The sequence below is a fragment of the Rana temporaria genome, chromosome 4 (assembly GCF_905171775.1).
Source record: "Rana temporaria chromosome 4, aRanTem1.1, whole genome shotgun sequence".
Classification (NCBI taxonomy): domain Eukaryota; kingdom Metazoa; phylum Chordata; class Amphibia; order Anura; family Ranidae; genus Rana; species Rana temporaria.
In genome coordinates, this window is record NC_053492.1 from 393,704,571 (window position 1) to 393,848,749 (window position 144,179).

The following is a 144,179-nucleotide window of genomic DNA, read 5'->3' on the forward strand; positions in this document are numbered from 1 at the left end:
TACTAGCTACAATACTACCCTGCTTAGAACTATAAATTTACATTCATCCCTCAGGAATGTTTTATTTGGAAAAAAACAAACCACCAAGAATTATGTAATCAATTTTACCTAGTTATAATTCACAAGTATTTTCAATCGTTCTCTGCTTTTATTTATATTTTTATACATTTTGCTTTTTCTATGCATATTATTTTTTGAAATGATCAACAAAAATATAACACAGACTGGGCTAGAACCATTTTTAATTCAAAGTTCCCATGAACCCCTGATGTCTTATTGAAATCCTGATGTAGTTACACTAGTTATTTGACAAAAGAGACGACTTTGCAAAAAAGTACAAAGGTAGAATACTTAGTGAAATGCAATATATATTGCTGTGTATTTAATGTAAACACTGGTCATGGTTAAAAATGAAACTTTCAGATGAATATAAAGAAAACAGACCAACTGCTCAGAGTTCCAGTATTTCATACATGCATTCCTGTAAAGCAGTAGTCCAACTCTCCCTCTTTTGTAATAATTTAGTGATCTGGGAAACCATTTTGCTTAGCTTTTTGTAATTCAAAATTCACATTTTCCACAAATCTAGTGTTATAAAACACTAATAGTGGCACTCCATCAATAGTCTCAGCAATTGACTGGTAGCATGTGTTATTCACACCAGTTAAAATAAATCTTCATGTAATTGTATACAAAAAAGTCTCTGGTGAACAATATCCTTGTGTCCTTATGTTACTTTTGTGTTGTTCCATGCACCAATCACTGGACAGTCACCATGTAAGTCCCACTCTCTTACAGGTTTACACTCACCATTACTTAATTGTCATGCCTTTATTTATAGTGCTCTTTAACACTCTTAGGGGGGGTGGTACTGCTCACGCTGGGATTGCTCCAGGATTCACTGATCCTTCCAGCACATGAACCCACATTGTACAAAGCACCGCCCTGGAAATGACGTCTCTTTTGGGAGGTGCTTTGTACATTGTGGGCTTGTGTGCTGGAAGGATCAATGACTCCTGGAGTGGTCCCAGTGTAAGCAATCCTGAATTCCAGCTCACAGGTGCACACTCCTCTGGGGTCTGGTTCTCCCACAAAGCCGCTATTATTAAAGTGGAATTTAACTGTATCTGAGCATAACAAACTGAAACTGCTATTTAATACATGTTTAATATTCAAAGCAACCTCACCAATCCATCCATGACTCCATGATTCATTTTGTTGAGAAATCACTTTGAACCCCCCCACCCCCCAGCATCTGTAGCCACAGACATCTTTTTTTTTTTTTGTGTATTTTGTGCGTGTACTCGAGAGAGAGGAGCCGGACTGCAGGAGTTGGGAGTAGGCAGGCCTCCCCCAGAGGCAATCTACCACCTTTCTCCATGCCCCGGCTGGCAATGGCGGGTGTGTGAGGGGGTCCTCCCACACAGCCCGCCCTACCTGCTCCGCTTTGAAGCCCAACGGAGCAGAGGGACTCCCTATAAGGGAGTGAGAGGATTTGCCCGCTCAACCAGCCCCATTAGTCCTTCGCCTCTCTTTTTTAGAGACCGCGTGGTCAAAGTGCGTGCATGTTAACCCAATTTCGAGTGCGTGTAAGTGTGGTGGTTTTTGTGGGAGGGGGTGGGCGCACTAAGCGCAGGCTTACCTCGCATAGCACACCCACCGGGAGCCGGGCTGAGACCACCAAACTCAATTCACATGTAGCCGAGACCGGGATCTGAACCCCTAGCTGCAGAGGTGAATGGCTTATCAGCGCAGTGCCAATCGCGTTGAGCCACCGCAGCTCCACTGCCACAGACATCTTGAGCAAGTGCAGATTATTCATGTAGAATTTACTTCCTAGAATCCATCTTCTCTTAGCTCAGGCATGCAGGCGAGGGGGGGAGGGGTGTTTAACTGAGGAAGCCCATCCTCCCCTTTTTCAGATGAAAATACCCATGAAGACTTTTATGCTCTACGAGAACGTTTTGGCCTAATACAGAAACTAGGAAACAGCTGAAAATTTGTAAAAAAAAAGTTTAAAACAAGCCACTCTCTGTTAGCTTGCCTGGATCCCAGCTCTGTATCCACAGCACTTCCTAAAAGCGGTTCTAGTGGGGACTAAACTCTGAACTGATGGTTACTTTGCTAACTATTGGTGGCTTGGAGCCTCTCCCCTTCCCTTTCCTCTTTCCTATCGTGATGAAGTCACGAGGTGCGTGACGTAATGATGTAGGGCACGCGATGCTGACGCAAACCGGAAGTGGCCGGAACTCATGTGAGAAGGCGTCTAGAATACCGGTTTTCATTGTTTGGCTTATCACACATTTTTCTAATTATTATATTATTATTATACAGGATTTATATAGTGCCAACAGTTTACGCAGCACTTTACAATATAAAAGGGAGACAATACAGTTACAATACAATAAAAGTAGATTAAGAGGGCCCTGCTCAGAAGAGCTTACAATCTAATAGGGTGGGGCAGGTGGTACAAAAGGTTGCAACTGTGGGGAATGAGCTGATGGAAGTGGTAATGTAAGAGTCCACCTTTTTAGCAATTAATAAAGCCTTTTTTTTTAACGGTACTGCACCATTGGAGGACTCTTTTTCCTCTCTCTTTCTCTAATTTCCATGTCCCTTGCCTTGTAATACTCACATTAATGGAGACATCCGAATACCTATGGGTGAGGTAGGAGGTAATGGTCAGAGCTATATTCTTATATACCATTGGAGAAGAAAGAGGAGAAAAATGGGAGAGAGCTACATTCGAGGCTGATGTATACGATATCACTATACGTCTATTACTACTAGAATAGAGGTGAGAGTTCTGTGAGACTAGTCGGAGGATTCTGTACTTATACATTATCACTTTTTCACTCTAATATCCATCATCCCCATTGGAATACTCCCAAGGGAACTAACACTGGGACACCCACTCATTGAGATATCTATCCACTTCCCAGGATTGCTATCTATTTACTTTAAGTGGAATTTATTTATTTTTCAGTACTTTTTATGTATTTGCATTGATTTATGTATGCACCAGCACTTTATATATGCTTACTTGTCCATTTATTTGATAGCATTTTTTGTGCACCACACATCAGGGTGTTTTTAGAGTGTTACTTTCTTTAGCGCAAGATAACCTGCATTTTTATTTCATTATTTGTGTACAGTGAACACTTATAGATATTGCAGCTTTGGGATATTATTTTACTCTCATTTTATTGATTTTCCTTTTACTCATAGTAGCGTGAAAGACCACTTCACTAAAATACACCTATCTATTTACTAATGCTAGCAACATAGGAATTAAAAATAGTTCATGTTAACTGAGAGAGTTTATTTCCTGTAGGGGGTGAAACATGTAAGAGGGAGGATCCTAGGTGGAGTGTCATTGATGTCATTGGTGCCATTGGGAACATCATCTTTGGTAGCTAGGATGCAGACATTGCGGCAGGAAGTTGCAATTTAGTGCCAGTAATAATTCTGTCACTAAATAAATGACTTACTGCTGTAGTAGCAGTCAGAGTTTGCATGGGTGAACAGCCTGAAGCTGGTCTTTTAGTGTAGGAGGATCCTAGGTGCAATGTGATTGATATAAAAAGAGATTTATAGAGCTGTGCCACAGGCTCCAAAAACTTCTCTAAGAAGCAGCTGGCATCCAATTTTGATGTAAAGACATCAACATTATATATAATAAATTGGACAGGGCTACCACCAATTCACTTCCAAAAAATTTGTATACCCATATTTCGTCATCCAACATCCAGCGGAAGGAGGCCCCTGGAGGATATCAGAAAACGAAACATGTAAGGTGGGGCTTGGAAGTGATGTCACCACACAATCTGGGTTTGCACTTGTGGCGCAGAATTGCGGCCAGTGGCAACTTGGCTCTTTAAATTTTCTTGCATTCTACTAGTGGAGACATGCGTGAATGTGAGTGTATTGACTCAGTTTATGAAACAAAGAGTTTTAGATGGTTTTAGGCATTGAAAGCCCCCTTTTTTATCCTCCTTCATGTGATACAATGAGATATATGGAATGGCCATTTTTAAGTGGTCCTTCAGAGGAGATTCATGAAGCTACAGATCGTTAATCCCAGAGTCTCATGTGCTATTAGCTGGTTTATAATATTAACAGCACTGGTCTCTGGTGAGTTTATTTTATTATTTCCCTTGCATGAAACATTTGCACAAGTATTGAACCATTATTTAATGGGACTTTTGTAAAATGTATATATGAATTTGTGTTGCACTTTTTGATTGTATCTTTTTTTAAATTATATACCTGAGTTGTATTGCACATTTGGAATTAATTGTTCAGAGGATTGTATAATTAATGTTTTAGGTATATTAACTTTTTTTTCAGTGTACTGGTGGTAGTACTGTCCACTTTATTATGCAGTGTCATTGATATCATTGGTGCAAAATAGCACAGCATCCTTGGTTGCTAGGAGGCAGGCTTTGCAGCAGGAAATTGTAATGTTGTGCCAGTAATAATACTAACACTAAATAAATTATTTCCATATTCAGTAGCAGCCAGAGTTTGCATTAGGGAGATCATATATGATTGTCTAAGGGAGTGTATAAATGGGGGATTTAATGAAAAAAAAAGAGCCAATTCCCCCATCCACATATTCAATGTGAATGAGGAAATCCCCCCTGCTGTGCTATTGCATTCTGTTGGTGGGGAGCCTTAAGTTTGTGCTTCTGCTAAACAATAAAGTACATTTTACCCTGTAGACATGGTGTGTGGTTCCAGAGGTTTCTAAATGGCAGTTATAAATAGTCATGTATTTGTGCTAAATGGCAGTTATAAATAGTCATGTATATAAATATCTCTTAGATAGGTTATGATTAATAGGTACAGTATATGTTATGATTAATAGGTATGTGTGATCTAACTATCTGGTTAGCTATCTGTCCCTTTGATTGCCTCTGAAGATTGGGGAATGTAACTAATTGGATGTATAAATGCCATGATGTAATCTGTTAGTTCCAGAAAAATTTTAATACTTTGCACGAAAAGAAACAAGGTTACATTAGGGGTTATTTGTACCCAATGCTCAATAAATGTGTCTAATTTCATTAGTTAGTGATTTCTGTCCAATAATCAGTACCACTGGCTGGCCACATAAATAGTGCAGATGGATAAATCTACTCATGTTCCTATTGTATTTTGACAACAAGGCCAACATGTTCTTCCTGGCTGTGTGTGGGGGGGCGTGGCCTGGACATGCAGTGATGAGAACGTGTTTGTCTAGAGCTCCGGCGCCGACACTGCAATAACCTCTGTTTTCATCTACTTTTCGCAGCTTCTAACCCGCGAACCATGCGGAAGAGGACGGGCAAGTATCTCTCCAAGCCAGGAACCCCCGTCTGGATCCATAAAGAGGTTCCTTGCCACGGAACCGGAGGATGTGGAAGACATGGATGGCCTAGGCCGCTCTCCACGCGGCATAAACTCTGGAGCGGCCTCCGCCTTCCGCCTTAAGCCAGAGCACAGGCGCCATTCCCCCGCCTCATCTGCTTGTCAGCCGCGGCCCTGGTCGATGGTCTACCGACCAAATCAGACCTTGTGTCTATGTTCTTGAGCCTGGAGCGGTCCATCAAGAAAGAAATATCAGCGGTGAGAGCGGACTTGACGCAAGTATTGGAGCGCGTGGAGGAATCTGAGCTACGCCTGGACGCCACACGGCCGCCATTAGAGCCTGCAGGTATCCACCAGGTCCCTCACTATTGCGCACAGGATGGCCCTATATAAGATCGAGGACCAGGAAAATCACAACAGGAGGAACAACATACGAATCAGAGGTTTACCTGAGGCGACTGGTGACGATGACCTCCTCCACTCCGTGTGTGGCATCTTCAATGATATGCTGGGCCTCGCGGCCGACCAATCGCTCAAACTGGACAGGGTCCATAGGGCCCTGCGCCCGTGCAATCTCTCCACAGACACCCTGAGAGTTGTGATCTGCAGGGTCCACTATTATGAGGAGAAAGAGTGCATAATGCGCAAAGCTAGAGAGTCTGCCTCCCTGGACTTTGATATTCCATTTCTGACCTTCTACCCGGACCTTGCCAAAGAAACATTGGACCGCCATAGGGCCCTGAAACCCCTGACGGAGAAACTCAGAGCTGCCTCTATCAACTACCGTTGGGGCTTCCCATCAGCCCTCATTGCTCATCGTGATGGTAAGACCGCGATTCTCCGCTTTCCCAGAGGACCTGGAAAAATTCTGCCTTGATGTCAACATCTCTCCCCCTGATCTACCTGGCTGGCAGGATACTATCCCCACCCTGCCTACTGCTACTGATCCACAGTGGCAGAAAGTAGGCCTGCAGGCGTTGCCCTGCCAACATGGAGGCCTCTCCCCAGATGGAGTGAGCACTGTGCTATGAGTGTGGGGCCCTCCGGTTCTATGCTTGTCCATGAATCCCGGCTGGGTATTTTTGGTATTTTTGTTTTTGTTTTCGTTCTTTTTGTTCAGCCCTCTTTGGTTTCTATGACTGAGTTCTGGGTCTCTGGACTCACCTGCTCCTGATCAGGGACACATTGATCCGTTTTTCTTTGGTTAAATTTTTGTGTTATTTGGTCTCTCAATTTTAACCTGCAGGTTAAGTAATGTTAATGTTTTATTTACACTGTGTTATATGAGGTGTCGGCGCCGGGGTGACACGATGGCGCCCACGGTGCTTTCAGTGCTCGTTGTCGTTCCCCCATGCTGTTGCGCCCCCCCATTAGGGCGTGCGACGTGGCCTTGTGCTCTTGTGCACCTGTCTCATTTAGGACGGGATGCATGAGGGTGGCGGGCTACCCGTGCGTCCCTTCTTTGCACAGCAATCACTTGCGTGCAAACACTCAGTGACGTTCACAAGGCCAAGGGTGTAGCCATTGGGTTCCGCAGAGGGACCTCTTTCACACTGGATTCTATGCTTAGTGATGATATGGGTTGCTTCCTGTTCTTGAGAGGCAGCCTGGGTAATATGCCTTGCACTATCGCCACTCGGTATGCCCCCATCCGAGATCAGGTCACCTTTTTAGCCTCTACCCTTAAAAAGCTTTGTGAATTTGCCCAAGGTTGCGTTCTCCTCGCTGGGGATTTTAACGTGTCGCTGGAACCGTCCCTTGACACGTCCTTGGGACACTCCTGTATTTCGCAGAGGCATTTGACGTTTTTGCGTAAATGTTTGCATGAAGCCCAATTAATGGATGTGTGGAGGATTATGCACCCTCGGGTAAAGGATTACACTTATTATTCCCATTTGCACCACACCTACTCTAGGATAGATTACTTCTTCATCAACCACCACCACCTTACCCCCCCGACAGCTTCCAATATCGCCACTACCCCTATTTCAGATCATGCTACGATCACTCTTACGTTAAGTATCCCTTCTATGCCCTGTAAACCCTCGAATTGGAAACTCAATGATCATCTCCTTTCTGATGACATTGATAAGAAAATGCTTCATGATGACTTGGCTTGGTATTTCACGGACAACACGCTCCCGGACGTTGCGCCGGGCACGTTGTGGGAGGACCACAAGGCCTTCATTCGGGGGAAACTTATTGAGTTAGGCTCAAGAAAAAAGAAGGAACAAACTTCCAAACAATTAGAACTGATCCGTGACATTGAGGCTTTAGAACGACAGCATAAGGCAGGTCATTCGCAAACAATTTTTTGGGCTCTGACTCAGAGGAGGGAGGAGCTGAAGGCCCTCTTTCACCTGGAACAGAAACAAGTCTTCCGTATAGTAGCTCAGCGCTTGCACGGATGGGGCAACAGGCCAGGTCGCCATTTGGCCCGTTCCTTGCAACAAAAAAATTGTGCAGCCTCTATCGCTAGGATTAAAACTTCACGTGACTCTGTGGTTCATGAGACGTCCGCCATAGCCAAGGAATCCGTTCATTCTACCAGGCTTTGTACCACGTACACAGTACTGTTGGGAATAGAGATGTTAGGTCCCAGCTCATTTGTGAATATCTGGCTCAGGCTAACTTGCCTAAACTCCCAATAGAAACCTTGTCCTCCTCGGAGGGAGAGCTTACCACCTCTGAAATGCATATTGCTTTAAGAGCCATGGCCAATGGTAAAGCGGGGGGCCCTGATGGCTTCACGGTATTGTACTATCGGTCCTTTGTGGATCTTTTGATTCCACATCTTACCAACTATGCAAATGCTGTCCTGGAAGGTGGTGCTCTCCGTCCCGAAACTCTCCACGCCCATATCACAGTCATCCCCAAACCCGGTAAAGACCCCTGTAGTTGCAGTAGTTATAGACCAATCTCCCTGCTAAATATTGACGCTAAGATATACGCTAAGGTCATTGCGAACAGGCTTCTCCCGTTTCTCCCCCAATGGGTCTCCAAAGACCAAACAGGTTTTATTCCCGGTAGGGAGGCTCGGGACAATTCTTTTTGTACTCTCTTCCTGATGTCTTTTGTTCGTCGGTCATCCCAGCCCACTCTTCTCTTGTCCACGGACGCGGAAAAAACATTTGATAGGGTGGACTGGCAGTACCTGATGGCAACCCTTTCCCATTTCAGTATTGGCCCCTCCCTCTTGTCCCGAATCTCTGGCCCTCTATGCCTCTCCCACCACCCAACTTTGTATAAATGCCACTTTAAATTGACCCTTTCACGCTATATAATGGCACACGCCAGGGTTGCCCCCTTTCGCCCATTTTATTTGCCTTATCCCTTGGACCCTTCCTTTGCACGATTAGACATAACTCGAACATTCATGGGATCATGGTGGGCTCCTCAGAACACAAATATGCTGCTTATGCAGACAACATTTTGTTCTACATACAGCAACCCACTATATTATTACCCAATTTGATGGCGGCTTTCTCAACGTTTGGCGCCATTTCCAACTTCAAAATTAATATGACGAAATGTGAAATACTTAACCTCATAGTCCCGGCCAAGACCGCATCCCACCTGAAGAAGTCGTTCCCTTTTAGCTGGCAAACCAGTTCTCTTAAATATTTAGGCATATACCTTACCCCCAACCTCTTTTCTATGTTTCGCATTAACTACATACCCTTATTGAACACGATAAGATCTGATTTGCAGAAATGGTCCCAACTTGCACACTCTTGGTTGGGTAGTCAGTGTCATGAAGATGGACATATTGCCCAGGCTGCTGTTTTTGTTTCCGATGATCACGTTTAAGATCCCCGTGGGTTTCTTTACGTTTATAAGATCCCTCCTTTGCAGATATATTTGGAAAAGGAAGGTTCTCAGGTTAGCTAGAACCATCCTCACTAGATCTAAGAGGGAAGGGGGCCTGGCCCTGCAAGATGTTAAGGGTTATTTCTTGGCCGTAGTTCTTAACAGGATCTCGGATTGGAAATTTCATAAGAATACCAAATTATGGGTGACCTTGGAGGAGGCCTTATGTGGTACGGACCTTTTTACACAATTATGGATACTGAAGAAGTGCAGGACTTTAGCTGCGTCTACATCGCCTCTTACGCATTCTACCCTAATGCTCTGGGACTCGCTGTGTAAGTCCCACGTCTGGCCGTACAATTCCCCTTTGATGCCTTTGGTAGGTCATAATTACTTCCCCCTGGGAACACGTATCACTCAGGTGGATCTTGGTCTCTGGGGAATGTAACCCTGCTACACCACGCAACTACTCCATCCGGAATTGCTCCATTCTCCGACCTTGTGGGTCCCTCCCCTGGTACACCCTTGGACCACTCGAAATATCGCCAACTCACAGCTTTTGTGCAAGCTCTCCCACGACCTCTTCGAGACCTCTCGGACCTGAGATAGAGGTTGCCTTTGTAAACAAAACATAGCTAAAGGCGAGGTACTGCGTTTAGCTGCATTTAGAAGCATTTGGTGCTTTAAATGCCTCTAAACTCGGCTTCAGAACCCATTTTTTTTGCTTTCCAAAAAAAAGCCTCTAAACTGAACTGCCTATAAAACGACAGTGTCCTCCTCTCTACTGGCTCCGGCCTGTGTGTGTGCCCTGCAGGAGCCGTGCAGCCGGACGAGGAAGGAGAATCCTCTGATCGATTCGTATCAACGTATCAAGAACCGGCCCCAGCTATAAGTCTTTTTGGGAGACTCTAAATACCCTGTTCCATGGTTTGACCGCCGTGATTGTGGTCATATTATCTGGTAAGGAGACTACATCTCTTTCACTCGGATGTCCAATTGGTGGAGGAAGTGTTTTTTCTTTGGATGTCACATCACTTATGATAAGAAGATTTTGGATCCACTTAATTTCACTCCATTTCACTTGGGACTTTTTGTTTGAATTTTTCCATCCACTCTACCTATTTAGCAATAGGGCATGTTAATATGTGTTAATATTTTGGATTGACCATATATCCATCTTTTTTGTCTATGATAACATTTTCAGTATTCACTTACTTTGTTCTTAGCATATGCACATTATTTATTTATGTATTCATGTATATATTTATTTATTAAATTTTTCTTGATCATTGAGTGACTGACCTTTGAGAAACAACAAATGATGAATTAACCTAAAATATATATATTTTTTTTTTTGGAACAATTCCCAAAGGGGAAATCCTGAAATTACTAAAAGGTGGAGAACTAAAAGGACCCACTATCCTACCTTCCTTAATTTCTTTGGAAATGTTTTTTATAAACTATACCTGAAAATTGATCAACAGAAGTTAAGTTTTGTTTACCAAAATACATCCTTTATTAGAAAAACAAGGTAATAAGAACCATTCCCGAAAGCCCTCAATTAGCAGCCGGGCCCTTGACCTGTCTGGAAATATTTTGAGCTAAGGGAGCATATCTTGCCAATTTCACTGGTGTGGATGCCTTTTGAAACATTCCCTGACTGTTGGTTAAAGCATTTTGACACTGGATATGTCCCTCATGGCGATATTTTCATGAGTTAGGCCATTTGCACTGACCATCATTAAAGTTAAAACAGATTCCTTTCTTATATGTGGAATTTGTTGCTGGCTGATAATTTTGGCTTTGCTTAGCAAAACTTCTGGGAGGTTCTTTGAGGGAGAAAAAGATTGAGCCAAAGGCCCACATCTTTTACTCCCCATTTCAATGAGGAATGTATAGACAATTTTTGGCGAAAAGCCCCATCATAATTAAACCATGCGGTGCCACCAAAATTCTTAAAAGCCTCTAGAACAATATCCAAATGTTGAAAGAGGCCCATGCTTTTTTTCACATAAAAAATCCAGAAAAAATGCAAAAAGCCTGTAACCAGTTGTTAAATGATTGAGTTACCGGTCTCCGTCTATCTTCTTCATCTTTTTTATCTTTACCAATACATTTTTTAGCAGACAGAAGTAAAGATAAAGGGGCAGATCCACAGAGATCTGCACCCGCGCAGCGTATCAGAGATACGCTACGCCGCCGTACCTTACCTGGCTTTAGTTTGAATCCTTAAAGATTTTGCGCCGTAAATTACGGCGGCATAGTCTATCTCTGGCGGCATAACGGCGCGTAATTCAAATCGGCGATTAGGGGGCGTCCCCGCGCCGAATTAACTGCGCATGCGCCGTCCCTAAATTTCCTGCCGTGCATTGCGCTAAATGACGTCGCAAGGACGTCATTTTTTTTAACATAGACGTGAATTACGTCCATCCCGATTCACGGACGACTTACGGAAAAAAAAATTCAAATGAAACGCGGGAACGACGGCCATACTTAACATGGCAAGTCTAATTATATGGCGCAAAACAGCAGCTTTAACTATACGCCGGAAAAAGCCAACTAGAGACGACGTAAGAGAATGCGACGGCTGCGCGTACGTTCATGGGTCGTCGGAAATAGCTAATTTGCATACTCGACGAGGAAAATGACGAGAACTCCACCCAGCGGACGCCAAAGTATTGCATCTAAGATCCGAAGGCGTATGAAGCCATACGCCTGTCGGATCTACCACAGATTCCGTCGTATCTTCGTTTGAGGATTCAAACCAAAGATACGACGTGGGAAATATGAAAGTACGCCGGCGTATCAGTAGATACGCCGGCGTACCCTCTTTGTGGATCTGCCCCAAAATATCTAAAAATTCTCCTCTCCAGATCTCAACGGAGAGATTTCACATGCAATAGATTCTCTCAAACAAGTTTCAGGTAAATTCTGAAATCTAGCTGCTTAATATGCAGAAGAAAAATTGGAGTCAAAATTATGCTGTAAAGACTGCCCGTCAGCTTACAGACCACTAGATGGTGTCCAGATCCCCATAACTGAATCCTGAGCTGACAAGACATGAGCTAATTGAATGTCCTTAGATAATCTAGCCAATGACTCAGCTATGCTAGCTAGATTAGGAATAGTAACTGACTCACCATTCCCAAGGAAATGTGTATGCTGCCCAGCCTGTGATACTCCAACCTCCTTGATTCCTCTGCTTGCCTGAACCATAGGAGCTGATCTATTTCTCAATTCAAATGCAGACCTCGTACTGACCTCAGGCTGTGTTGTGTGTTGCCATGGTGATGGTTCCTCTTGCTGTGAAATGAATGGACTTCACGCTGAGGCACCACCTCTAGCTCTGCCTCTGGACACGCCTCCTGACACGCGTCCAGCCGAACCTTCTGCCGAGATTCCTCTTACCCTTGTTTCGGCTGAAGCTCTAGCCACTCCTCCTGACGTGCTGATGTGTCTTTGAGAGGACCGCCCCAATCTCCTGGCTGCTGTTGATCTCGGTGGAGAAGGGGAGTGTCTTTGGCGTGGGGTGACGCTGTTACTCCATCTGTGACACGGAACCTCTTTTGGTGGCACAGCATCTTCTTCTTCCGGGCATGACACATGCTCACAGATGGGTGTTTCTCCCGCCGACATTCCGCCTTTGACCGCCGGAATCCAGGATTCCACTGCGGCTGTTGTAGCCCCCACCGGAGCCTCTTGACATGGAGTCCGAGGTAGGTCTAGGCATTGTCAGATCCACTCTTCTCCACGGTCTTCGCCAACCCGTTCTATCAGCCGTCGCATCAGGCTCATCTTCTGGTCTTAGAAGACCCTGTTTGTTCAATGGAGATACCTCCTAGAACACCACAGATCCTGTCTTCTGAGGCAACTGAGCCTGACTGACGGAACCCCACTTATATAGCCCTAAACTGGGCTGGATATGACCAGATTAAACTGGACTAATGCACTATACCCCTAAAAGCCTGTGAAAGTCACATGTATTTCTTTCCCCAAGCCATGTGAGCCCCAAGTGTCCACCTGAGAGCAATTGCAGGCTCCCCAAGGGGAACTTAAAAATTGCCCATCCTGCCGCTTTCCCATGAGGAAAAGGGGGAATTGAAACTGTCTCCCCCTTTTCCTATCATTCTTTTGAAAGCAGTCTTGTGTTTAATAGTACATAAAATATTTCCTTTACCATTCAACTATGGGTACCTGCTCCACAAACTATAGAGCCAGAGAGAAAATATTTCTGTTTGGATGTGGCTTGGGCTTCATTTTTTTTGGGCTTCATTTTATCTCACCTGATTGCAGCATTAGGCCAAGCCTTTCAACTTGCAAAATGCATGTCTGTATCTCTATCATTTTATACTATACAGTGATTTAATACAAGTTCTTTTACCTATAATTAATTTTACATTTCAACAAAGGATTGAAAAAAAAAAAGCAATTATATCTAAGATTTGAGACTCCAATTAAAATATCTATGTTATAATTGTTATAAATATGTATTTTAATCATTTAAAATAGATAATGGAATACATTGTATGCATGTACATAACATGTTTGAGATAATTATGACATTGTGGACATCTGCTTTATAAATGCACTAAGAATAATGTCATATGGCCATGGGGAGACTTTTCAGCATTAAAATTACAGAGGGTGTATAACTAGTTAGTTTTCAATATATTCAGCTCATGAATAATTATCACCCAGGCATATCCTAAAGCAAGTACAAGCTGTCACTTTCCCAAAATATTTAATAATTTAAAAAATGCAAAAATTAAAATAATCGCATTTAATCATAGCCGGCCTTAGGTTACAGGGCAGCCCGTGCAAAATCTTTATACAGTGCCCCTGCACTGACTTTTATTCACTCCCTGGCATAAAAAACACCCAAACACACACACACACAAAAAAACATAGAATGGTATGCAGACAGATGTATTTGTATTGAAAGACACTATAATTTGGCAAAAAATAAAAAATCAACAGCAACACAACAACTAATTTAACCAAAAAAAGTGATCATAGGCAAATGAAATTGTTATGAAATAAAATACTGCATTGCAGGACATAACATGCAGAGTTAGACCTGAAAACCTTGTACATAAGCCACTGCCTCTTTTCAATTTGCTTGTGCAGTGTTTTAAGAGATCTTTTTTTTTTTCGTAAAAACATTTTGTCATGCAAATGATAAACCGAAAGGGCACTGGTCAATGCCTCCATGAATATAGAATCGGTTAACTGTGTACAGGGCCGCCATCAGGAGTTTTGGGGCCCCTTACACAGCTTCAGGCATGGGCCCCCTGGAGCACAGAGAACCGGGGGGGCTGCCACCGCAAATTGAGAAGCGAAGGGGAAAGTGTCGCAAGTTGAGAGGGGGGGGGCACGACTTGAGAATGGGGGGCCTTTGCGAATTGAGAAGCTGGGGGGGCAGAATCCACAGAATTAAGGGAGGATGCCATCCGGGCCCTGGGGAACACTGGGCCCCTTAGAGGTCGGGGGCCTTTGAGTGCTGACGAAAAAAAGGGGGATGCCATCCGGGCCCCTGGGGACCCTGGGGACCACTGGGCCCCTTACAGGTGTACTGTCTGTACCCCCTGATGGCGGCCCTGACTGTGTACAGAAACAATGTTATTTTACAGGAATTATTGCTTGAATTTAAAAAATTTCAAAGGATAATAATATACTGTACTTTCCAAGATTTATTTTGTGTTGCACCAACGGCGGATCCAGGGGGGGGGCAACAGGGCAATTGCCCCCCCCCGAGACAATAATGTCACATTGACTGAGTCTCTCAGTCTCTCTCTGTCATCACCAGGGCCGATCTGGCGCAGCCCCGGTAGGCTGCCTGTTCTGAGGCTGCTTTGAGCTGTAGCTGACTGCAGCACTCCCCCTCTCTCCTGTGTGTATGACACCGGGCATCTCTCGCTGTGTGTGAGAGCTGGGTCTGTGTTCGGCTGTGCTGCCTGTGCTAGACCTGCTCATGTGATAGTAGATGGAGATTGAACACTGATTGAATCAGTGTTTTGTCTATCACACAAGCCCGTCTAGGGGGGGACCTTGCTAGAGCACACTGCCCTGCCAAACACAGACCTACAGGTCCTGTTTGTTCCATGACACACATCAGGAGAGGAAATACCTGCTGTGTGTGATCGAGGCAATGCCATGGTGAGTGCCATGCACAGTGAGGCCTCATTCATATACAAAAGTGGGGCTGCATTAACCACTTCCATACCGGGCACTTACGCCCCTTCCTGCCCAAGCCAATTTTCAGCTTTCAGCACTGTCGCACTTTGAATGACAATTGCGCGGTCGTGCTACACTGTACCCAAACAATTTTTTTATCATTTTGTTCCCACAAATAGAGCTTTCTTTTGGTGGTATTTGATCACCTCTGCGGTTTTTATTTTTTGCGCTATAAACAAAAGAAGAGTGACAATTTAAAAAAAAAACACTATTTTTTACTTTTTTATTTAATAAATATCACAATTTTTTAAAAAAAAAACGTTTTTTTTCCTCAGTTTAGGCCGATATGTATTCTTCTACATATTTTTGGTAAAAAAAATCGCAATGATCATATATTGATTGGTTTGCGCAAAAGTTATAGCGTTTACAAAATAGCTGATAGATTTATGGCATTTTTATTTTATTAATTTTTTTACTAGTATTGGCGGCGATTTGCGATTTTTTTACTGTCACCGTGACATTGCGGCGAACACATCGGACACTTTTGACACGTTTTTGGCGCCATTCACATTTATACAGCGATTAATGCGATAAATATGCACTAATTACTGTATAAATGTGACTGGCATTCAAGGGGTTAACACTAGGGGGTGAGGGAGGGGTTAATATGTATACCTGAATTGTGTTCTAACTGTGGGGGAAGGGGGGTGACTGGGGGAGGTGACCGATCTATGTCCCTATGTACAAGGGACACAGATCGGTCTCCTCTCTCCCCTGACAGGACGTGGAGCTCTGTGTTTACACACAGAGCTCCACGTCTTGTCCCTGTAGCCGCCGATTCCGAGTGCCTGGCGGACATCGCGACCGCCAGGCACGCGCATCGGCATCTCGGGGACGCGTCGGGCGCGCGCGCGCCGCCGTCGGCGCGCTCGCGCGCCCCCCAGTGGCCGCAAGAATACAGGATGTCAAATGACGTCCTGTTGAATATTCAGAGTCACCGTGGAGCCGTCATTTGACGATGGCCCGGTACTCTAGTGGTTAATATACAAAGTGGGGCTGCATTCATATACAAAGTGGGGCTGCATTCATAGACAAAAGTGGGACTGCATTCATAGACAAAAGTGGGACTGCATTCATAGACAAAAGTGGGACTGCATTCATAGACAAAGTGGGGCTGCATTAATATACAAAAGTGGGGCTTTATTAATATACAAAAGTGGGGCTGCATTCATATACAAAGTGGGGCTGCATTAATATACATAGTGGGCCTGCATTCATATACAAAGTGGGGCTGCATTCATATACAAAGTGGGGCTGCATTAATATACAAAAGTGGGACTGCATTCATAGACAAAAGTGGGACTACATTCATAGACAAAAGTGGGACTGCATTCATATACAAAAGTGGGGCTGCATTTATATACAAAAGTGGTGCTGCATTTATATACAAAAGTGGGACTGCATTAATATACAAAAGTGGGGCTGCATTTATATACAAAAGTGGGACTGCATTCATATACAAAAGTTGGACTGCATTCATATACAAAAGTGGGGCTGCATTTATATATACAGCGGGGCTGCATTCATATACAAAAGTGGGACTGCATTAATATACAAAAGTGGGACTGAATTTATATACAAAAGTGGGACTGAATTTATATACAAAAGTGGGGCTGCATTCATATACAAAAGTGGGGCTGTATTTATATATACAGTGGGGCTGCATTTATATACAAAAGTGGGACTGCATTAATATACAAAAGTGGGACTGAATTTATATACAAAAGTGTGACTGCATTTATATACAAAAGTGGGGCTGCATTAATATACAAAAGTGGGGCTGCATTAATATACAAAAGTGGGGCTGCATTCATATACAAAAGTGGGACTGCATTCATATACAAATGTGGGGCTGCATTCATATACAAAAATGGGGCTGCATTTATATATACAGTGTGACTGAATTTATATACAAAAGTGGGGCTGCATTTATATAAAAAAGTGGGCCTGAATTTATATACAAAAGTGGGACTGCATTTATATACAAAAGTGGGTCTGCATTCATATACAAAAGTGGGGCTGCATTCATATACAGAAGTGGGACTGCATTTATATACAAAAGTGGGGCTGCATTTATATACAAAAGTGGGACTGCATTAATATACAAAAGTGGGGCTGCGTTCATATGTACAGTGAGGCTGCAATGATGGGCACTGATGAGGCTGCATTGATCTCTTTTACCATGTCGTCAGTCTCTGACCATCTCTTGTACCATGTCTCCAGTCTCTGACCATCCCTTGTACCATGACCATCCCTTGTACCACGTCTGCAGTCTCTGACCATCCCTTGTACCATGTCTGCAGTCTCTGACCATCTCTTGTACCATGTCTGCAGTCTCTGACCATCTCTTGTACCATGTCTGCAGTCTCTGACCATCCCTTGTACCATGTCTGCAGTCTCTGACCATCTCTTGTACCATGTCTGCAGTCTCTGACCATCTCTTGTACCATGTCTGCAGTCTCTGAACATCTCTTGTACCATGTCTGCAGTCTCTGACCATCCCTTGTACCATGTCTGCAGTCTCTGACCATCTCTTGTACCATGTCTGCAGTCTCTGACCATCTCTTGTACCATGTCTGCAGTCTCTGACCATCTCTTGTACCATGTCTGCAGTCTCTGAACATCTCTTGTACCATGTCTGCAGTCTCTGACCATCTCTTGTACCATGTCTACAGTCTCTGACCATCCCTTGTACCATGTCTGCAGTCTCTGACCATCTCTTGTACCATGTCTGCAGTCTCTGACTATCTCTTGTACCATGTCTGCAGTCTCTGACCATCTCTTGTACCATGTCTGCAGTCTCTGACCATCTCTTGTACCATGTCTGCAGTCTCTGACCATCCCTTGTACCACGTCTGCAGTCTCTGACCATCTCCTGTATCATGTCTGCATTCTCTGACCATCTCTTGTACCACGTCTGCAGTCTCTGACCATCTCTTGTACCATGTCTGCAGTCTCTGACCATCTCTTGTACCATGTCTGCAGTCCCTGACAATCGTCTACAAACTATGTGATACATTTATGGCATTTATATTTAAATATTTTTTACTAGTAATGGCGGTGATCATTGATTTTTTTAGCGGTACTGCAACATTGCAGCGGACACACCGGACACCTAATTGAGTTCTGTAAACAACACATTGGGCCAAATTCTCAAAAAGTCTGCGTAACTTAAATTTCAGCAGTTAAGTTACACTGACTTAAAATTTCTACCTAAGTGCCTGATCGTCAAAGCACTTAGGTAGAAATTACACGCTGTGTAACTTAAGTGCCGCCGTCGTAAGGCGGTCCTCCTCTCCTGGGGGCGTTTAAAATTTAAATGAGGCGCGCTCCCGCGCCGGCCGTACTGCGCATGCGTGTGACGTCATTTTCCCGACGTGCAGCGCGCAAACGTAATTAACGCCGGTCGGCTTTGAGAATTTCGACGGGACACTAAAGTTGCGACGGGTGAAAAAAAAAGACGCGCCGGGAAAACAAATAATTTAAAAAAAAAATGTCAGCGTCGCTCAGCATGCATTCCTGAGAGGGAGAACTCCATGCCAATTTTCAAAGAAAAAATCGGCATGGGTTCCCCCCCCAGGAGCATACCAGGCCCTTAGGTCTGGTATGGGTTGTAAGGAGACCCCCCCACGCCGAAAAATTGACGTAGGAGGTCCCCCTACAATCCATACCAGACCCGTATCCAAAGCACGCTACCCGGCCGGTCAGGAATGGGAGTGGGGACGAGCGAGCGTCCCCCCCCCCTCCTGAGCCGTGCCAGGCCGCATGCCCTCAACATGGGGGGGTTGGGTGCTCTGGGGCAGGGGGGCGCACTGCGGGCCCCCCCACCCCAGAGCACCCTGTCCCCATGTTGATGAGGACAGGACCTCTTCCCGACAACCCTTGCCATTGGTTGTCGGGGTATGCGGGCGGAGGCTTATCGGAATCTGGGAGTCCCCTTTAATAAGGGGGCCCCCAGATACCGGCCCCCCACCCTAAGTGAATGGATATGGGGTACATCGTACCCCTATCCATTCACCTGGAGGCAAAAAGTAAAATGTAGTAAACACACAACACAAGGCTTTTTAAAATAATTTATTATTCTGCTCCTGATGCCCCCCCTGTCTTCGTTATTAGCTCAATTACCAGGGGGGGCTTCTTCTTCCGCTCTCCGGGGGTCTTCCGCTCTCCGGGGGTCTTCCGCTCTCCGGGGGTCTTCTCCGCTCTCCGGGGGGGGCTTCTCCGGACTCCGGGGGGCTTCTTCCATCTTCTCCCCTCTTCCGCTGTTGACTCGGCGAACCCCGGTTCTTCTGCAGCTCTCCGGTGCCTTCTTCTTCAGCGCTGGCTGCCTGCTATGTTTGTGTGTTAGCTCGATTTCAAACAGGCAGCCGGCGCGGTCTTCTGTGGCGTCAGGGTCTTCTGGTCTTCTCCCCTCTTCCGATGTTGCCTCGTCGCCTGTTGTCGCTGTAATGATGGAAGCGCGCCTTGCATCACATTTATATAGGCATCACCGTCCCATCATGCTCCGGTAGGTACCCACGTGGTGGGTGCACGTGGGTAGGCACCCACCACGTGGGTACCTGCCGGAGCATGATGGGAAGGTGATGCCTATATAAATGGGATGCAAGGCGCGCTTCCATCATTACAGCGACAACAGGCGACGAGGCAACATCGGAAGAGGGGAGAAGACCAGAAGACCCTGACGCCACAGAAGACCGCGCCGGCTGCCTGTTTGAAATCGAGCTAACACACAAACATAGCAGGCAGCCAGCGCTGAAGAAGAAGGCACCGGAGAGCTGCAGAAGAACCGGGGTTCGCCGAGTCAACAGCGGAAGAGGGGAGAAGATGGAAGAAGCCCCCCGGAGTCCGGAGAAGCCCCCCCCGGAGAGCGGAGAAGACCCCCGGAGAGCGGAAGACCCCCGGAGAGCGGAAGACCCCCGGAGAGTGGAAGAAGAAGCCCCCCCTGGTAATTGAGCTAATAACGAAGACAGGGGGGGCATCCGGAGCAGAATAATAAATTATTTTAAAAAGCCTTGTGTTGTGTGTTTACTACATTTTACTTTTTGCCTCCAGGTGAATGGATAGGGGTATGATGTACCCCATATCCATTCACTTAGGGTGGGGGGCCGGTATCTGGGGGCCCCCTTATTAAAGGGGACTCCCAGATTCCGATAAGCCTCCGCCCGCATACCCCGACAACCAATGGCAAGGGTTGTCGGGAAGAGGTCCTGTCCTCATCAACATGGGGACAGGGTGCTCTGGGGTGGGGGGGCCCGCAGTGCGCCCCCCTGCCCCAGAGCACCCAACCCCCCCATGTTGAGGGCATGCGGCCTGGCACGGCTCAGGAGGGGGGGGGGCGCTCGCTCGTCCCCACTCCCATTCCTGACCGGCCGGGTAGCGTGCTTTGGATACGGGTCTGGTATGGATTGTAGGGGGACCCCCTACGTCAATTTTTCGGCGTGGGGGGGTCTCCTTACAACCCATACCAGACCTAAGGGCCTGGTATGCTCCTGGGGGGGAACCCATGCCGGTTTTGAATTTAAAAATTGCCGTGGAGTTCTCCCTCAGGAATGCATACCAAATGCCGTCGCTGGAATGGGCCTTTACAAGGTTTGGCTAACTTTCCACATTATAAAACCAGCCCTAGTTTTGCGCCGGCAAATTCGGAACTTAGGCAGAAATCAAAGTGCTGAAATGCTTTGAAAATCTGCTTAAGTCCTCATTTGCATACGCAAAGCTGCATTTCAATGAGAAATGCCCCCAGTGGCGGATGCGGTACTGCATCCTAAAATCTGACCGTGTAAGTGTCTTACACATGTCAGATTTTCTGCCTAACTTTGGAAAAAGCCTTTTGAGAATCGTTTCCAAAGTTAGGCACAGAGATAAGCAGGCTGAACAGCAGTTAAGTCTGCGTATCTCTTTTGAGAATCAGGCCCATTATTTTCTGGCAGTGCCCCTCCGAGACTAGACTCTGCATCCGCCCAACAGTTGCACAGACAACTTACCAAATGAATACACCTCTGAAGAAAGTGCAAAAGCTGAGGCTAATGATAAGGAGGATGCATTGCAGTGCAATAATCCAAATTACATCACTGAGGATTCCTGGTGACATCCTCCAGGTGGAGCCTGCACTCGCTAGCATGCTTAACAACTTTTGACAGAAGAAAGATATCATACATAAAAATGACAGTAATATCACTATAATACATGATGGTTGACCCTCGTTGAAAAGGGTGAATTTTTGGGCATACATCTGAATGCCTGAGCAGCCGCAATTCAGCCTAAACTTGTGTTCGGAACAAATTTTAAGCTCATCATGAGTGCGGAAGTGCTGAAATGAATCTCTTCTTATTTAACCACTTGACCTCTGGAAGATTTACCCCCTTCATGAACAGAACATTTTTTGCGATACGGCTCTACGTTATTTTAACTGACAATTGCGCTGTCATGCGACACTGTACCCAAATAAAATGTATGTCTTTTTTTCCCCACAAATAGAATTTTCTTTTGGTGGTATTTGATTAGCTCTACGGTTTTTATTTTTTGCGTTAAAAACAAAAAAGACTGACAATTTTGAAAATATATATATATATTTTTTACTTTCTGCTATAAAATATATCCAATAAAAAATTTAAAATAAAAATTGAATTTCTATATCATTTCAGGCCAATATGTAATCTGCACCTAAGATCCGACGGCGTACTAAGACGTACGCCTGTCGGTTGATCCCAGATGCCGTTGTATCTTGTTTTGTAGATATAAAAAAAAGATATGACGCGGGAACTTTAAGTAATTCTTTAAAGCGGGGGTTCACCCTAAGAGGGCACTTTTCCCCCTTAGATTCATGCTCGTTTTTACTAGGGGAATCGGCTATTTATTTTAAAATATGTGCAGTACTTACCCGTTTACGAGATGCATCCTCTCCGTCGCTTCCGGGTATGGGCTTCGGGAATGGGCGTTCCTTCTTGATTGACAGTCTTCCGAGAGGCTTCCGACGGTCGCATCCATCGCGTCACGATTTTCCGAAAGAAGCCGAACGTCGGTGCGCAGGCGCAGTATAGAGCCGCACCGACGTTCGGCTTCTTTCGGCTACGAGTGACGCGATGGATGCGACCGTCGGAAGCCTCTCGGAAGAATGTCAATCAAGAAGGAACGCCCGCTCCCGAAGACCCATACCCGGAAGCGACGGAAGAAGATGCAGCTCGAAAACGGGTAAGTACAGCTCATATTTTACTACAAATAGCAGATTCCCCTAGACCGAACGAGCAGGAACCTTATGGGAGAAAAAAAAAAATTTCATAAATGGGTGAACTCCCGCTTTAAGTAATTCTTTTGTGGATCTGCCCCAAAGTATATTGTTTTGGTCACAAAATTCTGAATTAGGAAAAAAATAACAAGTTTTCTATTTAAAGGATCTGTGTGAGGCCTCTTTAATACAACAACTTGCTGACTGCCAGCAGTATGTTTACTGCTGGCATGCAGCTGCCCCAGGTACCACGACGTACCCTTATGTCATCGTGCACATGAGCACTGGCTCTCCCCTTGGGGAAGCAGTGGCGCAATCTGCAAGCCACATATTTAAAAATAGGTTTTAAATATGATTGGTGCCAGCATAGGATGTTACCTTTCAAATTCTTTTCAACTGTGAAACAGCTGCAGAAAAATTGGGTTGGTGGAATTAGAGGTGCTGAAATACCACAACCCTATATAAATAATCACAAAGAGCACAGAATGTTTACCTGGCCAAAAAAAAATAAAAAAATCTTTGAAAAGGTGAAACAGCTTACAGAAAACTTGGGTGTGCCAAAAATAATAGTGCCATTGCAATGAACTTCCAGGCCAAGTATGAGATGATAATGATGGCAGGCCTACAGCAGTGGCAGTAGATGTTAACAGTATTAAGCTAGTGGTAGAAGGAGATGCTAACGGTCGCCATTTGTGCTCATGGGGGAAGGAAATGGCAAAGGTGGCAGACCTGCAGTGATAAAAGGGAAAGCTTAGGCTGTACAGAAAATAAATATTTTGGGTGGTTGAATTATGCTGATGATCCAGGACTGGTGTTTTTCAATAAAACTCAGTTGGTCAGCCATGTCCAGGGACAGATACATTCTTTTGTTACAAAGTTCCCCAGAGCACCAAATGTATTTTCAGAGAGCATGCGGTACCCAAATTAGCAATGTTATTGTCCAGCTTGATACACTGTAGGTGGAGACTGCAAATTACTACAGTAGGGTATAAAGCACATGTGTTGATAAAGGTCCACACAGTTGAGCTTTGCGGAATGGACCAGGGAATACCAGTTCTCAACAACCACAGAGCTCTGCCAACTAGTATAATAGGCCAATGTTTCTCCACTCTTCTGTGATGGATGGCATCCTACCTCATTAAAGTGGTTGTAAACCCTTACAGACCACTTTAACCTACAGGTAAACCTAGATTAAGGCTTACCTGTAGGTCCAAGAAATATCTCCTTAACCTACACGGTTAAGGAGATATTTTCCAAAAAATGGGCAACGATGTCTACGGCGCATGCGCACCATAGACAATGGCGCATGCGCGGGAGTGACGTCATCGCTGCTCCGGCCAGTCACAGCGCCGGAGCAGCGATACCCGGAACTCACTCCGGGAGAGATGACGGCGGTGGAGGAGGTGATCGAGGACTGCTTTGGGGGGCTTCGATGTCAGGTAAGTAATTGATAATGAGCTAGTATGCATAGCCGTTCTCTTGCAGGGTTTTTTCCCGGATTTTTTAAGAGGCTTTACCTCCTCTTTAATGTTGTGCCTCTCTGTTATCTCTGCTATATCTGGCACCCAAGTATGATGGGAGAGCTCGGCATCATGCCCCATCACTGAGCCAATTTGGCAGTATGGCAGTATGCTGCAGCTGTAGGAACATATGTGCCAATCAGTTCTGTTATCCTGTTGACACTTCCCTCATTGCTCTCTTCCTTAACCCCAGATGCAATTACAACCCCAATTCCAAAAAAAGTTGGGACCTGTGTATAACCCACATTAAAACAGAATGCCATTTTTTGAAAATATAAAATAAAACATATTGTCTTAACAATAGAAATAAGAAGATATGTCAATTGTTTAAACTTAGAAAATTTATAATTTCAAGTAAAAAAAGAAGGTAATTTTGAAATTGATGGCAGCAACACATCTCAAAAAAGTTAGGACCTGTTAACGAAAAGCTGTCAAAGTGGGGACCATGCATGGCTCTCAATCATGGCAGACAAATAGTGTGCTCACTTCACTCCCCATGTGCTTTCCTTCTCCCCACCACCGCTTCTGGCAGCATTTACCCATATGGGTGCACAGTGTTAGGCCGCGTACACACGACCGGTCAAAACCGATGAGAATGGACCGAGGTTCAGTTTCATCGGTCCAAACCAACCGTGTGTACGGCCCATCAGTCTTTTGTCCTTCAGACCAAAATTTTAAAACTTGCGAACCGATGGACCGCTGTCTGATCGGGCCAAACCGATGGTTAGTACACAAAAGCATCGGTTCAAAACCCACGCATGCTCAGAATCAAGTCGACGCATGCTTGGAAGCATTGAACTTCGTTTTTTTCAGCACGTCGTGTGTTTTACGTCACCGCGTTTTGACCCGATCAGTTTTTGAACTGATGGTGTGTACACACATCAGACCATCAGGCCACTTCAGTGGTGGACCGATGAAAACAGTCCGTCGGAACATTCTCATCGGATGACTTTTCCAAATATCTCAAGCACCCCATGGGCAAGATTGGAAGGCAGAAAATCTCCTTCCCTCCACCTGCAGAGTCAAGGCCTCCTCCTACCTAGGGCCACTACCTGACCAGGCCTGTATCCCCGACCTCAAGTATGAAGAGCACCCCAGCCGATCCCGTCGATCCAACTCATCTTTTTGACTCTGCCATCTCTCTCACACACTCTTAAAGGTAAATCTTTTAACTATTCAGGTGATGGATGAAACGCACCATGCCCTTTTAACCACTTTTAAGCCCAGGAAGTATTAACCCCTTTCCTGACCAGAGCATTTTTTTCAATTTAGCTAACAATTGCACAGTCGTGTGACGTTGTACCCAAACAAAGGTGACGTCCTTTTTTGCCCACAAATAAAGCTTTCTTTTGGCGGTAATTGATCAGCTCTGCGGTTTTTATCTTTTGCGCTATAAACAAAAGTTTAGGCCGATATGTATTCTACATATTTTTGGTAAAAAAATCGCAATAAGTGTATATTTATTGGTTTGTGCAAAAGTTATAGCGTCTACAAAATAGGGGATAGATTTGAGCCGTTTTTATAATATTTATTTTTTTACTAGTAATGGCTGCGATCTGTTCCTACAGCTGCAGCATACTGCCATACTGCCAAACATTAGAAATGTGTTAGCTGAGTTTCAGCTGGGGCAACATTGTGTGTGTTCTGTACCTGGTAAAGGCCAAGCTGATGAGATAGCTTCCCTTACACCTCCTGTCCAATACCTATTGGATAATATATGGGTACACAGATATCTGTTGTAAATGCTAGAGTGGAACTTGTGTTGTATGCTGTAACACAGTTGGAGCACAAGAATCCGCAGATGCCGGAATCAAAGTTGTGGTCATGACAAGCCAGAGTCAGAAACAACCAGACAGAAGAGTCACCTATTCGGAAGGCAGAAACAATGTCAGAAGCCAGGCCAGGGTAAAAAACAGATGAGCATAAAGGCCCGTACACACGGTCTAACTTTTTGCCAACAAACTTCAAAATCAGCAAGTTTTCAAAATAGTCCGACCGTGTGTATGCTCCATCAGACAAACTTTTTCGGGTTTCATCGGACAAAAAGTTTGGTCTGCAAACGGACAAAGTCTACGTCAAAAAGAGTCCGGTGGTGCCTAGTGCGACCGTGTGTACAGCAAGCAATTGGACTTTTGGACAAAGTACAAACGCGCATGCTCAGAAGCAAAGACAAGCCAGAAGCGTTCTGTCTGGTAGAAGTAGCGTTTGTATTTGAAAGAGCACATTCGTGACGCGGCAAGTTTTGAAATCAAGAAAAGCAGTGCACATTCTCTTCTTATTTATAGTGTGATAATTCTAAAAGCTGCTTTGCTGGTGATACTGACGGAGTAAAAACAAATGTCTTTACTTTGGATTAGTGTATTTTGGTTATATGAATCAAACATATTTCTATATTTTTTTGTGGGTCAAGTTAGCACAACCCCATTGCGCAACATGTCTGCTTGACAAACGGACGTTCAGAAACGAACAAAATTGCAGGAAACGCGAATGCACAGAGACGAAACCTCTACTAACTCTCGATTAGCAGAAGGAGCCCAAAGGGTGACGCCGGAGAATTGAACTTCCTCTTTTAAAATCTTATCAGTAGGTTAAAACATCACTGCGTTCGTGTTTGTTGCCGAAAAAGTCAGAGCGTGTGTATGCTATGGGTGTGACCGGACAACGCCCTTCGGACAAAAATACAAGGGAAAGTTTGTTTGATGTCCGACCGTGTGTAAGAGACTTAAGAAGCACAAAAAAGTAGACAAGACGGAGTCATTTACTTAAACTGGAGAGCGCAAAATCTGGTGCAGCTGTGCATGGTAGCCAATCGGTCTATAACTTCAGCTTGCTCAATTAAGCTTTGACAAACAAAACCTGGAAGCCAATTGGTGTCTATGCAGACCTACACCAGATTTTGCACTCTCTAGTTTTAGTAAATCAACTCCATTGTGTAGCATCTCTAAAGTGCATGAGAACCGGAATATTTATTGGCGCCATTGGCTCCCGTTTCTGTGTCTTAGTCAATCAGGAGGGAGAGTCCTGGACGGCCAAGACACTTGTGCACATCCCTGGACAGAGATGGTTCTCGGGTAAGTATTAGGGGGGCCAAAGATAAAAAACCTTCTACCTTTACAGCCACTTTAAATAACTGGACAATCACCATTGATTTGCCATATAATAGGATGTTGGTGAGACTCAAAGCAACTGCAGAGCTATGACAATTCCAATGGTAAAAGCAAAAACTGGAATGGCAGAACAGATACGTCACTCGCCAGTCTGTGGGAGACCAGACTATAGTACCGGGCAGTCTTTCTAGTCTCCTTATATTCCTAAAGACAAAACATTATCTATGTAGGGAAGGGTTACAGGTTCTCTTGAATAAAAAGAGTCAATTGTAGATGTGGTAATCTCATCCCATACCAGGTCAGGCGAGGAAGTCATTACCATTAGCTAAGCTCTGACAGAGAGCTTACATGGAACTTGGACTGCTGTGTAAGTGGTGAGTGATGTTATAGCACAGGGAAGGTTAGTATTATCAGGGGTTGTTTTGGGATGAACACTCTCAGGAAATTTTTCAAAACTGTCATAGCTTTTCCATTATAGTTATGTTGTATTTGCATTAAACTGTATTCACGAGGGTTTGAGGGGGCAACCTTGGACCACAAAATATTTCAATAGTGGTCAGATTTGGCTTATTAACTACTAAAATATCCTGACTGGATATGACATAAACTCTGGACAACAACCTTAAGGCCCCGTACACACGATAGAATCCATCCGCAGATAAATCCCAGCAAATGGATTTCTGCGGATAGATCCTATGGTGTGTACACGCCAGCGGATCTGTTTCCGCGGAGAAATCTCCTCTGGGATGGATTCCAGCAGATCGGATATTTGCTGAGCTGCACAACAAATCCATCTGCTGGAATCCATTCCAACGGATGGATCCGCTCGTCTGTACAGACTTACCGGATCCATTCGTCCAAAGGGATTCCCCGCACGCGTCGTAATGATTTGACGCATGCGTGGAATTCCTTATATGACAGCGTCGCGCCCGTCGCCGCGTCATAATAGCGGCGACGGCGCGACACGTCATCGCCAGAGGATTTCAGCGCGGATTTCAATGCGATGGTGTGTACACGCCATCGCATAGAAATCTTCTGAAATCCTCGAGAGGATTTATCCGCGGATACGGTCCGCTGGACCGTATCTGCGGATAAATCCTCTCGTGTGTATGGGGCCTAAAAGTCATTCTATTTCAGAAAAATATATGTTTTATTAGCAAAGGTAAAATTCCAGAGGAGCCAAGACTTTTTTTAAACCTTAAAACTTCAATGCAACTGACTTTCAAGTTGAAACTCTCTTTGCAATTGCATAATATATACAATTTTTTTTTTTTTACCATGCACAAATATTATTCATTTCATGGAGCAGCCCTATGGGGTTACACAAATACAAATACAAATAATAATAATAATAATAATAATAATAAAAAAACATAAAAAATAAACATCTGCAATACAAAAAAGTCATTACATGATTTTAATGTATTTAAATCTATGTACAGAAAGTGATATATAATAAATACATTTGTATCTGCCAATTAATTTATTAATTTCTCACTTATTTTTTTCTTGCAGGTGTATTTGTGAGAATGCATTGTTGCAATGTCGGTATAACAAATAGTTTTCTCTGTGTGTCAGAATTTGAATGTACCACAAGGTGGCACTTCTTTTATTTATATATTCTCTGTATTAGCATACAGTGACTGTAAAGCAGATTGACACTAATGCTTGCTGAAAACTTTCCTATACCTTTCATGGCAAACTTCTATTTATTTTGCACTATTAACATATATTTTACATTTAAACCTAGCAAAAGATGGCTAAGATATGTGTTTTCATGTTTTCAATATGAAAGCTTTTAACACTCGATCTGCATGACAGGCAAATTCTGCATTTCTCCTATGTTCATGTTCATCTAAAAGCATACTTGATTTTATTAACATAAATATAAAATATATTTATTAAAGATGAACAATAGGCAAAAATAAAAATTAATGCAGTTCTTTAATCATTATTTTTTCAAATATATAATTTCAAATTTCGACGCGGGAACAACGTCCATACTTAACATTGGCTGCGCCTCCTAATAGCAGGAGCAACGTTACGACGAAAACGACTTATGCAAACGACGTAAAAAACTACCGCCGGGCGCACGTACGTTTGTGAATCGGCGTAAGTAGGTAATTTGCATACTCTACGCTGAAAACTACGGGAGTGCCACCTAGCGGCCAGCCTGAGAATGCACCCTAAGATACGACGGCATAAGAGACATATGCCAGTCGTATCTTAGGCTAATGTCGGCGTATCTAACTTTCAGAATACAGAAAGTAGATACGCCGGCGCAGATTTGAATTTACTCTATCTGAATCTACCCCCTTGTTTAGTATTGCTTGGGAGTGTGAGGATGTAGCAGCATTTCTGGGTGTGTGGTATACTTGCTCCCCTACTTTGCACTGTGGTTCCTTCTATTGGCCCCTATGCATCACTTCTGGGTCTTGTAGTGACGTTGGGGCTGGTGAAAGAAACCACAGTGCACATAGGGGAATTAAAGATTTCATCATTCCTGGAAATGTCTGATGTGAAGAATTTTCTGGAAGGTAAAGCTCTTCACCATTGTGAGTTTGGACTTAAGTAACAGGGTAACTGTAACTGTCTGGTAAATGTTCATATTAGTGAGCTGTATACGCTTGCATATTTTTTTTTTCACTTGTAGACAACATCCTGCTGTGTTCACTGTTGAGCCTAGATTTACATTGAAGCTTTTTGGCATGTGAGTTGACATGTCAAATTGCATGCCAAATTGGCGGCAATTGCCGGAAATGGCACCGTCTGACTTGGTGCAATGACGCCGATTACCGAAAGAAGTTTTTGTACTGCTTTTAGCGACTTCGGGGCACGACTTCAAAAGACATCTGTGCAGCAACCCGCACAGATGTCTCTGAAATCGCCCCCGAAGTCCGGACTGACATGCGGGAATAAAATTGTTTTCATTCCCTCTGTCAGTGTGAACCATTAGACATGTGCACACTGAAATATTTTGTTTCAGAATTTATTTAGTTACTCCCGAAATTCGTTTTTAATTACTTTGTTTAATTAAAAAATGCATTCGTCCAAAAATCAGAATTTATTAAGGTCGAATCTGTCATTGAAGGCTAATGGTGTCTGTCGAATGTTCTAAAAAGGTTCAACAGAGTAGCTAAACTGTACGACGCCGCAATCGTACATTTCCAGGCAAATGTTCCGCCTACAAGCTATAGAAGAATTCTAATGTTGTATGATACTAGTAAAAATTATATTTATAAATCATTATTACTAGTCAACCAACATTCAAATTCTTCTATAGCCTATGGGCAGAGCATTTGACCGGAAATGTACAATTGCAGCGTCGTACAGTTTAGCTGCTTGTCGAATCTTCTTAGCGCTTTTGACAAACACCATAAACCTTCAATGACAGATTCAACGTTTGTATGTTTTCCGTTGCTTCGTCGAATCTTCGTCGTTCATGTCGAATGGTCTACCCCAACACTGTCTCTATAATGTTGAATCTTTTCTCTCTATGTCGAATCTTTCCTCTCTATGTAGAATAATCTTGGACTAATAGAGTTAAGGTTAGGCACATTCGATCACAGATTCAGACACAGACTGATATCGTCAGCATCATGTCGAATCTTCTATCTATATTGAACTGTTGTAGCAACGAAAACTAAAATAAAGCATTTTTTTATGTCGGATCTTTCGGATTTTGGATTTTGCGTGTTTGTTTTTGTTTGTTAAAATTATAAAGAAAATACCCGAAATTCGGACAAAAATGCATTCGTACATGCACATGTCTATGAACCATCTGATTTCAGCATCTGCTCTAACTGCAAGTTCAATTCATAATCTTTTTCAGTGTTTTTTTAGGGAATTGATTAAAATTTTGAGGATTTCTTTCCATGAATAATGCTTAACCACTTCAATGCCGGGCACTTTCACCCCCTTCCTGCCCAGGCCAATTTTCAGCTTTCAGTGCTATCACACTATGAATGACAACGCAACACTGTACCCATATAAAATTTTTATAAAAATAAAAATTCACGCAAATAGAGCTTTCTTTTGGTGGTATTTAACCACTTCAGCCCCGGAAGATTTTACCCCCTTCCTGACCAGATTTTTTTTTGCGCTTCGTCACTGCGTCGCTTTAGCTGACAATTGTTGCGGTCGTGCGACATTGTACCCAAACAAAATCTTCGGGCGGACATGTCCGCTGAAAACGGTCTGCCGGACTGTGCGAGGCCTTAGGCAAAACAAATCATTATTTGGCTTCCCAATTTAGTTCATTTTCAGGATTTGGACAGTCTTGTTGCCCCTCAACCCCATTACAGGGGACATGCCAGCCTGTGCCTCACAGATTCGGGAAGTGGGTTCACTTAAAAATGTAGGAATCAATCTTTCTACCTCTCCAGTGACTATCCTAAACTTAACCTTACTCCAGTGTGTGATACATTTATGCTTGTTATTTATTTTTACAGGTAGTTTTATAGTGCCAACAATTTATGCAGTGTTTTACACATACAGTATATCGTACATTCCCCAGTATGGTTCTTCCAGAAACTGATAAGCCCTGTACACACGATCGGTTCGTCTGATGAAAACGGACTGATGGACTGTTTTCATCAGACGAACCGATCGTGTGTGTGGGCCCCATCGGTGAAAAAAATAGAACCTGTTTAAAATTTTTCCAATGGATAAAATACCGACAGAAAAAAAACGATCGTCTGTGGGGAAGTCTATCGGTCAAAAATCCACGCATGCTCAGAATCAAGTCGACACATGCTCGGAAGCATTGAACTTCATTTTTTTTATCAGCACGTAGTAGTGTTTCACGTCACCGCGTTTGGACACGATCGGATTTTTAACCGATGGTGTGTAGGCAAGAACGATGAAAGTCAGCTTCATCGGATATCCGATGAAAAAATCCATCGAATTAGATTTCATCAGATATCCGATCGTGTGTACAGGGCTTTAGACTCACTCTTTAAAGGGGTTGTAAAGGAATTATTTTTTTTTCCCTAAATAGCCTTCTTTACCTTAGTGCACTCCTCCTTCACTTACCTCATCTTTCCATTTTGCTTTTAAATGTCCTTATTTCTTCTGAGAAATGCTCACTTCCTGTTCTTCTGTCTGTAACTCACCACTGTAATGCAAGGCTTTCTCCCTGGTGTGGAGAAAGCCTATTGAGGGGGGAGGGTGTGAGCAGGAGTGTCAGGATGCCCATTAACACACAGCTCCTTTCTCTATCTGAAAAGTAGAGAGTGTCCTGACTTGCCTGCTCACCCCTCCCCCCTCAAGAGGCTTTCTCCACACCAGGGAGAAAGTCTCGCATTACGGTGGTGAGTTACAGACATAAGAACAGAAAGTGAGCATTTCTCAGAAGAAATAAGGACATTTAAAAACAAAATTGAAGGATGAGGTAAGTGAAGGAGGACTGCACTGAGGTAAAGGAAGCTATTTAGGGAAAAAAAATCCTTTACAACCCCTTTAAGGACTCGATTTACAAGAAGTGTATCCTCCACATTAGGTTCTTTACTCTTCAATTGCCAAAGTACTTGGATGGCATAGCTGTCCCTATATACATAACCCCACTGCTGCTGACATAAGCCTTATGTTAGTGGGAGCTGAAAGGTTAAAATCATAGCTTACTATTTCATATTACATCCATACTTAGTGTGAAGCATGGTCACATACACAAGCTCTATAAACCCAAAATGGGCACTCACCCAGCTACGTCATTCATTCACGGAGAACAGTGAATGAAAATACTACAATTGTCATCTGAAAACATGGCAGAGGAATTTGGCAGTATGCGCCAGTAAAAGGACAGTGATGTCACCACAATTGTAGTCCACTGATCACTTGCTCCAGCCCTCTAACAGAAGGTCCATACTGCTGTACGGACCTGCAGTTGGGGTAAACAAATGCATGAGGCTGTATATCATACCCATGATGCACTGACTGTGGTTGCAATGCTATGCAAGTCTGAATTCAAAAATGCATTTTTTTTGTTTTTTAATTGTTGATGATTTACATTTTTCACTTTAAGCAAAATAACATGTCCTCTAGCTAGGATTAATATTGTGGCCTTTACTAGCAATTAACATTTTCACATACATATTTTCAGTTCTCAGCTGTGTGTAAATTCCTGATTTACCAGTTTAGTATTAGTCGCACATTCACCTCCACCTTATCAGTGGACACTGAATGCATGTGATCAAGTCTGAACATCTGGCTCTTCACAGTTCCTGACATTAGCACAGACAACAGAATCAGTGGACTATTGAATGCAATTACAGTAAGCAAGACAGACAATAAAGATTGATCATTCCTTCTCCTTTTATCACACACAGAAACTAGTGGGGGTTAAAGCTTGCCTTGAGCTGTCTTTGTTTAAAAATGATTGAAAATATGCATTTGTGTTGGTAAAACACTTGAGCTTGTACCACTTCATTTACTGGACACATTATCAAATTAAATGAAAAGTGAACTGCCAAAAGCAACAGTTATTACACATTAATGATGAATATTTATTTAGATTTGTTCGCATATCAAAGTGAGAACAGATTTCTTCTAGTAATCTACCTTTCTAATGCTACACATGAGCAATTTACAGATTTCACCATTTATATATTTTAAGAAATCCCTCTGCACAAAATATAACATTGTTGTTCTAAATTCATTTACTCAGAAACCATTGATTTATTAATTTGTGTATAATACATATTTTTATAATGTGAATATGTTTTACATCATGTTACAGGAAATTGTTTCCCCATTTCCCTTTACCCCTGTCCATAAATTATATCTTTCCATTATCCAAGCATGTACAGTAAGCATTGTGATACCTTCATAATCTGTTCTATGAGCTTTTTTTTCAAAGACACTCGTTTTATTCCCAAAACATGCAGCCCAAGCAGATGCTACTGTTGTTCATATGGAAATGTTGACTGTGTCAAAAGTCAGTAGCTAAGCCCTTGTCTCCTGTTCTAAGCACTCCCCCTGGCCGGTGACATATGCCTACTGCTAAGCGAAAATCAGTGACCAGTGACTGTCACAGGAAGAGCAGAGGTGTCATTGATGTGCAGGTTACAAATGACAGCGTAGCTTTATTTTCTCTATGTTGTGGGCAATGAAAAATAGCAATTAGAATGGGGGAATAGTAAGATAATTTTACAAGCCTCAATCAAAGCTATTCCTATTCTCCAGCGAGGGTATTAAAGTTGATCTAGGGAAAATCCGATTGCCTCTCGGGAGATCAGGGAGGAATTTTTCCCCCTGCTGTAGAAAATTGGAGAATGATTTGCCGGGCGTTTTTGTCTTCCTCTGGATCAACTGTGGGTGAAGGATTGTGTATATAGGATTGTATTATTATTATTGTTATAAATATTTTTTTTTGGATGAACTAGATGGACTTGTGTCTTTTTTTAACCTGACTAACTATGTAACTATATATTAAACAGAATCTTTCCCTCTGTTAATGGAACTTGGTATCACACAGTACCTTGGTTGCTTTAATAAAAACCTGCTTATTTCCCATACATAATTTATAACAGTGATCCATTGGCTTCTCCATGGTAATATCCTACTATCTCTGCTTCTCTGACCCTCTTCAAGTCATGAGTAGTTCCATCCATGTGATCTACTGTAAATAAACTTGCTGTATGGTCTGGGAATTGTGTCATTTTGTTTCCAGTGCTAGATCTGCCTGTCCTCCATTGTTTCCACCGGTTGCTCTCACTTGCGTTCCTTCTGTCCTCTCTTGATCCTGCTGTTCACCCGTTTCTGATCTTTGCTTGCTTCCTCTTTTGCTTTCCTGTCTGGCTTTCCCTGCATTCCATAAGAGGATATAATGCTAATGGAAAGTATTTTTGATAAGTCATTTGTTTTCTTGTTTCATATTTTTTATTAACATTTTTTAGTACAAATGGAAGAGAAGGGGAAATCCCAACAAGGCACATCTATACATAATAAATACATCATCAGTCAATGCCATTTTCATGTTTGTTACAATTTCAATTGTTGTACATACTCCAATGAGCTGTAAAACCATACATAAAGATTTTTGCAATATGCAATAATAAGAAAAAGGAGGCGGTTCAAAAAATGATCTAGTACAGGTTGATAGGAATGATACAAGCTGAAATGTTCTTGGTAATCATTTGTGTATACATTTACAACAGGAAAAAGAAGAGAAATACAAAGGTGAGAATAAATGAGAAAAATAAAGAGTATAAAAGAAGGGGTAAAAGGTGAGGGAGGGGAACAGTAGGGGTTGGGAAACAGGGAAGGGGTAGAGAAGAAGTAGATACGATTCTTATCCTCATGGTCAAACCAGCACAAACACAACACAAAGATGCAACTCTGTTGGTGTGTTTTTTTTATATCATAGCAGGTAGAGGTTCTGTTTGTTAGCACTCTTGGAGATAAAGATTAGTGGCTTTGTTTGAGTGCTCTAAGATAATATGAGTTGACTTATTTATACAGTGGCTGTGCGGGCGACAACAACAATATGAAGTTAAACTATTGTACATTCTGCATTGAGCCAACAAGAGAATGCCTGGGTCTCTAGGGGCAAACTTGAGAAGTAACACTTATATCCCAGCCCTATATACCAAAACACACAGTCAGAGGCTCCAGGAGGATCCTACGAAAACAGTCTGTGAAATAGACTGTGTGGAGTAAATGCACTAAGCAGAGTCCAGGATCAACAGGAGACATGAAAATTCTGTTAAAATCATGCTTTGATGAAAAAGGCAATTTAAAGTTTTACATGGTGCTGTGTACACAGCTGCTAGTTGAAAGTCCCAAACCAGTGATGAAAGGGCTGTGCCCGAAGGGCTGTGAGGGCTGTAGGAGTCTGTAGCAGAAGGCTGCAATGATGCTATAGGTCTGTGACTGCAGCTCAGGGATCGGAGGATCTCGTGTCCCTGGGAGTTACACTACCAGAACTCAGAAGACAGCTTCACGCCATAGACTAGCAGGGCATGTGGGAGCCAGGATAATATGTTTCTGGACATGCCCTTTTGTCTCTGGCTGCTGATATGGATCCACATTGTGATACTACAGTATAGCCCCTTACATTCTTTTAAAATATATCCAGGTCCTGCCTACCTCCAGCCTCATTGTTTTTCCGCATGCATCTCAAACTCTCATGTCCCAGATCCAGTGTAAGGCCGGCTATAGACAGAGCAAATTCGCTATATTCCCCCCTTAATACAGACAGTCCCTCCTTCCTGCTGAGCCACAGTGATGCACAGAGCATTGATCTAACCAACATATAGGCAGATTCAGAGCGAGTTACGCCGGCACATCAGTAGATATGCCGTCATAACTCTGAATCTGCGCCTTCGTAAATTTAAGCGTATTCTGGAAACCAGATACGCTTAAATTAGGCTAAGATACGAGCGGCGTAAGTCTCCTACGCCGTCGTATCTTAGGGTGCAATTTTTCCGCTGGGCGCTAGGTGGCGCTTCCGTTGAGTTTGGCGTAGAATATGTAAAGGACTAGATACGCCGATTCACGAACGTACGTGCGCCCGTTGCAGTAAAGATACGCCGTTTCCGTAAGAGATACGCCGCGTAAAAATAAAGCTGCCCCCTAGGAGGCGTAGTCAATGTTAAGTATGGCCGTCGCTCCCGCGTCGAAATTTGAAAATTTTACATTGTTTGCGTTAGTCGTCCATGAATAGGGCTGGACGTAATTTACGTTCACGTCGAAACCAATACGTTCTTGCGGCGTACTTTGGAGCAATGCACACTGGAATATGTACACGGACGGCGCATGCGCTGTTCGTAAAAAACGTCAATCACGTCAGGTCAGCCCCCATTAACATAAAACATGCCCCCTCAGCCTAATTTGAATTAGGCGCGCTTACACCGGCCCCATTTACACTATGCTTTGTGAATATAGTACGCCTCTCTGACTTAAGGCGGCGTAGCGTAAATATGATACGCTACGCCGCCTTAAAGTTGCGGTGGCGTCTCTGAATCTAGCTAATAGTACCTAAGAGACATGATAAAACATTGTGTGATTTATCCTACCAAAAACCAACATTAGCCGGTTTTTGGGTGAGTTGACCTTTTAAAAAAATTCAGTATATAGAAATATTTCAGACAGTATGAAATATTATTTGCCTTTAATAAGCTATAATTCTGCATGGTGCTAATCAGGGGTCTTAGTTGGTTTTATTGCATCTTGTATAGTTAAATCCTGTAATATAAATTGCTAAGCCAATACAAATAAATCTACCTAAACACAGATTACAAAGCCTCAAATGACATGCCTAGGTAATCTCATGGCTGAATGATGGTTCTGTAGGGATTTAGCCAACGTGACATTTTTGGGTTCCTCTAAATTACACTGGATTATTTTTCTAATTGACTACTGCTCATAAAATACATATAGATAGAAAAACTTCTCAAGGAAATGATCAAATATATAATGTTTACATCTCATGTTATGTAAATAACTTCAATAAATAACCATGTATTTCCAATTATTATATGTGTCTTATATCTACCTTAAAATCAAACCAAACAAATAAAGATCATTCTTACTATTTTACTTTGTCTGCACCCTTTAACCACTTAAGCCCCGGACCAATATGCTGCCTAAAGACCCAAGGTGTTTTTACAGTTCGGGACTGCGTCGCTTTAACAGACAATTGCGCGGTCGTGCGACGTGGCTCCCAAACAAAATTGGCGTCCTTTTTTCCCCACAAATAGAGCTTTCTTTTGGTGGTATTTGATCACCTCTGCGGTTTTTATTTTTTGCGCTATAAACAAAAATAAAGCGAAAATTTTGAAAAAAAATCAATATTTTTTACTTTTTGCTATAATAAATATCCCCCAAAAACATATATAAAATGTTTTTTTTCCTCAGTTTAGGCTGATACGTATTCTTCTACCTATTTTTGGTAAAAAAAATCACAATAAGCGTTTATCGATTGGTTTGCGCAAAATTTATAGCATTTACAAAATAGGGGATAGTTTTATTGCATTTTTATTATTTATTTATTTTTTACTACTAATGGCGGCGATTAGCGATTTTTTTCATGACTGCGACATTTTGGCGGACACTTCGGACAATTTTGACACATTTTTGGGACCATTGTCATTTTCACAGCAAAAAATGCATTTAAATTGCATTCTTTATTGTGAAAATGACAGTTGCAGTTTGGGAGTTAACCACAGGTGGCGCTGTAGGATTTAGTGTACACTTAGTGTGTGTTTACAACTGTAGGGGGGTGTGGCTGTAGGAATGACGTCATCGATCGAGTCTCCCCTATAAAGGGGATCACTCGATCGATGCAGCGCCATAGTGAAGCACGGGGAAGCCGTGTTTACATACGGCTCTCCCCGTTCTTCAGCTCCGGGGAGCGATCGCGACGGGGCGGCTATAAACGAATAGCCGTGCCGTCGTCCCGGATCGCTCCCCGAGGGAACCTGACCGCCGCGTGTAGCGGGGGGGGTCCCGATCGGACCCCCGACCCACGTTTAGGCAGGCACGTACAGGTACGTTGATGTGCCTGTCCGTGCCATTCTGCCGACGTATATCTACATGAGGCGGTCGGGAAGTGGTTAAAGAGACTTTAGCACTAGGGGTGAGCTAATCTGCCCAAATTCAGTTTGCAAACAGTTGTGTGAGTCTTGTTTGAAGTTCGCAAAAATATCGCTTCAAACCCCATCTGTGTTTATAGGGGGTGAATCTTGTTATTCAATTTGGGCCATTTTTAGGGCTAAAAAACAATCTATTGTCAAACAAAAGAAACAGGAAGCTGGACATTACGATAGTGGGCATGTACCAAAACCAGAATGTATATAAAAAAAGTATCTCTCCCTACTCAGAATTGTCAGCTCTCCTTAAAGCAGAACATTACCCATAACAACTGTCAGCAGATCAACCTCAAGTGGTTCTTATTTTCAGCACAATGCCAAAATGGAGAGCAACTAAGCATGTGCAGAGGAGGGTGAGATAGTGTATTACTGGATTTTGAACAGCAAAGGCACTTATTTTTAATGTTTTACATAACTATTCCTGAAAAGGAGCCAGTTTCACAGTCTGCAAAAATGGTGTGTCTGTTTTAACACCTGTATACTCGCTTTGGATGTGAAAAGTGTTTACATTACCACTAGTGGATTATTCATTCAGCAAAAACCTTGTTTTTATTAATAATACTGAAATAATACATATATGGAAGGTGCATGGGCGGAGCCTGAATGAGCAGACATGCCAGCTTACAGCTCCGCTCCTCAGCTTCACCCAGTAAATATTGTTACTCAATCTGCTAATAACCCCCACAACATAATGTAATAGTTCTTGGGAGTTCTTGCCTAAAAATTAAGCCAAAATAAACCAAAGAACCACTGCCTCGGGCTTCAGTCAGAATGACACTAGCTTTATCCACTCGCCCTGATCACGCTCAGTGAAAGCCACTCAGATTCATCTACACAAACTTCACAAATTACATTATTTACAGACCCTGTTCATTCTTCTGTTGTAAGGCACTTTGAAAAAATGCTTTGCAAAGCCAGTAAACAGACATTACATCTTATTACAAACAGTCTGACTAGGGTAATCAGAGAACTTGGCCAATGCACTGCAAATCTTGAACTGTGGGTTGATGGTTTTGAAAATAACACCTAGGCTTATGCAGTTGAATTTGAAAACCTCAAAGAGGAAAACTTAGTCCTTCAATCTCATTTAGAAGATTATGAAAATAGGGCCCAGCATTCCTATACCAGAATACGTGGAATACCTGAATATGTCACTGATTTTCAAGCCACTAAGCTATCCTTATTTCAAGAACTACAGCCTTTCACACCAGTCGAACAAATGGAGATGGACAGGGTTACATAGAACCCTCACACCTCACAAAGCTGATGGACCACTGCAAAATATTATTGCCAAATTTCACTATTTCCATACCAAGGAACAACTGCTAGAGCAAAAGATTCACAGATCAAGGGAGATACCTATCAACGTTTTGCTGATCTATCTCAGCTCACCATCTCTAAGCATCAGGCTTTGAAGCCACTTCTTAAAATTTTAAAGCAACATCTAATCACCTAACATTGGGGCTTTCCATTTTCAATTTGCGTCACTTACCAAGGATCTAAATATGTCTGATGTTCTGCTGAATAACTACAATCTTCTTTACAAATCATCAAGCTTCTAGAATGCCCTCTCAACCAAAGCCGAATGGTTCCATTGTCCATGCATAATTTTTTTTTTTTTACGCCAACTCCTGAGGACTCTATGGACTGACTTTTTTATTTTTGTTTGACTCGATGTCAGGTATTATTATATCTTTAACTTCCAACTAACTAGATGTTTGGTAAACTTCTTTATTTTTTTGTCTTACCAGTTTAGAGCTCACTCGATTACATTTTTTTGGGTTTGTTGTCCTTACTTTTCTGCTAAGCTATTTTTTACTGACACCAGCGAGTTGTTCACTATATTTCCTTACATAGCCTCAAGCTATTATTTGTTTTTTTAATGTTTTCTGTGATGTTTTTTCTTACTTGTATACAGCTTACCCCATCCCTTCCATCCCCCTTCATATGCTTTCTCATGACACATTGATGGGTATTGAACTTTTTGGGACAATGATATCATTTCTATTTATGTATTACTTTTTTATTGTTGGCTTTGGTGGTGGTTTTGCACCTCGGGTTTGCTACTTTTGGATATCTATTATTGTGTGGGCTTCTGACGGTAGCTCTTTGGCCTCTAGAAGACCGATTGTCGCTCCCCTAGTATTCCATTCTGTTGAGCTATTAGCTCTCTTTATTATATCTGCTCGACGAGAGACAATTCCTTTTCTTTTTCTTCCAGCCTTTCCTTTTTTCCTACCCTCTATACTGAATTGTATGTGATCTTACTTATATTACCAATATGGCCCCCTTAAAGATTTTGACCCTTAATGTCCAAAGTCCTAATGTACCACAAAAACACACTAAAGCATTCACCAGCATTTACCACAGCTAAAATTCACATTCTTTGCCTACAGAAGACCCATTTTACTAAACAATCTACAACAATCTTCATCTCGTCTTATCCACAGGTATATACAGCCTCATCAGGATCCTGAAGGCCGCTAACTCATACTCACTTATGCTCCTAATAAACATTCCTTATAATTTCTTTCCCATCTTTTTCATGTAATTGAGTCACACAAGTTAGGTACAGTGATATTATGTGGAGACTCAAACCAAGTTCTTATTACCTTCTTGGATAAATCTACCCCCCTCCCCCTTCGTGTTCGCCTAAGCTTTCATTTCAGCAACTTATCTCTGAGCATAACATGTTTAACTCTTGGCGTGAATGCAATCCAGCTGGTTAACGCTTTACATATTACTCCCATCCACAAAAGTCTCATTAATAACACTTCTGCAGATATTTTCCCTCTCACTCTTTGGGAAGCCCAAAAACCTCTAATTCGAGGTACGCTTATCCGGCAAGCATCATTTTTCAAATGCGAGCATCGACTCCTTCAAAAAAATTTGAAAATTACTTGAAAATTACTTCAATCTGTGTCACAATGCATGACAAAAACCCTTCCCTTCTACTAAAGCTTGATAGAGCCCAATGACTCTGCAGATAAACGCATACATAAAGGTGGTCCCCTAGTTAAAAACATGCAACTTACAAACGACTACTACTTACAAACGGAGGGAGACAACAGGAAGTGAGAGGAAATCTATCCCTAGGAAGGGAAATTCACGCCTATCAGGTCGCGTACACACGGCCGAGAAACTCGACGGGCAAAACACATCGTTTTGCTCGTCGAGTTCCTTGTGAAGCCGCCGAGGATCTCGGCGAGCCAAATTTTCCCATTGCCATCAAGTAAATAGAGAACATGTTCTCTTTTTGGCCCAACGAGATCCTGGTCGGTTTCCTCGTCGAAAAGTGTACACACGACCGGTTTCCTCTGCAAAAACAACCCAGCAAGCTTCTTGCTGGTTTTTGCTGAGAAACTCGGTCGTGTGTACGAGGCCTAAGAGTTATCATGGGTAAAAGGTACCTCCGCTCAAGCTTTATCACCGAGGCGTGTTTCCACAACAACCCAAAATTTTGGGACAGAAAGTGAGGTGAAATCTTCTGAACAGGGGCATAGACAGCAAAAGATTACAGGGGTGTTAACCCTTCCCTATGCTATCCAAAAAGCTTAAACGTCATTTTTTTTGGCTAGAGCTACACCTCAAAACTGTACCTATTCCCACTTACATACAGATTCAACTTAAGAACAAACCTACAGACCCTAGCTTGTTTGTAACCCGGGGACCACCTTTATTACCTTAAAGCAAACAAACCAGATACCCTATTATCTTGAACGCATATGTATTTCTGAACCTCATGCTAGAGGATTTGTTTTGTTTCTCTATAAGCCAATTTTAGCTAGTACTAACACAGACCCCCCCCCCCTCTTATGTCTCCAAATGGGAACTAGACTTTAATCGCTCATTTAATGCTACTGAATTGTCTAGCTTATGGTCAGCCAATAAGTCTACTTCTTCTAATGCTATTGCTGTGGAAACTAACTGTTTTGCTGTTCAGAGTCTGGCACTCAACTTCATATTTGTTGGGATTGTCCAATTGCCCAAAAATTCTGGAAGGCAGTTTATGACTTAGCCTCCAAAATCTTTGATACACCCATACAGCCCAATCCTGCTACAGACCTATTAAACCTAAAACCTGTTGGGATCATGCAGAATACATTTTGCCTTCTTTTACAGCTCATAACAGCTGCAAAACAAACCATTGCTAAAGCATGGAAAGCTCAATATTTAATTCTTGCTGAAACCATACACAGAACTAATAAAGCTCTTATTCATGCTAAAATGGAAGTGATCGAAAGAGATCAAATTGGTCAATTTGAGAATCTCTGTCTGTCTTGGGTTAAGCATGGTTTACCTCCAGACTTTGATGACACACTATTATTGCCTTGGTGTTCCGCCTATCACGGACGTTCTTTCATTCTCAGACTCAGTTCCCTAGCAGACACTGTGTTCAGTGTTCCGCCAAATATGGACGTTCTTTCATCCTCTACACAGTGTCTGCTCGGAAGTCCGAGAATGAAATAAAGTCTGTGATAGGCGGAACACTATACACCAAGTCAAACAAATGGGTCGGGACCAGGAGGAAGCCGCAAGTTTTAAAAAATGGACGCCCAAGGTACAATGACTCGAGTATATACGGTACTCCTATATTTTGTTTTCTACCTGTCTTTTAATATTGTGTGGTACTTATATACACATTATCTCTATTGTTTTTAATATATACCTATTAGATTAATCTCCTTATTACTGCTCTTGCAGAATAAACCAATAGTCACTAGCTTACTTTATTTCTTCTGTTGGAATTTTCTAATGCTTTCGATGCAATACTCTATTGGCTTATTCGTTGCGCTACTCGTTACGTGTTTACATTGTTATGTGCTCATCCTGTTCATAAATCGATATATTTAGCTTTATTGCTATTTGAATATTGTACCACTATACATGTATGTACTAAATTTGACAATCTTTGTTATATTTAAAAACATTATAAACAAATTTGATAAGGAAAAATATCATATTTATTTGTTTTTAAACAAACCATAGATTATATGCAATCTACAGGCAAAAAAAAAGAAGTCACAAAATGATGAACATATATGCTTTTTAAGTTAGTCAGTCATTTTTAAACCATCTAACATTACTGTAGCTAAAAAGTGCAAATAGTATTAATTTTTTTTACAATTTGGCCATTTAGAAGAAAAAAATGATGGTTATGGTTAACAAAGATTTAGTGAGGGGTTACATAAGAAAAAAAAATATTAAACATATATTGCTTCCATTTCTCTCTGAGAACTTCAGAACAACCTCACTAAGTTAAGAAATATTATCTTTTGCATTTCTCTATTACTCTATTGTGCAAACATCAATAAAGTTTGGGTGACTCATCTACTGAAATCAATTGGAGCCAAATGTGTCCTGAGTGCCTTCCTATTTCAAACAGACCACACTAGGCATGAGAGCAAATGGTGGCTGTGCATAGTGTCACCAGCCCAGGGGGATATTTCCACCCTGCCCCCCCTGCCAGCCCTCCCCTGGTGAGATCAGACACTGATGTGGCAAATAAGGCCTGGCTCGCAGTCTCTAAGTCATCCCGAAGGTGTTCTATCAGGTTAGGGTTAGATCTCTGTGAAGGCCAGTCAAGTTCCTCCACCCCAAACTCACTCACCCATGTCTTTATGGACCTTGCTTTGTGCACTGGTGCACACTCATGTTGGAACAGGAAGAGGTCATCCCCAAACTGGTCCCACAAATTTGGGAGCATTAATTTTCCAAAATGTCTTGGTATTGACATCTTAAAAGTTCCCTTCACTGAAACTAAAGGGGCTAAGTCCAACCCCTGAAAAACAACCCCACACCATAATTCCCCCTCCACCAAATTATTTGGACCAGTGCACAAAGCAAGGTCCATCCGCCCACTGACCCCCAGAGCCCCAGATACCACTGACATGGCTGGCAATGTGAGATGCCTTGGACTCCAGCCTTCCACCTAGACCGATTGAGCACAGTGTGGCTATGATGATATTCCTGTTTTACCTTTATATCCTGTGAGTTAATTTCTTTATTAAACATGGAACTGTTTACTTCATACTGCACTTGTGGTGCTGCTCTTTCTGCCTTTCTATATGATTTCTGCCAACTTCTAATGCACACTGTGAGAAGCTTATATTGTGCAGTTAAACCAGAGTAAGTTATTTCAGTACATGATAGGAACTGTACAGGGCTGGGTTCAGCTTTTACTCCCTCCATAGCAATCTCTGATTCAAATCTAATTCAGTCAACACTTTACTACTTTACTTTATTACCACATCAAATCTAGATAGACATCACTATACAAGAACCACAATAAGATTCTCAGAAAAAGACAAATCATCATCAACACATACACAACACTTGACCTCTTCAAGAAGACATGGCAGCAATGAAAGTCATATTGTGATTACTGAAGCTTGTGATTCAATAACTAAAGCCACACGCTCAGATGTAAAACTGAGCAAAAAAAATGTTCTGTCATCCCAATCATGTGTGAGCAAAATACCCATTTTTCTTTTCATTTCCCTTGCTTGTAATTGGGTTTTTCTTGCAATGTGACTTTTCACCATATTCACTTGGGTAAGTGAAAATTCCTTTGCAAAGTAAGCATGTTCTATTCCTTTAGTAAATCTGCTACATTGAAGTTTTATAGATGGATATAGAGAATCATACCATCCTATGGACACTTTTAGTAGGTTGTTCCTTTATATATGTTCCTTTCCCATTTTCAGCAAGTAAATATTAACATAGAAATATAAATCAATAAATAAATAAAACAAAAAAACAAAAATCGAGCAGGATGTTAATTTAAACCCACTACTTAATGTCTCACTGGGGTTGAGTTACTCAAACTGGAGGGTGCAAAATATGTTGCAGTTCTGTATAGAAGCCAATCAGCTTCTAAATTCAGCTTGTTTAATTAAGCTTTGCCATTTACCTGGAAGCTGTTTTGTTTCTAGACAGAGCAGCACCAGATTTTGCACTCTCCACTTTTAATAAATCAACCCCTCTGTTTCACATCCTGCTGCAGTCAGAGGTTCAGAAAAACACTGCATTTAGTTTGCCTGTTCACTGAGCGCGAACTGGCAAAGTTTGGAATGCATACTTTGATCCAAAGCCAAAGCTCATCCTTCCCTATTAACAAACTATTATCTGTCCTCCAAAAGCAACGAGCTCTGATCAGTCTCCCTTTTCCACTCATACACCCTCTCACCTGTTAAATCTTACACAGGGCTGACTTAGACACATGTGAGTCCTATGTATCTCCATACCTGAGTGTAAGTTCCATTGCTCCTGTTGGCTGAATGGTGCAACGGAGGAGCAAAGGCAATGTGAACATGTGCTGTTGGGGGGCCAGATATTAAATAAATTGTGTTTCATTGTCCTGCGAGGACAAAGCACAGGTTTGCTTTAATGATTGTCTACACTTACACTAAAGCTGTGTACACACGATCAGTTTGTCTGATGAAAACAGACGAATGGACTGTTTTCATCAGAAAAAACAATCGGGTGTGGGCCCCATTGGTCTTTTTTCCATCAGTGTTAAAAAATAGAACATGTTTTAAATTTTTCCTATGGATAAAAAAAACGATAGAAAAATCAGATCGTCCGTGTGGAACTCCATCGGAGAAAAATCCACGCATGCTCAGAATCAAGTCGACTCATGCTCTGAAGCATTGAACTTCATTTTTTTTGGCTTGTCGTAGTGTTTTACATCACCGTGTATTTGCACGGTCGGTCTGATAGTGTGTATGGAAGACTGATGAAAGTCAGCTTCATCGGATATTCGATGAAAAAATCCATCGGATTAGATTCCATCAGATATCCGATCGTGTGTACAGGGCTTTACAGATGATCTGAACCATGGAAGCTGTGCTGAAAAAAAAGGCAAGCAGTGAGCAAAGAACTAGTCAAAATAATTAGGCCCCATTTTTTTTTAAAGCAAGCCAGCAACTAAAGTAAATTGACATTTTTGTTTTCTTTCATAAAATCTCAGTTCTGATTCCAGTACCTCCTACACATCCTGCAGGTGCACCATTTTAGGTTTTAGGTATAATGTTACAGTTAAAGCATAATTATAAAAGCTGTTCTCCACTGAATGAAATGTAAAAATTTGCATTAGTACATGCCTCTATGGGCAGTGCCTATCCCCCATGCCTTTTGTTGCCAATCCCTTGCCTTTACATTTTAAATACTTAGCTCCCATTGACTTCAATATAGTTTAGATTAACATTTGAGGGGTAGTTTGGCAAATGTCTTGCAAACCAACCCCAGTTTAATTGGGATAGTCACTAGTAGCAACCAGATAAACATTAAAAAGCATAAATAACGCATTAACTATTGGAAACAATGTTTGTTAAAGTGTCTGGAATTGGATTATTTACATTAGCTGTTCTCTTCACAAGAAGATAAATTAAATGTTTAAATGGTAACTGATGACTATTGGCAAAAATACATTTAGCTGACCTTCATTTTAAAACAATAACCTGATTTTGTATTGGCTTATGTTTTCAGTAAAATGTTCATAAGTGAAATACGTGAAATAGGTGAAATATGGCCATCATTATAAAATAATTTTAATCACGATATGTGTAATGTGTTCTTCATAATTCTCTACCGGGTTCCGTTTCATTGTGAATCTTCCATATCTCGGGGCATTTGTGGCTGTAAGTCAGTCATAATTTTCTTTGCTCCTCCACCTTTCCTTACTATTTCATTTCCGTTTACAACATATCATGTCCCTACTAAAGAGACTCAGTTATTTCTTTTAACAGTTGAAATTGCTGGAAGTGATTTAACTGTCATTTAATTTGATTCCTCTCTTCTGTCTGAGGAGAAATATGTTTAATGTACTGGAAATTATGTTAATAAGAAAAAGCATTATCTCATTTAATGAAATAAATACACAAATATTTCAAAGTAAAATAAAGAAGCAATCTTCACCACGGAAATGTCTCTTATGGTTTGCATAAAATAAACAAATGGGAAAATTCATGAATACATTGAAAGCCTAACAAAAAGGAGGTTTGCGCTTTGGAAGCACAAAGAAAGAACAGTATCTGCAATGCATATCATCCAACCATTGGAAATTTAGTGTAGCAGTGACATTTGTCAGGAGAAATTCTAAGCATTCGTGGTGAAAGTATCAAGAAGAAAAAGAACATTATATTACATATATAACAGAAAACATTACTGTGCATTGTATTGTTGCTACTTACACATTAAGTACTTGGAAGGCATTGGTCTTTTTCAAGAACAATATATTCAAGCATTCAATTGAAATTGTAAACAGTAAGTAAATCTACAGTTGAGCTATGTAAAGAATAGATAAGAAATGTAAATTTGGGCATGGATTTGTAGAAAGCCAACACAGGCCAAAACCTAGAGCAACCAGCTTTTAGAGGAAAGACAAGCTAACATATGTTTAAGAATTTTTTAAGCCTTCTTTTTTTATATATAAGTAATTATGTTTGAAGTTTGCTACAAGTTGATTGGTATCTATCATCTCTGTCTCTGTTTTTTCCTTAAAGCTGAACTTTAGGACATAAATTAATGTAGTTCTGTAATGAGTAACAAATCATCTAATGTATTTATTTGCCCACTTGCCCCCCGAGACTCAGTCATATGACATCCTGGACTTGGAGTGGAGCTATCTGAACAATGCCTGCAACTGCAGGCGCCATTCAGATATATTTTTTTCAGCAGGCAATTTCCTGCAAAGTAAAAACCACCATAGTGGCTGTTTAGCTGCATGATTGCTTTTACAGGCGGCGAGAGCGGACATCCCGCTCCAGTCACCCTCTGGTGCTTCTCACAGCTTGCCTGTGCATGTGAGCTGGAGAATTAACCCAAATGGTCACTGGCGATCTCTATGACTTTCTGAGGCTGTAAGCATGTCATGATGTCAATTCTGGAGCCAGCAAATATAAAAACACTGCGGGTTTTTTTGCTGGAAAGCCTGAGATCTATTTTTTTTTGTTTTGGATCTCAGCCTTTTCAGCACAGAGGAGAGATCTGGGGACTTATAGACCACAGATCTCTCTGTAAAAAGGACCTGTCATGCCCTGTTCCTATCACAAAGGGCTTCACTTCCTGGTTCCCTACTGCGCATGCGCGACTCACGCTGCGCTATCCCACTGGTCCCTGCTGTCTTCTGGGACCTGTGTGTCTCCCATAAGACAGTGGGGGGGTGGAGAAGGCACCTGAAGTGGCGTTGATACCCTCGGGTGGCTCGGGTATCTATGCCTGGAAGTGGGAGCAAAATACCTGTATTACACAGTTATCTTCTCCCCCTCCCCCTGAAAGGTGCCAAATGTGACACCGAAGGGGGGAGGGTTCCGAAAAGCAGAAGCAGAAGTTCCATTTTTGGGTGAAACTCCGCTTTAGGAAATATTGATGATTACCATGCCACTTTGGTTTCTGATATCTGATATTAAAAAAATTAACCAATACTCTATACAAATTTACAAGTAAATATATCCTCAATTCGTTCTTGAAACCAAAGAATTTAAGAGCCCAAGAAATTTAGTATCCATCAAGACCCAAAGAATACATAGACATTACATTAAATACCCACTAGGTGTAAACTCATGATACAGATATTGCTATTACTGTTGGTTGTTGCATAGGGTATTCTTTTACAGCTATTTATACATCTGAATGTTTACAGATGGAGCCCTGCATTTCCAAAGTTAGTTCCGATAGCAAATCATCTATAACAGAGTATTAGTAACTTTAACTTCCAATTGCATGTAACGTCACTTTATATTGGAACAAAGGTTTGAAATGATCTTGTAATCTATTATCAAAACCTTGATAAATGGGCTGTGGTCCCAACTAGACTCTTAAGCTACTTAACATAGGGTAAAAAGATTGATATCTTGTTTAATAATATTATTACTATAACATTTTTGCCCTCTTTGTTATCATTTTTATTTGGAGTGATTTGCTAAATGAGACTCTTCACATAAGGGATTGTGTTAATATTAACTTCAGATATCCAAATATGTACAGAAGAAATAAGTTACCATTAATTTGTTTTTATATAACTGGATAACTGAAGTGAATAGTCAAATAATGTGAAGATTTTCAGCGCCTATAGTAAATCAGTCTTATTGTGTACTTTTTCAGAGGAATTCATTGTATTGTATAACATAATTAATTTCCTATTAAAATAGTTTAAATTGTTAATTCGTTGCTGTGATTACTGCATTTTTACTTAAGTCTGCTATGCACTTTTAAAACAAAAAAAAACAAAAGAAAACAAATATTTTCCATAAAAGTGATTATTTATGAATAATAAACATTTGTGTGTATATGGACTATTAAGACAAAATGTATAAAAAATCATAAGAGGTAAGGAGAAGTAAAAGGTCATGTCTATCATACAACTTTTTTTTTTAGTTTATTTTTATTTTAAAACAATAACAGTCTTTGCATTTACAAGAACAACAGTGCAATATTTTTAAGGAATTGCATGTTGTTCCAGGCTTGCCTCAAATCTTTCTTAAACATATGGCAAGCAATCAGGTCTGCAATCACTGGTTTCATATTATGTAGAGCATGATTTCAGTATTATGCTGTTATCCATCTGTTTCTGTAGGAAAAGACATGAACCTTTGTATAAGAGGTCAGTTGCTTCATTGAAAACTGCATTTGAGAACTTCATCTTTGTTCACTTGAGATCGTTTTTGTGATTCACTTCAAACAATCAGCACATCTTGTATAGTCAACTGACAGGTGAAACTGCAACAGAATTAGGCCAATTTAATCTTAGTCTAAATTTATATGAGGAAGCAAGATGTTTTTTTGACTGCTACTCTCAGTCTTCCTATGGAAAGAATACTATTAATCTTAGTCATTTACAATATTCAAATTTTGACAAAAAACTCTTTATTGGAATGCAGAAATGTATCTGTGTATATAAATAAAAAAAAATGTGCCAGGATAATTTATGCATCTTCAGCATGCTTCAATACTTGTGCTGTGCTTTGTTCATATCAAGGGTAATCAAATACGGATGAAGAAATTCCATATGTTGTCATATGGGTTATTGTTTAAATTAACCTATAAGAAGGAAGAGGATGAATTACACACGGGGGACCCCTTTGGTATTACTGTCTGTGGCCTTGGTACCATCAGCTATATAATGAGACACATGAAATGTTCTAAAGCTATGGATTGAAAAACTCCAACAAAAGGTATACTAGATATTTATTTATTTTTACAAATTAGCAGCTGTCCAAGCTTTAAACTGATATTAAAGTATTTTTTTCCCTAGATCAGATAATAATAATATTTTGAGTTAAATAAAATAAAAAAATGAACTGTTTCCCAGCCCCAATCTTACATTGCCATTCTAAGTGTGCCCCCTGTGCTTCAACCCCTCATCCCAGGTCCGAATGGCCTCCTTTTTTTATCACAGACCTTCCCAGCGACTAACGGCAACAGACAAGGCTGCCCCCTTTCCCCGTTACTTTTTATCCTTGGTCTAGAACCCCTAGCAGGGGCTATCTGGTCCCACCCTGACATCCAAGGTATACCCATGCACCAAAGGGAATATAAATTGTCTTTATTTGCAGATGACATTCTATTGACCCTCACTAACCCCCACATTTCCCTCCCATCTTTACACACCCTACTATCAAGATTCAGTGTTCTATCTGAGTATAAAATCAATACCTCTAAAATGGAGGCACTGCCTCTTCACATCCCATCTGCGGAATGGGACTTGTTACAACACTCATTCCCATACTACTGGTGCTCCTCGTATTATCGGATTATTTCATTAACAAAATTGAAAAAATCGGTGAAATTATTCAGCAAAAGAGAACCTCTACCGACTCCTCTTTAAATCAAAAAGGCAATATTCACACTAATATACCGCAATCAACTAAATTCACACTAAAGTTCATCTCCATCGACACCACCAAAAATATCATTGGTGCCCTGCGAGGCAGCACAGGGTCTAATGATATCATCCCCACCAAACTGTTGAAAGAATGTTTGGCACCATCTATCACGCACCTCAAAAACCAATCATTTAAGGAAGGCATGGTGCCGACCCCGCTGAAACAAGGCATAATTAAACCGATTCTAAAAAAAACACCCTCGACCCCAAAGACCCTAACCATCATCGACCCATAACAGGCCTAAACACTCTCTCCAAGGTAATGGAGAAAGCGGTAGTGCACCAGCTACAACAGCATCTAGACACCCACAATCTACTGGATCCATTTCAATAGGGTTTCCGTTCGGGTCACGGGATAGAAACAGCACTTCTCAAAATATGGGATGACTTTCTCGAAAGCAGCAGACGAAGGAGAATCTTACCTTCTGGTACTGTTGGACCTAAGTGCAGCTTTTGATACAGTAGACCACAAATTGTTGCTGACTCGCCTAGCCGACGTAGCTAGAGTGGCAGTCTCTGATCTACTATGGTTCTCCTCCTTTCTGGAAAACCAATTACAAATAGTGTAACTAGGACCTTTCACTTCTGAAAAACTCAAGATGTCATGTGGACTCCCTCTGGGGTCTCCCTTGTCGCCCGTACTATTCAACATTTATCTCCGTCCTCTCCTCGAAATCATCAGCAACCAGAATTTACTCTACCATTTCTATGCGGATGACATCCAACTCTACTTTCGCATCAGCAACAAAAAGGATCATTATCTCGGACTAGAGAAATGCCTTACTTTGATAGAAAATTGGATGTAGGAGAGTAACCTTAAACTCAATGGCTCAAAAACAGAACTTCTTCTGCTCCACGCCAACCGAAAGAGACTTGCCACAGCCTCAAAAAGTTTTTGGTAAAAGCAAGCAGCTGCAAATACTGTGGCTGCTGACTTATAATAAGGACACTTACCTGACCAGGGAGCCCACGATTTCGGTCCCCGTCGTGTGGCACTTTCTGAATGGCCCCATCGTCTTTTGGGACACACAAAGGTCCCAGAAGATAGCGGGGGGACGGAGGAGGGCTTGAGGCAGAAGAGGATATTACATACCTCGGGGCCGTGAGACTGGAACGGAAGTACACCTTTGTGTAAAAGGTAAAAAGAGGTAAGAAACAAATAAATATATATATATATATATATATATATATATATATATATATATATATATATATACATACAAAATTGAGGGGTGGAAAGGTGGTCTTTAGTTTAAGACCTAGTAGTAAAGTTGGGTGGAACTCCACTTTAAATATATTTTTGTTGCTGTTTGCTTTTCCTTTCTGTGAAAAAATAAATCTTTAATCCTTTTTAATCACTTTATTTTCACCTTCCCTATTTACTCCAAAGTAAAATCAAATTTTTACTAATTAGCCCAATTCTTCTCAAACTCAAAAGAATGGTATGACCTAGGTTTAAGTAGCTAAGTCAAAGCAACTAAAAACATCTATGTAATCCAGAATGTTAATGATTTGTGCTTCTCTGCTGTGAAAATATAAGCCTTATGATTGAAATACAGAGGATTTTATGTGGACAGGTTGGTGACTCACCATGCTGTCATTTAGCACAGTATACAATAAATGGTGGGTTTATAAAACAGACATGTGCAATTAGTTTTGTTCTGAATTAGTTTTTTAACGAATTTCAACAAATTTGTTAATTCAGAAAAACCTGAATTAACGAAAACCGTTTAACAAATTTTTCCAAATATTAGTAAATTTGAATATTCAAATATTCTTAAATTAGAAAATTCAGAAATTTAGAAATTTTTAATTTGAACATTTGAAAATCAGAAATTTAAAAAATTCGGAAATTCAAAAATCATAAAATTAGAATGAAAATTCTAAAGAACAGAAATCCGGAAATTCAAAAACCCGAAAATGTGAAAATCTGAAATTAACTAACTAATAATAACGTAACTATTACAACTATTAAATTATAGGTATTGGAATTTCCTTTCAAATTTGGCTGTTAGAGAATATAACAAATATGAATTCATCCGAAGTAACAAATTAATAATAATAAAAACTTTTTATTATTATTATTATTATTATTATTAATTCATTCTGTTCCATTTGTTTAGATTTGGCATTTATTTTTTCAGATAATTCGTAACTTTGGATAAATTTGTATTAGTTACATTGACTAACAGCCAGATTTGAAAGGAAATTCCAATACCCATAAATTAATAGTTAGTTATTATTAGTTAGTTAGTTAGTTAGTTAGTTAGTTAGGGCCAGATTCACAAAAGGGATACGACGGCGTATCTCCTGATACGCCGTCGTATCTCTGTTTCTATCTATGCCAGGGGTCTCAAGCTCAAATTACCTGAGGGCCACAAGACAAGTTTTCATATGCCATGGGGGGCCGCATGCAAACTTTCAAACTTCAAAAACAACAGTACTGGTGTCAGCGAACACATTATTAACCCCCAGCACTGGTGTCAGCGAGCGCATTATTACCACCAGCACTGGTGTCAGCGAGCGCATTATTACCACCAGCACTGGTGTAAGTCAGGGTTTGACAAATTTTCTTGGAATCTAGGAGCCAGCTAAAAAAGTTAGGAGCCAGAAAACGCACCCCGTCCCGACGAGCTTGCGCGCAGAAGCGAACACATACTTGAGCAGCGCCCGCATATGTAAACGGTGTTCAAACCACACATGTGAGGTATCGCCGCGATTGGTAGAGTGAGAGCAATAATTCTAGCTCCTCTGTAACTTAAAACATGCAACCTGTAGATTTTTTTAAACGTCGCCTATGAAGATTTTAAAGGGTAAAAAAGTTTGTCGGCATTCCACAAGCGGACACAATTTTGAAGCGTGACATGTTGGGTATGAATTTACTCGGCGTAACATTATGTTTCATAATATTAAAAAAAATGGGGATAACTTTACTGTTGTCTCATTTTTTAATTAAAAAAAGTGTAATTTTTTCCCAAAAAAGTGCGCTTGTAAGACCGCTGCGCAAATACGGCGTAACAGAAAGTATTGCAACGATCGCTATTTTATTCTCTAGGGTGTTAGGATAAAAAATATATATAATGTTTGGGGGTTCTAATTAGAGGGAAGAAGATGGCAGTGAAAATAGTGTAAAATTACATTAGAATTGCTGTTTAACTTGTAATGCTTAACTTGTAATACCAACGGCCACCACCAGATGGCGCCAGCTTACACATCTGGTGGTAATAACTTGTTATACCAACGGCTCACCACCAGATGGCGCCAGCTCAAAAAAAAAAAAATATATATTTTTTTTTTTGCTCCCCTCACTTCCACCCTGCCTGCGGGCCATTTATAACTGGTCCGCGGGCCGCAAATGGCCCGCGGGCCGGTACTTTGAGACCACTGATCTATGCGACTGATTCATAGAATCAGTTACGCATAGATATCCATAAGATCCGACAGGTGTAATTGTTTTACACTGTCGGATCTTAGGATGCAGTACCGCGGCCGCTGCTGGGGGGAGTTCGCATCGTAAACCAGCGTCGGGTATGCAAATTAGGAGTTATGCGATCCACGACGGATTTTCACGTTCGCTACGTCGCCGCTAGTCTAGTTTACCGTCGCAAAGTTAGATCGTCATTTTGGGTGCCCTAACTTTAGTCAGCAATCGTATTGCTGTGTAAAGTATGGCCGTCGTTCCCGCGTCGAAATTAAAAATTTAACGTTGTTTGCGTAACACGTCCGGGATAACGAAAGTACGCTACGCGCGTCTCCGTTCGAAAAAATGACATCACGGCGCGCAAAGCACAATGGGAAACGGAGCATGCGCAATTGGCCCGCCTTGCGCCGGAGGCTGCCAGCGTAGTTTTCATCGCAAGTGCTTTGTGAATCTGGCCCTGAGTCAGTTAGGTGGTTAGTTATTATTTTAAAAAAATCGATTTTCGTTCTTTTGAATTTTCAGATTTTCTTTCTTATTTTTGGATTTTAAATTTCAAATTTTTTTTAATTAACAAATTCCGATCATAACGAATGACCCGAAAAATGTAAAAAATATATATTTTCTCCACTGCCAGAACACAAGAAGGGGGAGTGATTACTCCATCCACATTGAATCGGGTCAGTGTTTTTGCATTAAACTCGCTGGTTGATTGTAAAAAGTAATCTATTGGTAGCTTTAAATTGCAGTTCTTTTTTTCTAATTTAATCATTCTGTGCTATGAGCGAAATAAGATGGCAATTTTGGCAATATTTGGGCAAACACAGAAAATTTTGCAGCAAAAGCAAGTTTGACAAATAACCATGTTTATTCCTACTTCTCACCCAGAACAAGTCCCCAGAAACAGAATATCTTTTAGTGGAATACAGACAGATATAAAACCGTAACAAGATGTTTAACCCTTTCACACTCAAAAGCAAAAACAATTGTTTTTAGAAGGCTATCTTTGTAACCATGTACCTGCATACTACTTTTAAACTCAGATGGCTAGACCATTTGACAATTTTGTTGTTTTTTATATTTCCCCTACAGCTTTCTGATCTACTCTGTATGTAAAAAGAGAGAGCGGATCCAAGTAGTTTCATGAATGAAAACAAAAAACGCACCTTATCCCGAGAAAATTATGTATAGAAGGAGGAGGTAATGGGATTATAATGGTGCTAAAAGGATGAAAACATAACCATGATTTTAATTATTTATTAAAAATATCATGAATTATAAAAATCTTATAATATAGCAAAGTACTAAAAACATATGTTGAATTACAAACAAAACATATTGTATTCTGGGTTGCTGGAAGTCCCAATGTAGAGTAAATAGATGGTTAAGTGAGATGTTATTCCCAATATATTTCACCATACACGACTTCGTCAGGGGTTACACAATAACCAGATAGTGGGCAACCAGCTCTATTAAAGTAAAAAATGACAAATTGTAATTCAAACAATACATGTATGCATATTTAATAAACAAAATGACATCATATAAATAAGGACAATGTAGCTGACCTGTCACCCCCGGTAGGAGCAGACTCAATCCTGCCAGAAAACAAAAGACCGCAACAGGACTCCAGCACCAAGGGCATAGAGCCCTGATCCAATCTTAGGCTGTGGAAAGAAGGGGGCGCCAAAGCTCAATCGCAGGGGAAAGAAAACCCAGCAATAGGGAACAAAAGGAGCCTAATTACTACCATGTTCCAACATGATCTAGATTGAACAAAAATACCCAGTGTAAAATAAACACAGCTTACTTTGTAATTTAATTGTAAAGGCTTGCGGAGACAGCAAAAAAAGAGAGAGGTCTGTGGTTTAGTGATTAAATTAACAGACCAATGGCAGGTGTATCGATGACGGAGACCTTGAAAAAAATAATAGAAAAATAGGAAAAAATTGTATAATATTGGATAAACTGGGTAGATGGATCGGCAGCTAGCAAATCACTAAAAAATATGTAAATACTTATATATGCATGTATAATGCATATAATAGCACCGAGACAGTCCATAAATATAGTGTATTTTCCCATAGATAGGCTAGCAAAGCATACCATCAGCAAAAATAGGCCAGTCAAAGGAAGGAATTTAAAGCATCCAAAAAGAAAAAATTATGAACCAGATCAAACTAATTAAATAGATAGAGTAAAAATGTATTCAACCAGAGAAAAAGAGGGGGGGAAGGTCAGTATAACAAGGCAGGTAGTTAAATAATTCCTTACTGCTGCAACATTTTCTAAATAGCTGTCCCCGTGTCAACACCTGACATGGGTAACATGTTTAAATTCTCCCAGCAACGCAACGTCAGCGTCCCCCAGCAACGCAACGTCTGACCAAACAAGAAACTAGTAGGCATCCCGGGTATGACATTTTTTTAAAAACAAAATGATAAATTATAATATAATATAATAAATAATTATAAATAATTATAACAAGTAATAATATAATTATAATAAAAATTATTCAATAATGTAATCAACTCAAAATCACTGAAATCTGCTCAGTTGCAGAATTGTCGCTGTCATTACTTTTATTTTTTTATGACGAATTTCCCCACAAATCGCTATCGCACAATTCTGCAAGTGATTATAATTTATTATTGCTGTTTTCTAGCTGCTCTAAAACCATTTTTGACATAAAGGGACACTTTTGGTTGCTTTGGACAATCTATAGTTTGCAGGGAGTAAGAACCGTTTTTATTATATAAAAGTACATGTAGGGCACTGGGCAGACCACTAGGGACAAGGGGGGTGTGTATTTTTTACATACAGTACTGTAATTTATAAGATTATAGTATACTGTATGTAATGTGTTTGTTTACGTTTTTGAATTTGGCGCCGTTCTCCGCTCCCGTGCGTCGTAACGTCGCAGGGAACGGAGATCGGCGACACAGGAGGACACTGTGTGAATCGAGCGAGGTCCCGCTCGCTCACACAGCGCGGTGGCATCGCTGGATCCAGGGACAAGGTAAGTAACTTTGTCTGCTGCTGCAGCTAGGCAAGCCCGAGTCTGACTCGGGGTTACCGCTTTTGGTATGAAAATCTCACCCCGGGTCAGACTCGGGAATACCGCTAGGAGGGTTAAGTAAATATTACAAAAAAACTAAATAATAATGACCATGAAATATGAGACAAACTCAACAACACCGGAGGGAAAGGGGAGACAGACAGAAAAGGAATACAAAACTAGGGAAAGGAATAACTAAGCTACCGAAGTTCAGTACCTGAACAGCCATATGCCCAAAAATCCCAGATGGAATAGGATAGTGGGGAAGCAGACAGAAAGCTCATTACCATAGTAATCATCAGCATTTACAGAAAGGATTTATAACTAATATACTCATTTAGTCCAGGATAACGAGTGGCATTTAAACTTTGAATCCATTTAGTTTCTAGCTGTAAGAGCGTGCGATCAATGCCGCCACCTCTTACATGTATAGGTACATGTTCGAGGGCGGTAAACTTGATCATGTCCGCATCGAAATTATGCTCACGACCCACATGACGGCTGATGGCAGTGGTCATAAGACCTTTATAAATCGGGCCAACATGATCTTTAAAACGTTTGAGGAAGGGTCGTTTTGTTTTCCCCACGTAGAAACAGCCACATAGGCATTTCGCGAAATAAACAACTCCTACGGTCTTACAAGACACCCTATGATGTATAGAGTGTGTGAGACCATTGGGGAGGATAACAGAGGGACCTTGAAGAATAAACTGACAAATATTGCATTTTTTACAGGAAAAAGTACCCATTTGTAATTCAGGTTTGTTACCAATGGGAATCATGGTGACTCTGCACCAACTTGTCTCTTAATGAAGGGGCACGTCTATACGTAAATTCAGGATGGTTTTTAATGTAGCAGCTGAACCATCTGCAAGCAACAGTGGCCAAAATCTGTCAAGGATGCTTCTAAACTGATCATGCTGTTTTGAGTATTGCGTGATAACCTGAAGAGGTTGTAGAGTACTCTTAGTTTTGGTAGAAAACACCGGTCCCCTACGGTCCTGTGAAGAAGCTCTAGTGTAGGCTCTTTTTGGAATTCTATGACTATAACCACTGTCTTTAAGACGAAGGTACAGATTTTTAGCTGCTTCTTCGTAGTCCTCATCACAAACACAATTTCTCTTTAGTCTTACATAGATACTTTAGATGAGGGAATACGGATGACCACTAGATGCGTGAAGGATGGTGTTGCCAGAGGATGGCTTGCGATATAAAGATGAATATAGCAACCACTCCCTGTCAACAGAGATCTTCAAGTCCAAGAAATTAATGGATTGTTGGTTACATTCCATGGTAAAATTGAGGTTGTAGGAATTAGCAGAAAGGACAGTCATGAACTGGGTCAGTTCCGCCCTGCTGCCAGACCATAACAATAGTACATCATCGATGTACCTGTACCAAGATATTACATGGGACAGGTACATCGATATGTCATCTCAAGAAAATAGCTCCTTCTCCCACCCCCCCAGGAACAGGTTGGCATACGATGGGGCACATTTCATCCCCATCGCAACCCCCTGCACCTGGAGGTAGTGGGAGGAACCGAACATAAAGATGTTACGTGTCAAAATGAACTGAAGAAGCTACAAGATGAACATATTATAGGGGTGTGCAGAACTGCCCCTATTTTTTAGGATATTACCTACAACCTCAATTCCCCTATCATGAGGAATTGTATTATAAAGACTTTCAATGTCAATGGTGACTAGCCAGGTGTTAGGAGGGACACAGGTGCCTTCTATCGTCTGTAATAGATCAATTGTATCCTTGATATAGGACGATAAAGACGTCACATGGGGATGGAGATATGTATCCACCTGGGCACTGGCGTTTTCCTTAAGACTTTGACAACCTGATACAATTGGTCTACCCGGAGGGTTAGTCATAGATTTGTGTACTTTTGGAAGAGCGTACATAGTAGGTATCTTTGGTTCTTGAGTATTTAGGTAATTCCAAGCGTCTTTATTGATGAGTCCCCTATGAAAGGCTTTTGTAATCAAAGTGGTGTAGTCCAAATTGAATTTGGTAATATTAGATTGAGATATTGGGCGATACCAATCTTTGTTTTGCAAGATTTTCAGACACATCGATTCATAGTTGCAGGTATTCATAACTACGACATTGCCGCCTTTGTCTGCCGGTTTGATAGTGATCTGATTATTGGTCTGAAGAGACTTTTTTTTTTTTTTATCAATACATTTTTATTGGGTTTATCAATTTACAACACTTGAGATAGTTGCATTCAATATACAACTTGAGTAGTATAAATCACCATGTACAGGCAAACATTTAACAGAAAAAGAATACGGTACTCAGCGACCTAGGCCAGTCTACCCCAATTGGGTACAAACTGTAGGACTGGGAGGTCACCAAGATGATCAGAGGTACACCTATACAGCTAAAGTAAAGACAAATAAAGGAGGGGGGGAAGGGATGGAGAAAACTGAAATAAAGGCTGCCGTTAGTCATTATCTATACCAAAGATTCAGTATTTTATACTGTTATTCTTCAGACTATAGGAAGATTATTAAAGTAAGGAATCTTTTAAATATTTGGAAGCTTTCGGGTGGGTTAACCACATTTTCCATTTTCTACGATAGGGGATTATAGAATCATTCTTATAGGCTAATAATAGTTCTAATTGAGCTTGGGTGTTTAATCTGGTGATGACCATTGGTAGGTTTGGGGCGTCTGCGGATTTCCATAGAGAGGCCACTGTAATTCTTGAGGCTATGGTCTGAAGAGACTTTATGGCAGATTTCTGATTGTAAGAAAGATTGTCCACCGACCTGTCATGCGAAAGGTCAAGTTTTTCTATTTCTTTGGTCGTTTGCTCCACAAACGACCAAATGCTAGCATTTTTTGTCAAAAGTGGAAAATTGGAAGATTTGGGTTTATATGATGGCGGTGGGGGAAAGGCCACCTCAGAGACACAGATGCCCACTGGCGAAATGGCCAATGGGACATCTTCGTCTGTGTGACCCTCCTCCCAGAGTTCCATCAATTGTTCAATGGCCTGAATTTCATCAGCTTCATATTTACGTTGTTCAAAAGATAAAGATTGGGGATCACTAGGAGAATTATCATAAAGAACTTTAAACATAAGTTTGTGAGCAAATAAATGTATATCTTTAATCATTTAAAATTTAGCACCACTCGTGGAGGGACAAAACGTTAGGCCTAATTTTAGAACATCGATCTCATGTTTCGTTAATGTGATTGAGGACACATTGATAATTTCCAGATCAGAGGAAGGATTCGACATTAAGGTTCTATCATTAGAGGTGCAGGAGTGGGGGGATTTCATCTAAGGCTTTCATCTAAGGAAAGTATTTAATACTGAGCTAGTATGTGATGCATACTAGCTCATTATGCATTTGGCTTGCGGGTTGTTGTTTTTTTTTTTTTCTATAAGTTTACAACCACTTTAAGCCTAGTACACATGATGAGATTATCAGACGTAATTTATTTTTAATTTTTTCCTAGATTCCATATAAAGTGGAAGAATAGGATGAATACCAAAAACAGTATACCCATCTAAAGATTATGACTACATTACAGATAATAGCAGAAAAAAGGGTTCAGAGCTGAAGTTGCACTCTGTAGGGGGTGGGGTCACCTGGTTACGCCAGTACGAAAATTCTCATCAGTACAAAAATTCTCATACAACGGAATAAAAATGTTGAAGTCATGTAATGTATTTGTATTGTATTTTCGGATAAAAACTGTACTGATTAAACAAAAATTGCATCTGGTATCGTATGAGAAAACAAATTGTGTTTGTCCCTACGGAAACATTTGAACGACAGCTGTGTACTAGGGATCAGAATATCGTACGATTGCTTTGAAAGGGGTATTTTTTTAACAATATTCTGAACGTGTGTACAGGGCTTAAGAGGCCTCCTTACTCACTATCCTGACAATTTAATCATCCTCCCCTTGCAGCTACTGACAGGTGGTGGCGGAGGGACTTGACACAGGTAGGGAAAGCTGCAGGGAGATCAAGGGAACAGGGAGGGATCAGAGGACACAGGGGGGATAGGAGGACAAAGAAAAAATATAAAAAACAAAGAGGTGGCAGGGGACACAGGCAGCAGTTGCACAGTGGGGAGCAACAGTGAGGAAAACAATGGAGGAGAAGCCATGGTAGCTATGGAGGACAGTTTGGATGGAGGAAAACCATTGGGCTTTCAGAAAAAAACTTAAGACCCATCTATTCTGAAGCATGGCTGTACAACGACATTGGATACAGCGCCTTGAGGTGATTTAGTTCGCATTTGTAGCGCTATACAAGTTACTCACTCACTCAGTTAGGGATTGGTCACTTTTTCAATAAATAGCTGCAATCAGCTGCTGATCAAAGCTATTATTTTACACAAAAAAGTCTGGGGAACACTTCTAGTACAAGTTTGTGGTTGCTGAAACAACCATGATCTTATAACAGAAGAGGAAATACCATTAACACAATCTGATTGCCTTGAGAAACCTTGCAGACAGTTTTACAGATACAAATAAAACTTCTCCAGAAACCTTTTCTTTTTTTTTAACACTGGAAATTAAATTTTAGTTTGCTTTTAGTAAATGATTTTTCCAAAAATAGAAAGCCAACATTTTAAATAAAACCAATATTTTCATTGTAACCATATTAATTCTTACTGTCAATGATAGCTCATGTTCTTCATATTGTTTGGTTGTCTTTTAATTGTTTCTAACAGTAGGAGGGAGCTTTAATTGATTAAACCCGAAGAGACAATCTGTATGCTTAATACCCACATTTGATGCACTCAACACAGGGAAAGTATTTTACTTTTTTCTTTTTTCTTGGAGCACTCCAGAAATATGAGCATTTGTACAATACACCTGAGATACAGCAGCTAAACAGCATGCATGAGAAGATTAAGAGGTGCTTAAAAGACATAAGAATGAACTTTATTACCCTGTAGCAACTTACTATGCATATGTGTGTATAAAACAAATTATAGTACAAAGGGTTTTAACAAAATAGATAATTGGCCAAATTATCAGACAGAGAATAACTGTAACTTGCAGGTGCAAACAGAACGAATTAGAAACAATCATGGCAAGTAGGTTTAGGATTACATGTATACACTGCAGAATAATACAACACAATTTATGAAAGCTGCGCAATAATGGACTCTTCACAGCAATGTTTCTGTAGCTCTGGGTAACATGTGGTTGTATAGTATAGTCTATAGATGACTCTGTACCAACAGAGAGGGGTTGGATTACTAATATCACATAGGCTGGTAACTTTGGTGTCCTTTTATGAAAGTGAGATCAGAGGCGATCCCGACTCTCACCGCTGATCTCAGGTCATAAACAGTTTATGAAACTGTGGTAATCAGTGGAGAACATGTTCTCCACTGATTATCGCAGCACAGTGAGAATCTGTAACTGACTGTCACAGAAACAGACAGTTTATGAAGGTGCGATCTCAGCACCTCACTGGCGATCTGTGACAGAATTCTCACTTTCTGATTCACCAACTCAGAGGTGGAGAATCAGAGAGAGAAGCCGAAGCTGGCTGAGTATTTTGGAGGAAGAAGGAAGTCTTTTGACTTCCATCCTTCACACACGAGCCCCTACAGTCAAGGCCCCGTACACACGTCCGAGGAACTCGACGGGCAAAACTCATCGTTTTGCTCGTCGAGTTCTGTGTGAAGCCGCCGAGGATCTCGGCGAGCCAACTTTCCTCATTGAACAATGAGGAAATAGAGAACATGTTCTCTATTTGGCTCGACAAGGAACTCGTCAGCTTCCTCGGCCGAAAGTGTACACACGGCCGGGTTTCTCGGCAGAATTCAGCTCCGACCAAGTTTCTGGCTGAATTCTGCCGAGAAGCTCGGTCGTGTGTACGGGGCCTCAGAGCACATCTTCCCCACTATTACACACCCCAAAATGAGCAGGTTAGGAATTTATAGTGTGTGTATATATATATATATATATATATACACATCATCATATAGCATATATATGTGTGTGTGTGTTTATTTCTATGTGTATATATATTTATAGATATAGATATATATATAGATATATCTCTATATATTTCTCTAAATGTATCTATATATATATATATATATATATATATATATATATATATATATATATATATATATATATATTATTCTACCTGCATTAAAATGCTATTATTAACCACTTCCCGACCGTATATGTACGTCCACAGAATGGCACATACAGGCAGATGGGCGTACAGGTACGTCCCCGCCTTTCTGCGGGTCGGGGGTCCGATCGGGACCCCCCCCGCTACATGCGGCGGTCGGGTACCCGCGGGGGGCGGCTGTGCTTCACTGTGGCGGCTGCATCGATCGAGTCATCCCTTTTATAGGGAGACTCGATCGATGATGTCAGTCCTACAGCCACACCCCCCTACAGTTGTAAACACACACTAGGTGAACACTAACTCCTACAGCGCCACCTGTGGTTAACTCCTAAACTGCAACTGTCATTTTCACAATAAACAATGCAATTTAAATGCATTTTTTGCTGTGAAAATTACAATGGTCCCAAAAATGTGTCAAAATTGTTCGAAGTGTCAGCCATAATGTCGCAGTCATGAAAAAAATCGCTGATCGCCGCCATTAGTAGTAAAAAAATAAAAATTAATAAAAATGCAATAAAACTATCCCCTATTTTGTAAACGCTATACATTTTGCGCAAACCAATCGATAAACGCTTATTGCGATTTTTTTACCAAAAATAGGTAAAAGAATACGTATCGCCCTAAACTGAGGGAAAACATTTTTTATATATGTTTTTGGGGGATAGTTATTATAGCAAAAAGTAAAAAATATTGAATTTTTTTCAAAATTGTCGCCCTATTTTTGTTTATAGCGCAAAAAATAAAAACCGCAGAGGTGATCAAATACCACCAAAAGAAAGCTCTATTTGTGGGGAAAAAAGGACGCCAATTTTGTTTGGGAGCCACGTCGCACGACCGTGCAATTGTCTGTTAAAGCAACGCAGTGCTTTAAAAACCCTAAAATATGTATTACCCATGGACTGTTCTATTACAGTTATACAGGGTTTATATTTGTATACTTTATTAGAACAAACAAATTAATGATTATAAATGTATTTTCCATTTATATGAATGGTGTATAGCTGCATTACATATGTGGGATTCCATTCATTTACAATACACCATTCACATTTAAATAGGCACATGTATGAGCTTTACATATTTATAAAAACAATGGCCCGGATTCACATACATTGGCGCATATTTATGCCGGCGTAGCGTATCTAATATATGCTACGCCGACGTAGCGCAGAGAGGCAAGCACCGAATTCACAAAGCACTTGCCTCCCAAACTGCGCTGGGTTCCCTCGGCGTAAGCCGTCGTAGGTGGAAGTGGGCATAAGCCATGCTAATGAGGCATGACCCCATGCAAATGATGGGCTGAGTGCCATACAAGTACTTAAAACGAACGGCGCATGCACCGTCCCGTGGACGTATCCCAGTGCACATGCTCAGAATCACGTCGGAACAACTCCCTAAGATACGACGGATCACTGCCTACGACGTGAACGTAACCTGCGCCCAGCCCTATTCACGGCGGTGGAAGAGAACCAGACGGCGGCCCCCACCCACCCGAAGACGTCAAAGAAGAAGCTCCCCCTGGTAAAAGAGCTAATAAAGAAGACAGGGGGCGGCCTCCGGAGCAGACTAATAAATTATTTTAAAAACCCTTGTGTGGTGTGTTTATTAACTTTGACATTTTTCCTACAGGTGAATGGTTAGGGGTACGATGTACCCCATATCCATTCACTTAGGGTGGGGGGCCGGTATCTGGGGGCCCACTTATTAAAGGGGGCTCCCAGATTCCGATAAGCCTCCCGCCCGCATACCCCGACAACCAACGGCCAGGGTTGTCGGGAAGGGGCCCTGTCCTCATCAACATGGGGACAGGGTGCTCTGAGGTGGGGGGGCCGCAGTGCGCCCCTCTGCCCCAGAGCACCCAACCCCCCCATGTTGAGGGCATGCAGCCTGGTACGGCTCAGGAGGGGGGGCGCTCGCTCGTCCCCACTCCCTTCCTGGCCGGCCGGGTAGCGTGCTTTGGATACGGGTCTGGTATGGATTGTAGGGGGACCCCCTACGCCATTTTTTCGGCATAGGGGGGGCTCTCCTTACAACCCATAACAGACCTAAGGGCCCGGTATGCTCCTGAGGGGGAACCCATGCCGGATTTTTATTTAAAATCCGGCGGGGACTTCCCCCTCAGGATTCATAACAAACGCCGCACACGTGTAGAATTGGCGGGAATCCAAGTCGGATCTCCCGTCGCTTCTATGACGGCTTTGTCTCTATCGCGGCAAGCCAGCTCGTAGGTGCTCAATCTCGCCGAGAAAGGGAGCGAGATTGACACAATATCGCATGCACCTACTGTACCCACTAGGCCAATCAAGCTTGTAAATACGATACACTGTAGAGGATATATCACAGATGTCTCAAAACCAGGAATCATTGACAAGACCTCAGGCAGGGAAATCCAGGGGTTCACACCAGGTGATGGTTTACAGCAAATCCCAAAGACGACACATCAGATATCCCAATGTAAAAGAAGAAATTGGAGAGCACATAGCATAATTCTGTATAAAAAACAATGAATTTATTAAAAGAGAGATACTCACATATTGCAGTGGTAAAACAAGCTCATAAAATCAGGGTAGCAATAATGACAGCAGTCCCAAGTATGTTCGTGAATCGACGTATCTCCCTCATTTCCATATTTGAATAGGAAATCAATGGGAGCGCCACTTGCGGCCAGCGTAAATATGCGCCCACGATACGCCGGCGTAGGAAAGTCGGTCGGATGAAGCCTATTTTCAGGCGTATCTCAGTTATGGGCACGGCGCATAGATACGACGGCGCATACTTACACTTACGCGTCGTATCTCGAGATACGTCGGCGTAAGTGCTTTGTGAATCCGGGCCAATGTTTTTAATAATTAGGTTAATGTATATTGTTTGGTGGGAATGTAACTTTATTATTTTATTAATATGTGGTGTATAATGTGTGCTGATTCGTGTTCAACTTTTGTATTTTTCACTTCCTCATACTGTAATCCCGCTACATCACGCGAGATTACAGTGAGAGGAGCCGTCCTTTAGGAGTTTCCAGCCGTTTGTAGATCGCTCCTCATCTCAACATGAGAACCCATCTACAAAGCTTCATAAACAGGCACTCAGAGGAGAGCGATCTCCCCTGAGAATGCCTGAGAACTAAATAGCGGTATTTTACCGCACTTTCATAAAAGGACACCTTTGTAAAGGAAGTTGCACTTTTCAATATTTTTCATCAAAGCTTAGTGACTGAAGTGAAGCTCCGCTAACTTCCATCAACCAATCATGTGCATGCAAGGAGTTTTCCCCAGAGCTTATTGTGGTGAATTTTGACTTTACAAAGAACATCATTTTTGCACGCACATGAAATGATGGAAGTCAGCAGTGCTTCACCTCAGTCACTAAGCTCTGTTGAAAAATACTTTGAAAAGTAGACCTTCCCTCGCAAAGACCACTCTAGCTAAGTAATGGGTCAGATTCCTCTTTTCCCCCAAAAGATAAGCCTTTCAGCAGGTGTATCAGGGTGTAAATGAAACTTTCACATTCCCTATTGCCATGTGGGTGGTACTGATTGCCACCCATCCTGGAAGAATTTGCTTTTGAAACTTAGGGGTTTATTTGCTGAAGGCAAATCCTCTTTGCACTACAAATGCACTGCAATTGCACTTGCTGTAGACATGCAAGGAAAATAAAAAAAATGAATTGTTTGCTTGCACATTATTGGATGATAAAATTGGCAGAGCTTCCCCTCATTTCAGCACTTCCCCTCAGATTTACAGCGACTGCACTTCCAAGTGCACTTGTAGTGCAGGGTGGATTTGCCTTTAGTAAATCAACCCCAAGGTCCCTGATCTGAATGTATTTTCTGCAGACAGCCATAAGGAAGGCAGAAGTGCTTCTACACAACCTGAGTCTAGTCATTTGTTGGCACTGAGATTGCCAGCTTGGTAAAATGATCAGCCATGTGATGGCATTCATATTCTGACATGTTGAGTGTAAGAAAGTTGATGGTCAGTACTTCCAGTGTATTAGATTTTTGCCAAGTCAATGGTCAGCATCCTTCAACACTGACGGATCAACCAACTGGAACAGACCTAAACACACAGTTTGACTCTTGAACTAGGTGAACATTTTGTGGACACCCCTCTGTCCACAGAAGATTCTCTCTACCACAGAGAGTGATCAATCTCTTGACAGTACCACCTGCATGGTCCCTGACAATTCATGAGAAACATTATTTTGTGGCACAGTAACCATCCCTCAGGATGAGTTGGGACCACTTACTTTTTGGTAGCAGTTTCAATTTTTCATTGGAACTGGGCCAACTGCTGTAGCTGTATCACCTCTAATATTGGGCAACCATTAGATCCTCGCTTTGTGTCTATGCCAGTACATGGATAATGTTCCACTGAAGCCTACCCTAAGACCGTCCTCAAATCAGGAATTTCTTTCTCTTCAGCTTCTTCGTCCATACATTAGTGAGGCCTGGCTAATGGGCACCATGATAGGGCATCTGCCACAAGATGACAATGCATGGAGAATTCAAATTTTATCAGAAAGGCTGCCTAACATTTCTTTAGATCAACAAGTTTAGCAATTTGGAGATGAATTTGTATCTGTCTAGAACTCAAACTTGGCTCTTGTCAAGTATTTAGCAAAGTAGTTGATGATTTTCCACACAAAGACCAACAGACCCAGCTCAATAAACTGTATTTTACAGGGTTCCTTTTGGTCAAGTGTAAGCTTTGACTGGCTTACTGTAGGTGATGACCCTTCTACTTTCTGCCCCCAGGCTATGAGCTTTGGCATCAGTTTTTATCCAGAATGGAAGGGAAAACTCACCAAAGGTTAGCATGGAGGCTGGCATCATTTGCTGCTTCACAATGTCTAATGCCTTCTGTTGTTGAGTCACAAATTGAAGTCCCTCTGATGCTAAAAAGATGGCTGTTGGCAATTAGTTAAATCTTTCCATAGCAACATTGTTTAACTGCTTGAAACAGAACAAACATGTTCATTTGTAAAGCATAACCCTGGTGTATGCTTTATAAATGGTCAGTTTTCCATTTTTTTAAAGCAGAGACAGGGTCATGATATGGCCCTATCACTGCTTTATACATGGATCTTTTTGTCTTTCTTAGATTTTTAGGCTGACTGTCTTTATTTGCCTGACTGCACCTGATGAGACTTTGCTGTCATGTTACCTAGAAAAATACCATTCATTTTTTTTTTATAATCTCTTCTTTTTCTTTTACTTAACCACTTCAGCCCTGGACCATATTGCTGCTCAATGACCGGGCAACTTTGTGCGATTCTGCACTGCGTCGATTTAACTGACAATTGCGCGGTCGTGCAATGTTGCTCCCAAACAAAATTGGCGTCCTTTTTTTCCTACAAATAGAGCTTTCTTTTGGTGGTATTTGATCACCTCTGCGGTTTTTATTTTTTGCGCTATAAACAAAAATAGATCGACAATTTTGAAAAAAAAATAATATTTTTTTACTTTTTGCTGTAATAAATATCCCCAAAAATACATAAAACAACTATTTTTTTCCTCAGTTTAGGCCGATGCGTATTCTTCGACATATTTTTCGTAAAAAAAATCACAATAAGCGTTTATTGATTGGTTTGCGCAAAAGTTATAGCATCTACAAAATAGGGCATAGTTATATGGCATTTTTATTAATATTTTTTTTACTAGTAATGGCGGCGATCAGCGATTTTTATCAGTATTGCGACATTATGGCAGGCACATCGGACACTTTTGACACATTTTTGGGACCATTGGCATTTTTATAGCGATCAGTGCTATAAAAATGCATTGATTACTATAAAAATGACACTGGCAGGGAAGGGGTTAACACTAGGGGGCGAGGAAGGGGTTAAGTATGTTCCATGGGTGTGTTTTAACTGAAGGGGGGGTGGACTGAAAAGGGTGGTCCTCACTCTGTTACGAGCAATCGCGGGTTCCCGGCGGCGATCGAGCCCACAGGGAACGCGCGCGGGAGTCAGGGGCGAGGGGGGCGCGCGCGCCCCTATTGGCTGCTTGGCGAGATGATGTAGATCTACGTGATCTCGCCCAGCAGAGCCGACCTGCTGCTGTAAAACTGCGGTGGCTGGTTGGCAAGCGGTTAAACAAGCTCTCCAAATCTTTTGTTTCAGAAGTAATTGTTATTGATAAGCAAATCAGTTAGCAGATTATGTCAACTGTTACTGTTTTCATGCCTTATTTTATTCTTCTGTGCTCTGGTGTGGAGATTTCAAATGATTGACAATTTGTTAAAATTTTTGTCTATTTCAAGTTAATACACACAGCTTTGCCTAAATGTGAACAGTAAACAAGATGCTGGATGTTACACGTGCTTTCAGTCCAGATCACACTGCACAACATAGGTCACTAGTCTGAGCTACTCTTCAAAACTGCTCCTGTGGATAATGCAACACACTTTATCATCTACAGCCAGTCCTTGGGTTATGAACAAGATAGTGTCACCACATCCTGCTAATCTAAAGAATAAAGGTATTATATAAAACCATAAAACTTCAAACAGTCCTTGATGGGTTTAAAACCAATAAAACCTCAGAATCAATCTCAAAAAGTCCTTGATAAAATTAAAAACAAAAATCAAATCAAAGCTCCTCAGACAATGATATATGTCTGGTGCAATAGATGCACAGTCTCACAGTGATCTTCTAAATGTCCTATAGCCAAAAGGAGAACTTTAAGATACACTTCTGTAATGACTGTAATGATGCAGGCATTTGACACGTGGGGATCCCCCAAAAAAACCTCACTCACCAGACTGATGTCATCAAAGGGCATGTAGCGCTGTCTCTCTGTCTGTAATGGATCACAATACAGCTAGATCTCTCCTGGTCCTTCTATTGTCATCTGGTGGGCTTAGTTAGTACTCAAATGGATGCATTCATATGAAAAAGACAAAAGGGAGACTCCACATAGTGTAACACAGTTTAATGTTAAAAACGTAAAGCTCTCTTCAATGTTATGCTTACAGCTAGTCAATTCAAATATGGCGCTGTCTCAATCTTTGGCTTGCTGACTCTCACTTGGTGTAGCTGCCTGGGGATTCCTCCTCCCGACACCGTGAGTCCCGGGATTCCGCTTGCCTGATTGGACAGTTGGATCACGTGGCCACGCCCTGACGCGTTTCGTGATTGGATGTCACGTCTTCAGAGGGCGTGGCCACGTATCGTGAGCCAACTCTATATATAGCGCCGTGTCATTCAAGCCGTCCGCCCTCTCAGTGACGTCGGCGGAATATCTAATGAGTGCCGGGGACGCCCTATGCTAATTGCTACTAGCTATCTGACATAGCTGACGTCAATTTCTATGCCTGCAATTACGATACTCGAGTGCCCATTGTTTAACCCAATGTTAAACACCCTGCGCCCCCGGTGGTCAATGTTTATATTACACTTACTCAGTAATAAGCCTAACGTGCATTTCTACCAATATGAAGGTGTTATCAGCACAGGCTGACATGGACTAGGTACTTTTCAAACCTGGAGATACCCCCCATTAAAAGAGCACACCACGCTATACCTGAATAGCAAAAACAACATTACCTATCCCATACAATGGATAAAAATATATACAATTGCATATATATGCATATTTTAACATCATTACAAAATCATGCATACTCAATCTTATACTATTCAACTCTCCGTTGAAACACATATAAAAGTACAATTTTCTCTTAACATATAATCTATTTAAAAAATAACCCATTAAAATATGTCTAAAACAGGACTTAAAATAGATTTTAAAAAATGGGCACTGTAAAGTCAATCTCCTACCAAATCAGGACGGCTGCCATCAAATATATTCATCTCTTTCTCAGCTATTGTGGTAATTTGGTATAAAATCTTGACCTGACCATTACTTGTCACAGGTCTTGACTACACTTAGTGTCCGAAAATGCAGTATCATGTCCTTGATCTATATTGTCATACAGCAGGGCAAGGTGAAAAATAATATATTAATTTAGATTAAAAACATAAATCTAAATAAATTAATATCCATGGTTTTATATATCTAATGGTTACTAATAAAACAATTGAGGTCTAGTTCTATATTTAACCCCTTTGGGCTTAAAGTATTGGTCAGGAATATCCATTTCGTTTCTGACTTGGAAATTTCCCGTACCATATTGGCCCCTCTCCACTTTGGATGTATTTTATCCACTCCCCAAAATTTTAAACCTATGGGGTCCCGGTCATGTTTTTTAAGGAAATGCAACGACACACTATGGTCCTCATAGCCTGTCTTGATGTTATATATATGTTCAGACACTCTTTTCCCTAGAGTGCGTTTGGTGCGCCCAATATACATGAGGCCACATGGGCACTCCAAAGCGTAAACTACATGTGTAGACGCACAGGTAATGCATTCCTTGATCTGGAACTGCCTCCCATTGGCTGTGGAGGTGAAGCTCGTTAGGCCTCGTAAGTGGGTAGATACCTGTTGGCATGCTTTGCAACGACGACACGCATGGAAACCTTTTTGGTCCCAGAACATCTGTAATGTTTTAGGTTGATCCAGTACCTTTTTGACCACCTGATCCCCAAATGATGGGGTCTTCCTATAAATAAAGGTTGGTGTTTCAGGTAACGTTGGTTTCAGAGTTTTGTCCATCGTTAAGATGTTCCAGTGTTTCCTGAAGATATTCTCCACTGCCCTATATTGCTCATGATATTGGGATATAAATCCCCATTCATGCTTCTGATTCGGGTCTTTAATTTTTGGTTGTAATAGTGACTCCTGAGAGTTTTTCCCAACATCATCTCTGATCATCTCTAATGAGTCACCTTTATACCCCTTTTCCATGAAGCGTTCAGCAATAAGGGATGATTGTGTCATGTAGTCTTTGTCATGTGTACAGTTACGGCGTATGCGTAAAAATTGGCCTTTTGGAATGTTCCTCAGCCGATGAGGATGATGTCCACTCTGCACAGGTATATAGCTGTTCCTGTCTGTACTTTTGAAATATGCTTTAGTGGTTAGTTTATCAACCTCCTTCATAACTGTTACATCAAGATAATGTATTTGCTCAATATCCCAGTTGAATTCTAATTTGATATTATTTGTATTGGTGTTCAGCCAAAGTGAGAAATCCTTCAAAGACTCTTCAGAACCCTGCCATACTATAAATAAGTCATCTATATATCTGGTGTAGAAAATTAATTCCTTGCGTTTATTTTTGTATATCCATTTATCCTCCCATTCACTCATAAAGAGGTTCGCAAGGCTAGGAGCGAACTTGGCTCCCATGGCTACTCCCGTCTTTTGACTATAAAATTCTCCTGCGTACCAGAAATAATTTTTTGATAAGCAAAATTCCAATATCATTTTCAAGAATTTCTTCTGAATGTATGGCACATCTTCCCGTTGACATAAGGCCCAATTAAGTGCCAATAGCGCATCGTCGTGCTGTATATTAGTGTATAACGCTGATACGTCAGCCGTTACAAGGAAAGTGTCAACCTCTTTGGATAAACTGACTTCTCCCAGTTTGCGTATAAAGCTAGTGGTGTCTTTTAAATAAGCTTTAGTGCTTTGTACACTGGTCTGCAGGAAATGATCCAGATATTGTCCTACTCGTGAAGTAACAGATTCGATGCCATTGACTATAGGCCTTGCTGGGGGAGTCACTGCATGCAGGAGAATTTTATAGTCAAAAGACGGGAGTAGCCATGGGAGCCAAGTTCGCTCCTAGCCTTGCGAACCTCTTTATGAGTGAATGGGAGGATAAATGGATATACAAAAATAAACGCAAGGAATTAATTTTCTACACCAGATATATAGATGACTTATTTATAGTATGGCAGGGTTCTGAAGAGTCTTTGAAGGATTTCTCACTTTGGCTGAACACCAATACAAATAATATCAAATTAGAATTCAACTGGGATATTGAGCAAATACATTATCTTGATGTAACAGTTATGAAGGAGGTTGATAAACTAACCACTAAAGCATATTTCAAAAGTACAGACAGGAACAGCTATATACCTGTGCAGAGTGGACATCATCCTCATTGGCTGAGGAACATTCCAAAAGGCCAATTTTTACGCATACGCCATAACTGTACACATGACAAAGACTATATGACACAATCATCCCTTATTGCTGAACGCTTCATGGAAAAGGGGTATAAAGGTGACTCATTAGAGATGATCAGAGATGATGTTGGGAAAAACTCTCAGGAGTCACTATTACAACCAAAAATTAAAGACCCGAATCAGAAGCATGAATGGGGATTTATATCCCAATATCATGAGCAATATAGGGCAGTGGAGAATATCTTCAGGAAACACTGGAACATCTTAACGATGGACAAAACTCTGAAACCAACGTTACCTGAAACACCAACCTTTATTTATAGGAAGACCCCATCATTTGGGGATCAGGTGGTCAAAAAGGTACTGGATCAACCTAAAACATTACAGATGTTCTGGGACCAAAAAGGTTTCCATGCGTGTCGTCGTTGCAAAGCATGCCAACAGGTATCTACCCACTTACGAGGCCTAACGAGCTTCACCTCCACAGCCAATGGGAGGCAGTTCCAGATCAAGGAATGCATTACCTGTGCGTCTACACATGTAGTTTACGCTTTGGAGTGCCCATGTGGCCTCATGTATATTGGGCGCACCAAACGCACTCTAGGGAAAAGAGTGTCTGAACATATATATAACATCAAGACAGGCTATGAGGACCATAGTGTGTCGTTGCATTTCCTTAAAAAACATGACCGGGACCCCATAGGTTTAAAATTTTGGGGAGTGGATAAAATACATCCAAAGTGGAGAGGGGCCAATATGGTACGGGAAATTTCCAAGTCAGAAACGAAATGGATATTCCTGACCAATACTTTAAGCCCAAAGGGGTTAAATATAGAACTAGACCTCAATTGTTTTATTAGTAACCATTAGATATATAAAACCATGGATATTAATTTATTTAGATTTATGTTTTTAATCTAAATTAATATATTATTTTTCACCTTGCCCTGCTGTATGACAATATAGATCAAGGACATGATACTGCATTTTCGGACACTAAGTGTAGTCAAGACCTGTGACAAGTAATGGTCAGGTCAAGATTTTATACCAAATTAGCACAATAGCTGAGAAAGAGATGAATATATTTGATGGCAGCCGTCCTGATTTGGTAGGAGATTGACTTTACAGTGCCCATTTTTTAAAATCTATTTTAAGTCCTGTTTTAGACATATTTTAATGGGTTATTTTTTAAATAGATTATATGTTAAGAGAAAATTGTACTTTTATATGTGTTTCAACGGAGAGTTGAATAGTATAAGATTGAGTATGCATGATTTTGTAATGATGTTAAAATATGCATATATATGCAATTGTATATATTTTTATCCATTGTATGGGATAGGTAATGTTGTTTTTGCTATTCAGGTATAGCGTGGCGTGCTCTTTTAATGGGGGGTATCTCCAGGTTTGAAAAGTACCTAGTCCATGTCAGCCTGTGCTGATAACACCTTCATATTGGTAGAAATGCACGTTAGGCTTATTACTGAGTAAGTGTAATATAAACATTGACCACCGGGGGCGCAGGGTGTTTAACATTGGGTTAAACAATGGGCACTCGAGTATCGTAATTGCAGGCATAGAAATTGACGTCAGCTATGTCAGATAGCTAGTAGCAATTAGCATAGGGCGTCCCCGGCACTCATTAGATATTCCGCCGACGTCACTGAGAGGGCGGACGGCTTGAATGACACGGCGCTATATATAGAGTTGGCTCACGATACGTGGCCACGCCCTCTGAAGACGTGACATCCAATCACGAAACGCGTCAGGGCGTGGCCACGTGATCCAACTGTCCAATCAGGCAAGCGGAATCCCGGGACTCACGGTGTCGGGAGGAGGAATCCCCAGGCAGCTACACCAAGTGAGAGTCAGCAAGCCAAAGATTGAGACAGCGCCATATTTGAATTGACTAGCTGTAAGCATAACATTGAAGAGAGCTTTACGTTTTTAACATTAAACTGTGTTACACTATGTGGAGTCTCCCTTTTGTCTTTTTCATATGAATGCATCCATTTGAGTACTAACTAAGCCCACCAGATGACAATAGAAGGACCAGGAGAGATCTAGCTGTATTGTGATCCATTACAGACAGAGAGACAGCGCTACATGCCCTTTGATGACATCAGTCTGGTGAGTGAGGTTTTTTTGGGGGATCCCCACGTGTCAAATGCCTGCATCATTACAGTCATTACAGAAGTGTATCTTAAAGTTCTCCTTTTGGCTATAGGACATTTAGAAGATCACTGTGAGACTGTGCATCTATTGCACCAGACATATATCACTGTCTGAGGAGCTTTGATTTGATTTTTGTTTTTAATTTTATCAAGGACTTTTTGAGATTGATTCTGAGGTTTTATTGGTTTTAAACCCATCAAGGACTGTTTGAAGTTTTATGGTTTTATATAATACCTTTATTCTTTAGATTAGCAGGATGTGGTGACACATTTTTTTATAGTTTAAGCATGTTAGGCTTATAACTAAGCGCTGTTAATGTTTATTTTTGATCAGTGCATGAGACCATTGATATTATAGGCATACTTGAATTAATGAACCGTTTATATATAATAGCTGCTAAACTGCTACCCATATTTGGTGACATACGTTTTTTGGCTAGTGCAAAAAAACGTATTTGTCCACTCCCATTGTTGCGCTGGGCCAGTACTAATAGCTTGATTTTATCGGGCATTGATACTGATTTTTACTTGACTCTACTTTTTATTAACCCTTAGCGAACATGGATTCCATTAATTTCCTCAGTAATCGCCTCCTTAATATGGATTCCATCTTTACCAATGATGGAGGAGGGGAAGATGATTTGGATTTTAATATCTTATTGAGCACATTAAGTAATACTCTTGAAAAACAGGTACGCACCTGGTGGGATATTGCCACATTCGAACATTACTTAAAAGAAAATATTATCATGCGCAGTTTGAGATGGGAAGTCAGCCCCCAGGATGGTTTAGATGATGCACAATCAACTTCGGAATGGCTGGACTTCTTCAATGGGGTGGGTTTCAAACTGCAGCAATTAGTATTGAGACGCAAAAAAAGAAAAATGACTTTGCTTGAAAAAAAGATCTCTGAGATAAAGGAGAAATTAGACCCTATTAAAGGTACTACTTTAGCCATAAATTTTGACAATGAAATTAAGAACAAGTTAGAAAAGGTGGATAAAGAAACGCAGAAGAAAAAAATCAAAAATTACAGACGAGATTTTAATGATTTCAATAAAGGGGAGATTTACTTATGGCAGAGTGTCACTAATAGCGCACCCCCCATAAATCTACCCTCTACAGATCTACCACAGAGGGGCAATAACCCTCAAAATTTAGGTAGACCCATTTTTGGGCAACCTGCAGACCCAATATCACAGGGGTCACAGAAACAACCACCCAAACCCCAACGGGGTAGAGGAAATAACAGAACAGCCCAGAGAGGTAGAGATCAGGGACATTTGAATTATGTCCAACATGATATTCAATACGATACCCAAACAAATGGGGCATATGTAGTGAATACACATAATAGGTTTGATCCTTTGTCAATGCAGGACAATAGGGAAAACATGAATAATAGACCTCCCCCTCGCCCGATTTCTTTTTTAGGGAGGGGCAAGAGGGGAGCCGGCCGAGGCAGGGGACGAGGCAGCAGACCTTGGAGGGGGCACCCGCAGCAACCATACAACCAGAATACCTTGCAGGAATGGTGGAACCCTCCCCAATGGCAGGAATACCACAGCCCTGTCAGACAGTCAAACGTGCAGCACGTAGAGGCTGCAGATCAGGGAGAAGGATCCACCAGAAAAAGGCCAAGACAAACCGAGTGAGTGGTATATATAATCTCTCCACTATCACTTTATCGCAAAAAGAAACAAATATTCTCAATGCAGGCCTTAAGTGTGCCTCAACAAAATCTATGAACAAATTTGACGTGTATATAGATATACACAAATTTGTGAGAAAGATGAACATGAAGAGATACTTTTTATCTAATACAGGTACTGCCTACAAAACTAAACCTAAAGAAACTATTGGAATAGATAGTGGACTTAGGAATAGGTCTCTTTTCAACCCACAGCAACAGGCTAATCATCAGATAGAAGTTTTTAAACAAATGGTTTTAAAGGATTTAGAAGATCTTCCGATCAAAAACAATCTTAACCCTAAACATATAAGAGAAGGCATTAAGTCATTGGAAGCAAGGAAAGAAGTGATTATACGCCCGGCAGACAAAGGCGGTGGGGTGGTAATAATGGATAAAACTTTTTACCACACTCAACTTCAAAAAATGCTTAATGATGAGGCAACCTACAGACACCTTCCGAAGGATCCGACTAAACAATATAGGATTGAACTTCGAAATTTAGTGGATTATGGCTACTATATGCGTGTCATAACCAAAAAAGAAAAAGCGTTTCTATGTCCTAGCTTTAACCGTATCCCAACCATTTATACGGTCCCTAAAATTCACAAGCATGCAGTGACTCCCCCAGCAAGGCCTATAGTCAATGGCATCGAATCTGTTACTTCACGAGTAGGACAATATCTGGATCATTTCCTGCAGACCAGTGTACAAAGCACTAAAGCTTATTTAAAAGACACCACTAGCTTTATACGCAAACTGGGAGAAGTCAGTTTATCCAAAGAGATTGACACTTTCCTTGTAACGGCTGACGTATCAGCGTTATACACTAATATACAGCACGACGATGCGCTATTGGCACTTAATTGGGCCTTATGTCAACGGGAAGATGTGCCATACATTCAGAAGAAATTCTTGAAAATGATATTGGAATTTTGCTTATCAAAAAATTATTTCTGGTACGCAGGAGAATTTTATAGTCAAAAGACGGGAGTAGCCATGGGAGCCAAGTTCGCTCCTAGCCTTGCGAACCTCTTTATGAGTGAATGGGAGGATAAATGGATATACAAAAATAAACGCAAGGAATTAATTTTCTACACCAGATATATAGATGACTTATTTATAGTATGGCAGGGTTCTGAAGAGTCTTTGAAGGATTTCTCACTTTGGCTGAACACCAATACAAATAATATCAAATTAGAATTCAACTGGGATATTGAGCAAATACATTATCTTGATGTAACAGTTATGAAGGAGGTTGATAAACTAACCACTAAAGCATATTTCAAAAGTACAGACAGGAACAGCTATATACCTGTGCAGAGTGGACATCATCCTCATTGGCTGAGGAACATTCCAAAAGGCCAATTTTTACGCATACGCCGTAACTGTACACATGACAAAGACTATATGACACAATCATCCCTTATTGCTGAACGCTTCATGGAAAAGGGGTATAAAGGTGACTCATTAGAGATGATCAGAGATGATGTTGGGAAAAACTCTCAGGAGTCACTATTACAACCAAAAATTAAAGACCCGAATCAGAAGCATGAATGGGGATTTATATCCCAATATCATGAGCAATATAGGGCAGTGGAGAATATCTTCAGGAAACACTGGAACATCTTAACGATGGACAAAACTCTGAAACCAACGTTACCTGAAACACCAACCTTTATTTATAGGAAGACCCCATCATTTGGGGATCAGGTGGTCAAAAAGGTACTGGATCAACCTAAAACATTACAGATGTTCTGGGACCAAAAAGGTTTCCATGCGTGTCGTCGTTGCAAAGCATGCCAACAGGTATCTACCCACTTACGAGGCCTAACGAGCTTCACCTCCACAGCCAATGGGAGGCAGTTCCAGATCAAGGAATGCATTACCTGTGCGTCTACACATGTAGTTTACGCTTTGGAGTGCCCATGTGGCCTCATGTATATTGGGCGCACCAAACGCACTCTAGGGAAAAGAGTGTCTGAACATATATATAACATCAAGACAGGCTATGAGGACCATAGTGTGTCGTTGCATTTCCTTAAAAAACATGACCGGGACCCCATAGGTTTAAAATTTTGGGGAGTGGATAAAATACATCCAAAGTGGAGAGGGGCCAATATGGTACGGGAAATTTCCAAGTCAGAAACGAAATGGATATTCCTGACCAATACTTTAAGCCCAAAGGGGTTAAATATAGAACTAGACCTCAATTGTTTTATTAGTAACCATTAGATATATAAAACCATGGATATTAATTTATTTAGATTTATGTTTTTAATCTAAATTAATATATTATTTTTCACCTTGCCCTGCTGTATGACAATATAGATCAAGGACATGATACTGCATTTTCGGACACTAAGTGTAGTCAAGACCTGTGACAAGTAATGGTCAGGTCAAGATTTTATACCAAATTAGCACAATAGCTGAGAAAGAGATGAATATATTTGATGGCAGCCGTCCTGATTTGGTAGGAGATTGACTTTACAGTGCCCATTTTTTAAAATCTATTTTAAGTCCTGTTTTAGACATATTTTAATGGGTTATTTTTTAAATAGATTATATGTTAAGAGAAAATTGTACTTTTATATGTGTTTCAACGGAGAGTTGAATAGTATAAGATTGAGTATGCATGATTTTGTAATGATGTTAAAATATGCATATATATGCAATTGTATATATTTTTATCCATTGTATGGGATAGGTAATGTTGTTTTTGCTATTCAGGTATAGCGTGGCGTGCTCTTTTAATGGGGGGTATCTCCAGGTTTGAAAAGTACCTAGTCCATGTCAGCCTGTGCTGATAACACCTTCATATTGGTAGAAATGCACGTTAGGCTTATTACTGAGTAAGTGTAATATAAACATTGACCACCGGGGGCGCAGGGTGTTTAACATTGGGTTAAACAATGGGCACTCGAGTATCGTAATTGCAGGCATAGAAATTGACGTCAGCTATGTCAGATAGCTAGTAGCAATTAGCATAGGGCGTCCCCGGCACTCATTAGATATTCCGCCGACGTCACTGAGAGGGCGGACGGCTTGAATGACACGGCGCTATATATAGAGTTGGCTCACGATACGTGGCCACGCCCTCTGAAGACGTGACATCCAATCACGAAACGCGTCAGGGCGTGGCCACGTGATCCAACTGTCCAATCAGGCAAGCGGAATCCCGGGACTCACGGTGTCGGGAGGAGGAATCCCCAGGCAGCTACACCAAGTGAGAGTCAGCAAGCCAAAGATTGAGACAGCGCCATATTTGAATTGACTAGCTGTAAGCATAACATTGAAGAGAGCTTTACGTTTTTAACATTAAACTGTGTTACACTATGTGGAGTCTCCCTTTTGTCTTTTTCATATGAATGCATCCATTTGAGTACTAACTAAGCCCACCAGATGACAATAGAAGGACCAGGAGAGATCTAGCTGTATTGTGATCCATTACAGACAGAGAGACAGCGCTACATGCCCTTTGATGACATCAGTCTGGTGAGTGAGGTTTTTTTGGGGGATCCCCACGTGTCAAATGCCTGCATCATTACAGTCATTACAGAAGTGTATCTTAAAGTTCTCCTTTTGGCTATAGGACATTTAGAAGATCACTGTGAGACTGTGCATCTATTGCACCAGACATATATCACTGTCTGAGGAGCTTTGATTTGATTTTTGTTTTTAATTTTATCAAGGACTTTTTGAGATTGATTCTGAGGTTTTATTGGTTTTAAACCCATCAAGGACTGTTTGAAGTTTTATGGTTTTATATAATACCTTTATTCTTTAGATTAGCAGGATGTGGTGACACATTTTTTTATAGTTTAAGCATGTTAGGCTTATAACTAAGCGCTGTTAATGTTTATTTTTGATCAGTGCATGAGACCATTGATATTATAGGCATACTTGAATTAATGAACCGTTTATATATAATAGCTGCTAAACTGCTACCCATATTTGGTGACATACGTTTTTTGGCTAGTGCAAAAAAACGTATTTGTCCACTCCCATTGTTGCGCTGGGCCAGTACTAATAGCTTGATTTTATCGGGCATTGATACTGATTTTTACTTGACTATATGAACAAGATAGGGTTTTAGGTTTGTAGGTTTGTTCTTAAGTTGAATTTGTATTTAAGTTGGGACAGGTACATTTTTTAAGTGTATAGTAACTCCAGCCAAAAAATATTTTAGGTTTTTGGATAGCATAGGGAAAGGCTAAGACCCCTGTGACATTTGTTTTGTTGTCTGTGCTCCTGTCCATAAGACTTTACCTCACTTTCTATTCCTGTGAGAATTGGATTAAGAACATTTTGAGTTGTTGTGAGAACAAGGATTGGTGATAAAGCTTCACCCTTTTCCCTAAATGACTCTTACAGGAGTGAATTTCGCCTTCCTAGTGGCAGATTTACTCTCACTTCCTGTTATCTCCCTCCAATTGTAAGTATGAGTCGTATGTTAGTAGGGTGTTTGTAACTAGGGGACTGCCTGTAATACAATAAGGTATTCAGTAAATTGGATGTAATCACCAAGAAGCACAACTGCATTCACATAACAAGCGCAACATAGCAACTTACAGAGCTCCTTCAGTGTGCACTGGAAGAAGGAGGGAGGGACTCTTTGCAGGTAACAATTTTCATCCATATGAAGAGACATGTTGGTATCTACATTTGCAGTCCAAATTACACTGCATAGATACTACTGCAAACAAAGACGGCAGGTTTTCTCATCCACATGAAACTGGTTCTGTGGAAGTTGTATTCACTGACATGGGAAACAGTAGCAGTGATTGAACACCAAAATAGCATATGGGGTATATTTGTGATGCTCAGTGGGTTTTGTGGGAAGATTCTGCAATGCCCTTCAGTAAAAGTGTAATGCCATGCTTGGGGTGGGTAAAATGTAGCATAGTTTTCCACAACTAAAAGCACATAGACTGTTCATTTGAGTAATTTCCCCAGAGCTTAGTGAATGAGGTGATGCTTTGCGGACTTCCATTATCACATAACATTATAACACTGTGCAAGCAAAATGCTGTTTTTAATTTATAAATTTTTATTTTTGCACATTATTGGACATTCTTTGCAAAGTAAAATGATAGCACTTTCCCTAAGTTCTGGGGAAAATTCCCTTGTAAAGTACAAATTCTTTTGCAAAGTGAACAGCCTATTTGTCTTTAGTAAATTAAGCTCACTGGCTCAAACAAACAGTATATACACCAGGCTTTATATATATATATATATATATATATATATATATATATATATATATATATATATATATATATATATATATATATATATATATATATAATATAAAATAATATAAATAAATATATATATATATATATATATATATATATACATACATGGGCTAATTGTAACAGCTGTTACTTTGGACGCATGTAAGAAGTCTAGCAGATTTTTTTATTGTGCACACAAAGTGTCATCAACAGCCTCTGGGTCATATTAAACAGATACAAACTGAATATCCTAGATATGTATTATTAAATTTCACATGATGTAGTAAAGTGGCATTCCACCTGTTTCATAAAATTGCAATAGGAAACGTTGCACATGTATCTATTTTTTAAATACACCATTAAAAAGTGAGCTTAGAATAATTTTTTATTAATTTCTAACTAATGAATATGTCACACCTTTTCCTGACACTGCTCACTGTGTATAACTATTCATACCTCTCATTATAATAAATATCAAGTCAATGTAGTGTCAAATCATCTACATTTATTTTCTGCAGAGCTTATCTAGTTGTTAATTGATTCCTCAGCAGTAACCAGGACTTCCTTTCCATAATAATTGCTTAAAGCGTAAATTGTTTTAATATAGTAGGCATCATCTTCAAGTTATTTTGACAAAGACTGATATATAATGATCTGGGAGGTCAGAATACCCTTTTTTCTCTATGATTAGTACAGAAACATTAAAATAACTCTGCAGACAAAATGTTACATTGTATTTTTGCTCTCTGAAAGTGACTGTCATCTAATAGAATAAATATTTAATTAGAGGCCTCTTAAGACCTTAAGGCAACTGATTCATTTGATTCTGTGACTCAGATTATTGGGCAGAGAAAAATATGTTTTGTTGGTACACAAATATGTCTATTTAATTTGTTTTATCAGAAAAATAAAAATTAAATATGCTTTCGATTACTTCTTAATAAATAAGCTACAGTCAAATTACACCTAAAGTTGATGTGAAATAGGAATACAATAAAATTGCTGGTGGTTTTAGTAATCCAACAAATTATTTTAACTCTTGGGTATTCTGGTTGACAGAGACTTCTTCACTGGAATTCCACTAACCTACATATTAAACATTCCCCATCTATCCAGGCAGAAATAGACAGGCCAAGTAAGTAAAGGCTCAGTAAAATAATTTAGAATGCCCACACTAAATTCTCAATAATTCAAAAAGTGAAGTTCTCTCTTAAAGTGGTTCTAAAGGCAGAAGGTGTTGTATATTAATGCATTCTATGCATTAAGGTAAAATACCTTCTGGGTCCAGCTCCTTCCCCCCCATGTCCCCCCTTATACTTACCTGAACCCCATCTTGATCCAACGATGTGCATGAGAGCAGCAGCTTTCCAGCTCTCTCTTCTCATTGGCTCACACAGCAGCAGCAGCCAATGGCTCCCAAACACAGCCAGTGAACCGATGAGAAAAAAATGGGGGAGGGGCCAAGTCACTCTCGATGTGTGTGAATGGACAATGTCCATTCATGTGAGCGCAGCTCAGAAGTGAGTCTGCTTGAGTGCCCCCATATCAGGAGGCTTGCTATTGGTGGCACTTGGCAGGGGGGATAAGCCAGGACCACTGGCGGGTGACCCAAAAAGAAGAGAATCTGCAAAACCATTGCACAGAGCAGGTAAGTATGACATGCTTGTTATTTAAAAAAAAATATATATATATATATATATATATATATATATATATATATATATATATATATATATATATATATATATATATATATATACCTTTAGTATCACTTAGTTAACTCTTTTAACAGTAACTGATTTAAAAAATTCAGATCAGACAGGGCATGTGAACCACTGAATTCTACAACAAGGAGGACATGTGAGAATACAGATCTGGTAACTGCCAATGCCAAATTCTTTACAACCCCTTATGGATTCACACAATTTCTATAAAGACCTGTTTCTTCGAATTTAGGACTAGTGTCAATGGATAAATGTAGATAGCTATTGACTTGATTTTGAGACAATTCTAAGATGATTCAGAATTATTTGACAGGTGCAGTTGACCCCATTATGACTTGTATTTGACGTGCTTCAAGTTTTTTTGTCATTCCTGTAGACTTGTCTGCAATTCTAATGTGAACAAATGTCTGTCTACATAGGACTTAACTATATTCTCCTAGAAAGATGCCTATGCCAACAACATAGTAGCATTTTTTTTCTACATCGCAGCTGTGTGATTCAGTAGAAGAATGCCACTGCTGAATCAGACTATTATCACCCAAAAGGACTGCAAAAAAAGACTAGGTATCATCATGATAGTTAACCTTCCTGGCGGTGTTCCCGAGACTGACTCGGGGTTAGATTTTCCTGCTACGATCTGTAACCCCGAGTCAGTCTCGGGCTTGCCTCGCTAGATCCACAGGCACTTTTTACTTACCTTGTCCCTGGATCCAGCGATGCCACCGCGCTGTGTGAGCGAGCGGGACCTCGCTCGATTCACATAGTGCCTCCGTGCGACGCCGATCTCCGTTCCCTGCGACGTTACGACGCACGGGGACGGAGAACGGCGCCAAATTCAAAAACGTAAACAAACACCTTACATACAGTATACTGTAATCTTATAGATTACAGTACTGTATGTAAAAAAAACACACCCCCCCTGTCCCTAGTGGTCTGTCCTGTGTCATGCATGTAATTTTATATAATAAAAACGTTTCTTTCTCCCTGCAAACTGTAGATTGTCCATAGCAACCAAAAGTGTCCCTTTATGTCAAAAATAGTTTTAGATCAGCTAAAAAACAGCGATAATAAATTATAATCACTTGCAGAATTGTGCGATAGCGATTTGTGGGGAAATTCGTCATAAAAAAAAAAAATAATGACAGCAACAATTCTGCAACTGAGCAAATTTCAGTGATTTTAATTTGATTACATTATTGAATAATTTTTATTATAATTATATTATTATTTGTTATAATTATTTATAATTATTTATTATATTATAATTTATAATTTTGTTTTTTAAAAAATGTCATACCCGGGATGCCTATTAGAATCTTGTTTGGTCAGATTTAAGTGAGTTATTTCTAAAAATTACAGACCTACAGTATAAAACGCCAAATTTCCTTGCAAATAATGGTACCGCTTTCAGCATGTTTTTTCTGAAAGAATCATACCGCCAGGGAGGTTAATCGTGGTTAGCACTTTAATACAGAGACTACAGTGACAACCCTTTCCTGTTTGCATGTCTATACACTCCATGCAGCCTCATGTCTTAAAGAGAAGATTGGAAGTTTATCTGTATATTTTTATATCACATGATCTCTGTGATTAGTCAATCATGTGATGACCGGGAAACGTTTTGCAAATTTTTAACAAAAACAAAGATTCAAGTCTTTTTTTTGCAAGGAAATAATAAGATCAGATTACAGTTTAGAAAATGTAAAACAGACTGTTTGTTAAAAAATTACAATGGTAAAAATGTATTTATTATTTATTAGAATCCCTATGATAATGGTCATAGACTGGGACAAATGTATCACCTAAAGAACTAGAGGTGAGCCATTAATTTCTACTCAAGAAACTCAGGGAACACCAGGATAAAACTTGATCCTCTTACCAATCCGGTTGGCAGATATCTGTAGGACTTGCATGCTCATGTAGGGACAGCTTTATTACCTTTTCTCCACTGAAAAGGATAACAATAATTGCCAATCTCCGAGAGATTGGTTAGCAAGTTTGAAAATCTTTTTGTACAAAAAATATTTTCCAAATTATTGAAAATACTTCAAACCCCCACTATATGGCCAGATTGCCAAAAATGATACTTAAATTACTGAGATCACATATATATTTTTTTTCCAATAAAGATGTATTGAAATAAAGAGGTTTATCAAGTATTGCAGAAGTACATTTTCATATACAAGTCAAGAGATCACATATTTTTACATGTCTGGCTATCCTTAGGCTGGAAATAGGCAGGGGGGCATCCTAAAACCTGTCACTTCTCTGCAAAAAAACTCCACTGCAATCGCTTTTGAAACATGAGAATTATGTGTTAGCAATTATTATTTGGGGTTCTTCTTCTTTTTTCTTTATCAAAAACTGAAAAAAAAACTCAAGTATATATAATGATGGATAAAAGCCCCTTACTTTAAAATGTACATGACATCCAAGAACTGTTTGATTTATTCAGAAGTAAGCAGTTGATCATGACCAACATGTATTGTCCCAGCATTATAAAGATTACATTTTATTTTCTTATCCACACTTATACAATATGTATGTTGACATGCCATGCTTACCTTTTGAACTGATCACTGTTTCCTGAATATGATACTAAATGTTGTGCATTGTTCCTACTAGATGTATATTTTTGTTACTATCTTCTGTCTAGGCATAAACATCTTATATATGTACATTGTTTAAAAACATTTTTTTTTGCCATGTGATGTTAATCTTTTTACAAGCTGTATACTCACTGTCCTTAAAAATATAGCATGGCCAGTACCCACTGAAAATGTAATATTTTAATTTGCATTCAGATCTCACCAATTCCGTCACATTACTAATTAACAATGAGTGCCAATCTTATTAAGTAGTTTCAAAAGCTGTGCTGCTTCATTGTCCCATTTCTGCCTTGAAACTGTAATGGGGACGATCTAAGAAAAACAAACCACCTTTCATGCAGTTCAACTCTTTTGCTGCTTGTTGCCTTGTGACTGGTTTAATTGTGGGCTGTAATAAAGGTCATAATTAATATCCCAACACAGACACTAATAAACAATTTGAAATTGCCAGCATAATCAAATGATGCAAACATCCGTGAGCTACAAAAGTTCATTGCCGCAACTGACAATTTCTTAATTGTATTCAGTCACTCATGGAAATTTTATTAACATCGAACTGATGTATCCTGCCCTTACTCTGTCACAACACCAGGGATCTAATTTCATTATTTTCCACAAGATTTGCTTGACTACTGCCATGATTCTATGATTGCGTTAGTCCAGATGTTTATGCTATTTAAATTAGAAAGAAAAGACTTTTGGGTAAACACAATTATATAAGTTTTTTTTTTCTTTTAAAGATTTGGTTTAACAAACTTCTAATTAATTTAGAATTATATTTTTCTCTTACTAATTTGAAACTCACAGAATTCACCATTTAAATTGTTCATTGCTAAATTATTTAGCAATACAATTCTTTCATTTAAAATGTGTTTTTTTAAACATTACTAGACAATATTTAAAGTTACTCCTTAAATATTCCTTAGTTACATTAACATTTTATTGCAATAGTAGTATATCAACATTCTGTTTTTTTATAGTTGGGGATTTGAAGTGTAAAGGTTTAACTGATTTATAATTATTCCTTATTTTAATAACATGCTTTTGTGCTTGTCAATGCTTGTCACTATAGAGCTACTTGAACAATGTGTGACTAGTGTGTTAGACATGGTGCATAGGGTAAAAATAATTGCTTTGAAAAGGTACAACACACATAATCATAGAGACATACAGAAATGTGTGGAAATGTGTTTTTATTACATTATATGTTTACATGTACAATTCAATTTAATTATACATAAAATGACTGTAGAAAAAAAAAACAATTCAGTTACATCAAAGCAGATCAACATATAATATTATATATTCATTTACACACCATATTACATATATTTCTAGCCTACTCTTATTATTCTGAATGACCTTGGAGTCTGTAGGCTTACACTATATAGATCCCTACACATTTACTTCCTTGAATGATTTTTGAGTAGGCATTGCTGTGTCACGGAATTCAAAGAGCCTGCCTACCAGTGGCGGCTAGTGTTGTTTTTTTGGGGAGGGGGCAAACAACCACCCCCCGGGCGGCCCGGCAGCACTAGCAAATCCCCCTGCTGTCTGCCAGTTGGTCTATACTCCATCTAGCTGGCGGGGTGCAGGCAGCTGCTCCAGTGTCCCCTCCAGCAAGGTGGATGGGTCCCCATCTAGGTGGCGAGGTGCGGGCAGCGGCTCCAGTGTCCCCTTCAGAATGGCGAGTGGCCCCATCTAGGTGGCGAGGTGCGGGTAGCGGCTCCAGTGTCACCTCCAGCACGGCGAACAGGCCCTATCTACGTGGCAGGTGGCGAGCTGCGAGCAGCGGCTTCGGTATCCGTTCCTCCAGTGGCTTCTGCCCTGCGTTTCCACTCTCTTCCTCCTAAGCGCTAGGCCTCCAATAGGATCGCCTGACATTTTGGCCAATCAGGAAACAGGTCTCAATACCCACTTCCTGATTGGCACGGGAGGAGATTTAGTGTGAAAATAGCAAATATTCATTTGCTATCTCACACAACAGGGTTTGCCTCGGGTGCAGTGTTCTGCACCTGGAGCCCACCCTTTTTTGAAGCCTATTAGAGCCCCTGGCTCTAATCATATGCTTAAAAAAACTCCCCCTATTCGAATGCATGGTCCGGCACCCTGTATGTAGATCAGGGGGCTGGGCACATGTATGGGGGGGGCGGCGCACTGCACCCCTAATGGACGGGCCAACACTGCTGCCTACTGAACCACTCATATGCTGAGAGGAATTGTTTCAGGAGGAAGAGTCAGTACAGGAATGAATGATTGCTTGCAGGCAGCAAGGTAAAATGGAATATGTGGTCCTGGAGTAAACACCAAAGAAGAAGCTGAAAAGTATGCAGGGTATCCAGGAAGTTGTGGAATGACCAGCATTCCACATGGAAGGAGATTTTTTGAGAAAGCTAATATTAGATTGTCAAAATTAACTATTATTTGTTAATCTAAATGCCATAAAGCAGGTATAAGGTCCTTTTAACCTCTTCTGGACCTCCTGCGGCACTAAAACCCTGAAATACTAAACTCCAACCCAGTTTTTTTCAGACCTATAAAAAATAAAAGAACAATAAAAAAACAAAACAATAAAACAACAGCGAAAAGACTGCAAGAGTGGGGGCGGAGCAGCAGCTAAACAGCAAATACAATTGTTGCTGACACACAAAAAAAGTAGTCCTTAACAAAGATCAAGTAACTCTACCTACACAACTTGTCTTCTCTCCCTAAACTACTTCAACGAATAATTGCAAAAGCTGCTAGGAATCCACATTGGCCAATGTAACCCTGCTGACCACAGTTAAATGGTCAGGCAATGCATTAGGCTTAAAAAAAATCAGTCACATCATACATTAGTATGCTGTGACTGCGAAGTTTGAACCCTAATTGATCCGCCGTTAACCATGGTAGCGAAAAACCCGAACCTCATCCCAAATAGTTAATAACTACCAGCATCCAGCAGAGGATCAGCATTTAAAAAATATAGACTTGAGAGTATCTTTTACAATGTGCAATATTTGCTCATATCACTATATTGTGTTACAAAGACATGATAATATTTCTTTTTAATTTTTCAGTAAAACAGAGTCATATGCAGTATACGACCAGCAATTTGACTAGCAGGTTTTATTTGTTAGACTGTCTTTTAGACTCATATCGATGCCACTCATGATATCTATTCAGTCTTATGTCTGTAAGACAGATATACTCTAGATAAATAAAAATACCGTTAGATGAAATAAAATAAAAATGCTGTGTATAAACAAAAGGAATGAATGTTTGTTGCAATAACAATAAAAAGAACAACTCATTTTCCTTTATGAATTATTTTCAGAATATTTAGTATACAACAAAATCAGACATATGACCAATATAAAAAAAAGTCTATATTTAATTTCATGTTTTATACAGAGAAGGTGGTAAATTACACTAAATAAAATCCTTTTATTAAAAGTTCACACAGAGAAACAAATGCTTATTCGGTAAAACATTGAAAAAAACATGATGGGTAAAGTGCAATGACCTACAGTAACCAATCATTTGATTTAGTGATTTCTTGCTATTGTTTTTACTCTACTTACATCATTTTTGGCTTTTTGAATACATTTTATCTCAATCACCTTAGGAGCTGGGCTTAAAGAAATAAAAATGGACATAAAGGGGAGCAGCCAACCAACCTCTACTCGCCCCTATTCTACTGCTTGCTAAGCCAGTTGACTGTACCCCCACACCCCCACCTCCCGTCTTTTTGACTGCATTTATCATCCGCAAATCATTAACTATAAAAAGTTAACTTCTTCACCCCCAAGGGTAAAACAAATATTAATGCCTAGCTGCAATATTGCAACTTTAACATGTTAGTAAATCTGCACATATCATCACAACTACTTTGTGCATCCAGGTGAACTATACTGCATTATTTAATCACAAGGACCAAGCCTTGTTTTGAGATTTGGTGTTTAAAACATGTGTTTTTGCTAGAAAATGACTTTGAACCCCCAAACATTATACATTGTTTTTTTTTCTAACACCCTAGAGAATAAAATGGCGGTCATTGCAATACTTTTTGTCACATCGTATTTGTGCAGTGGTCTTACAAGTGCACTTTTTTGGAAAAAAAACACTTTTTTGAATTAAAAAATAAGACAACAGTAAAGTTAGCCCAATTGTTTTTATATTGTGAAAGATAATGTTTCGCCGAGTAAATTGATAACCAGCATGTCATGCTTCAAAATTGCCCCCCCGCTCGTGGAATGGCATCAAACGATTGCAGCAATACATCACTTGTGTGGTTTGAACATCATTTTCATATGTGGGCGCTACTCACGTATGCGTTCACTTCTGTGCGCAGGCTCGTCGGGACGGGGAGCTTTAAAAAAAAAATTGGGGGTTTTCTTATTTATTTTACTTGATTTTATTAATTTTTACACTCTTTTTAAAAAACTTTTATTCCTATTACAAGGAATGTAAATATCCTATGTAATAGAAAAAAGCATGACAGGTCCTCTTAAATATGAGATATTGGGTCAAAAAGACCTCAGATCTCATATTTAGACTAAAATGCAATAAAAAAATTGTCATTTGAAAAAATGACAGCAATAAAATGTGCCTTTAAGGCATATGGGCGGAAGTGGCGTTTTGAAGTCGCTTCCGCCCTGCTATGATATGGAGATGGATGGGGGCCATCTTTCCCTCACTCATCTGCATACCTAGCTAAGAAGAGGACTCGATGGCTCCGGTAAGCGGTGGAGGTTGCCGAAGTACCGCTGATAACGATGATCTTGTGGCAAAATCCGCTGTAGAGACCACCATTATCATTTACAGGACCGGCGCCTGAAGAGATGGATATCTCGGTTGTGGCAGCATCTGCTGCCGTTAACAAGATATCCATCTTCAAAAAGAGGACATATATAGTCGTGCGCTGGTCCTTAAGTGGTTAAGGACAAATTGGGCTTTCATTTGGTGGCAAATTGTATTGATATCGCCTGATTTATAAAAAATGTTATCAATGGAAAACTGGCCAAAAATAGTAAAAATAAATATATATTTTTTTAGATTTAGCTATAAATTTCTTGCTACCACCATAATCTTTCACAAAAGAAAAACTCAAGTTAAATTCTCCTGCTCCTGACGATCGCAGTGATACCACATATGTGTAGGTTAGTCATTGTTTGTACCCATAGTACAGCCCAAAACAATAGTGCGCATTTTGCTTTTTTTATCCTACCTAAAACACACTAATGCCTCGTACACACGATCAGAGTTTCCGATGGAAAAAGTAAGACGGAATTTTTTCATCGGTGTATGCCCCATCGGACTTTTTCTGTCGGAAATTTTGATGGAGTTAGAAAGAGAACAATCGGAAATTCAGTTTGTCTGTATCAAACGACGGAGAAAAAAACATCTATACTATCGCTGAGAAGTCAATCAGGCTATCACAGCAATCAGGCAACCAGGAATCAGGAGTACCGGGTCCCGATTGTTGGGAGCTTCGGGGATCCCAACACAAATGGAGATAAGCAAATATGTGCCCCACAGAAAAAAGCCCAGTCCAGTGAGGCCACATATTATGTACGCTCAGCGTGAAGGGGTTAAAGTGTAGACATGTGCAGAACAAAAAAATATGTTTTGTTTCTACTCATTACAGTATTTACATACATTTGTTTAATTTGTTTTCAGAATTTGTTTTGTTTATTCTTATTCGAATCCATTTAAATTAAAAAATTCAAATAGTTTTCAAATTCGAAAAGTTTTTTTTTTTTTTTCAATTTCCAAAGAGAATAAAATAAAAAAGAAGATAAAGGAAAAGTTAAGATAAACATAAAATAGAATAGAAAAGAATATAACAGAAAATAAAAGAATATAATATAGTAAAACAGAAAAAAATAGAATAGAAAAGAAAATAACAGAATATAATAGAATAGAGACAAATAGAATAGAATAAAAATAGAATACAATAGAAAGAATAGAACTAGCTTCTGAAATTTGAATAGAAAAGAATATAATCCAAAAGAATAGACTACAAAATAATGGACTTAAAGAAACAATAGAATAGAAAGAATAGAACCATTTCCCTAAATTCAAATATAATCAATTTGAATATGAATAGAATAGAAAATAATAGATTTGAATAGAATAGAAAATAACAGAATAGTATATTAAAAAAATCTGAATAGAATATAAATAATATCACCATCTTCCTATTATAATCTATTATTTTCTATTCTATTTGAATGAATTCTGTTTGAATTTTTTGGAACGTTTATGATCTATTCCAGGTATATGCAATTAACGGACCTCCAGTTTTAAAACTACAGTCCCATCATGTCTCTCCCTTTGGGTGTCATGCTTGTGGCTGTCAGAGTCTTGCTATGCCTCATGGGATTTGTAGTTCTGCAACAGCTGGAGGTCCGCTAATTGCATATCCCTGATCTACTCTATTATATTCTATTGTTTTTTTTAGTTATATTATTTTTCTATTTGATTATTCTATTTTTTATTTTCTAATCTAGTCTTTTCTATTCTATTCTTTTCTATTCAAAATTCAAATTTCAGAAGATGGTTATATTCGTTCTATTCTGTTGTTTTTTCTATACTATTCTTGTATCTATATTCTATTCTAATCTATTAATTTCTATTCTACTCAAATTGATTATCCTTGAATTCTGGGAAAGGGTTATATACTGTATATGTTATTCCTTTCTATTGTTCTTTGAATTCTATTATTTTCTATTCCATTATAGTCTATTCTATTATATTCTTTTTTTTTTCTTTTATATTTTTTTTCTATTCTATTATTTTATTATGTATTCATATTCACATTTATTCCATTTGAAGTTCGAATTTTAGAAGATGGTATAGTTTGTTCTATTTTATTCTATTCTTTTTTTTTATTCTATTCTATTTCTTTATTTGCGATTATATTTTATTCTTTTTGGAAATTGGAAAACAAATTGAAAACTATTCAAAATTGATTTGAAAACTATTCAAATCGGTTTGTTATTTTGGATTTGTTTAAATTCGGTACTATTGTAATTAGAAAATTCGTATACATCTGTATTTCCAAAAATGGAAAATGTGTCTGAATTTCAATTCGGAACAAAATGAACTGCACATGTCTATTAAAGTTTATCTAAACCCAAGTATAAAATAGTTATAAATTGCAGTATACCAGTATTTAGCTGTTGTTACATAGTCAGGTTGAAAAAAGACACAAGTCCATCTAGTATAATAATAAAAATAAAAAATAAAATCATACAATCCCATGGGCCAAATCCTCAAAAATCCTGCCTAACTTATTTTTTCCGTTAGTTACACTGTCAGTTACACTGACTTAAAATTTCTACCTAAGTGCCCGATCCACAAAGCACTTACCTAGAAATTCCAGGCCGTGTAACTTAAATGTCTCCGGCGCAAGGCGGTCCTCTTCTGCAGGGGGCGATGACAATTTAAATGAGGCGCGCTCCCGCGCCGGCCGTACTGCGCATGCTCGTGACGTCATTTTCCCGATGGGCAGCGCGCGAAATTCCGTTACGTTGGGCTTTGTGGATTGCGACGGGACAATAAAGTTGCGTCGGGTAAAAAAAAAGTTACGCGCCGGGAAAAATAATTCAAAATTTAAAAAAAAACGCGGCGATCGAAAAAAAGATCTGTTTTTACAAGGTGTTACTAGTTTACACTTTGTAAAAGCAGAACTAATTTTACATATGCAAACGTAAACTTACGCAGAAAACATAAAGCTGAAAAGCTTTGTGGATCTCCGTAAGTCCTCATTTGCATACGCAAAGCGGCATTTCGACTCGAAATGCCCCCAGCGGCGGATGCGGTACTGCATCCTAAGATCCGACAGTGTAAGTCTCTTACAGATGTCGGATCTTCTGCCTATCTTTGGAAAACTGCTTCTGAGGATCAGTTCCAAAGATAGGCACAGGGATACGCAGGCTGAACAGCAGTTTCGCCTGCGTATCCCTTTTGAGGATTTGGCCCAATATGCCCAATCCTATACCCACAGTTGATCCAGAGAGAAGAAAGTGAAAAACCACAGCAAAGCATGCTCCAGTTTGCTTACAGCAGGGGAAAAAATCCTTCCTGATCCCTGAGAGACAATCAGATATTCCCTGGATCAACTTTACCTATAAATGTTAGTATTCGGTTATGCTATGTACATTTTGTAAAGAATCTGGCCTTTGTTAAATCAATCTACTGAGCTTCCCAGAACCATCCACATTTTCACAGCTCTTACTTTGAAGAAACCCTTCCATGTTTGGAGATGAAATATAATTTCCTCCAGATGTTAAGAGTGACCCCTTGTCCTCTGCGATGACCTTAAAGTGAATAACTCAACACCAAGTTCACTATATGGACCATTTATGTATTTTTACATGTTTACATATCCCCCCTTAATCTCCTCTTCTCAAGAGTGAATAAAGTCAGTTCCTCTTATCTTTCCTCATAGCTAAATTCCTCCATGCCACATCGGCAGAGTGGCAGGGCTGGGAATAAGCACGGAGCACTCGCAACCCTGTCCTGAGCTCCGTGACCGTGCCCGCGGGACCCGCGGACCCGATCCCCGCCGTTGTCCTACGATCGGGTCGCAGAGCTGAAGAACGGGGAGAGGTAAGTGTAAACAAGCCTTTCCCCGTTCTTCCTGTCAGTGATCGTCTGTTTCCCGTCATAGGGAATGACGATCAGTGACGTGTCACGCCAGGCCATGCCCCCCTACAGTAAGAACCACACACTAGGGCACACTTAAGCCCTACAGCGCCACCTAGTGGTTAACCCCATTCACTGCCAGTGTCATTTTCGCAGTAATGAGTGCATTTTTATTGCACCGATTGCTGTAAAAATGACAATGGTCCCAAAAATGTGTCAAAGGTGTCCGATGTGTCCTCCATAATGTCGCAGTCACGATAAAAATCGCTGATTGCCGCCATTACTAGTAAGAAAAAAATATTAATAAAAATGCCATAAAGCTATCCCCTATTTTGTAGAGGCTATAACTTTTGCGCGAACAGATCAATAAAAATGTATTGCCATTTTTTTTTACCAAATATATGTCGAAGAATATTTATCAGCCTAAACTGAGGAAAAATATATTTTTTATATATATTTTGGGGATGTTTGTTTTAGCAAAAAGTAAAAAAAATATTGATTTTTTTTTTCAAAATTGTCGCTCTATTTTTGTTTATAGCGCAAAAAATAACAAACGCAGAGGTGATCAAATACCACCAAAAGAAAGCTCTATTTGTGGGAGAAAAAGGACGCCAATTTTGTTTTGGAGCCACGTCACACTACCGCGCAATTATCAGTTAAAGCAACGCAGTGCCGAATCTCAAAAAGTGGCCTGGTCCTTTAGCTACCAAATGGTCCAGGGCTTAAATGGTTAAACAGTGCATTGAGGTATTCTTGTAAGTTGGAGACATTTTGGAAGTATATTATTCCACTGCATAGCTTGGTGTCATCTGCAAAGACTGAAATGTTACCTTTAATTCCAGACCTTATATCATTAATAAAGTTATTAAAAAGTAAGGGTCCCAACATTGAACCTTGGGGTACACCACTAATAATTGTCAGTCCATTTACAAACCGATCTTTCCAAGCCTGTAGACTTTACCTTACACATTATCCATGGGGAACTGTATCCAAAGCTTTTGCAAAATCCAAGTATACCAAGGTTTTACTTACCTCCTCATAAAAAGAAATTAGGCGCAGAAGCATACCAAAACGGAATCCATCCGCAGCGGCATGACGTGGTGCACGTGAGGCACGCACGTCGAGGGAGGAGCCGCCCGCGCCGCGGACCCAGCACGATCGTGAGGGATGGACGGACGAGGCTCGGAGGATGCTCCGGTGGCAGCGGTGCTGCGACGCAGAAATGGATGCAGCTGAGCCGCTAGCCCGACCGAGCGTCTGACACGCTCTCTTCCGCCGCCTCGAGGGAACCCCCCCCGATTCACCCCCCCCCACCCACCCGAAGGAGGCAGCAGAAGCAGCTACGGCCAGAGAAAGGTACTGGAGCAGCAATCGCTGAAGCTGGGCGGTGAGTGCTCCTAGCTCATGTCCTTCTGCGGATTCTGACGCCTCTCCCGGCCACCCAGGTCCCTGAAAACGGCTCTCAGGTAAACCCAGCTTTTTCCTTATACATGTGAAGCTGCCTGTAAAAACGATCGTACAATCACTGTGCTTGTGGATGCGACCTGGGACCCAGAGGGCTAGCTAAGAGCTCAAGTACATCAGTATTTAAAGTAGCCTCACCACCTCCCATGCCTGTATTGTCAGAGGGGACTGAATAACTTTTAAATAACACATACAATCAGTTGACAAGCTGGCAGGCAGAGGTCCAACTGGTGAATTGTAGGTTTCTTCTCCTGCCTCTGCCCTGTGTTCGTTCTTTGATGGTGCTTATTGCTTACGGATGATAAGGGGATCCAGTGACAACGGTTGGTGGTATCGGTTAGATGGCAAGGTGGCTTTGCTAGGGGAAACATACTTGCAGACTCGAGACCTCGCACCCCTCAGAATATGCAAGTGTGGAGATACGCATAAGAAGCTTGAAACATTTGCACTATTATAGAGATGATTTCTGCTGGCATTAAATCATAGTATAACAGGTTTGATTATTGGCGGGAACACCTGACTTTATCAGAGACCATCAATACACCCTGATCCATGACATTTGCATTTGGCTGGCTCGGCTCATACGAATTGGGTATAGTACACAATTGGAACGTCTAGGGCGCTTAGAGGACTGTGCAGCTGAATGGAACAAGGGAGGAGAGTGCACGACGCGGAAGTGGTATCTGCTTGAGCATAACCTTCAGAGATTAGGCATGTACATGCCTTTACTAAATCACCACTAAAAGTATTGGATACACCATAATCATCATAGGAGGTAGCCCAAAGTATCTTTCAGTGCTCCCAATATGGTCGGGCATTAATTGGTCAAAAAAAATAAAAAAAATTTTGATGCCCCCCCAGGGCCGAGGCCGGCGTTCAATCAAGAATAAGACAGCTTGGTCGTCCGTAGCAAAGAGGCCCATTCAGTGGCAACAAAAAAAAAAAAAAAAAAAGGGGGAGCTTGATACTCTACCTAATTTATCTTGAGTGCACCCCAGAGGCCGGGGGCAACTCTTGTTACCCCAGTGGCTACATTTAGAAAGTCCCCAATAGAGCTGATAGCCTCTAACGGATAATAAATCGTATATAGTAAAAAATAAAAAAAGGGGGGGACCTCCCGTATTTTCAAACTGGGGAAACGTATCAGAGGGGCTAAAAAACACAATATGAACAGGTCAACAAGGGGCTCTGCCCCAAAAATCTCTAAGGATAACCCACCTACAAGCACTATAAGACACTATATGACCCCAGACGGGAGCACTAAAAGTCCAGGTTTAACAAAAAAAAAACGAAAAGGCTGGGACATCTAAAAAGGTTGCCGAGGGGGTGGTTACCCCAGCAGCCGACACGTCAACAGAAGGCGAACATGAAGTCAGCCAAATTGACGAATCTAGAACAGATACTCATCTACCCACAAAAGTAGAATTGGAGGGGATGTTAAAGAGGCTGGAAAAGGTGATAAGAGAAGAAATAGGTACGTTAAGATCAGACATAACCCATATTTCGGAGCGGGTAGAGAAAGCTGAGACAATAATGGTACAACAAGAACTGGACTTAAATCAATTAAAGGACCAATTCCACATAATGAAACAAAATCAGAGACTATTACAATACCGGTTAGAAGACCAAGAGAATCGTAATAGAAGGCAAAATTTAAGAATTCGATCTATCAAGGAGGAGAAAGGCGAAGATTTGAGAAAAATTCTTAACGATCTGTTTCTCCCCCTCTTGGACAATGGCTCAGAGGAACCCCTTAAAATAGAACGGGTTCACCGTATAGGAAGAACCAGGGAGGGTGAGGGCAAATGGCATAGGGACATAATAGTAAGGTTCAGTTATTTTGAAGACAAAGCTGAGATCTGGGCAAAATTGAGAAGGAAAGCTCCCCTCTGTTACGACGGGGTGGAGATACAGATTTTCACTGACCTAGCATGGGAAACTCTGGCCAGAAGAAGGCACCTTAAACCTCTACTAGAACAGATGCGCGTGTCTAATATCAAATACCAATGGGGGTTCCCGGCGTGCTTGATTGGTTACAAAGAAGGGGTATCAGCAAAATTGGTATTCCCAGAGGATCTACCAGGCTTCTGTGGTAAATTGGATATGCCCATCCTGGAATTGCCCGGATGGGCAGAGTAGTCTTTCTGGGCGGTATAGAGAGGTGTGATGGGTAGTGGACGAGGGGAGGGGGGTGGGGGGGCTCGGGGGGGGGGAGGACGGGTCCGCAACCTCTCTCATATAAGATCAACCTCCAAGGGCCTTGTTCTTGGGGGGAATGAGAGGGGGGGCGTCGGGAAGCTTCACCTCATGACACGAGAACCGACGGGTAGTGGGGTGTGAGGATCCCAGCGGTTCAGAGGCAATGTTTTGGCCTTGTCAGGGGAAGGGGATGGGGGTAGGGAGGGGGTGGGAGGGGAGGTTTGGAGAGAGAGAAGGATCTCTTCTCTTCCAAAACGGGGTGGGGATAGGGAACGTGGCTCCCAGTGGATCTTTCAGAAAGCTTGGTGAAATGAGGTAAGGATTTGAAATGGCAGAAGTAAAATATTTATCGTATAACGTAAAGGGCTTGAACTCAATAACCAAAAGACTGAAGGTATTGGAGGAGATTGAACAATACAGAGCTGATGTAGTCTTCATACAGGAATCCCATTTGACCCTAGATTCTAATGTAAAGTTGTACTCACCCAGATACCCTACCTGGTTCTACGGGGATGCTATTTCCAAACGCGCTAGGGGTGTAGCCATCGGTTTTGCGAGAGGGATCGGGTTCATCCTGGAGGCAAGGCTGACTGATCCGGAAGGTAGATTTTTATTTTTAAAAGGAAAACTGGGAAACACTCTCTATACTCTTGCAAATATTTACGCCCCGAATGTACATCCAACCCAGTATTTAAGCAGAATCCTGGGCAAATTGAAAAATTTTGCCGAGGGATATATAATTCTGATGGGGGACCTTAATTTCGTCATGAATCCGAGAGAAGACAGTACGTCCCGGGTGAAGGAGACAATGAACGTGCAACTACAAAAAATAAAACACAAGATCCACGACAGCCAGTTAGTGGACGCTTGGAGGGCACTCCACCCAAACACTCATGATTACACGTTTTTCTCTCCTCCACACGGAACGTACACCAGAATAGATTACATACTGGTAGATCACAGACTATTGGACTTGATCACTGAGACGGACATTGGAATTATGACCATCTCAGATCATGCTCCAATTACTATGAAGATTAAATTATCCTTACAAAAGAGTGAACGGCCAAGGTGGCTATTAAATGATAATCTGATTCGAGATGAAGAGGTTGCTAGTAGGGTGGAAGCTGAGCTCAAACATTTTTTTATTATAAATGATACAGAGGGGATATCAAGCGCAACTCTTTGGGAGACACATAAAGCATACATTAGAGGGATATTAATTGCTGAGAATGCCAGGGAAAATAAAGAGAGAAAAAGGAAGGCCGAGACCCTGACCAAAGATATAGTAATCTTAGAACGTAAACATAAAGAACAGGGACTAAAAGAGACCTATCACAACTTAATTCTAAAAAGAGACGCGCTCAAGGAGATCATGGATTTGGAAGCGAGGAAAAAACTTAATTGCATAGCTAGAGAGAGGTATGTATGGGGTAATAAACCCAGTAAGCATCTGGCCAAAATGGCCCAAAAAAAGAAAACCAGAAATTATATCGGAAAAATTAAAAGGAAAGACGGGAACCTAGGGCCAAATTCTCAAAACCATGTGTAAATTTAGGATTATCTAACTTATGTCATTTAAGTTACGGCGCCCTAAGTTGGTGTCGTAACTACCGTATTCTCAGTGCATTTGCGCACAAAACTGCGCCATCCTTAACTTAAGTTTCAATGCGTAAGGCGTGGTTATGGCAAGTGGGAATGAAGTGGGCGTGCTTCATTGTAATGAGCCGTGACCCCATGCAAATGAAGTGCCGGCCGTACTGCGCATGCGCGCACGAATCTGGACCTCAATGCGCATGTGCAGAACTTTGGTCAGCGCAATCAGTGAGATAGGTAAAAGGCCAAGCGTACTTAGTTTGAAGATCGCCCTGTGTCTAAATAGCCCCAGTCAAACACACTTCAATTGCAAAAGTATTTCCCTGTGTTCCCTTCCTAAAGCAAGTTGCTTCTGCTTTGAACGTTTGTCAGTGTTTGTTGGTGAGATTGTTTTGTGAGAAAAGTGTTTGTGGAGTTGGAGGGTATAGTTGGTGTTTGTTTTTGCTAATTTGTTTTTTGTTTTGATTGTTTGCCTGTTTGTTTTTCCTAATTTTTTTTTTTGGGTTTTGTTTATATTTTTTGTTTTCCTTTTTTGCCTGTTTGTTTTCGAATTAATAGTAGCTGTCTGTCTATTTTTTATTTAGGCTTGTTTGTAGTTTCTTTGGTGTGTGTGTGTATTGTTGTTTGTTTGTTGGGTGAGTTCCCTGTTGCTGGGTGTTGTCTGTCATGGCTCCCAAGCGCAGGAAGCTAAATTTTTCACCGGCAGAGAAGCATATACTTGCTCAGGGCATCATTAAATTTGGGCGATTTCTCCATGGCCCTGAGAGCCACACCACCACCCCGGCCAGGAGGAAGGAGATCCTTCAAAAGATCACCGATCGGATCAATGCGGCGGGGGGGGGGAGACCAGGACCATCGCTGGAGTTCAAAAAAAAATAAATGACTTGAGGAGCGTGTCCCGGAACAAGCTGGCAACGCTGCATGCCCATACCAGGGGCACTGGAGGAGGGGGACCCTGCCCAGTCAGGATGAGTGAGGAGGAATGGGCAGTGGCCCAGTGTTTCCACCCACAGCAGGTGGTGGGCCTGCCTGGCTTTGACAATGATCCTCTTATGAGGACAGGTAATTTTTTTGAATTTCTATCTGGTGATTAGCATGTGTGGGTGGGGGAAGGGAAGATGTGCCAAGTGTATGGATCCAACAACCTGTGATTGTTTTGTGTCCTCCCCAGATGGCCAGGAGGTTGCAGCCCCATCAGCCCAGGAGGTGGCAGCCCCATCAGCCCAGGAGGTGGCAGCCCCATCAGCCCAGGAGGTGGCAGCCCCATCAGCCCAGGAGGTGGCAGCCCTATCAGCCCAGGAGGTGGCAGCCCCATCAGCCCAGGAGGTGGCAGCCCCATCAGGTCAGGAGGTTGCTGGCCCATCAGGTCAGGAGGTTGCAGGCCCATCAGGGCAGGCTGCTGCACCACCCCCAAGACAGGCTCATGCAGAGTCCCAAGAAGGGCAGGATTCGCCATGGGAGGGGAGTGCCCACAACTCCCCTAATTTGGATGTTGAGTGGGAGGAGGATGAGGGGGAGGAAGATGACAATATTCTGATTGGGCAGGAAATAATGATGGGCCAAGATATGACCTTTGAATCATCCCCTGAGGGAACCCCACAGGCGCCCAGAAGTCAGGCCACCATCATGGGTCGCCCCTTCCAACCCTCCTCCAACATGCAGCAGCACCCATGGCTCACTCCAACTCCTCCTCCAAGGCCACAAGCCTCAGGGGCAAGTAGGATGCCGACCCCTGAAAACAGGGGGGGGTTGGTGCGTCTGCCGGTCAGTCTGTTGAGGGACAATGTCCGGCAGACCCGCAGTCTGTCTGCAATACAAAAAACAATGAGCAAGGTGGAGCGCAGCCTGGGTGCAATGAGGGAGTCACTGGGTGACGTGGCCACCAACTCCGTGGGGGTCATCACCTGTTTGTGGGACCTGAGGAATGCCACAACAGGTGTGGCCCAGGAGGTGACTGCCCTCACCCAGGCTGTGCAGGCCAATACCCGGGCTGTGCAGGCCAATACGGCTGACATAACTTCCTGTCTGACAAGGATAGCCGTTGCCTTGGAGGGAAGGCCAGCAGGAGGACAGACACCAGGGGAGGCTGCTTCCTCCCCTGTACAGTCCCCCCGCCCTGAAAATACTCCCTCCCCTGCACAGTCCCCCCCCCCTGAAAATACTCCCTCCCCTGCACAGTCCCCCCCCCCTGAAAATACTCCCTCCCCTGCACAGACCCCCCCCCCGTGAAGATCCCCCAGTCGGCCGTGGCCGTCCCCGTGGCCGTCCCCGTGCCCGTCCCCGTGACCGTGCCCGTGCCCGTGGGCAGCCCAGAAGGAGCACTCGGCAACATCCCTAATTTGCAGGGGTACTTTTTTTTTTTTTTTTTACACTGTACTTATGATTTGGTATATGTGTGTGAATGATGTGTGAATGTGGGGGGATGGCATTCCTGAAAACATAAGGGTGTCACCCTCAGTTTTGGTGGAGTAGGGATCCCCAGGACCAGGGAGAAGTCATCCTAGGTTCATGAATGGTGTATGAATGCACAGTGACATAATTGGAGCCGTGGCGGGGCGTTACTGCTCCCAAGTACCAAAGGGGGGGGGTACTTGGATCTAATCCAATTCGATGTGCATGTGATGTGTCTGTGCTAGGGACCACAGTGACGTGCATTCATGCATTCTCATTGTGAGATAATTAATGTGCGTTTTGTAAATAAAAATAAACATTCTCTTTGGCATATAAGTAATGTGCATTTATTTACCAAAATAAAGATTTAAACGTCACATAATCTCTGTGATTTGGTCTTGGCAAATCAAAAACAAAAATAGTATTAGGATGCATTTACTGGGCAAAGATGCCTTCAGACAGTTGTCTCCTGATTGCCTGGCCCTCAGCAGACCGGGTAGAGGGGTTTGGGGGGGGGGGGGTTGCCTGGGTGGGGGGTTAGGTCAGGAGATATCTCCACATGCATGCCCCTTCTTAATGCAAAATTGTGCAGTATGCAACATGCACCAATAATTTTGCATACAAAGTCTGGGGAATACAATAGTGTACCCCCAGTCTTGTCCAGGCATCTGAATCGTGACTTTAGCATGCCAAAAGTCCGCTCTACTATAGCCCGGGTCTGGCTGTGCACCTCATTGTATTTTCGTTCTCCGGGTGTTTGGGGGTTCCTAAAGGGGGTCATCAGGTGGGGTCCCAATGCATATCCTGAGTCACCTGTAAGGGAAAAGACAGGAGGATATTAGTCATGCATGTGCCCCTTGTGATGTCTCCATCATGGGGGGGGCATACCTGACACCAATGTCACTCACCAATCAGCCAGCTGTCTCCATACACGTTCATCTCAAAGTCTCTGTAGATCTTGGTCTGCCTTAGTATGAAACTATCATGGCACGAGCCGGGAAACTTGGCACAAACGTGCCAGATGAGGCCATGTGCATCTACGATCATCTGGACATTGATCGAATGCCAGCCTTTCCTGTTTCTGAACAGGTGTTCAGTATCATGGGGGGGCTGGAGTGCCACATGGGTGCAGTCAATCGCCCCGATGATCTTAGGAAAGCCAGCAATATTGTAAAAGTCTGTCATTGCTTGCACACGCTGGTCCTCCTGGGTGGGCATGACAAACTGGTGGCTCATGCGCCGCAATATGGCAGGGACCACCTGATGTAGGCATTTACTCATGGTTGACTGCACCATGCCAGCCACACCTCCAGATGCTCGCTGGAATGAGCCACTCGATAAAAAATGGAGGGTTGCCATAACTTTTTCAAGAGGTGTCAGGGCATGGGAACGTAGGGTTGGGGCGATTAGATCCTCATGAAGGAGTTGGGTGATCTCCAGGATGGCCTCCCTATCAAATCGGTAGTTGCCGATGACCTCATAAACTGGCATTTGCCAAATATCACGGCGTGGCCGATAAACACGCGCCTGTGCCCTCATCCTCCTCCTCTGTGCCCTCCTCCTCTTTTGTGCCTGTAAGGCAGCAAGTGCCGTCAAAATCATTGCTGGTCCTGGCATTTTTCAACAACAACCTTCACAACTAGAGCTGTAACTCCCTTCTGCAAACCCTTCCACAGCATGTGTAAAATTAGGGCTGGTTTTATAGGGCCAGATCCACAAAAACCTGACGTAACTTAAAAAATCCAATTTAAGTTACACTGCCTTAAAGTTTCTACCTAAGTGCCTGATCCACAAAGCACTTATCTAGAAATTTCAGGCTGTGTAACTAAAATTCCGCCGGCGCAAGGCGTTCCTATTCAAATGGGGTGGGTCCCATTTAAATGAGGCGCGCTCCCGCGCCGGCCGTACTGCGCATGCGCGAAGTTACGTTACGCCGAGTTTTGAGGATCGCGACGGCTTAAAGTTGCGTCGGGGGAAAAAAAAAATGACAGCGGCATGCATTCCTGAGGGAGAACTCCATGCCAATTTTCAAAGAAAAAACCGGCATGGGTTCCCCCCCCAGGAGCATACCAGGCCCTTAGGTCTGGCATGGGTTGTAAGGAGACCCCCCCACGCCAAAAAATTGACGTAGGGGGTCCCCCTACAATCCATACCAGACCCGTATCCAAAGCACGCTACCCGGCCGGCCAGGAAGGGAGTGGGGACGAGCGAGCGCCCCCCCCCTCCTGAGCCGTGCCAGGCCGCGTGCCCTCAACATGGGGGGGTTGGGTGCTCTGGGGCAGGGGGGCGCACTGCGGGCCCCCCCACCCCAGAGCACCCTGTCCCCATGTTGATGAGGACAGGACCTCTTCCCGACAACCCTTGCCATTGGTTGTCGGGGTCTGCGGGCGGAGGCTTATCGGAATCTGGGAGTCCCCTTTAATAAGGGGGCCCCCAGATACCGGCCCCCCACCCTAAGTGAATGGATATGGGGTACATCGTACCCCTATCCATTCACCTGGAGGCAAAAAGTAAAAGTTAATAAACACACAACACAAGGCTTTTTAAAATATTTTATTATTCTGCTCCGGACGCCCCCCCTGTCTTCGTTATTAGCTCTTTTACCAGGGGGGGCTTCTTCTTCCACTCTCCGGGGGTCTTCTCCGCTCTCCGGGGGTCTTCTCCGCTCTCCGGGGGGGGGTTTCTTCTTCCGCTCTCCGGGGGGGGCTTCTCCGGACTCCGGGGGGCTTCTTCCATCTTCTCCCCTCTTCCGCTCTTGACTCGGCGAACCCCGGTTCTTCTGCAGCTCTCCGGTGCCTTCTTCTTCAGCGCTGGCTGCCTGCTATGTTTGTGTGTTAGCTCGATTTCAAACAGGCAGCCAGCGCGGTCTTCTGTGACGTCAGGGTCTTCTGGTCTTCTGTTCTTCCGATGTTGACTCGTCGCCTGTTGTCGCTGTAATGATGGAAGCGCGCCTTGCATCCCATTTATATAGGCATCACCGTCCCATCATGCTCCGGTAGGTACCCACGTGGTGGGTGCACGTGGGTAGGCACCCACCACGTGGGTACCTGCCGGAGCATGATGGGACGGTGATGCCTATATAAATGGGATGCAAGGCGCGCTTCCATCATTACAGCGACAACAGGCGACGAGGCAACATCGGAAGAACAGAAGACCAGAAGACCCTGACGCCACAGAAGACCGCGCTGGCTGCCTGTTTGAAATCGAGCTAACACACAAACATAGCAGGCAGCCAGCGCTGAAGAAGAAGGCACCGGAGAGCTGCAGAAGAACCGGGGTTCGCCGAGTCAAGAGCGGAAGAGGGGAGAAGATGGAAGAAGCCCCCCGGAGTCCGGAGAAGACCCCCGGAGAGCGGAAGAAGAAACCCCCCCCAGAGAGCGGAGAAGACCCCCGGAGAGTGGAAGAAGAAGCCCCCCCTGGTAAAAGAGCTAATAACGAAGACAGGGGGGGCGTCCGGAGCAGAATAATAAAATATTTTAAAAAGCCTTGTGTTGTGTGTTTATTAACTTTTACTTTTTGCCTCCAGGTGAATGGATAGGGGTACGATGTACCCCATATCCATTCACTTAGGGTGGGGGGCCGGTATCTGGGGGCCCCCTTATTAAAGGGGACTCCCAGATTCCGATAAGCCTCCGCCCGCAGACCCCGACAACCAATGGCAAGGGTTGTCGGGAAGAGGTCCTGTCCTCATCAACATGGGGACAGGGTGCTCTGGGGTGGGGGGGCCCGCAGTGCGCCCCCCTGCCCCAGAGCACCCAACCCCCCCATGTTGAGGGCATGCGGCCTGGCACGGCTCAGGAGGGGGGGGCGCTCGCTCGTCCCCACTCCCATTCCTGGCTGGCTGGGTAGCGTGCTTTGGATACGGGTCTGGTATGGATTGTAGGGGGACCCCTACGCCGATTTTTCGGCGTAGGGGGGGTCCCCTTACAACCCATACCAGACCTAAGGGCCTGGTATGCTCCTGGGGGGGAACCCATGCCGGTTTTGTTTTTTACAAATTGCCGTGGAGTTCTCCCTCGGGAAAGCATACCAAATGCCGTCGCTGGAATGGGCTTTTACAAGGTGTGACTAGTTTACACTTTGTAGAACCAGCCCTAATTTTACACTTGCAAAATAACACTTACGGCGCAAAAACGAAGCTAGAAAGCTTTGTGGATCGCCTTAAGTGCTAATTTGCATACTAGCAACGGCATTTCGACTCGAAATGCCCCCAGCGGCGGATGCGGTACTGCATCCTAAGATTCGGCAGTGTAATTCAATTACACATGCCGGATCTTCTGTCTAACTTTGGAAAAAGCCTTTTGAGGATCGTTTCCAAAGTTACACACAGACTGAACAGCAGTTAAGTCGGAGTATCTCTTTTGAGGATCTGGCCCATAATGTGGAAATTTAGTCAGAAAAACTAACAGGTGCGCACAGGGCGGAAAATACGGCACACACACTTAATTCTGAGAATCGCCCTAACTCCCTCATTTGCATCTTTGCCTATCAAAAACAGCGGCGAGCCTAGCGTAATTTGCGCCCGGGAATGCGCAGGCGTAACTAATTTAAGTACGGCTGAAAATACGGAAATCTTTGCTTAAGTCGTTTTGACGATCGCGCGCAAATATACGCGCCGTGTAAAATTAGAAAAATGGAGTTAAGTCTGCGTATCTCTTTTGAGAATTTGGCCCCTAGTCTATACGACTAGAGAAATCGCTGATACTTTTAAAAATTATTATGAGGAATTGTACACATTAAAGCAGTTAGGGTGGAAAACAGGGGAAAAGGAGGCTAAAATACGTGATTTCCTTGCAAAAGCGGGACTTCCTAAATTAGAGGAGGTTGATAGAATCAATATGGACCGTCCCATAACTGAAGAAGAAATCAAAAATGTTTTGAAAAATACGACAGTGGGAAAAAGCCCTGGCCCTGACGGGTTTTCTGTCTGGTATTATAAGAGATTCAGTAAGATTTTAATACCGAGGATATGTAAATACTTCAACGGCCTAGGATCAGAATATGAAACCAGCAGGGAAGCGTTAGCGGCATCGGTTGCACTAATTTTGAAAGAAGGGAAAGATTGTTCACTCTGTTCGGGATATAGACCAATATCTTTGCTAAATACAGACATCAAGCTCTTTGCTAAAGTTTTGGCTGAGCGTCTGAAAGGGGTTATGCACTATTTGGTGCACCCCGACCAGGTCGGATTTGTTCCCAATAGAGAGGGCAAAGACAATAGTATAAGAGCAATTCTCCTGCTTCAGAACATTAGGCTGAATGCGCCCCCAGGTCTATTCCTGTCGGTGGATGCCGAAAAGGCATTCGACAGGGTAGACTGGGGGCTTATGATGGAGACACTTACAACCATGGGCATAGGCAACAGGTTATCACGATGGATTAACACACTCTACCATCACCCTACCGCAAGAATCAAAATTAACGGCACGCTTTCGGAGTCTTTTGAGATGAAGAATGGGACAAGACAAGGTTGTCCTTTGTCCCCCCTGCTCTTCATCCTATCTCTAGAGCCCCTATTGTCCATGATTCGAAACGACCCAGATATTAGCGGTGTCAGAGTCGAAGAGGAGGAACATAAATTGTCGGCCTTTGCCGACGATATTTTATTTTATTTAACTAACCCGAGTAAATCCATCCCCGAGCTTTCCAAGATATTGCAACAATATGGTAATATTTCAAACTTCAAAATTAACGTAACTAAATCCGAAATATTAAACATAAACCTAAAGAAAAGTGAGGTAGGCCGTGTTAAAGAAATCTGTGCCTTCACATGGAGCAAAGAAATAAAATACCTCGGTATCAAATTGGCCAACACGGTACAGAAGATATATAAAATAAATTATGTTCCTTTACTAAACGAGATCAAAAATGAATTAAAAAGAACGGTAAATAAATCTATATCGTGGATTGGGCGCATCAATATGTTGAAGATGGTGGTGGTCCCTAAAATTTTATATAAATTCTTACTAATCCCTATTGCCTTGCCTCAGCAATTTTTGAGAACTCTTAATACCCTTTTAATGAATTATGTTTGGAAAAATAAAAAGCACAGAATATCACTGTCCATCCTAAAACAGGGAAAATTACTGGGCGGTCTGGCAGTGCCTGACATTAAAAGCTATTATAAAGCGGCGGTTCTATCTCGTGCGGTGGAATGGGCGCGGGACAGGAAAGGTAAAAGATGGGTGCAAATTGAAAGGGCACAAGTTAGGTCACAATTGAGTAATATTATTTGGATTCCTGCACAATACAGGGCACTGGGCCACGAATCATTTGATATAACCCGGGACACTTTACGAATGTGGGATAGAACCCAGACACTACTGAACAGAGAATTCAATTCTCCACTAATGAATTTAAAAGATAATGCTTACTTTGCACCTGGGGAGGAAAAAATAGGTGGTAACTGGATCAGGAATAACACGGTACACTTAGGGGATATCACAAAAGATGGAGAGATAATGACATACGAAGAATTGAAAGCTAGAACAGAATATTGGAATCTCGATAGGTGGCACTACTCCCAGCTACATCATTTTGTGCGGCACCTCCCTCGTCCTCTACGGACGAGGACGGAGTTGACACCACTCGAGAAGCTATGTCAATCAGAAAATTCCAAAGGCACAATCACTAAATTATATGGGATACTGGTTAAGATAGGTGCACGGGATGAAGCACCGTTTGTACATAAATGGGAAAGGGAGTTAGAAATCACGAGAGGGACAAACACTTTTCAGAGGATCATGCAATTAACACACTCCTCCGCAATAGATACACGAACCGCCGAGGCAAATTATAAGTGCATTTCGGGCTGGTATATTACCCCTGACAAAGCTAACAATGTTAGATCTGACCAGTCCGCCGAGTGTTGGCGAGGATGTACGGAGAGAGGAACGATGGCACATATTTGGTGGACATGCCCGAAAATCCAAATTTATTGGGACACAATAATAAGTCAAATAAAAGAGATTACGGGTAGGGTAATAAAGAAAGATCCCTGGGTAGTGCTCTTTCACGGGAGTCAAGAGGGTATAAAAAAATACAAGCAGTCTTTATTACCACACCTGTTAAATGCAGCGAAGAGAATCATACCAAAAAGGTGGCAGGAAAAGGAAAGTCCACTCCTGTGGAATTGGATAGATGCTGTGGAGGAAACTTATAGGTTGGAAGAGCTTAAGGAAAGTCTATCAGAGACAAACAACGACTTTAAGAAAAAATGGGAAAAATGGAAGGAGTACAAAAAAACTGGGAGTTATGTAGAGAGTTTAAGAGTACTCTAAGTCTTCTGATTCTGAGATTATGGGGTTTAATCGACCCCGAAACAAAGCCCGATTGTTTCGACTGTTATTTTCGAATCTTACGCATTTTTGGTAAAATTTCATAGATATTTTAGCGATGGAAAAAGTTAAGATCCCTGGGTGCCACGAGGGGGAGGGGGGGAGGAGGGGGGGGGTTTGTATTATATGGCAGTGAGGTGTAGTTATCCCAGAGGGGCTGTAAAACAATACAAGAGCATGGACAAGATTTTAGCCCCTTGCCGGATGTTGACACTTATACTTATTACATGTGGAAAAAAAAAAAAAAATCAAATCTCATTTGAAGCTTATTGGAAGTAACGGCTACTTTTGCCCTACTTTGGCTATGAAAAAATACCACGCATGATGCAAACCGCAAATAAGAGACGTAAGAAGCATCGATTCATGAGCTGGTCTCTAGAATTTGGTAAAAGCTGAGGTGGAAAAAAAAAAAAAAAAGAAATTAGGCTTGTTTGACACAGCTATTAGCTTGCATTTCATCGGTTCAGCAGCTTCTTTACCCCGCTGAATATGCGGAAAAGGACGGGCAAGTCTCTCCCTCAGGCTGGAGCGCAATCGGGCTCCATTAAACGGTTCCTAGCGGCGGATCCTGAAGAGGGTGAGGACCTGGATGGCCTAGGCCGCTCTCCACGTGGCATGGGCTCCGGCGCTGTCTCCGCCTCCTGCCACAAGTCGGATCCTAGATGCCATTCTCCTGCCTCGTCAGCTTGCTCGGACGGTGAGGGCAGCCCTTCTCATCGGTCCGAGATATGGGTGGACGACTTACCTACTAAGGCGGAACTGACATCCCTGTTCCAGGGCTTGGAGAGATCCATTAAAAAGGAGTTATCGGCGGTACAGGCGGACCTATCTCAGGTACTGGGCCATGTTGAGGAGACTGAGCTGCGGCTTGATCGCCACGTAGTCGCAATCCGGAATTTACAGGCCACCACTCGCAGCCTCACCTCACTATTGCCCACAGAATGGCCCTATATAAAATCGTGGACCAGGAGAACCATAACAGGAGGAACAATATTCGCATTAGAGGCCTCACGAAAGCAACGGGGGGTATGATCTCCTTCCCTCCGTCTGCGGCATCTTTAACGGTCTCCTGGGGTTGGCGGTCAATCCGCTTAAGATAGATCGGGTCCACAGAGCCTTACGCCCTCGAGCATTGCCTTCTGATACCCCCAGAGATGTAATTTGCCGGGTGCACTATTACGATGAGAAAGAACGTATCATGAGCAAGGCCCGCGAGACACCCTCCCTCGATTTTGATGGTGCGGCCTTGTCCTTCTTCCCAGATCTGGCTGGAGAGACTTTGGAGCGGCGCAGGGCCCTGCGGCCTCTAATGGAAAAGCTCAGAGAGGCATCCATCACCTATCGCTGGGGTTTTCCTGCAGCTCTAATTGCTAACAAGGATGGCAGATCGGCAGTCCTGTGCTTCCCAGAGGACTTAGACAAATTTTGCTCTGCCGTCAACATCTCCCCTCCGGATCTCCCTGGTTGGCAGGACACCATACCCGACCTTCCGGGTGCCTCCAATCCGCAATGGCAGAAAGTTGGTCGCAAACGTCGCCCCGCCACTCCGGGGTCCTCTCCCTCGCTGGGTTGATTTGTGAGTCTGGTACCCTTTAATCTTCTCGGGAGACTTTTTTTCTGTTTGGTTTGTGTTTTTTTCTTTTTACTGTGAGTCTCTCGGATGGTCTTCAGGACTATGCTCCCCCCTTTTTGTTTTTCATTACCGTCTAGTACTGTACCTGATCCCTTGCAGGTTCAGTTAGGATGGACACTGCTCTTTTCGTAGGCTTGGGCGGTAGAGACTTCCAATTGTGGTCCTTTTTATTCAACAGCTGAGCTCTATGTTTTCTGTTTTCGTTTTGTTTTTTAACCATTTTTTTTTTTTTACTGTGTTGGCGCTGGGGCTGAAGAGCAGTGATCGCGGATTTTTTACGTGTTCGCTGTCTGATGCCTGTGATTTGGCGCCCCCCCTTTTGGGGTGCCACGGGGCCCTGTTCCTCCATGCTTCTGTTCCCCATGGGAGTGGTTTGTGTGGGGATTCTGGGTGCCGTGTGTTCCCCTTTCCAGCACAGGTACATGCGTGCGAATGCTTACTTTTCCCCTATGCAGTTATTTTGGTGTTTCAAATTATTGTTATGTGTTTTTTTTTGTTTTTTAACCTTTTGTTTTTTTTCTCTCCTTCTGCTTCCTTTCTCCCTTCTCCCCCTCCCTTACCCTCCGCTGTGGTTTCCTCTGCCTCTGGTTCGCCTTCCGGAACCCCTTCTCTAGACCCTAATGGCTACGGTAAACCTGATTTATTTTAATGTTCGGGGACTGCACGCCCCAGGTAAGAGGCACCATTTATATAGGGAACTAGCTTGCCTGAGGGGGGACATTGTTCTCCTTCAGGAGACCCACCTCACACATACTACTTCAGTAAAAACTTTTTCCCCCGCAAAACCCTTTATGGTACTAAAGCTTGTCTGACATCCATAAAGCAAAGGGCGTGGCCATTGAGTTCTGTAGAGGTACTTCCTTTGTGCTGGATGACATGTTGAGTGATCCTATGGGCTGTTTCCTGTTCCTTAAAGGTAACCTGGGTAGTATGCCTTGCACGATAGTGACTCTGTACGTTCCCAATCGTGATCAGTCTAATTTTATATCCTTTATCCTTAGAAAGCTGACTGACTTTGCTTGTGATTGTGTTCTCCTTGCGGGGGATTTCAATGTTTTTTTTGTTTTTGTTTTTTAACCTTTTGTTTTTTTTCTCTCCTTCTGCTTCCTTTCTCCCTTCTCCCCCTCCCTTACCCTCCGCTGTGGTTTCCTCCGCCTCTGGTTCGCCTTCCGGAACCCCTTCTCTAGACCCTAATGGCTACGGTAAACCTGATTTCTTTTAATGTTCGGGGATTGCACGCCCCAGGTAAGAGGCACCATTTATATAGGGAACTAGCTTGCCTGAGGGGGGACATTGTTCTCCTTCAGGAGACCCACCTCACACATACTACTTCAGTAAAAACTTTTTCCCCCGCAATACCCTTTATGGTACTAAAGCTTGTCTGACATCCATAAAGCAAAGGGCGTGGCCATTGGGTTCTGTAGAGGTACTTCCTTTGTGCTGGATGACATGTTGAGTGATCCTATGGGCTGTTTCCTGTTCCTTAAAGGTAACCTGGGTAGTATGCCTTGCACGATAGCGACTCTGTACGTTCCCAATCGTGATCAGTCTAATTTTATATCCTTTATCCTTAGAAAGCTGACTGACTTCGGATACATACAGATGACAATGAACCCTCAAGCTGGAAATCTGCTGGTTACTACGCTCAATCTTCGCACCATGGATCTACAGTCCGGATGGACGTCTCCAGAGTTAGTTGCCAATTCGGGGACGCAGTGAGTAGTCTTGTTCGCGAACCAAAACAGTCACTGACACAGGGCCCGACAGGAGGGGCCACGACCCTTCAGGGATTGATCCTGCTACAACATACACACCTTCCCTGGTACGCAAATGCCAATTACAATTTTGTCTATTAATGCTAGGGGTCTAAACCACCCTGTCAAGAGACGGTCCATGTGGAAGGAAGCCATGCTTCACAAGAGTGACATCATTTGCGTCCAGGAAACACACTTCAGTAGAGAATCCCCACCCCAGTGCTCCCACAGAAACTTCCCCCATATATTCGCTGCTAACGCTAACACCAAAACGAAAGGGGTATTAACAGCTATACGGGACACGGTAGCATTCACGTTACACATGGAGTTGGCTGACCCTGGGGGGAGATTCCTGGTCCTGGTGTGTGATATCAACTCAGTGACATACACAATTGTTAACGTCTACGCTCCGAATGCCCACCAAACACACTTTTTCACCAAACTAATGAGGAAACTTCAATCTATTAAGAGAGGTCTTCTAGTGATGGGTGGGGACTTCAATGCTGTACCAGACCTAGCCATGGACTCCACGACTAGAGCACATAGGATGGGGACTTCACTTCAGGGATCTATCCACAAGGCAGAGGTGTTCGATGTATGGAGGTGTCTCCATGCTGGAGAAAGAGACTTTACCTTTTTTTCGGCTCCGCATCGCACTTATACGAGGATAGACTTGTTTTTGACTGACTACAACACTCTGACTAGGGCTGTCTCCGCATCTATCAACGACATAACATGGTCGGACCATGCTTCAATTTCTATATCCCTTAAAGATGCTTCGCCTATCAATCCTCCCCCTGTGTGGAGGGCTAATACGTTTCTATTACAACAACCTGATGTGCGACAAACGAAAAAGAAAAGCACCTAAAAGAATTTTTTGAGATAAACGACACACCTGCCCAGGATCATTTCACCTTGTGGTCCGCCCATAAGGCGTATATTCGGGGGATACTTATTCAATTGGGGGCCAGGGCGAGGAGGCAGCGGCATAAAAAACTTAGGGACCTCACGGAGGAAATTACAAAGGGAGAATGTGAAAATAAAAAACATCCCTCACAGACATTGTCGGCTAGGCTTGCGCAACTGAGAAGTGACCTCAGGCTCCTCCTATTAGAGGATTTTGAGAAACACTCCAAAAGGCTAAAGATGTCCTACTATGCACAGGGTAATAGGGCTGGTAAAATGCTAGCAAACAAAATTAAGGGGCGAAGAATTAAAACCAGAATCCCATACATTTTACATCCCTTACACAAGACAAAATTGTTTCATCCTCAAGATGTGGCAGATGCCTTTAGCCATTACTATGGCACTCTCTATAACTTAAAAGAAGACAAAGACACATATCAACCCAATACCCAAATGATAAATGACTTTCTGAGCAAAGTGTCCCTGCCCCAACTTTCCCCGACACAAATTGAGTCCCTAAACTCCCCCTTCACTATTATGGAGATCCAAAAAATTATTGATTCCCTCCCCTCCAACAAGTCCCCAGGTCCTGATGGATTTGTAGGGGAATACTATCAAATGTTTAAGACCATCCTGACACCCTACCTTGAAAAAGTTTTTAGCAAGGCTGCCGCCTCCTCGTCCTTCCCTTCAGAAATGTTAGAAGCACTTATCGTGACCTTGCCCAAGCCAGGGAAGGATCCAGATACACCGGCCAACTTTAGACCCATTTCTTTATTGAATAGCGACATTAAATTATACGCCAAACTTATTGCAAGCCGACTAGTGGATATATTGCCTGTACTGATTCACCCCGACCAAGTCGGATTCACCAAGGGGAGACAGGCTTCAGACGCCACAAGGCGGCTGATTAATGTTGTCCACCTGGCGCAAGTGCAGCGAAGGCCTTCTCTGCTCCTCGCTTTGGACGCAGAGAAGGCCTTTGATAGGGTCCACTGGGGGTATATGGAGATGGTCTTGAAGAGATTTGGGTTCACTGGACCCATCCTCTCGGCAATATTGGCCCTATACTCATCACCATCGGCCAGGGTGTTTACCTCTGGGACGCTCTCTAGACCCTTTACAATCACCAATGGTACCCGCCAGGGGTGCCCTTTATCACCCTTGATTTTCAACCTAATTTTGGAACCCCTTGCCTCACATATTAGAACGCACAGCGACATCAGTGGATTCCCCACGTCTAAAACGGAACATGTTGTCAGCCTCTTTGCTGACGACATCATCTTGATGCTTACAAACCCCAATACTTCCCTGGCTGCGGTACATGAAACACTTCAAATGTTTGGGAAACTATCCTATTACAAAGTCAATGAAAATAAGTCTTTTATCTTGGGTATGGGGATTAGCAATGGAGTAAGATGTTCACTCAGTTCACGGTTTCCATACACCTGGAGCAACAAAGGAATTAAATATTTGGGTATCACACTGACAGCTACATCAAAGGAACTATATACGTACAACTATACAACATTTCTGGCATCCTTCCCGGCTAAACTACAGGAGTTGGCTAAAAGCGAACTGCTGTGGTCGGGCCGCCTGGCGGCCTTTAAAATGATGGTCCTCCCACAAATAATATACTTGTTCAGGACGCTCCCCATCCCAGCCCCTAACTCCTTTTTTGTTAAAATCCAAGCTCTGATCAACCGTTTCTTATGGAAAGGCAAGAAAGCAAGGTGGGCATTTAGGAATTCCATAGCCTCTAGAGGGGCAGGGGGGGTAGGAAATGTAGTGGTTAGAGACTATCATACAGCTGCTATTCTAACACAACTTAAGACGTGGTTCCCCAGTTCACCAGCCAAGAGATGGAAAGAACTGGAGGAAATCCAATATACCCTTGGGAGTCTTTATGATCTTCTAATGGCATCTGTCCTTCCATCTAGGCCTCCAGACGGATTGTCTCCCACTATGTTGGCCTCTTTGAAAGCGTGGGATATGCTTATACGGATACCCCGGCTACATCATCCGGGGAAGACTTTTTCTTTACCAATAACATGCCTCACAGCTGTTATTCCAGACTTAAACCTTACTCAATGGGCTAAGAGGGGAATAGCTCACATTTCCGATCTAATGATAGGCCCCGGGGGAAAGACATTTAGATCACTCCAGGTGGAGTTTGGCCTGGGGGAGGCTGACTACTTTACTTACCTGCGAATATACCATTTCCTTAAGAGTGGTCCGCCTGTCTCGATCCAGCTCCACTGGAGGATAACACTATACCTCACCAATCAGCATACTAACATAAAAGGGATTTCCCTGTTTTATAGTGCTATAAATAATAAACTACTATTTACGAAATCCACCAATATAGAAGCATGGGAGAGGGACCTAGCTACTTCTTACTCATCGGAACAATGGCAACGTGCTCTACAAGCGACTTACACCTCCACTAGATGCATAAATCTTTGGGAACAATACCAGAAAGTGCTGCTGAGATGGTATTTGACCCCTTTTAGGATCTCAAAATTCAGCCCACAAGCATCTCCACTATGCTGGAGGGGATGTGGCCATGTGGGTACTTTAGTCCACATACTGTGGGAATGCCCACACTTGCGCCCAATGTGGAACGCAGTTTTTGACCTGGTGTCCCAAGTAGTACAGGAGAGGGTGCCTAAAACACCGGGGTTTGCTGTGCTCTCGTTGGAGATAGACACTATCCCAAAACGAAGTAGAGGGATTGTTTCCCACATACTACTGGGTACCAGATTGGCTATCACACGCCACTGGAAAGACAAAAGGGTTCCCGTATTGCAGGAAATAATTACAACAGTCAATACACACATAGGATATGAACTAATGTTCGCAGCATCTCAAGGCAGGTATATGATGGCTTGCAAAAGGTGGAGTCCGTGGACTGAGTGGTACAAGATGAAATTTAGATGTTAGCAGGATTTATATCTCTAACTATTGGGAATACATAGAGCACTCATAGTAGATACAGAATTCGGATGTGCAAATAACCACTTGATACCTGTATGTGTCCTGCTCTTTCTTTCCTTTGTTTGTTTTCTTGTCCTTTTCCTTTTCTTTTATCTTTTTCCCCTCTTCTCTCTCGTCCTCTCTACCCTTTCTATTACTCACTGAGATTTACTTACCCTCTAATGTACTATTTTGACAATCTCAAATATGACCTCTATTGCTTCACTCATGTGGGTCTTGTTGTTGTTATTATGTGGGGGTGGGGGGGGGGGATGGGGGCTGGTCCCTCTTAGGAAGCACACAGCTAGATCCCATGGGGGTGTGGAGGGGGACCCGCCCTTACTCCTTCCTCTCTTTATACTCTCTGGTCTCCCGTTCTTTTCCGAGACCGCAATAGTTCGAGAGTTCTGTTGACCTAGAGGGAAGACGTGTCTAGAGGTATATCCCTTCAATACAGTATACGGGAATATTGATATATAACTTTTACCTTGCAACTAAGTTATCGAGATTTTCTGATGATATGTACAAAACGTTTTGCTCATTGTGTTTATCTCTGAAAAAATGTAATAAAAACTTATTGAATTAAAAAAGAAAGCTGACTGACTTTGCTTGTGATTGTGTTCTCCTTGCGGGGGATTTCAATGTTCCGATGGAACTGTCCCTCGACACGTCGCTGGGGAGCTCCAGCTTTTCGTGGAGGCGTCTGGCGTTTTTACGTAGGTGCTTGCACGAAACTCAATTGATAGACGTGTGGAGAATTATGCACCCACGAGTGAAAGACTATACTCACTTTTCACATTTGCATACCACATATTCTTGGATCGATTATTTCTTTATAGATCATCATCACCTTTACCTTGCCAGGAGTTCAACAATTGAGACCTCACCTATTTCAGACCATGCCCCAATCTTATTCACACTGAATGTCCCCTCTGTGCCGGTTCGACAGGCTAATTAGAAACTTAACGATAACTTACTCCTCAACGATATTGACAAGAAAACGATTAATGACGCTCTGGCACAGTATTTCGCTGAGAATGCTGGACCAGAAGTGACACTTGGTATGCTCTGGGAGGCCCATAAGGCTTACGTCCGGGGTAAGTTTATCGAGTTGGGATCCAGAAAGAAGAGGGAGCGTACTCATCTACAGCTGCAATTGGTCAGGGAAATTGAGGCTTTGAAACATCAACATAAGGTAGGGTTGCAGTCCTCGATCCTCCAGGCGCTGACCCAGAAGAGAGAGGAACTGAAAGGCCTCTTTCATTTGGAGCAGAAGCAACGGTTTCACATAGTAGCACAGAGCTTGCATGAGTGGGGCAACAAGCCTGGCCAGCTGTTGACACGCTCGCTGCAACAGAAGAAATCTGCAACCTTCATCGCCAAAATTAAATCTTCCTCCGGCTCTATGGTTTTTGAGACATCTGCTATAGCCAATGAATTTCGAACGTTTTACCAATCCCTATACCATGTCCACCATACTGTTGAGGACAGGGATGCTAGGGCTCAGCTTATTGGCAGTTACCTGGCACAAGCCGGCTTGCGGACACTTTAGCTGCTCTGGAAGGGGAGTTTACCACTTCAGAACTGCGTGTTGCGCTGAAAGCCATGGCCAATGATAAGGCGCCTGGCCATGATGGCTTCACGGTCGCCTACTATAGGGCCTTTGCAGATCTTCTGATTCCTTGTTTGACTACCTACGCCAACGCGGTCCCAGAGGGTGGTTCTCTTCGCCCCGAAACACTCCATGCCCACATTACTGTCCTTCCTAAGCCTGGTAAGGATCCTTGCAGCTGTGGGAGTTACCGCCCTATCTCCTTGCTGAATCTTGATGCTAAATTGTATGCCAGGGTTATTTGGAACAGGCTTCTCCCTCTCGTCCCTCAATGGGTGTCTAGAGATCAGACCGGGTTTATCCCTGGCAGGGAGGTGCGGGATAACACTCTTTGCACCTTGTCTTTAATAGCTCATGCCCGGCGGTCCTCCCAGCCCACCCTTTTGCTTTCCACGGACGCCGAGAAGGCTTTTGATAGGGTGGACTGGGAGTTCCTAATGGCTACGCTTTCCCACCTTGGTATCGGTCCCTCCCTCCTTTCCCGTATATCGGCACTATACAATTTCCCCACAGCTCAGTTACGTGTAAATGGCATGTTAAGTGACCCTTTTATACTCCATAATGGTACCCGTCAGGGGTGCCCCCTTTCGCCCATCTTATTCGCCCTTTCCCTTGAACCCTTTTTGTCCTCGATCAGGCACAACCCGGATATCCACGAGATCACATTGGGTAAAACTGAACATAAATACGCCGCTTATGCGGATGACATTCTGTTTTATGTGCAGCAGCCTGTTTTAACTCTCCCAATCTTGATGTCCGAGTTCGACGCCTATTGCGCCATTTCCAATATTTTATACTTCTGTCAAGCACGTAGTAAATTGTATTTGTAGTAACAAGTATTAATTGCATACGAGAGATAGTGTAGCTCAGGTACTTTTCCGTACGGGTAGGTGAGCACATTGCTAAAATCATAGGTGGTGATGATACTAAACACACTGAACCGAGACACTATAGACAGTGTCAGAATCGAGATCCAAGGGGGTCACAGTTTCTAATTATCGATAGATATGTTCCACCCTGGAGAGGAGGGGCTAAGACCCGAGGTGGATCGAGATTAGAAACTTACTGGATTTACGAATTGCAATCCCACTCGCCTAATGGTCTCAACGTGGAGTGGGATATTAAAGGATCACTAAAGGATTTTTTTTAAGCTAAATAGCTTCCTATTTAGTCCTGGTTTCATGTCCTTATTGTTCGTTTTTGCTTTGAAGTTGCTGTAATTCTGCTGTGATCTCCACACTTCCTGGTTGCCTGTTTCCTTATAACCACAGTACTGGGATCTTTTCACTGTGGTCTAAGCTGTCTAAGCTGTCATTACTGTGTGTCTAAAACTTAACAGAACCAATCAGATTCATTTTAAAAACAAAACACTGCCCTAGATTTGTTTGTTTTTGTTCTGTGTGTCTCTCTAGTTCACAGGAACATGAAACCAGTTTAAAAGTGAAACTAACCTGCAGACACATTATATGATTGATTTTTATCTATTTGTAATCATTTTAAAAGGAATCAGTTAACTTTTATGTCTCTATACCCTGTAAACAGTCATTTTCTTTAGTGACCCTTTAATGCATTCATAAACCAGTATTGAAGTCGGTAGTTTCTGGGTCCAGCAGGTGTCGATCCTTTTTTTTGTTTTTTTTTCAATTTTTGTAGTTTGATTTTTATTTATGATTTTCGTTATGAATTTTGTATATTGTATTTCCGATTAATATTAGTTTGGATAATGGCTATAGAATTTTTTCACATATTGATTCACATTTATTGATGTATTTCATTGATATAAGAACACCCACATGAAATTATGGTTTCTTTCTCTATTACAGTTATTAATTAGTAGATTATTCACTTAATTTCAATATAATACATCATTTTAGGTGTATTTTCACATCATTACTAATTTGCACATATTTTATATAGGCATATTCAATTATAATTGGGTAAACCTGGGTTATTATTTTTAAATACTTATGGCCCATATTGTCTAGTTAAGAGGACATTTTATTTAATAACTAATATATTTGGGATTGTCATCCTTATCTTAATATAACACAATGTGGATCGGTTCCGTTGTGGCATTAATCATTGGCCATATTAGAACACATGACATGGCGGCGGACTGCTTTCCTCTCATCTTCCGGAATGACGTTACAGTGAGGCTTGGTACGCACGTGTGAGGACTAGCATTGTACGATTTGGAACGCAAACGTGACGACTTCCGGTGCGACATAGTAAATGTGCGGACTGGAAGGTACGCATTATGTGTTACATTTTAGTATTTTAAATATAAGATTTTTTGCCCCCTCAATGGACTGTGCCCACATTTGATGCAGTGAATTGCGATGTACATACTGGAAGTGGCATTATTTTGGGTCTGGCACGCTTTCATTACTTCCGGTTTCAGGTCTCTAATCAGAATGAGGCTTGAATCGCACGCTGTAGATGCCATCTTAGCAAACCCGGAAGTGGTAAGTCCTGATTTCTGTCTTTCCATTGGAGCCATAATTTGGGTATGGGGGTTCTTTTATCTTTGTAAGGGTACTTACAACAGTGGGCCAGTTCCCCAGATGATGTTATTTAGAGCAAAACGCATCGGGAGGCAAGACTGATGCCACTGTTACCCTGATTTTATAAGCGCTTTTTTACATCACTGCAAATGTGAGTGTTGTTCTTCTTTTAAAAAATGCTGTGAGATATCTTGCAGAATTACGCTATGTGCGCCCCTACTTCTTTTTTCATATATCTCTATCGGTTGGATGGTATGATACATGACATTCGATTGCAAGTTCCATCGTTGTGTCTCTGATATTTATACTGGTTGGAGTCCCTGCCTGGTTTTCTTAGATCCGCAAGCCTGAGGTCTCATTGAGATTGCCTTAACCGTCTGTGACATCCCTCCTATGGTGCATTGACCTTTACAAGCTCGATTGATCCATTAGGTATATGCTCACCTGGGTTCAATCCCTTTGGTAAGCCTTTTATCAATTGGTGGTGGATCTTCTATCAACTAGTCACTATTAGAATGTGCTTATTCACTTAAAACTGGACTATATATAGACTGGGTTCACATATTTAATTCTTCACTCTTTTCACTATGGTGGTTATATGTGAGAAAATACAAAATTGTGGTACCTTCATGCTGTCAATTACAGTATTAGCACATAAGATGTGTTAATAGAGACTTGTTGCAAACAACATATTTCTTGTGCAGCTTAGCTCTTGTTACAGTCCTAGAAGCCTCATCAATGGTCACCATGCAATTAATTCTTCATCAAGGTTATCTGCTTTTATTAAAGAATCACTGTCAGAAAAATATTGTTTTCTGATAACCATACATGGTTAATACTTGTAAGAATAGAATTAGTGCATACATTGATTTTATATATTTTTTTTAACCACTTCAATACAAGGCTTTTATACACACCCCAATATCAGGCCTATTCTGGCACTTCTCTCCTACATGTACAAATCATCATTCTTTGGCTAGAAAATTATGCAGAACCCCCAAACATTATATGTTTTTTTAGCAGACACCTTAGGGAATAAAATGGCGGTCATTGCAATGTTTTATCTTGCATGGTATTTGCGCAATAATTTTTCAAACGCCTTTTTTGGGGGAAAAGGGTTGTTTCATGAATTAAAACAATAACAAAACAGTAAAGTTAGCCCAATTTTTTTGTAAAATATGAAAGATTATGTTACACCGAGTAAATAGATACCTAACATGTCACACTTTAAAATTGCAAAATTGTAAACATCCCTTGTAATAGGAAATGTGTGTGGCAGGTCCTCTTTATGGAGAGATGTGGGGTCAATAAGACCACACATCTCTCCTCCAGGCTGGAAAGCATGAGATCGGTGAAAAAATGTCACCGATCTCATGATCAGTGTTGCTCACTAGCTGCAATTGCGGCTTTGTTTACTTATGGGTACCCGGGCGTGACATCATCACATCGCGCCCGGGCCTCCAACGGTCATAGAGATGACTGGTGACCATGTGGTCACCAGTCATCTCTATGCTTCCTGCCTGCGCCGGACGATTCCTTCTCTGAGCCCCCGATGGCACGGGAGAGCCCGGAGAAGCACTGGATGGCAGCAGGAGGGGGAGATGTCCCCTCCCGCCCCCTATAAGAACAATCAAGCGGTGGAACTGCCGCTATGATCATTCTTATGGTGCGCAGGATCGCCGGCTGAAGACATGGATATCTGAATGATGCCTCTAGCTGCAGGCATCATTCAGATATCCCCCCGCAAAGCCCAGGACGTCATATGACGTCCACCCAGGATGGGAGATCCCATCTGTGGACGTCATATGATGATGGGCCGGTATTGAAGTGGTTAATGAAGCCCAAAAGGGCGTCACATGCAGCAGGTCTCACAAAAATAACTGAAAAGGACTGCGCTTGTGAGAAATAAAATCCAAGTAAAAAAAATTTAAATTAGGAAAAAACTCAACCAACCTTATGCCCTGGTAAATAGACATATATAACAATTCTATTAAATAAAAGGTAGCACTGAATCCCCCAGTGTAAAGTTATAAACTATTCTGTGACCTTATTCAAAATATGGAAAAAGTGATCTAAAAAAATATATCATGTAATCATGTAATCATATAATGGCGAGGATGTTTATCAAGCCCATCCGGTATTCAAACTCCCCTCCAATGCCTTCGGCTCGTTTTGCCACTCACACCAAGGTGCTCACTCAGAAAACTAGGAAATACAGTAGTGTGATACTGCAAAAACTATTTAATTAAATAATTATTAAGACCACTCACATGTGAAATAAGAAACAGCTCTTTGTATAGAAATCATCTAGCGAAACATCTGGGGCCAAAAGCAGACCATCATTGGGCCAACAAAAAAATGGACAGAGAAGGTACTCTGAAACAGTGACAATCAGAGAGTCTGAGGAGGATGTTGCGGAACCACATGGTGCCACCCATAAAGATTTACCCCCATCAAAAACAGAGCTATTAGAGATGTTTTCGCGACTAGAATTATCAATCTCACGAATGGAGCTCTCGTTAAAAAATGAGATAACGATTGTACACGAAGACATGAGTCATTTATTGAGAAGAGTGGAAGAAACTGAAGAAAAACTGGATAGTCAAGCAGCTGAGGTGTCAGAGTTAAAAATGCAAATGAAGGAATTACAAATAGAACAAAGGAACTTGAGGTATCGTATGGAAGATCAAGAAAATCGGAACCGGAGGAAAAATTTGAGGATCCGGGGTTTACCAGACCTGGAAGGAGAAGACCTCCAAGTAAAACTCGATAAATTATTCGGCCCCATTTTGTGTAAAACAGAAACGGAAAAAATCAAATTTGAAAGAATTCATCGGATTAGAAAACCGGTGGAATTGGCAGCCGGAATTCCCAGAGACGTGATCGCAAGATTTCATAATTTCCAAGATAAAGAACAGATATGGCAGCGTCTTAAAACCATCAGGCCGGTTACATTCAATGAGACTGAATTACAGATTTTTCCGGACCTCGCCACCGAGACCCTCTCTAGAAGGAGATTATTAAAACCGCTACTTGAACATTTAAAAGTATATGGTATCCAATATTCCTGGGGTTACCCAGCGTGTTTAATCGGGAAGAAGGAGGGCAGGTCCGCGACCTTAAGGTTCCCTGAAGAGATGACCAAGTTCTGTAAGAGACTGGACATTCCATTGATAGAGATACCTGGATGGAATGAACCACAAGAGAAGATATCACCTATACCGGGTCATCAGACATGGAACCTCATCCCAGGAAATAAAAGAGGAAAATAATTAAGAAAAAATCCACATAAGATGAATAAAAAGGGGAGATGATGAGGGGGGCCGGGGGGTGGGGGGGGTTAGGGGGGGATGGGGGGGGACCGGCTGGTGTGAGCCCGGGGAGTTCTGGAGTCCTGGGGCTACTCACCCACCCCCAGCCTCCGGTTGGGGGGGGGGGCGGGGGCAGTTCGGGATGTAGTCACACTTGCAGAGCTCAACCTCTGGGGCGAGAACCGTGGGCCGGGTGGAGTAGGTTGGCCACGGATCCAGGTGCCTATTTTAGGCCGTAATGCCCCTATTGGTGGGGGAAGAGAGGGAGGGGGGGAGGGTTAGGGTGAATATAGGGGTCATAGTACAGAGTAAATGGGGGGAGGTGGGGGGGTGTGGGAGAGGGTTCGGGGGGGAGTATCTCCGGTTATCAGTATCAGAAATAAGCTGCCTATTGTGGCTTTGCCCTGATGCTTTTTGGAAATCCTATCTATGTAAGATGACGAGTGACATGACTCAATTCATAACAACTGAATATAATAATAACAATGTAACGGGAGTGGTCCGGGGGCGAGGGATTATCTGGTAGAACTATGGGAACCTTAAAAATACTCTCATATAATGTAAGGGGATTAAACTCCCCGTTAAAAAGGGGTAATATTTTAAGAGAAATTAAACATCTTAAAGCAGATATAGTACTCATACAAGAGACACATATCTCGCAGGAGTCAAATCTTAAAATAAGTTCACCGGAATACCCACTATGGTACTATGGAGACTCACCGACTAAACTGGCAAAGGGGGTTGCCATTGGGTTTGCCAAGGAAGTTAGATTCGTCCTGGCAGAGAGAAAAGTAGATCCCGAGGGGCGGTATCTCCTACTTAGAGGAAAAATAAACGAAGTTGACTATTCTATTGCAAACATCTACTGTCCAAATAAGAACTCCATGAGATTTCTTAAGGGGGTCATTGAGATGTTTATGGATTTCAGGATAGGCAGGGCAGTTGTGGCGGGTGATATGAATCTCTGCCTGGATCTGGACCTCGATTCTACGTCCCGTGCACAGCGGACTGGAGATGCACAAAGAAAATTACTTAAAAAAAAATTACACCAACTCCAATTGATGGACGTTTGGAGAATTCAGCATCCGAAAACACGAGATTACTCATTCTACTCCGCTGTGCACGGGACGTACTCTAGGATCGACTTTTTTTTAGTGGATCATAGCTCACTGGATGTAGTGACAAGTTCGGGAATTGGGATAACTACCCTGTCGGATCATGCGCCAGTTTCAATCAACATAAAAAACGAGGGAGCTCCCAAAAGCAACACCAAATGGAGACTTAACGAGGATTTAATACAGGACGAAGAGGTTGTAGTAAGGATAAAACAGGAATTGGAATGGTATTTCAAGACAAACTGTTCCGAACACATGTCGGAATCATTAGTTTGGGAGGCTCACAAGGCCTATATCAGGGGTATACTGATCGCAATAGGATCAGCGAAAAAAAAAGAAACTAAGAAAAAATATGATGAGTTATATAAAACTATCTTGGATCTTGAACAGACCCATAAACTAACAGGAGAGCAGGAAGCGGAGCGCACCGTTATCTTAAAAAGAGAGGAATTAAGAGATCTCATTGAATATGATAATAGAGCGGCATCCTACAGACGTAAGAAAGAGAACTATCAATGGGGCGACATGTCGGGTAAATACCTAGCAAAAGGGTTTCAAAACAAATTTAAGGGCAATTTTATAGAAAGTATTCAAACAGGCAAAGGGAGTAAGGTACATACAACATCAGAAATTGCAAGAGTATTTCAAGAATACTATGGGAAGTTGTATTCGATATCGCAAGGGGACACCTCAGAAAAAACAAAAAGGAGATGTGTTAATACAAAAAAATTTTTAAGTAACACATGTTTAAATAAAATACCAGAGGACAAAATTAGTTTTTTAGAAGAACCTATAACGGAAATGGAAATCCGTAATAATTTAAAGGAGTTACCAAAGGGGAAAAGCCCAGGCCCCGATGGGCTAACAATTGCATACTATCAAAAGTTCAGTGACATTCTGATCCCCAGGATGTGCTCCTATATAAACGGTATCGGTTTAAACTGGGATATTCGTCAAGAGGCTTTGGAGGCTGCAATTACAGTAATCCCTAAGATAGGTAAAGATCCCTCCTTATGTTCTAGTTTTAGACCTATTTCGCTATTAAATGCAGACGTAAAATTGTTCGCCAAAATCTTAGCAGGGAGAATGAAAACAATCATGAAAGATTTAGTACATACTGATCAAGTAGGTTTTGTCCCCGGGAGGGAAGGTAGGGACAATAGCATCAGAACACTTCTGTTGACACAGATAATAAAAGATAGTAAATCCCCAGGTCTACTCCTGTCTATAGACGCCGAAAAGGCTTTCGACAGGGTAGACTGGGGATTTCTATTGAACACATTGGAGTTTATCGGGATCGGTCCAAAAATGATGGGGTGGATAAGCGCTCTGTATAAACACCCAACGGCAAGAGTTAAGGTGAACGGGACATTGTCAGGGACATTCGAAATGTTCAATGGGACTAGACAGGGGTGCCCCCTGTCCCCTCTTTTATTTATTTTATCTTTGGAACCATTGCTGGCCGGGATTAGAAATAACCCCGACATCAGGGGGATTCAAACAAATGATGGGGAACATAAACTTGCAGCGTTCGCCGACGATATCTTATTATTTATAACGAACCCAACTATAACACTCCCGAATCTATTAAAAACCCTCAAATTGTATGGAGACGTATCTAATTTTAAAATCAATCCTCTAAAATCAGAAATCCTCAATATTAGCGTGAACGCACAGGACGTACGGAGATATAAGCAAGAGTTCCCATTTATTTGGAAAGATACCGAGATAAAATATTTGGGAGTCAATATTACAGCATCCCCTGACCTAATTTACCTGCAGAATTATATACCATTATTAAATGATATTAAAAAAGATTTAAAGAGAATTGCATTGAGACAAAGATCCCTACTAGGGAGAATAAATTGTTTTAAAATGTTTACTCTCCCTAAGATATTATATATAATGCAAATGTTACCAATCGCATTACCGGGTGTTTATTTTAAAATACTAAAACAGTTACTAAATAGGTTTATATGGCGGAACAAAAAAGTGCGCATAAGTATGGAGGTGTTAATTAGAGATAAGGAACATGGGGGTTTGGGGGTACCGGATATTTACACATATTATAGGGCTATTCACATGGCACGGGTGATTGATTGGGTCAGAGATAACAAAGAGAAAAGGTGGGTGAGAATAGAAAGTTGCTCAAATATGTCACGGTTAGGAAAAGAGATTTGGATACCGCCACATTTTAGACAAATAAATTCGCACATGCACAAAATCACATTGGCATCCACGTCTATATGGGATAGGGCACATAAAAAACATAGATGGGGATATAACTCCCCACTAATCCCTTTATTTGACACAAATTTTTTTGTACCAGGGAAAATGGACCTGTTTGGTAACTGGATTAAAAAACCAGATGCACAATTAAAAGACATATTAAAAGATGGTAAAATTCTTACCTACCAGGAACTAAGTAAAAAAAAAGAATTGTTTGAGTTGAACAGGTGGCGATACTTGCAGTTGACGCATTTTGTGGATTCCTTCCCCTCCCCCTTGAGGTCAGATAGACACTTGCTTCCTTTGGAGCGTCTGTGCTTGGCTCCAAGGGGAAGGGGCGCGATTTCCGCAATTTATAAAGTATTGATGGGATTGAAAGACCCCGGTCTCCCTCCTTATATTAATAAATGGGAAGAGGAATTGGGAACGGGTAAAACCGAGACAGAGGTCAGGAAAATATTAGAAAGGACGCATACGACTTCATTTAATTGTGCATTGATCGAAATGAATTTTAAGTGTTTAGCACGATGGTATATAACCCCGGCCATAGCACACCGTTATCAAGACGACACCTCCAAATATTGCTGGAGGGGCTGTCTTGAAGAGGGAACTATGTCACATATATGGTGGACCTGCCCAAAAATTAAAACATACTGGAATAATGTATTATTGGTAATTGAGGAGATAACCGGAATTAAAATACTTCCTGATCCATGGGTCTGCTTGTTCCATGGGACAGAAATGTCAACTAAACAGTACATGAGAACTTTACTTCCTCACGTATTAGATGCAGCAAAGAGTCTGATTCCCAAACAATGGAAGGACCCTATGAGCCCGACAGAGAAGAGCTGGTTTTGCAGAATCAATGATATATATTATGCTGAACAGCTCAGGTATATGGGAGAGGAAGGAGAAGGCGGATTTAAACGAAAATGGCAGGACTGGGCTAATTTTAAACTTGCACCAAGGTATATTGATAGGATGATATGATGATATGATGATATGATATAGTGTAGGAAGGTTAATGGGCAAAGAGTGATTCAATAGGAGACAGATTTCCGGAGATAGGGGAGGGTGGGAAGGAGGGGATAAGGGTTGGGGGCGGCTTGAGGGTGGGACGAGGGTTTGTTCGGCTAGGGGAAACTAATGTATCTATTTATGTATTTAAGTATTTTTTCCTTCCTCTTCTTTTGTATATTTACTGACATATATTTAAGGAAAAAAAAAAAAAAAAAAGGGGAATAAAAAAAAGGGAAGAAAATGAAATGGATAGATAAATAAATTTTCCAACCATGATGCGAACTAAGGAGACTGCGAATTGAACGCAAATTGATTGAATATCCTGATAGTTCTCTGAGGCGAAAAAAAAAAAAAAAAAAAAAAAAAAGAAGCCTCATCAATGGTCACCATGCAATTAATTCTTCATCAAGGTTATCTGCTTTTATTAAAGAATCACTGTCAGAAAAATATTGTTTTCTGATAACCATACATGGTTAATACTTGTAAGAATAGAATTAGTGCATACATTGATTTTATATATTTTTTTTAACCACTTCAATACAAGGCTTTTATACACACCCCAATATCAGGCCTATTCTGGCACTTCTCTCCTACATGTACAAATCATCATTCTTTGGCTAGAAAATTATGCAGAACCCCCAAACATTATATGTTTTTTTAGCAGACACCTTAGGGAATAAAATGGCGGTCATTGCAATGTTTTATCTTGCATGGTATTTGCGCAATAATTTTTCAAACGCCTTTTTTGGGGGAAAAGGGTTGTTTCATGAATTAAAACAATAACAAAACAGTAAAGTTAGCCCAATTTTTTTGTAAAATATGAAAGATTATGTTACACCGAGTAAATAGATACCTAACATGTCACACTTTAAAATTGCAAAATTGTAAACATCCCTTGTAATAGGAAATGTGTGTGGCAGGTCCTCTTTATGGAGAGATGTGGGGTCAATAAGACCACACATCTCTCCTCCAGGCTGGAAAGCATGAGATCGGTGAAAAAATGTCACCGATCTCATGATCAGTGTTGCTCACTAGCTGCAATTGCGGCTTTGTTTACTTATGGGTACCCGGGCGTGACATCATCACATCGCGCCCGGGCCTCCAACGGTCATAGAGATGACTGGTGACCATGTGGTCACCAGTCATCTCTATGCTTCCTGCCTGCGCCGGACGATTCCTTCTCTGAGCCCCCGATGGCACGGGAGAGCCCGGAGAAGCACTGGATGGCAGCAGGAGGGGGAGATGTCCCCTCCCGCCCCCTATAAGAACAATCAAGCGGCGGAACTGCCGCTATGATCATTCTTATGGTGCGCAGGATCGCCGGCTGAAGACATGGATATCTGAATGATGCCTCTAGCTGCAGGCATCATTCAGATATCCCCCCGCAAAGCCCAGGACGTCATATGACGTCCACCCAGGATGGGAGATCCCATCTGTGGACGTCATATGATGATGGGCCGGTATTGAAGTGGTTAATGAAGCCCAAAAGGGCGTCACATGCAGCAGGTCTCACAAAAATAACTGAAAAGGACTGCGCTTGTGAGAAATAAAATCCAAGTAAAAAAAAATTTAAATTAGGAAAAAACTCAACCAACCTTATGCCCTGGTAAATAGACATATATAACAATTCTATTAAATAAAAGGTAGCACTGAATCCCCCAGTGTAAAGTTATAAACTATTCTGTGACCTTATTCAAAATATGGAAAAAGTGATCTAAAAAAATATATCATGTAATCATGTAATCATATAATGGCGAGGATGTTTATCAAGCCCATCCGGTATTCAAACTCCCCTCCAATGCCTTCGGCTCGTTTTGCCACTCACACCAAGGTGCTCACTCAGAAAACTAGGAAATACAGTAGTGTGATACTGCAAAAACTATTTAATTAAATAATTATTAAGACCACTCACATGTGAAATAAGAAACAGCTCTTTGTATAGAAATCAATACCAGCAAAGGTGCCCTCCTGGATTGGCCAGACCATATCAGGCTATCGTGTGTGTTGACATCACTGCCCCTCAAGCAGGTTTGCGTTTTCAATTTTCTTATACAATATAGAAGAGAAAAAAAATAAGGAATATTAAGGTACCAGAAAGAGTCATAAAGTACATACTGTAGAATAAAAATTTCATTTTTTTTTAGACAATCATAAAATAGCACATACTCGAGTATAGTACATTCTCAAGACTCAAATAGTAAAATACTGCACCACTGTGCTCATATTTCCTGTCTTCTAAAGATCCATTTATAGCATAATTACAACATTATTGAGGCGATAGCCATCAACTCTACGTGTTTCATTGATTTCCAACTTCTTCAGAAGCTAATGGTGGGTAAATAATAAACATTATTAAAACCACCCATATGCAATCATGTAATGATCAACAGTAACAAGGCAGGACACAAAACAAGAAGAGGCACTGCCAGGGGAACACTACCCCAAAGATCTACATATAAAGGAAGTATAATCAGCTCTGACTAGTCCACTTGAAATAAATGCCTGGAAGAGCACTTGAGGTGCTTGTTATTTGTTTCTCCTATATATTGTTTATTTCCTAGATGTTGGTACAATTAAATACATTGAATAATCCAAAGTCCATATGCACTCTTTTTGGTCTATTGCTCATGCAATAGGATATTTATTATACAATAATTTGTATTTTCATTTGTTTTAATTAAAACTATACAAGAACTGAGCAAAAGAGAGGTTAGAGAGGGAAAGGAAAATAGTCAGTTTTTTAAAATGTGCATGCCTTTATTTAGGTTTTATCTACCACTACATGTGGACCACATTGTTAAGCAGAAGTGACAGTAACAGGGATTGAGACAAACAATAGCACTGTCAGGGAAGTTTAGGTTCTGCAATATTTTCACACTGACCTGTATGGTGTATGGCATTTGGAACGCCATTACTAGTAAAAAAAAAAGTATTAATAAAAATGCCATAAAACGACCCCCTATTTTGTAGACGCTATAACTTTTGCACAAACCAATCAATATACGCTTATTGTGATTTTTTTTACCAAAAATATGTAGAAGAACACATATCGGCCTCAACTGAGGAAATTTTTTTTATGGGATATTTATTATAGCAAAAAGTATAAGATATTGTGTTTTTTTTATTGTCGATTTTCTTTTGTTTATAGCGCAAAAAATAAATACCGCAGAGGTGATCAAATACACCAAAAGAAAGCTCTATTTATGTGGAAAAAAGGACGTAAATTTTGTTTGGGTACAGCATCACACAACTACGCAATTGTCAGTTAAAGCGACTCAGAGCCCTTTCGCAAAAAATAGCCCGGTCATTGAGCATCCAAATTTTCCAGGGCTGAAATGGTTAAAGTATGTACTTTGAATTCACAGACATGTGTGATCAATAAAATATGTTACTCCTAACCAGGCTGATCTGACAAGCTCAACGCTGGTTGATTAGGTAACCAGTGGAAGGAACAACCCTTTGTCAAGCCAGAAAAATAATTTTTTTATCTTCTGTATTTCCGCAATAAGTTGGTAGGAGTCTTTAGGTTAAGCATCTGCTTAAAGACATAGGGTGCTCAAATGACAGCCTTACGCCCCTCCAAGGATGACACATCCAAGACCTCTATATTAAACTCTATATTATATTCTATTAAAGTCAAAGTAAGATTTGCTTGCCACCGCAACCACATTAGAAGCTTTAGCATCATCTCAGGTGTTATCATTCAGATACCCCTATCAAGTCCATCCCTATCAACATTAACAGGGAGCAGTAGTTGAATATACACTGGCACAGAATCTGACAGAATGATCTGTTCAATGGAAGAGCCAGTAAGGGTATCTAGATAAATTTGGTCAATGAACAGTATATCAATTCTTGTGTATGTAATATGGACCTTCAAGGATGACTATAATCCCTCTGAGAGGCATAGGTGGATGGTTCAAAAAATAGGGAAGGGGGACAAAAAAGCACTCACATTTGCCAACATCCGAAATATTGAATAGAGAAACAGTTACTACTAAGGGTAGTGACAGGGCGGACTTTTAAGGCAAAACAGGGACATAAGGTTTAGAAAAATTTAAACTTTTAATTACAAAAATACAATAAAATGCATAGAAAAAAAATACAGAGTATACGCTCACATGCAAAAATTCCTTTTCGTCTCGTCTATGCGTTTCGCCTTTTGGCTTCCTCAGTACAACGTTAGGAGAATTTGACAGAAAGATATTACTTATCTCATTAATCGGAATGATCGTTAGCCATCCAATTGCACCAGGGACATTTAAGGCCGCAAGTGTACCAGTGGTATGCAGCTTATAGAAGAGCTCAGTACAGCCAAACATAGAAGAATTCCTCTAAATGACATCAGACCCAAATATAGTCCGTCGACAGGAATAGGATCTAGCAGGTAGCCAAAACCACAAACAAAGCCGGGACCAAAAAGGCAGGGGGCGAAACCAGGATGGGAAATATATGCAAAGTGGGCAGCCACACTGCAATATCCATTATAGGACAAGCCAGCAGGTTAAGGGTCTCTTAGATGAAATGATGACATATGTCCCGGGGGAATAGCCTATGCTAAACGCCCTGGATGGCTAGCAGTCGATAAGGTGAAGAAAATGAATTCATTTTCTGAAATGCTTAGGAGTGGCAAATGATAAAGAAGATTTAATTGTTTAAGTGTCAAGTTCTCGGTCCAGGCCTACACTACATTGAAATCTCCTCAGAGCTTTAAGAACCTTTCTTCAAAATTTAAAAGTTTATCCAAAATACCAAGAACTGTGATTTTTTTGGGCACTGGATGCATAAATTGTATGTATATATATATATATATATATATATATATATATATACAGTATCTCAGAACACTCCTCACATTATTGAACATATATTTTATTATATATTTTCATGTGACAACACTGAAGAAATGACACTTTGCTACAATGCAAAGTAGTGAGTGTACAGCTTGTATAACAGTGTACATTTGCTGTCTCCTCAAAATAACTCAACACACACTCAGCCATTAATGTTTAAACCGCTTGCAACAAAAGAGAGTACACCCCTAAGTGAAAATGTCCAAATTGGGCCCAGAGTGTCTATATTTTGTGTGGCCACCATTATTTTCCCCCACTGCCTTAACCCTCTTGGGCATGGTGTTCCAAATCAGGGACAGTCCCTCAAAATCAGGGACAGTTGGGAGCTATCTTAATGAAGTGTTTATCCATAGTCCTAATGTTTATTGATAGAGCTAAGAAGTTGACAAAGGCCTTTTATAGACCAAACCCCTTATCTGTCTAAACCACATAAGGTGTCTAAACCAGAATCTCTGTCATTTCACTAATGACACCAGAAGAAATTAAATGTTAGGCATTTCACCGTGGTGTCACTCGTCTGTTGAAGCATCCTGATTTTGGTAACCTAAACTCTAAATAAAGTGTTACTAAACCCCTATAAACCCATATATCAGTCTGTATATGCAGTAACGCATGCTTGCTACACTCACTGTGGAACCTAAGGGGTTTGTCCCCTGCATTGTGTAAACAGGCTGTTTGATCCTGTATGCACAAATCCTCCTCTTCTTTGACTGACTCCAAAACATGTTCGGATAAGACAGAGTTATTGTGGTCAGGCTGCACATGGTATGTATTGCTAGAGAGTATTTTTTCTTGGGAGAGGGCATGTGATCAGCACAGAGCCCATCAGCACTGTCAAGACAGAGGGTTAGGGATCCTGCCTCCTGATAGGACAGCCAGTGCAGTATGAAAACTCCTCCTACAAGCTTTAACCAGGCACAGATAGAAGTCACACGACTACTATATACATTTTTTACAAATAAATATGTGAAAAGTGTGGCGTGCATTTGTATTCAGCCCCCCTGAGTCAATACTTTGTACAACTACCTTTTGCTGCAATTACAGCCACAAGTCTTTTTGGGGATGTCTCTACCAGCTTTGCACATTAGAGAGTGACATGTTTGCCTATTCTTCTTTGTAAAATAGCTCAAGCTTTGTCAGATTGGATGGAGAGCATCTGTAAACAGCAATTTTCAAGTCTTGCCACAGATTCTCAATTTGATTTAGGTCTGCATTTTGACTGGACCATTCTAACACATGAATATGCTTTGATCTAAACCCTTCCATTATAGCTCTGGCTGTATGTTTAGGGTCGATGTCCTGTTGGAAGGTGAACCTCCACCATAGTCAAGTCTTTTGCAGACAGTCTCTTCTACGATTGCCCTGTATTTGGCTCCCTCCATCTTCCCATGAACTTCCCTGTCCCTGCTGAAGAAAAGCATCCCCAAAATATGATGCTGCCACCACCATATTTCACGGTGGGGATGGTGTGTTCAGGGTGATGTGCAGTGTAATGCCACGTACACACGGTTAGAATTTCCGTCAAGAAAATTTCGATGTGAGCTTTTGGTCGAAAATTTCAACTGTGTGTAGGCCCCATCTGACTTTTTCTGTCTGAATTTCCGACAGCAAAAATTTGAGAGCTGGTTCTCAAATTTTCCAACGGGAAAAGTTCTTGTAGGAAATTACAATCGTCTGTATGTAATTCCGACACGCAAAAAAACACGCATGCTCGGGAATTAATTACACGCATGCTCGGAATCATTGAACTTTTTCTTAGCTCGTTGACAGTCGGAATTTTGTGTGACCGTGTGTATGCAACACATGTTTGAGCCAAAATTCCGTCGAAAAAAATCTGTGGTTTTCTTGTCGGAATTTCCAATCGTGTGTACGTGGCATTAGTTTTTAGGCCAAAAAAAATCTATTTTCGTCTCATTTGATCAGAGCACCTTCTTCCACATGTTTACTGTGTCCCCCACATGGCTTCTCGCATACTGAAAATGGGACTTATTATGGCTTTATTTCAACAATGGCTTTCTTCTTCCACTCTTCCATAAAGGCCAGATTTGTGGAGTGCATGACTAATGCTGCGTACACACCATCGTTTTCTGCGATGGAAAAAAACGTCATTTTCAAAAACGTCAATTTAATTGACCGTGTGTGGGCAAAAACGTCGTTTTATGTCTTCTAAAAAACGACAGAAAAAAATTGAAGCATGCTTCAATTTTATGTGTCGTTTTTGGCCGACGTCGTTTTCTGTGTTCTAAACATTGACCGTGTGTACGTAAAAACGTCGATTTAAGCCCGCGCATGCTCAGAAGCAAGTTAGGAGACGGCAGCGCTCATTCATGTAAAACGACTGTTCAGAATGGAATCAGCACATTCGTTAAGGTGTTTTTCAGCTTATAGACAAGAAAACGAAATTTAAAGCACAGTCACTGAAAATCACGAATCGTATCTCACCAAACTTTTACTAACACGCAGCAACACGATATCAGCAAAAGAGGCCGTCTTCCGCATGGAAACGACCCTTTATAGTGACGTCGTGCGTGATTGACGGAACTGCGCTGTGCTAGAGCGTTGTGAAAAAGCGATGGTGTGTATGCTACGTCGTTGTTCAAATTGAAGTTTGAAAAATGACGTTTTTTTAAAGCACATAAAGCGTCGCATTTTTCCATCGCAGAAAACGATGGTGTGTACGCGGCATAATAGTTGTCCTGTGGACAGATTCTCCCACCTGAGCTGTGGATCTCTGCAGCTCCTTCAGAGTTACCATGGGACTGCTTTTCTGATTAATGCTCTGCATGCCCGGTCTGTCAGTTTAGGTGGACGGCCATGTCTTAGTAGGTTTGTAGTTGTGCCATACTCTTTCCATTTTCCAATGATGGATTAAACAGTGCTCCATGTGCTCCACTAAGGCCTCATGTACACTGTTGCTGGTAAACTGACATTTAGGAGAAGTTGGGCATTTTTTTCAACTGCTCCTGAACTCTCCTCTATGTTATCTTATCAGTACATGTACACAGGGTCGTTTATAGTAATTTCTAGGCAGTAGAGTTTAGAGGCTTTTTCTGGAACCCCAAAAAATGTGTTCAGAGGCTGTGTTTAGAGGCATTTCGAACGTCAAACACGGCTAAATGCAGTAACTCACGTTTAGCAGCGTTTTGTTTACAGACGTTTTTCATTTTAACCCCAAAAATCGTTTTTCAAGCGCTTCTAGTAGTGGCTAAACGCGGCATGTAAGTATGGCTAAACAGCCTTTTTTAGATGGTTTCTAGCTGTCAAGTTAAATTGTTCAGGAGAGGTTGAACAACATCCCATGTACATGAAGCCTAACTGTAAAGAAGTTGCTAAAAGTTATATTACAAGAGTAGTCTAATTTGTGTAACAATGCTCATGTTGTTCTGCCCTCTCGTTAGTCAAGTTGTAATTTTAATTTTGTGCTAACACTTTGTCTAATTTACAAGTAACCACATAGCAAACTTCTGCACTTTCATCATTTTAGCTCTCTACTACATAGTGTCTTTACATTTGTTGATGACACAGAAAATAACAATACAAACAAATACAATTGTAACCAAGTACAGTGGTTGAGATCTCCCCCATATTGTTCTGTTTTCGCATAATGAATTATTTCTCCTAGACATCTAAAATATGCAAAAAAGGTTAATTATGAAAGATCTTTACAAGATGTTGGTATCTGCATATCAGATTACTTAGAAATCGAATTAATGGTATCGCTTAGGAAAGACCCAATGAATTTTAATTACCCATCATGTAATGAAACTGTACCTAGACTTGACCATACAATAACTAGAGGAAGTATGAAGATTTATTACAAGTTAATTAAGTGCTTTATTTTCACAGTCCAAATAATACATGTTACTACCTATACAAAATGAATTCCATAACATAATAAATATTCAATGCATTATGGATATCTGTTTCCATTATTCTGACTCTCGTGCCTCGTACACACGATTGGTTTTCCCGGCGGTAAAAAGACCGCCGGTTTGAAACTGACACAACCCATGATCAGGACTGCATCTGCACAATCAAAAACAAACAAAAACACACATGTGTATGTGACATTCTAACCTGAAACACATTTTATGATATAGACTTTATAAGTGTATATGAAAAACATACAAAGAAATGCAATAAATAAATAGATATATATATAGATATATATAAATATACTGCAAAAAAAAAGTGCTATTAAATAAATGTAAATGAAAACTGATATGAATGATATCGTGATAATAAAATGTGGGGACAATGTGTGAATGTGGAATTGTTCATCAATACGTTGCTAATCTGTGTTGGAAATAGAACTTAACAACAACGAATAGTTGATATGCAAGTGCGCAAAAGCTGCAATAAATGGATAAATATATAAAATAAATGTGTATATATATAAACATTTGTATGAAAACATGGTCCAACATTGAGTGAAATAAATAAAATAAAATTAGATAAAATCTAATAAGATGAAATTAAAATTAAAATCAGACCCATGTAGTGCAATAAATTGAATTAAATATTTATTTATTTATGTGCAGACAAATATGTTTAATGTTTGTATAATATACTCATGCCCATGATGTAATGTGGGCAAACCCCGAAAAACATGATGAGTATGCATGAAGAGAAATTATTTGTGAACAAAAACATAAAAACATAATATAAGTTGCTAAAATCTGTGTAAATTAATATACTAACGTTGTTAAAATTACTACCAACAACACTCATATAAGCTGATCCCTTGCGTCTGAAAAAGATATAAAAAATAATATCATTAACATGAATCTGTGAACAGCAAGGGAATATATAGAACAAAATGACAAGTGTGATGTGGGTCGAGCCCTAAACACTGTACCTTAACCACTTCCCGCCCGGCCTATGGCCGATTTACGTCCGGGAAGTGGTTATGAAATCCTGACAGGACGTTCTAGAACGTCCTGCAGGATTTCAATGGCGCGCGCCCGTGGGGGCGCGCATCGCGGCGATCGGTGATGCGGGGTGTCAGTCTGACACCCTGCATCTCCGATCTCGGTAAAGAGCCTCCGGCGGAGACTCTTTACCACGTGATCAGCCGTGTCCAACCACGGCTGATCACGATGTAAACAGGAAGAGCCGCCGATGGCTCTTCCTCACTCGCGTCTGACAGACGCGAGGAGAGGATAGCCGATCGGCGGCTCTCCTGACAGGGGGGGTTAGCGCTGATTGTTTATCAGCGCAGCCCCCCCTCGGATCGCCACACTGGACCACCAGGGATGCCCACCCTGGAGCACCAGGGTGGGCAAAAAAAAAAAAATGACAGAAAAAAAAAAAAAAAATAAATGACAGAAAAAAAAAAAAAAAAAGCATAAAGAAAAAAAAAAGATGCCAGTCAGTGCCCACAAATGGGCACTGACTGGCAACCTGGCAAAAATCAGTGCTGCCACCCCAGTGTCCATCAGCGCCACCCCAGTGTCCATCAGCGCCACCCCAGTGTCCATCAGTGCCACCCCAGTGCCACCCCACAGTGCCCATCCATGCCCAGTGCCCACCTATCAGTGCCCATCTGTGCCACCCATAAGTATCCATCAGTGCCGCCCATGAGTGCCCATCTGTGCCGCCTATGAGTGCCCAGTGCCGCCCATGAGTGCCCATCAGTGCCGCCTATGTGTGCCCATCAGTGCCGCCTATGTGTGCCCATCAGTGCCGCCTATGTGTGCCCATCAGTGCCGCCTATGTGTGCCCATCAGTGCCGCCTATGTGTGCCCATCAGTGTCGCATACCAGCGCCGCCAATCAGTGCCACCTCATCTGTGCCCGTCAGTACTACCTCATCGATGTCCATCAGTGCCATCTCATCGGTGCCCATTAGTGCCGCCATATCAGTGCCCGTAATTGAAAGAGAAAACTTATTTACAAAAAAATTAACAGAAAAAAATAAAAACGTAATTTTTTTTCCAAATTTTCAGCCTTTTTTTAGTTGTTGCGCAAAAAAAAAAATCGCAGAGGTGATCGAATACCACCAAAAGAAAGCTCTATTTGTGGGGAAAAAAGGACGCCAATTTTGTTTGGGTACAGTGTAGCATGACCGCGCAATTGCCATTCAAAGTGCGACAGTGCTGAAAGCTGAAAATTGGCTTGGGCGGGAAGCTGCGTAAGTACCTGGTATGGAAGTGGTTAAATATTGTGTATTTCATAACCAAAAAGAGGTCTGTTTTGATTTATTTCATGCCAAACAAAGGGAGTATATATAAACCAAACGTCCTGAAACTAATCCTGGAACAAGAAAACTTGTGTGCATTCAAAGAAAAGTATAGTGTAAACAATATATAATCAATATATGAATGAGAATGGTGGAAATTACTAATAAAAATGTGATACATCCCACTCAAAATGTAATCCTGAGGGGCGTCTAGTATTTAAGAAAAATATCCACTGAACCTCTTGCTTTCACAATATATTGAACTTATCACCACCTCTCTGTAGTTTTGCAATTTTTTCTAGTCCCTGAATAACCAAACTGGAGGTGTCCTTGTGATGAACCTCATTCCAATGCCGTGCCACATTAGTCATATGATCCTTTTCGATGTCATAAAGATGATCATATAGACGATCTTTTAAACGTCTTGTAGTTCTACCTACATAGTGTACTGAATACAACCTGCATGTAATGGCATATACAACGTAACGTGTGTTACAATTGATAAAGAATGCAGCTTGTGTGTCTTTTTCGTGGACATAGAGACAATGGTGTCTCCTCTTTGATTAAAGGGGCAATAAGCACAATTGTGGCTCCCACATTCAAAGGTGCCCTTGAAAGATAACCAATTGCCATTGGTGTCCTTACTTGAAAAGAAACTGGGTGACAAAAGTGCACCCAGAGACGGTGCTATTCTAGACACAGTACGTATGCCTCCTTTGATTTCAGCATACGTTGGATGATAAGATAGGTTGGGAAGATGTTTGGTGACAATACATTTTATTTTCTGAAATTACTTGCTGTATGCAGTGAAAAAAGTGTGAATAGGATTGATAACCCCATTACCCCGTCTTTATTTCTATCTTGTTTATTAGTATTGCCACCAAAACCCCATCTGCGTTTACTTTTATTTTTGTTTTTGGATTTCTTCATCAAAAGCATATCACGTGAAGAACTCTTAGCTACGCATTGTGGGTGAGAAGATACCTGGCAGGCCGTAGGAAAAGAGGGGGGGGACGAGAGAGCGGCTCCCCCCTCCTGAACCGTACCAGGCCACATGCCCTCAACATTGGGAGGATGCTTTGGGGGTCTGTGACCCCTCAAAGCACCATGTCCCTATGTTGATGGGGACAAGGGCCTCATCCCCACAACCCTTGCCCGGTGGTTGTGGGGGTCTGTGGGCGGGGGGCTTATTGGAGTCTGGAACACCCCTTTAACAAAGGGGACCCCCAGATCCAGGCCCCCCATGTGAATTGGTAATGGGGTACAATGTACCTCTACCATTTCACAAAGAAAATGTAACAATTAAAAAGAAAAACACAAACACCGTTGGGAAAGTCCTTTATTAAAAATAAAAACATAAATATGGTTCAAGAGGGGGGGGCGTCCTCTCATTCGCCCTCTTTTCCTGCAGCCTGCCAGGTTGTGTGTTTGGATAATGGATCTGGTGTGGATTTTTGGGGGGAACTCCACGCAATTTTTTTTTAATTTGGGGTGGAGTTCCCCTTAAAATCCATACCAGACCTGAAGGGTCTGAAATATATATTTGGGGGGAACCCCACATAATTTTTTTTTTAATTTGACGCATGATTCCCCTTAATATCCATACCAGACCTGAAGGGCCTGGCAATTGATTTTGGGGGGACCCCCACGCATTTTTTTTTGTTTATGAATGACTTTTCTCTGTATTGCCGGGAGCCGACAAGTCATTATAGCCGCAAATGATTTTAAATTACTTTTTTTCCTTCAGAAATGACACTTTGTGCAGCGACAGTTCTAAGCAAGGGAAGCAAGCGCTGCTTTACAGGCATACTATACACCCCCCCCCCCCCCCCGGTATGAAATTTAAAGAAATATTTCACTTTTATTGTTTCACTTTTAGCATTATAAATCACTGCTCCTGAAAAAAATGAATTTTTTAAAACTTTTTCTGCATTGATACATGTCCCCTGGGGCAGGACCCAGGTCCCCAAACACTTTTTATGACAATAACTTGCATATTAGCCTTTAAAATTAGCACTTTAGATTTCTCCCATAGACTTTTACAGGGTGTTCTGTGGCTTTTCGAATTTGCCGCGAACACCCAAATTGGTAGCTGTTCGCCGAACAGGCAATGTTCGAGTCGAACACGAGTTCGACTCAAACTCGAAGCTCATCCCTACTATCAAACTACCGTTGATGGGTTTAAGGGGACATGCTCTTTTCTCCATACTTTCAAATGCCACTAAATGATCCAATTTACTAAACAACAAATCCAGTATAAAGTTCTGCATTTTTATAAAATTATAAAGTTTCTTGCACATAGCACTTTTTCTTTTAAATGGCCACTCCATGCACCCCTGACAGAGTCTCTTTCTCCTCAACTTCCTTTTGGCGGGTCCAGGCAGTGCATGTCTATTGCCTTCATGCGCTCCACTCTGTTAAACCTACATTTCTCATCTATCAATGCACCCAGGTAATGTACTGTGCCTGCGTCTCCATTGTTGCATTCCCTACTATAACTCTAAAGTTCCTTAACAATGGGCAGTAATGGGCACTCTTTTTGCTATTTCGTTTGCAGATTCCTTCATTACTGTAGTATTTGTGAGGAGCAAGAAAAAGAGGGTGACTACAGTCCCACAAACAGTGAGGACCATGTACAGTG